Source organism: Electrophorus electricus, chromosome 7, assembly GCF_041902795.1.
Source record: "Electrophorus electricus isolate QZ-2024a chromosome 7, ASM4190279v1, whole genome shotgun sequence".
NCBI classification, from domain to species: Eukaryota; Metazoa; Chordata; class Actinopteri; order Gymnotiformes; family Gymnotidae; genus Electrophorus; species Electrophorus electricus.
Genome location: NC_137503.1, coordinates 35,237,551 through 35,381,729, shown reverse-complemented (window position 1 = coordinate 35,381,729; position 144,179 = coordinate 35,237,551). Strand labels below are relative to the sequence as shown.

At 41.5% G+C, this 144,179-nt stretch overlaps 4 protein-coding genes across 31 annotated transcripts in view; 2 read left to right on the top strand and 2 right to left on the bottom strand.

Moving 5' to 3' along the window:
* Positions 1 to 30,689, top strand: part of hivep2a (HIVEP zinc finger 2a) — a 75,555-nt gene extending 44,866 nt beyond the window's left edge. For 6 of the 8 annotated variants that reach the window (XM_081717762.1, XM_027019323.3, XM_081717760.1 and 3 more), the window contains 7 exons: positions 1,898 to 2,038; positions 9,285 to 14,445; positions 14,705 to 14,853; positions 15,462 to 15,637; positions 15,917 to 16,018; positions 16,355 to 17,283; positions 24,127 to 30,689. In XM_081717762.1, the coding sequence (XP_081573888.1) occupies positions 9,571 to 14,445; positions 14,705 to 14,853; positions 15,462 to 15,637; positions 15,917 to 16,018; positions 16,355 to 17,283; positions 24,127 to 24,852 (6,957 nt within the window). In that variant the 5' untranslated portion in view covers positions 1,898 to 2,038; positions 9,285 to 9,570 and the 3' untranslated portion in view covers positions 24,853 to 30,689. Of the gene's footprint in view, positions 1 to 1,897; positions 2,039 to 5,268; positions 5,492 to 5,553; positions 6,398 to 9,284; positions 14,446 to 14,704; positions 14,854 to 15,461; positions 15,638 to 15,916; positions 16,019 to 16,354; positions 17,284 to 24,126 lie in introns of those variants that run through there. The other 2 variants (XM_035524129.2, XM_081717763.1) reach the window with 2 other exon arrangements.
* Positions 30,690 to 50,277: 19,588 nt separating this feature from the next.
* adgrg6 (adhesion G protein-coupled receptor G6) lies at positions 50,278 to 94,775 on the bottom strand. Of its 20 annotated transcripts, none has more exons than XM_081717884.1 (30): positions 93,603 to 94,773; positions 90,566 to 90,654; positions 85,254 to 85,616; positions 83,449 to 84,054; positions 81,038 to 81,085; positions 78,247 to 78,309; positions 77,080 to 77,148; positions 75,957 to 76,016; positions 75,362 to 75,421; positions 75,018 to 75,062; positions 66,008 to 66,075; positions 65,690 to 65,742; positions 65,566 to 65,601; positions 65,200 to 65,333; positions 62,454 to 62,568; positions 62,185 to 62,273; positions 61,888 to 62,089; positions 61,329 to 61,494; positions 60,093 to 60,233; positions 59,890 to 59,907; positions 59,124 to 59,243; positions 58,635 to 58,686; positions 58,410 to 58,516; positions 57,937 to 58,064; positions 56,683 to 56,951; positions 56,451 to 56,553; positions 55,926 to 56,209; positions 55,617 to 55,718; positions 54,796 to 54,951; positions 50,278 to 51,433 (listed from the first exon to the last, which is right to left on the bottom strand). In XM_081717884.1, the coding sequence occupies exons 1-30, from the start codon at positions 93,695 to 93,697 to the stop codon at positions 51,240 to 51,242; spliced, it is 4,035 nt and encodes a 1,344-aa protein (XP_081574010.1). In that variant the 5' UTR covers positions 93,698 to 94,773; the 3' UTR covers positions 50,278 to 51,239. The 20 variants fall into 20 exon arrangements, with proteins under 20 accessions (XP_081574010.1, XP_081574011.1, XP_081574012.1 ...); XM_081717885.1 differs by having other exon boundaries at positions 75,018 to 75,059; XM_081717886.1 differs by having other exon boundaries at positions 77,080 to 77,145.
* A 1,836-nt stretch (positions 94,776 to 96,611) lies between these two features.
* vta1 (vesicle (multivesicular body) trafficking 1) lies at positions 96,612 to 120,752 on the bottom strand. Of its 2 annotated transcripts, XM_035524247.2 has the most exons (8): positions 120,550 to 120,751; positions 112,684 to 112,778; positions 108,185 to 108,312; positions 106,676 to 106,751; positions 105,255 to 105,366; positions 100,748 to 100,939; positions 99,740 to 99,814; positions 96,612 to 97,268 (listed from the first exon to the last, which is right to left on the bottom strand). In XM_035524247.2, the coding sequence occupies exons 1-8, from the start codon at positions 120,641 to 120,643 to the stop codon at positions 97,123 to 97,125; spliced, it is 918 nt and encodes a 305-aa protein (XP_035380140.1). In that variant the 5' UTR covers positions 120,644 to 120,751; the 3' UTR covers positions 96,612 to 97,122. The 2 variants fall into 2 exon arrangements, with proteins under 2 accessions (XP_035380140.1, XP_035380141.1); XM_035524248.2 differs by lacking the exon at positions 99,740 to 99,814 and having other exon boundaries at positions 120,550 to 120,752.
* A 5,695-nt stretch (positions 120,753 to 126,447) lies between these two features.
* Positions 126,448 to 134,733, top strand: nmbr (neuromedin B receptor). Its single transcript, XM_027019332.3, has 3 exons — positions 126,448 to 126,848; positions 130,592 to 130,937; positions 133,459 to 134,733. The coding sequence occupies exons 1-3, from the start codon at positions 126,448 to 126,450 to the stop codon at positions 133,855 to 133,857; spliced, it is 1,146 nt and encodes a 381-aa protein (XP_026875133.2). The 3' UTR covers positions 133,858 to 134,733.
* Positions 134,734 to 144,179: the final 9,446 nt, after the last annotated feature.

Here is a 144,179-nt window from a genome sequence, read left to right as displayed (position 1 = left end):
CAATTCAAGCCCCTCACCACGGGACTCCTGTGCTTGAAGAGCAGATGGGCTCCTCGCAGGAGATGGTCCGTCACGACTCAGTGCGCCTCAGCATAGGAAAGAATCAGTTTCATTTGATTTATTTCAACTGATTGAAATCAGAGACACATTACATTACTGAAAACAAACTCATGGATATCTTCCTGAGCTGCTTCTTGACATTTATTAAATCAACAAAAGATCTCACTTCACACCTACTTAAAGTTTGTGTTTCATCACTTTTTTTAATCATCTGTTATGAAGATTTTTTAAATCATAGTTAAACACAGCATGCACATATATACGTGTTCAGCTCTGATCCAGACCTGTGGACCAGCTCATACGTCTTACTGTCTTTCAGCCTGTGCTACGTGAGAACTAAGGCATGAGATTTTTTTGCTCTTGATAAATCTACTTCCTGTGTTTACACTGGGCAAACGCTGCCACAGGTTGTGATGCAACTCCATAGTAATATTTTGTTTTTTCTGGGTTAGCTGTGCTGCCCTCAGCCTGGGGCACAGTAGCATAATGGAGCTCATAATGTCTCAGGCGCATGGACCAGTGTCTGGTCGAGTCCCGTCCTCCCCAGAACTGAGGAGAGGAAAAGGACGTATACAGGCAATCTCTCAGAAAGGCAGTATTACAGCCCAACTAACCCCAACACCAATTAAACCAAAATCCCAACTAACCCCTATCCTATTTAACCCCCACTAAACCCAACCCCAATTAACCCCAACACCAATTAATGAAGGGGTTTGTGGTGATGCTCTTTATATGCACTGCTGTCTGTAGATCATTGCTTTTCCACCACTCAGTCAAGTCTTTCACTACCATTTGTGCTGCTCTTCCTGTACTGGAGCAAGCGATGTGGCTGGCTAAAGCGAAACAGTACCAGGCAGGCAGCAGACACTGTAGCCCTTTTGGAGTGCAATCAGGTCTACTGTGGTGCAGAACCACCATGAAGTTCTGGTCTGTTGTGGTGCAGAACCACAGTGAGATTCTGGTCTGTTGTAGTCAGATCTACAGTGAGTTTCTGGTCTGTTGTGGAGCAGATCCACAGTGAGGATCTGGTCTGTTGTAGTTCAGATCCACAGTGAGATTCTGGTCTGTTGTAGTTCAGATCCACAGTGAGTTTCTGGTCTGTTGTAGTCAGATCTACAGTGAGTTTCTGGTCTGTTGTGGTGCAGATCCACAGTGAGGTTCCTCTCCCATCCTCCTACATTGTTCCCACCCATGCTATGACTTAGGGATCTAAGCTCCTGCTTCAGTGGCTCTAGGGTCCATCGCTACATTTAAAAAAATGTCATTTAATATCTGTGATTTGTCGTCAGGGCCTGCGGATCGGGTGTAGTTTTTCACCCACTGTTCTGCAAATGAGAAGGGAAATCTTATTCTGTTAGATTAACAACCAACCTAATTAGACGCAGTGCTGGATTACAACCGTAGGATTTGTGCAATTTGTCAGGTACTGTCAGCTGCAGGAGAAATTTAGATCACAGAAGAAACGGGAAAGATGAGGAGGAGGAGGAGGAGTGTGAACTCCAACAGCTAGGAATGTGTCTCAGAATACTGTTGATGACTTCCACATATATACATGGCATTACCTTTATTTCTCCTAGATGGACACTTAACATGTTTTGGAAAAAGATTCCTTCCATGCCATGTTTGAGTTTGGAGAACTCATCTCTCACCATAGGCCTCTCACGTTTTCACCTGTTCAGCCATGGGTGACCCGAAAAGCAACAGAAGCTCTGGATTGATAGTTTCAGCAGATGCTCAGTTCTGGTTAATTTCACCCATATGAAGAGCCCTAGCCGACTCCGTGCCGCTTGCGCCCAGACCAAAAGAATAATACTCTTTTTCTCCTCTCTCTCCACAGTGGTCTGCGTAGTCTCAGCACCCTGGCAGAGGGACCCATCTGAACACATCACTAGGTCCCGTTCCTCCATCTCAACCCAGCTGTGCAGAGGAGGTTCAGAGCTGTGTCTGCCAACCAGAACACAAGCAGTGCACATGTTGGGTGAGTCCATGCGACGGCTCCACGCACGAGTGAACATGGCCCCCGTAGCCTGCATTGAGCCGGGGTGCAGACCAAAGCATGCACCCTTGTCTGTGTAGGGGGGGCATGTTTCACACAGATGCAGCTGTGAGATAAAAGGTGTCACTGGTGAGATCTGATTTAGTGCTGCTGATAAGACTCCAGATTAGTTTTACAATAATAATCCCTCCCTTCAGTGTGGATTATTACACACACGTAATCCATTTTGCCTCACATCTACATCCTCCTCTGTCTTTGTTATTCTTTTTCTTTTTTTTATTTCCTGCTTTTTCACATTTTAATTTATAATTTTTTAGATGGTACAGAAGGAAATCTTGACTCTAGAATCTGTGCATGCGTTTACAATTGCATAGTATTATCACTTTTCAAAATTCCTGGTGAGAAGAATTAACTTTCCAATACAAGATTACTTGGTAAGTCTTCATTCAAGCAGATAACATCTGTTGGTAGGTGTTAAAGTCTGAGTTTCATCTGCTTATGAGGTGGAGGACTCTTATTTTGTCAGGTGTTCTGTGTATCAGTGATGTGCAGGACTGTACTCTTATTTTGCTCACCAGTTTGTGCAGCAATGGTTTAAGAGATCAGACTCTTATTTTACCTGCCCCTCTGAGCAGCAATGGAGTGCACTGCTGGGCTTTTATTTTGCCTGATGCACAGTGCAGCCACGGTGGCTGTTTGCCAGATCCGGATCTGTTAACCTTGGACTGTGACTAGAACCGTTTATTTGGTCTGCTCCAGGACACGGGGCCACTCTGATGTTCCAGCTCTTCCACTCGGGTGCACGGCCCCTGGTGGAGTCCCTCTCTTTCTGCGTATTCCTCGTTGACATACGTGGGAGTTATGGGGGATTGTGAATCAGCATGTTTTGGCTTGGCTGCGGCCTTTGTCTTTGATGATGATGATGGCACCTAGAATGGAGTGCAGGATGAAGCCCTCAAGCTAACTGTTTTAAAACGCTTTTTGGAGGAATGACTGAGTTATCATTTGGAGGATTTTGCCCTTTAGTTTACAAGTGGTCAGAGGTTTAAGCTTTATAAGAGGTTTGACTGGGTACTAGATGAGAAGGGAGACACCCCCCCTCCCAAAACAAACCCCACGAGGATAGAATTCCAGCATGATGTTTTAAGTGGGGGGATCCAGAGAGAAAGACAATTAATCTGTCTCTCCAGCTGCTTCCTGACATTTTTGCAAAATGTTGTGGAAAATGTAATGACGACTAGCTTCGTAATGGTTCCAAGCTTACCCCGTGGAAAATATGACAGTTTTTCCATAGACAATTAAGACCAACATGGAGCCCCATTTTCCTGGTGTTTTATTCCCCTCCATTACTCATCTGTGCTTTGGTCGGCTGATGTTCTGTGATTCAGCCAGATCTGAATGAAAGCTTGGACATTAAACAGCTCACTCATCTACCACTCGCTATGGGACAGATCTGGACATGCAGGACATGCAGTGAGTTTGGACCTGACACCTACAGAAAAGTGTCAGGAACCCCAGTCACCCCACCTCATGCCCCCACCCCACACCCAAACCCACCCCACCGCATGCCCCCACCCCACACCCAAACCCACCCCACACCCAAACCCACCCCACCGCATGCCACCCATGAAACATTATTTTTGCCAGTGTATCCCAATATTTGGGAACTGGGTGGAGAGAGAGAGGAAAGAAAGAAAAGAGAGATAGATGAGAGAGAGAGGATGGAGAGGAGAAAGAGAGAGAGAGAGAGAGAAAGAGAGAGAGGTTAACAAATGTTTCAAAAGTAATCTATAAGTTACAAGTAGTCACTGATTCATGTACAGTCACTACAGGTCGAGCTGCTTGCTTGTTGATAGTATAAACACTGATGTATGACAGTCTCTCTGTTTCTCCAGGCTCCATGCAGCTGTGGTTACTGTATTGTCTAATCCCTAATGTTATGTCTGAATTTTAGCACATAGCCGTCTGTGGAAGGTACAGCTAGTTGTCATTATATAAAACTGTCTCCACTGATATAGTTATGGTGACAGGTTAATGGTTAATGTGATCTTTGCACTGCCTTGTCTGCACACTTATTACGCAAGTACATCTCTTGGTTTCTCCTTCTGTGGGAATATTGAGATTGACGTGTAACCTTCAAGTACCCCATCATTTGCCCATTGATGGGCTGCCTTTTCTGGCACATTCTCTCCCTCTTGCCAATAACTGGCATTGTAGCTGCTGGGTAATTGTACGTTTGGCCATCCGTGTCGAAGGGGGGCATGGGGCGGTCCCACACTGAGTCACCCCCAACACCCTTCTCCCCCAGAACGCAACTGAGTTACTCAGCTCCTTAACTCAGTTCTTCATCTACATAACTTAGTTCCTCAGCTCCAAAACTCAGTTCCTCAGCTCCTTAACTCAGGTCCTCAGCTCCATAACTCAGTTCCTCAGCTCCTTAACTCCCCCAGAACACAGCTGAGTTCCACAGCTCCATATCTCAGTTCCACAGCTCCTTCACTCAGTTCATCAGCTTCTTTACTCAGCTCCTCAGCTCCATATCTCAGCTCCTCAGCTCCATATCTCAGTTTCTTAGCCCCTTAACTCAGTTCCTCAGCCCCTTAACTCAGTTCCTCAGCTCCTTAACTCAGTTCCTCAGCTCCATAACACAGTTCCTCAGCTCCATAACTCAGTTGCTCAGCTCCTTAACTCAGTTCCTCAGCTCCTTAACTCAGTTCCTCAGCTCCTTAATTCAGTTCCTGCCTGCATGGTACTGATGCCTCTTATCCCACGCAGGAACTGTTACCCACGCTCCTCACCCTGTCTCTGGATGGCTGTGGTTCCTTCCCACGCATGCTTTCTCTTTCCAGCAGTCATACAACACACGCACATGCACACGCGCACACCCACACCCACACCCACACACACACACACACACACACACACACACACACACACACACACACACACACACACACACACACACACATTCAAGCTCTCTTGTCCATAGTGTTAAAAATACACCTCCTCTTATTAAATTGCTTCCTATCTGCTGCAGATACTTTTTTGAGTCTGCTTCTTTGTGTGAAAGGAAATAGCACGATGAGTACAGGCTTCGTTTCATTGACTCCTGCAGTGAGCTTGCCTTCCTCTGTGTGAGGACTGTCCTGTGATATCCTTACTCCACTGGAATGTGTAATATAAATATGAATCTGCTCATTTTGATACTGCAGAGGCCTGGAGCTACCTCTACTGACCATCTGGTCCTGATTGGAGCCGCCGCACCTCTCTGTGTTGGCCTCTCAGCTGCGGCAGGAGCCCAGCTCGGCCAGAGTGGCAGCCTGCGCTTCATCTGGGGCTCCTAACAAGGACGCAGCAGGGCCCTGCAGGGTGGTGATACGTCCCCCAGACCTGCTAATGCACGCCAAAAAAACCCACACTCTGGAAAGTTGCTAGGTGAGCAAAAAAAAGGAAAAAAAGACAAAACTTTTGGCAGGAGGAAAGCCAAACTGCAAAGAAAGTTGTGAATAAAACCAGAGAGGGAGGGGATATAAGGGTACGAGTGGGTCATTACTCAGGGGTTCGTCTCATGAAGTCTGCTGAGAAGCAGTCCCTTCCCTCTGTGTGGCTCAGGGCTGTTGGAGATGAAGAGGTAGTTATTGAACCTCCGTTGTCTTCACAGTACGTACTTGGCTAATTGGTGGGGAATGCAGCCGGCCAGATATACATGAAAACACAAAACTTCACCATGGGATTCTTACCTCGTTGTGTTTCCAGACTCACTATGCTCTGTGCCAGCTGATCAGACCAGTTGGAGTTGTAAACTTTGCTTCTGTCACTAATGAGCTGGAATTGTAGTAAGGTGAACATAGGAAAATGAAGGCAGTGCTCTCTCCATCTCCAAGCCATGTCCTGGAAACTCGCTGCAGGCAGCAGAATTCAACCCCGAGCTAAAACAAACAAAAACAACAACAACAAAATGCAGTATCCTGAGGCAGGATTTGGGGCCAACCACGATAAATCCAAAAGGGGAATTCTGTTACAATAAACTTTGGAATTACTGCATGGAAACAATTAGCAAGTTGTTGAATTATTCATGGTATGCCATGCAAAAGACAACAGAACCCAAATCTTCTGCTCCACTCACAGGGCTTTTATTATAGCTCCACGTCATTTACTGAATAGAGAAAAGATGCAACCCGATATCTGGAACTTGGCGCACCAGAGAGAACTTCAGCGACGTGCGTGACCTCGTGACACCATCTGTACCCTCTGGGCTTGCTCAACTGATCATGCAAAGCCCCGATTCCCAGACTCCTGCCTCAGCTCTCGGGAGCATCTCAGACCACACCAAGCTCTCAGGTGGGCCCATATCAGCATATTACAGCACCACAAGTCTCGGGAGTGCAAAACCAGCTCTTTAAAAGTGGAGAGAGCTGGAAAAAGAAGACTTGAGTAAATTGCCTTCATTTGTTTGCCTGTATGGCTGTATGAACTTTAGCCAGGTAGCCAAGCATCTGTTAGTAGGGGGGATGAAGAAAATTGAGAATACCTGAAGATGAATGCTCTGGAATAAGTGTTAGGCTGGTTTGTTTTTTATTTGTTTAGTTCATTATATGGTGGTTCTAATTTAAAACTGAGAGCAAAAAAAAAACCTACACTCCTTTGTTTGCGGCTAGAGGATATCCGCATTGTTCAGAATGTGATATTATACCTGTCATAAATCCATTTAGGGTTGGTGTGTCACCTTCATTGATATATAGACCCTGACTGACTACCCGTAATCCCCTCACTGTGCTCAGGAAGTCAATGTGTAAAACACTTGCTCTTAGCGTGAGGTGAGGAGGTGTGTGGTGATGTGGGCTCTGGTGCTCCACACTCTGCTCTTTCTCCCTATCACAGTGGTGGGGTAAAGGATGGAGGACTGTTTGCAGGGTAGTACCTCCTACTCAATGAGACAATGTATGGAAGCTCACTGATATCTCTCATCTTCACACATATGGGGATAACATGAGCTGTGTGGGGGGGGAGAGTTATATGTGTATAACAGGCTCTCAACATGGCATAAAGACCACATGTTCTATATGATTTTTTAAAGGCTTTTGGGTTTATGTAATTCCACTTAGTCATCATGTGCAGGGGTCCAGTGTGTGTGGCATGAATGAACCAGCTCTGTGTGGGCTGAGCACTCCTCTCCTCGACTGTGTGTAATATTTCACTCACACGGGCTCATACTGAGAGCGCATCCTCTCACAAAAAAGTGCAGCCCGATGTATTTTTGTCCTGCCTTGATGAAAACCATAAATGCTTTCTTATTTCTGTAGAAAAGATTATGTAACGTGTGAACTTAAAAACCTCATATCTACTGCAGCACACACTGCAGTGCGGGGGAGGGGTGGGGTACATTACATGAGAGCCTTCAAGACCTTTCTGTTTCTGGCATGTTGTGGTGAGCTGTGTTGTCGGGGGAGACGGGTCCTGTTCTGTTGGCATCATTCATTGCGGTGGTGATGGGAAAAGCCTTGATCAGGTCGATCAGGGTCGAGGCCACTCTGTCTTGCCTGGCCCCTGATGAGGGCCACATTAAAAACGCCGCCGCTGACTGGCCTGCAGTCCAGTGTGATGTATGAACTTCTAGCTTTGGCATGTCACCTTCCTCTAAGCCATACTGCTTCTGAACGTTCTGTACCACTCCTGGTGTCATCTCTGACCTTTGCTTCACTGATTAAAAACCAGACTGTCTATGTTTACGATGGGATGTTCACATTATTACATGACAGGCTATATCTTGTAGATTTCAATACATTCCTTCATATTCATACTATTTTGGCATTAGCAGAGTAGTGCCTGGCTTTGGGGTAAGAGGTATATTTGTACAGCAACTCCCAGTCGTTTAGACCTCCAAAACATAGAATCTCACAGAGAAATCTCATAAAAATCTCCATCCCATACGTCTTGTTTTTGTGAAGGGGATCGGCGCTGATATATGCATTGGAACGCCACATTATAATGATGACGTCTAGACACAGTCCACTACAATTTAACATGAAATCCTGAAACTCACAATCCATTTTATTTGCTGTACAAGACTGTCAAGATATTAAAAGGACATAAGCATATGGTACGTAATGACATTATGAAGAAGTATATTTGGATATATTGGACATATTTGTCTAGCCACATCCTTTTGTTATGGTATTATAATTTGACTGTATTATTTTAGTATAATTTGATCATATGTCAGTGTTGGTTTTCTTAATTTTGTGGAAAAAAGTCTGAAAAACAATATGAACTTATTACCACATATATATCTATAGTTTTTTTAAGAAATAAGTGTAAGAAGGTGCTGAAGACCACAGCAGCCTGCTGTACATATGATTCTTCTGAGTTTAACTCATGATTTGTCCTGGTTTGTGAGAGCATAATTTTCTGTGTCAGCTATGGAATAAAAAGAAAACAAAACGAACCAAAAGTTAGTGTTTCAGGTGCTATAAATACCAATAGCTTTTCTGCCCTGCTATTTTTAGAGTTCACACTGCCTTCCAGACATCAGCGTCACACAATTTCCTCACTCAGGCAACTTTGCTTATTGCAATCAGGTCTGAGATCAGGAAATGCATTACACAGAGATCACATTCACCGTCTTACCATCAGGTCTGAGATCAGGAAATACAGAGAACATGTTCTCCATCTTACCATCACAACCACTGAATCTTTTGGTTCCATATAGTAACTCAAGGCTTTGTAGTAGTAGACTGTTTCAACCACATACGTGCACCATCCTCTCACATCTATTACACTGTTGATGCATTTAACAGCAGAGCGATAAACAGAAAAGGAACAGAGGAAAGAAAATGCCAATAGTTTCTTCATAGCCTGCCCTTTAGACACCCACACGCACATGACGCTGAACGCCACTTGCGTTCCATAGGCTATTTTTACACATTTCTGTCTTTTTAGGAACTGAGTGGGCATGGTTGCTACTGATGACTCATGGACTGAGGGAGGGAGGGACGTTTACTGCTCCGGGTTCATTGTGAAGTCTTGACATGCTCACTGGACTATCAGATACTTCTGTTTGTTTTTCAAGATTTACCAAATGCATTAGGTTTATCAGTTCTTTTTTTCTCCAATGTAGTTCTTATTTTATTTTATTTTTTAAAATTTGAAATATTTTCCTTTTTTGAAATGTTGGTGATCCACTAAAATTGTTCATCTGAAATCTTTCTCATTGTCTCTTCTTTTATAGATAACAAGGGGATCAGGGTACATTAAAGAGGAGGAGGCGAAAAGTGCACTTGGAGCTGATGAATATGACCATGCCAAGAGGAAAGCACATGTGCTAATAGTTATAGTCATATTATTATATAGTTATAGAGATATTTTGGGAATTCAAATTCTCAAAAAAAAAATGGAAACAGAAGACTTTTTATTTAGATCTCATTGTTAGTGAATCATCTGGCATGATTACATACTTGAATGCAATTTAACAAACAGCACCTTGAAAAAAAAAAACATCTGAAATATAGAAAAAAATGGAGTCACGTGCAACAGCAGCTGGCCAAAGATGCAGCAAGGAACCACGTGAGAAAAACCTTTTACAAAGAAAGTGGGTCTCTGAGCCCTCTACTGGTACAAGAAGCACTTATGCTGAATCAGAAGGTAAAAGACATTTGCACCAGGAAGGCCTGCAGGGTGCCATCAGTGGAACAGGAATCGCAGGTTCTGGAAAGCTGCTTTTAAGTGGAGTATCTCAGTCATCTCAAGAAAGTCAGTTCTTTCCTCGGTCTTATTCCTATCAGCTACCACATTCATACCCACAGCAACCGATGCAAAAGCCTTTTCTGACCGGTACAAAACCACAGCCTGCTTTGGAAGCCCATGCCTGGCCTTTCCCAAGACAACTGCAGTCTCTGCCACCAGATGATATGTTTCCTGTGCACTCCCGCTCTCATGGAGTTTTTCCACGACAGAAATCTCCCAGTTTACCCAGTGGTTTTGGCCAGTATTCCCAGTCAGGCTCTGAACAGCAAGAAGAAGGACATAAGAAGGAACAGAAACCTAAAAAGCCAGGGAAGTACATTTGTCAGTACTGTGGAAGGGCATGTGCTAAGCCCAGTGTGCTTAAAAAGCACATCCGATCTCACACAGGGGAGCGTCCCTATCCCTGTGGCCCCTGTGGCTTCTCTTTCAAAACCAAGAGCAATTTATATAAGCATAGAAAATCTCACGCTCATGCAATCAAAGCAGGCCTCGTTCCGTTCTCCGAACTGGCAACTCGCACAGACCTCGATCAGGCATCTTCAGTTGGCGAGGCAGAGGTGCACTCCGATGGAGAGCAGAGCACAGACACGGATGAAGAAACGGCCGACGGGGGGATGTGCCCTGATAAAAGTGGCCCTGTACCCCAGATATCGTTCGAATCTGACAAAAGCACAATGGAAAAGGGCAGAGAACCCGCGTATGCAGATCCAGCGGAAGAATTGGCCATGGCATCTATGAAAGTGCCTATCTTAATAGTCCCAAAACAGGGACTTCCACCAACAGCCATAGAGTGCACTCAGTTCACAGAAATCAAAGGATCCCATATTGGGGGACAAATGGTACGAGGAGATGAGTCACATACTATCAAACAGAGGCTTGCTTTAAGACTCACTGAGAAAAAGGGACAGGACTCAGATCAGTCTCTAAATCTGTTGAGCCCACACAGCAAAGGCAGTACTGATTCTGGTTATTTTTCTCGCTCAGAGAGTGCTGAACAACAGATTAGTCCACCTAACACAAATGCAAAGTCATATGAGGAAATCATGTTTGGAAGAACTTGGTATTACAGACCAAACTCCAGATCTAGACAAGCCATTACAGTTGGGATGGCTGCTACTGCCAGTGAAGACCCTCACATTAAGTCTGGTGCCATGATAGAGTTGGATATGGAACAGATATCAGAGGATCATATATTTTTCAGAGGGGGTTCTGCAGATTCCCAAATGGTTGCAGGGTGTGATCCTAAGCAGTATCTTGGAGGCCCTTGCCAAAGCAATCCTGGTCTCCTGGAAGCTCCTTCTGAATCTGGGCCTCTCATAAGAAGTAACTCAATGCCTACACCTTCTCCAACCAACCTGAATGTTCCACCAGGTCTGAGAGGGAGTCACTCGTTTGATGAGATGATGTCTCCGGATGACGTGTTTTATCCTGCCAGTCTGAGAAGGCTGAGGAGACAGGCTGCATTTGAACATGGGGAATCTGAGAACTATGGGAAGATAACAGGTTCTGTCTCAACAATGAAACTGACTGAGAGAGGACAATTGATGCCCGAGTTTAAAGGTTCAGGATCAGAGCTTGCTTGTCCTGAAATCCGCACAGCATATGGACCCTACTGTACCAAGGTTGGAATGTCAGAGATGACCACAAGAAAGCGGCGTAAAGAAAAGAGCGTTGGTGATGAGGAGGACTGCTCTGGGCAGTATGATGATACTCGAGGTGGCTCTGTTGAGACATCTGGGGACTATGATTTAAAACAGGGAATTCAGGAGTCTTCAAGAGCCACTCCCACTGGCAAAGGACCTATGTTTAGTTGTTATAGCCCATCAGAAAGTTTTGATAAAGGTATTGGTATGTGTCCAGAAGATGTGGTGCTCATTCAAGATGCAGACAGAAAGGCTACTGGCAATGTAATATCTGTTATTCAGCATACTAACTCACTTAGTAGACCAAGCTCATTTGAGAAGTCGGAGTCTATTGAACATCAGTCTTATCAGCCAGAAAAACCTACTGGTCAACTCTCTGAGCAATCTGACACAGAGAACATTGATGACTTGCAGAATCCTGACTCTCTTCTTAGGTCTGAGAGTATGGAGCATCATCAGCAGAGTGATAGTGAAGTAGCATCTACTTCACCCTGCCAGCAATATCATATACCCCACAAACTAGTACGGCAACCTAACATTCAAGTGCCTGAAATCAGGGTAACAGAAGAACCTGATAAACCAGAAAAAGAACCAGAGGTGCAAGCTAAAGAGCCAGAGAAACATATGGAGGAGTTCCAGTGGCCACAGAGGAGTGAGACTCTGTCCCAGCTCCCAGCGGAAAAACTGCCCCCAAAGAAAAAACGTCTTCGTCTTGCAGACATGGAGCACTCGTCTGGAGAATCAAGTTTCGATTCTACATGCACAAGCCTTTCAAGGAGCCCAAGTCAAGAGAGTAATCTGTCCCATAGCTCAAGTTTCTCAATGTCATTTGATAGAGAGGAGAGCATGAAATCAGTGTCACCAACTAAACAAGATGACTTTGGTAAACAATCCGAGTTCTTAACTGTACCAGGGAGTAGTCATTCTCTGTCCATACCAGGGCATCACCACAAAGAGATGCGGCGTTCCTCATCAGAACAAGCACCTTGTGCTTTACCTGTTGAGGTACCAGAAATTCGTAGTAAGTCATTTGACTACGGGAGCCTTTCGACGTCTTCAAGACAAGGGGAAGTTTATGCCAGTGCTTCATCCATGAAAGAGCGTCGACGTGGATACCTGGTTAGACAGGCATCCTTAAGCGTCTACCCTGAAGTTGTGGTTCAAGAGCAAGGCTCCGAGTTGAACATCAAACAAGAGCATTCGGACCAACATGGTACCAGTTCAGGTTGGCAGGCCTCCTTGACTCTGACAGGTGCATCCCACTCAGTGTGTAGCAGTGACTTAATAAGACCCAAAAGAGGTGCACAGCCTGTCCTTGGATCGCATCGCTCGCTGCAGCATAGTATCAGTGAAGACAGCCAATCAGAAGACTTATTGCAGAAGTCACCTCGCTTGCCAGGGCAACTTTCCACAGACAGTGAGGCTTCGGTGCATGAGCATACAGGCCAGGATGCTGTGCTTCATTCCTCAGCGCAAAGCAGCCTGGCATCATCTGCATTTTTGCCATTTCAGTCAGCGTTCTGGCACCCGGAATCAACGCAACTACCCAAACAGCATCTGGCTTTCCAAACAAATCAGCTGCAGAAACTACATATCAGACCACCAAATGTACAGCCTATGCTACAAAAATCACACCATCCTCTCCAGGGACAAATTGATTCAAAGGCTGATGGGACAGGTCACAATTATCTGTATCTCTCAAGAGGTTCTGCACAGAATATTGGCACCTCAAAGGTGGTTACTACAAGCTCAGTTTTCTTACAACAAGTTCAGCCAGTTTTTGCCACTCAGACTGTAGGTTCACAGCCATCACTCCCTGGAATGCTCGTCCCTGTTAGGATCCAAACCAATGTGCCATCATTTGGTAGTGTTATGTACACAAGTGTGTCACAAATTCTTGCTACCCATGCTCAGAGCACTACATCTATAAGGCTAATATGCTCAGACAATACGTCTACTAGTTCACTTACAGGAATGTCCTCAAAACACCCAGTAGGGTTCAGTTTATCCAAGATATTAGGCCATCAAGAAGGATCTTTCCAATATCCTCTTTGGAAAATTCCAGATCCATTACCTGGAAAACTGAATACAGGCATTCCCTTGTCCTTGACATCAGGAACCATCTCAACGACCGATGCCTCCTCTAGTATTGGAGGAAGTAAGAGAATGCTGTCTCCAGCCAGTAGCCTTGAGCTCTTTATTGAAACTAAACAACAGAAACGGGTCAAGGAGGAAAAGATGTATGGCCAAATAGTGAAAGAGCTTAGTGCAGTTGAGCTGAGTAACTCGAGTGCACCAAGAGATACTGACACATCATCACAGCCTGATCTTTTAAGGAGAGATGACTCGGCAGATGACCAGGAGAGGATGTCCTCATCCCCACCTGCTAATTTTCCATCATCGAAGTTCTCTGTATGTCCCTCTGCATCTCATTTACCTGATGTGCCTCCTGCAGACAGCTTCACCCCTCCTCTACAAATCATTACCAACACGTCTAAAAGAACAGAGTCCCCAGAGGAGCTTGACATAGATGATTCTACTCCAGAGACCAGCTCAAGCCCTCAGTCCATGGTCTCCTCAGGTGATGCTCAAGAAGAAGTAAAACAGAGCATGAGCAGTAAGGTCCCTGTGAACATGCTGGTGCAGCTTCCAGCCAGTCAGGGTGCTGGTGTGGTGGGGAGCACGCTCCTGGTCACCGACTTGGCAGATGTTCAACAGTTCTTTCAGTTCCCTAGTCTTCGTACAACAACAAGTGTCAGCTGGTGCTTCCTGAACTACACAAAGCCAAACTATGCTCAGACAACTCCCTTAACTTCTGTTTATGGCTCTTGGTGTGTCAGCAGCTACAACCCCAACCCACTTAGCCTCAGCACCCGGGCGACTCTGGCATTGCTTCGCTCCAAACAGAGGAGGAACACAGAAATGTACACAATGGCTGCTATGTATCAACCAGGGACTGGAAAACTTGTGTCATCCCTCTTGTGGAAGCAGAAGTTTGAGCAGGTAATAAAACTAATTCACAAACCTTTAGTGAATAAAAATCAAAGGCAAAGCAAGATATACCTAAAGACTAAGATCCCATCTATTAATGAGTATGAATATTTATTAATTCCAAAATTAATATTTATTAGTTCTGCTCAACTAGAGTTAATCTAGTTCATCTATCTTAGAGTTCATTGTCTCATCCAGTTATGTTCTCTCACATTTACAATTCAGGGCATCACCACATATTTCCTTTTTCATTATTATTTTATTATTTTAGATAAAGCCTGAACTCATGCAGCTGGATGTTGGCAAGTTTGGCAAGAAAATGAAGGGGGTGAACAGAGATAGAGGAAAGGAGGACCATGGAGACAAAGGAACTTCCACAAAGCAGGCGGAGTCTGTTCGCATTAAAATATTTGAAGGAGGGTACGTGGAGACATATGGAAATATCTATGAATATTCAACTGCAAACTCTCGGCTTGAGTTTGAATGCCGTTTTTTAAGTCTAAGTAATTTATAATGCTGTAGTGATACACATACATAGAGAAGGTGTTCCTGTGAAATGTACCATACATAAAACATTTTATATATGGTGTCTTTTAAAAAGCTTGAAAGTATAAAACCTTAAAAAAGACAACATAGTCAAATGGTCTTTTGTCACTTTAGAAATATTTTGTCTGAGCATTTCAAAAGAAATGTCACTGAACTACTAATGTTAGGTAATTTAAATAACAACCTGTACATTTTTAGCAACTAATTGAATTTGTAACCTTTCCGCTAATGGCTTACATGTTATTACATACATTAAAGCTTAAAAAATAAATTTAAAACCTTAAATAGTCACAGCTGTGTAAATATTGTTCTTCAAAATAGTTGAGTTTGGCATGAGTCATATTCCCTTGTTGCAAAAAATGTAGTCAATGAAAGCAGCTTTATATTTATATATATGTGATATTAGTGCCAATAAACATTCACCTACATACATTAAAAACCTTCCAATAATGTTAATAAGTACAGCCATATTTTCGTTTCAGGTACAAGTCCAACGAGGACTATGTTTATGTGCGGGGCCGCGGTCGAGGTAAATACATCTGTGAGGAGTGTGGGATCCGCTGCAAAAAGCCAAGCATGCTGAAGAAACACATTCGCACACACACGGACGTCAGGCCATATGTCTGCAAGTTCTGCAACTTTGCTTTTAAAACAAAAGGTGGGTTAACATCTTTGTAACCACATACATGCTAATGTCTTCCTATAGGCTTAAACAAATAAACACCATGGTTTGAAGAAAGATGAGAATCACAGTGTGAGTGTTTATGTTGAATTAAAAATTAAAAAGACATTTTTGTGCAATGTAGAAAAAGCAAAGTGAACTTTTGGTACTACTAAGTGATGATAAATTGAATAGCCAGACGTCTCCGTGCCTGTTTCAGTCGTCTCCGTGCCTGGTTCAATACAAGCCTTTAAATCTCTTCAACTCTGGTTTCAGGAAACCTAACAAAACACATGAAGTCAAAAGCGCACATGAAGAAGTGCTTGGAGCTGGGGGTGTCTGTGACATCTGTGGATGATGCAGAGACAGAGGAAGCTGGTGGGAATTAGACTCTGAGCACATTGTTACATTGAGAGAAGCCGATAATGTAATAAATGCGAGGTCTTGTGTGTGGATCTGCTGCCACACTATTAGCCTCCAGCAGGTTTCTTAGAAAATGCCCAAATTAAACTCTACAATATATATATTTCTGTTTGGATCAACTAGAGTGGCAAAGAAACCCTGTGACATCTTTTGTTCGTTTAATTATAAAAGTTCAATATGAGAGCAGTGCATAATTACACACCAAGACCTGCATCATCAGTATTATTATTAAATATGATCATGTTATTTTTGTCCAAGTGCAAAAAAACAAAAGTTTTATATTTTTTCCAGACACCGCTGAAGAGGTCCAAATGGATCCTGGGAAGATCGGGGTATTAGAAACGATGGCAGAACACCAGTTCTCCGATGCTGATGATTCAGATGGAGCTGAGGAAGACTGTGATGAAGTCGATGAGGATGAAGATGATGATGAAGATTATGATGGTGATTCAACACCAAAGACTCGCTCTCGAAGCACGAGCCCTCAGCCCTATGTCATCCCCTCACATGCTGTCACTGCAGTTGCTGCATCCCAGGACTGTGTCCCTGAGGTCCTGGGCTCAGCCTCTCTGCCCAAACAGCCTCTCTTCAGCTATTACACCAGTCTGCCCAGTATTCAGATCACCCAGCAGCCAGGGCCTGCAGAGGCCCAAATGGTGGAATACCAGAAACTCCTGCAAGGTGCTCTGGGCGAAGACTACAAAAACAGACTGGAAGTGCCCAGCTCCATGGATGAAGACCTTGGCTTGTCTCCAGAACACAGCTCATCCTCCTTTGAATTCTCCCCATCTCGTCTGTCCTCACCAGGATGTGACTCCTCACCCTTTCGAGAGTCTTCACCCACCTATAAGAGGTACTTGTCTCCAAGACGGGACCTCTCCCCGCGGGGTCGTTTGTCACCAAGACGAGAGGTATCCCCTCTGAGGCCTCTTTCCCCAAGGAGAGATGTCTATCGACGGGATCTGTCTCCAAGGAGGGATCTGTCTCCCAGAGGCCACCTTACACCCATCTCCCATGTAGAACGGCCAACTTCTCCAGGAAGGGACCTTGCTGGCAGACGTGAACTGTCTCCAAGGAGCCGACACAAGGGCGCAATCAGACCGTTGTCCCCCAGAAGGGCACTTCACCACCACAGTGGTCCTTGGTCCCTCAGCCAGCATCCATCTGGAGATACAGGTTTAGCCACCCAGAAATGCAGGAGCCATTCAGCAGTGGAGATGGTAAGTCTGTTTTCTTTGTCTACTTTGTAATGATGTCATGATAATACATCCTGTATTGTACCATTCATTATAACTCATGACTTCCATACAGCAGTAAAATTTTGTATACTTCAGTTTAGTATTTTACTTAATAAGAGAAAGTAATAGTTTGGAAAGTAATGTTTTGTAAAACCTTGTAATGTTCATAAATTTATATGCATAAGTGCGTTTGGCATGAAGTGCTGTTACTGTCTTGCTGCCATTACAGTATTAAAAGGAATATTTTTTAAATACTATGGTTGCTGACGAAGCCTTGGGGAAGAATGCCAAGAGACTACACATTATTTCATTCATTCATAAATTCATTCATTTATACAGTGACAGATCAGACCACTAAGGACAGTGAAATCACACAAAAAACATGTTCACTGTAATGGGTTTTTGGTCTGTCACCAGTAATAAAATGTAGTGTGCTGTGGTAAATAGCATCTAATGTTTTTGTATCCAAAGCAACTTACAATTATGACTGAGTACAACTTGAGGGTTAAGGGTCTTGCTCAGGGGCCCAACAGTGGCAACTTGGTAGTGGTGGGGCTTGAACCAGCCACCTTTCAATTATAAGGCAATTACCTTAACCACTGAACTACCAGGTGTGTTCATGTTGATTATGACCTCATAATCCAATACTGATGAAAGTGTTACATTAATAACTATCTTTCTACTTTCAAATGAAAGATGGGTATTATTTCTTTATAAAAACCCTAATCTGTAGCATTTCTTTATTAATTCCTCATTTCCTGTCTTAAAATATAGCTTGTCATCAATCCAAACTCCCAAGATATTTATAGTTTGAGACACAGTCAATAACTGGCAATTAAAGGTGCATTAGTCAAGATTACAGAAAAACCTCCTCACTGGAGAAGTAGTTGAGAAGTAGTAGAGAATACACAACAGCACTGGAGTTATTATTTTTTTACTCATTGTATCCACCATCCATTTTTGCCTCTAAGATTTATGGTGATCAGCGGAGTTAATTTAGAGTTTTAATTTTTAACAACTTATTAGCAAAATGAACCATGTGGTAGCTATTATCTCCGGGTGGGAGTGCTTGTATGCAAAAGCCTAGATAAGCATCAGGAAAGAGCTACAACACTGCTCTCCCCTGCAAAGTATTGATTTATTCTGCTTGACAAATTAAGATTATTTATTTATCATTAATCTTTTTTTTCGAGAGCCTTACCCTCTAATAATGTTACCCACATACGTTACAAATTCTTCTTGATATCAAAGTGGCATTAGTGAGCATCAGACCCCCCGGGGGTGTGACGGTGTTGACTCTGATATGTGGTGATTCCCAATACAAAATTCAGCCTCTTGGCTGTATAAACCGATAAACACGTAGGATTCAGATCCTGAAAATGTGTCGCTGTGAGATTAGGTGAGTGTTTTACTGTCCAGTATTAGTTTGTATTGAGCTGACATGACTTTCAGTCTCCCCCTGTCTTAGCTAGAGAGCGTCATTAGCTGCAAGGGATGATGCAGCTGACAGGCATATCACATGTGTCTCTGCATGAGCTTCAGCTAAAGCATTACTTCACCTAAGTAAATAAAGAAAATAAAGCTCTTAAGCAATTAAGATGTGTCTACTTGATTTGTTATATAAAGTCTGTCAGTCTGTTCATCCCCTTTGCATGTATTGATTCTTTCCAATTTGGAAAAGCACTTCTAATGTTAGCTCATTTTATTATGTCTTGTCATGAATATTTTTGGCAGTGTAGCATATATTTTTTTGTCCACAGTAATGACCCTGGCGATGCAGGGTGCTTACTGAGCTCTGCCATGGTTCCTTAGCCAAACAGAAGTAGTAGGTTTGGAGTGATGGGGTGTTGAATGTCTCATAAAGTGACTGACGGGAGGTCAGTGTAAACACACAAGATTCCAAATTGCTTTTTCAAGCAGGTTTTCTCAAGCCCCCAAAACAATGCTAAAATAATATTTCTTGGTTTATTTGAATTAGTAAGGAAAGATGTCAGCACTGACTAATGCACCTTTGAAGTATTAACTGAAAAAGCAAAGATTCTATAACACTGGAGTTCTATAAGACCTGGAAAAAACATACATTTAGTTTCTGCTTTATTCACAACAACTTTGCAATAAGTTAAAGTCTTTCGGTAAATGTTTTCTGGCTTCATAGTGTGATTTCATAGTAGAAACACAAGAATACAGGACCATGTCTTCTGCATAAAAATTAGGTCCAGAGTTTTCAATTTGCTTTACGAGTTTATTGAAATATATAATGTAAAAAGCAGAGGGCTAAGCATAGATCCATGTGGAACCCCATTAACAATTTGTAGGAATTGGAACCATTGTAGGACGTTTACCATTGGCAACAACAGATTGACTCCTATTAATATGATAATTATGTAACAAATTAAGTTCCTGCTGATGAAAGCCAATAGAAATAAGCCTTTGTGTGACTACATCATGATCAATGGGATCAAAAGCCTTTGATGAATATATAACCAGAGTAACACAGTGGTGATTTTCTCCAACAACGTCATTAACTAAGAAGATATATCTTCTTAGTTAAGAAGATATATATATATATAAGGTATTGGCCAAGGTTGAAACTTTTGATCAGTAGGATTATCTAATATTCATAATACCACACAGATGACATATATGTCATATAGATGAGATGCAGAAATAAAATGCCAAAGCTAATTCAGGGAAATGCTAGCAATACACTATGATGGAGATCTTGCAGAAAATATCATTGAAGTGTTTAAAATTGATATTAATATGGATTAAATATTTTAATCTTTGTGATTAATTAGATTTGATGGCAATATGCCAACAGAAATTTATTTAAGAAGTATGTTATGAAGTAACTTTCTCAGTCAAAGTAGATTTATCAGGATTTCTTAAAATCATATAGATTTGTTAAATGTAAGTCTATGCACAGCTGTTTAAAATAGTCAACTTTCTGTGAAAGCCAGTTTAAGATGAAATCACCAATTAGCCAAATTTCAGATGACACAGTGGATGATAATAAATCAGTAAAGTTAGGGTTAGGTAGTGCACTAGTGTTAGGGTTAGGATTAGATGGTGCACTGGGGCTAGGGTTAGGTGGTGCACTCTGGTTAAGGTTAGGTAGTATGCTAGGGTTAGGGTTAAATAGTGCTCTAAAGTTAGGGTTAGGCGGTGCACTGTGGTTGGGGTTAGATGGTTCACTAGGGTTAGGTACTGCACTAGGGTTAGGGTTAGCTAGTGATCTAGGGTTAGGGTTAGGTGGTGCTCTAGGGTCAGGGTCAGGTAGTGCCTTAGGGTCAGGGTCAGGTAGTGCTGTAGGGTTAGGGTTAGATGGTGCGTTAAGGTTAGGTGGTGCACTAGGGTTAGGGTTAGGTGGTTCACTAGGGTTAGGTGATGTACTAGGGTTAGGGTTAGGTGGTGTGCTATGGTTAGGGTTAGGTGGTGCACTAGGGTCAGGGTTAGTTAGTGCTCTACGGTTAGGGCTAGGTGGTGCTCTAGGCTTAGGGTCAGGTAGTGCTCTAGGGTTAGGGTTAGGTGGTGCGCTAGGGTTAGGGGTAGGTAGTGCTCAAGGGTTAGGGGTAGGTAGTGCTCTAGGGTTAGGGTTAGGTGGTGTGCTATGGTTAGGGTTAGGTGGTGCACTAGGGATAGGATTAGTTAGTGCTCTACGGTTAGGGTTAGGTGGTGCTCTAGGCTTAGAGTCAGGTAGTTCTCTAGGGTTAGGGTTAGGTTGTGTGCCAGGGTTAGGGTTAGGTGGTGCTCTAGGGTTAGGGGTAGGTAGTGCTCTAGGGTTAGGGTTAGGTGGTGTGCTATGGTTAGGGTTAGGTGGTGCACTAGGGTTAGGGTTAGTTAGTGATGTACGGTTAAGGTTAGGTGGTGCTCTAGGCTTATGGTCAGGTAGTGCTCTAGGGTTAGGGTTAGGTTATGTGCCAGGGTTAGGGTTAGGTGGTGTGTTAGGGTTAGGTGGTGCACTAGGGTTAGGGTTAGGTAGTGCTGTTGGGTTAGGGTTAGGTGGTGCAATAGGCTTAGGGTTAGGTGGCGTGCTAGATTTAGGGTTAGGTAGTGTCCTAGGGTTAGGGTTAGGTTGTGCACTAGGTTTAGGGATAATTAGTGCTCTAGGGTTAGGGTTAGGTGGTGCGCTATGCTTATGGTTAGGTTGTGTGCTAGGGTTAGGGTTAAGTGATGCTATATTGTTAGGGTTAGGTTGTGTGCTAGGGTAAGGGTTAGGTGGTGCACTATGGTTCGACTTAGGTAGTGCACTAGAGTTAGGCTTAGGTAGTGCACTAGGGTTAGGGTTACGTGGTGCCCTAGGGTTAGGGGTAGGTTGTGCACTAGGTTTAAGGATAATTAGTGCTCTAGTGTTAGAGTTAGGTGGTGCGCTAGGGTTATGGTTAGGTTGTGCGCTAGGGTTAGGGTTACATGGTGCTATATTGTTAGGATTAGGTTGTGCACTAGGGTTAGGCTTAGGTGGTGCACTATGGTTAGGGTCAGGTAGTGCGCTAGGTTTAGGGTTAGGTGGTGCCTTAGGGTTTGGTTGTGCACTAGGGTTAGGGTTAGGTGGTGCACTAGGGTTAGCTAGTGATCTAGGGTTAGGGTTAGCTGGTGCACTAGGGTTAGGGTCAGGTAGTGCGCTAGATTTAGGGTTAGGTGGTGCCTTAGGGTTTGGTTGTGCGTTAGGGTTAGGTGGTGCACTAGGGTTAGCTAGTGATCTAGGGTTAGGGTTAGCTGGTGCTCTAGGCTTAGCATCAGGTAGTGCTCTAGGGTTAGGCTCAGGTAGTGCTGTAGGGTTAGGGTTAGTTGGTGCACTAGGGTTAGGGTTAAGTCATGCACTAGGGTTAGGGTGAGGTGGTGCACTAGCGTTAGGGTTAGATAGGGCTCTAAGGATAGGGTTAGGTGGTGCTCTAGGGTTAGGGTTAAGTCATGCACTAGGGTTAAGGTGAGGTGGTGCACTAGGGTTAGGGTTAGGTAGTGCTCTAAGGTTAGGGTTAGGTTGTGCGCTAGGGTTAGGGTTAGGGTTAGGTGGTGCATTAGGGTTAGGTAGTGCTCTAGGGTTAGGGTTAGGTGGTGCACTAGTGTTAGGGATAGGTAGTGCTCTAGGGTTAGGGTTAGGTAGTGCACTAGGTTTAGGGATAGGTAGTGCTCTAGGGTTAGGGTTAGGTGGTGCACTAGGGCTAGGTGGTATACTACGGTTAGGGTTAGGTGGTGCACTAGTGTTAGGGTTAGGTAGTCAGTTAGTGCACTGGGTTTAGGGTCAGTTAGTCCACTAGGGTTAGGATCAGTTAGTGCACTAGGTTTAGGGTCAGTTAGTGCACTAGGTTTAGGGTCAGTTAGTCCACTAGGGTTAGGGTCAGTTAGTTCACTAGGTTTAGGGTCAGTTAGTGCACTAGGGTTAGGGTCAGTTAGTGCACTAGGTTTAGGGTTAGGTAGTGCACTAGGTTTAGGGTTAGGTAGTCCTCTAGGTTTAGGGTCAGTTAGTGCACTAGGTTTAGGGTCAGTTAGTGCACTAGGGTTAGGGTCAGTTAGTGCACTAGGTTTAGGGTTAGGTAGTCCTCTAGGTTTAGGGTCAGTTAGTGCACTAGGGTTAGGGTTAGGTAGTCCTCTAGGGTTAGGGTCAGTTAGTGCACTAGGTTTAGGGTTAGGTAGTGCACTAGGTTTAGGGTTAGGTAGTCCTCTAGGTTTAGGGTCAGTTAGTGCACTAGGTTTAGGGTCAGTTAGTGCACTAGGGTTAGGGTCAGTTAGTGCACTAGGTTTAGGGTTAGGTAGTCCTCTAGGTTTAGGGTCAGTTAGTGCACTAGGGTTAGGGTCAGTTAGTGCACTAAGGTTAGGGTCAGTTAGTGCACTAGGTTTAGGGTTAGGTAGTCCTCTAGGTTTAGGGTCAGTTAATGCACTAGGGTTAGGGTCAGTTAGTGCACTAGGTTTAGGGTCAGTTAGTGCACTAGGTTTAGGGTTAGGTAGTCCTCTAGGTTTAGGGTCAGTTAGTGCACTAGGTTTAGGGTTAGGTAGTCCTCTAGGGTTAGGGTCAGTTAGTGCACTAGGTTTAGGGTCAGTTAGTGCACTAGGGTTAGGGTCAGTTAGTGCACTAAGGTTAGGGTCAGTTAGTGCACTAGGTTTAGGGTCATTTAGTGCACTAGGGTTAGGGTCACTTAGTGCACTAAGGTTAGGGTCAGTTAGTGCACTAGGTTTAGGGGTAGGTAGTCCTCTAGGTTTAGGGTCAGTTAATGCACTAGGGTTAGGGTCAGTTAGTGCACTAGGTTTAGGGTCAGTTAGTGCACTAGGTTTAGGGTTAGGTAGTCCTCTAGGTTTAGGGTCAGTTAGTGCACTAGGTTTAGGGTTAAGTAGTCCTCTAGGTTTAGGGTCAGTTAGTGCACTAGGTTTAGGGTTAGGTAGTCCTCTAGGTTTAGGGTCAGTTAGTGCACTAGGGTTAGGGCCAGTTAGTGCACTAGGGTTAGGGTCAGTTAGTGCACTAGATTTAGGCTCAGTTAGTGCACTATGTTTAGGGTCAGTTAGTGCACTAGGGTTAGGGTCAGTTAGTGCACTAGGTTTAGGGTTATGTAGTGCACTAGGTGATGCTAAGGATGTATCACCCCACAGGACCTCCCACTGCCATCATATTGACTATTCAGCACAAAACCTCAAAGATCACTGTTAGTTGAAGACTTGCTGAGTCTTATATTTTACTAAAACATCCATCTAGTTAAATAGTTAAAGAAAATTCATAATGTTCTAACGTATTAGAAATATAAGATTACATTTATTGGTATACTTCAAGAATTCCTGAAAAGTTATTTGGAGTTATTTGGTAGTAACATGTTCACCTCACTAATAAACTTTTAGGGTCAGAGGAAGGGTCATCACCAAGGAGACGGTCACCCTGCTGAGGCTTCCTGTACCCAGCAGGTCCTGTTCAGCCATCTGCCCCTGCACTCTCAGCAGCAGATCCGGACCCCATTCCCCATGATCCCCATCGGTGGCATCCAGATGGTACACTCTGTCACAGGCTTGGTCCATCCCACCCACCTTCCTCTCCAGAAGAGCCCGTCTGAGGAGTCCAGCACCAGTGAGGGGCACGGAACTGGTGGCAGCAACAGAGGGCCAGAGGCTCCTAGTCAACCTCAAGAGAAGACCACGTTCCCCAAAGCAGCATCCCTGGAACTCTCGCCACCTTCTCACCTGCCCGGAGAGGACGGCAAGGATGTGTGTGACAAAGAAAGCAAGCAAGAGGAGGGCATCCAGACATGCACGAAGGCCATTGCATCTCTGCGCATCGCTTCAGAGGAGCCACGAGAACAACTGGCCCGCGCCATCGAGCAGGTCCATCAGCACGCGCTGGCTTCTTCTCCCACAGCCCAGCCAGACAGTCTACCCTGCTGCATTCAGCACTTTAACAGCTCAAATATCAGGCTTCCTCTGCTCTCCAGCACAGACAGTGGTGTGAATGCCACACCAAAAACAGGACATCCTTCTCTTCACAGTCCAGAGGCTGCAGAGAGATCACCAGGCCAGCAGGGCCATGCAGAGAAGAAAGGCAAAGAGTCAAAGGACACCACTGACAACAGGTAAACAATGAGGGCAGCAAATTACACTGATAAACAACGTTTAGACACACACACACACACACACAGACAAGCAGTCTTTAAACGTTAGATTTTCAATGGTTTTAATGTACAGTGTAGCATGCCTTTTATAACCTGGTTTGCTATTTCAACTATAATTACAACTTTCTTATTTAAAATTTCAGAGAATATACATATATGTTTAACTTATACCTGTATATGAGCCTGACCAAAACTGCTTATGGACTCTGATTGGTACTTTTAAATGTACAGATGTGTGTGCCTTTTCTTTTTGCTTATATTCTTATAAGCATATGAAACAGGAAGACATGTAAATATATCAAGTTTTGTGTATCAGCTTTGTATTAAATGCAATTTACCGTCTTTTTGGACACCTGAGTCTGAATTATGTGAAGTATCAATATATGTAAGGTTGCACTAAAACATATTTTTATATGAGTGAAATTAAATTGCTTTTGTGTACAGCAGCAATTCTATAATACTATTTATTGTATCATGTTTCATAAATTGTAAATTTTTTTTCTTAATGTGGTGGATGCTTTTCTATGTCAGCATGGGTTTTGCTATTGCATAATTAGAGCAAAAATATCTATACTGGCTTTATATTAGAAATATGTTATCATATAGTTCTAAGTAAATTAATTTTACTTGGAAATATATACATAAAATTTAAGTAAACATAAGTTTATACTCTATCTATAGAGAATATATATATATATATATATATATATATATATATATATATATATATATATATATATATATATATATAAACATACATACATACATACATACATGCACTTATGTTTATATATATGTATATACTTATACATATGTATGTATAAGTACACACACACACACACACACACATACATGCACTTATGTTTATATATATGTATATACTTATACATATGTATGTATATATATATACACACACACACACACACACATACATGCACTTATGTTTATATATATACTTATACATATGTATGTATATATATACACACACACACACACACACACACTTATGTTTATATATATACTTATACATATGTATGTATATATATACACACACACACACACACACACACACACACTTATGTTTATATATATATTTATACATATGTATGTATATATATATATATATATACACACACACACACACACACACACACACAAACACACACACACCCCGATGCTCTAAGCTAGCTGTCTCTAAGTGCTTGTCCCTTTACTCTTTCCTGTTGGCTAACAGTAGCTGTGACTTCAGTGCTCGTTTCTGTAGACCTGCTTTACGTGAATCTACTTGTGCATTTCCCCCAAAGCATTCTGAAGTAGCCGTGAAATATTAAAGGTATTTTGATCTTCTGAGAATCATGTTGTTTGAAGTATTTGATTTATTGATTAGTATGGAGAACATTCCAGCAGGTGTAAATACTGAATACCCATAATTCTGTGCATATTCATACATTTATACATGGAAGGAGTTCACTATGACAATGCCATCACTGCGCAAACACTTTTTTATAAAAGCGTATAATTTGGTAAACTCCGATATTACGAACTATTAAAATGCACCTTATATTTCTTAAAATTTCAGACAAAATCCCATGCTATATCAGTTTTTAATGTGGGATCTGAAATATAGATGCTTTTCAAATCTGTATGTGTTGAACCAATTCAATTGAACTGGCGTAGAGGTGGATCCCTCTGGTGTGTATATCTGTCATTTGTACTGCATATATATGATCTCTGTACTTTACTCCTTGGACTTTTTTGTCAGTAGTCCCTGGTATTAACTCTAACTGTATTAACATGTTGTTAAAACCTAAGTATCAAAAGCACAAATTATTGTAAGGAAAGAAAAAATACATAAAAATCATTTTAAAAATTGATAACTTTGTGATGTCCAGTGAAAAATACAATATCATATTCAATTTTGACACTTAAGAATGAATCACAATACAAAACAAAACAAAGAAAGGAAAAAAACCCCATCCAGATTGTTGTTTTCAATAAATACAACTATGAGAACCTGGCATGTCCGTGATGCTTTCATTTTCTCCCAAATGACCACTCATCATTATTTCAAATAAATGACGTGTTGATAATAAATTGTCATAATACACATAACCATCATTTTGGTTAGTAAAGCGCTTATCTCTCATATCTCTCCATGTCACCTTCATTACGCAGTAGGAACACAAAACGCAAAAATGAAGACCTGATTCAAATGTTTGCAGTTTAAAGACGCTTGGAGGAGTCATTTCGTCTGAACCTTTTTTTAGCTGATCCAGTAGCACACCGTTTATTGAGCTCAACTTTAATATACATTTATATAAACAGGTGGAGGTGATTCGTTTGTGAATTTACACTTACTGATTTTGAATTGTTCTCTTGTGTTTTTCCGACTGCGTTAAAGTCTACAGTCCTCCAGTATGTTGTGAAACATACTTCATGAACTAGTTGTATTTGATGTTTGCTGTTATATAACTGAACCAGGGAGAGACCGCTCACAGCTCTACTCTTCCTCTATCGTACGTTCTTCTCGTCCTCTCTCCTCCTAACCTTCACCACTGTCTTTTTTCTGTTTTGTGCAGTCAGTCCAGATTAGATTTTTTTTATGTTGAAACACATAATTACTTGTGACACCATTGAAACAAGTGAGTGTTAATGTACCAAACACCAGTCAAATATACCTCTGATCTGGCACTAGGGTTAGTAAAGAAGCTTCCCTTCTGATTATTAGTCTAACGAGGTTACGATCAGTCACCTGCCAGCATGACACTGGATGTGTTTTCATGCTTCTTTTCTGTAGAACTGTCCTCAGGCTAAGCTATGGTGTTATCATACTGAATTAGTTAACACATCTTACAGTGCAGGCTTCAGAATGCTTTCATGAAAGTGTTATTCCTACCATTGGTAAGGCCATTGTGATTGTTCCACTTACCTACTAACAACACAAGCCCAAACATTCAACATCTTTCCATGTAATAAGTGTAAAAAGGAAGATCCAATTATTTAACCTTTTCTTTTCCATGCCACAAGTATGTAACAGATTGTGTAATACTGTTCAGCATGACAGGGTAACTGGAATAATGCTGTTAATTGTTTGGAAGATTACTACACATTTGATTCCTCCCTGTCTCCCACTCCACCCTTCGATTGTGAAATATGATTGTGCAAAAGCAAAACAAGTACATTTTATAGAGCATGTGGAGACTTGTATTCAAAATATGAAGCAAATAAAAGGTTTTGGCATGGAAATGACTGGGAACTGCAATGTCTCCACCACTGCACTTTACAGGGTGTGGTGTATGATGAGTGGTGTGTGATGTGTGGTGTATGATGTGTGGTGTATGATGTATTGTGTGTGATGTGTAATGTATGGTGTATGATATATGGTGTGTGATGTATGGTGAATGATGTATGGTGTGTGATGTGTAATGTATGGTGTATGATGTATGGTGTGTGATGTGTGGTGTTTGATGTGTGGTGTGTGATGTGTAATGTATGGTGTATGATATATGGTGTGTGATGTGTGGTGTATGATGTGTGGTGTGTGATGTGTAATGTATGGTGTATGATATATGGTGTGTGATGTGTGGTGTATGATGTGTAATGTATGGTGTATGATGTGTGGAGTGTGATGTGTGGTGTTTGATGTGTGGTGTGTGATGTGTAATGTATGGTGTATGATATATGGTGTGTGATGTGTGGTGTATGATTTTTGGTGTATGGTGTGTAATGTATGGTGTATGATGTGTGGTGTGTGATGTGTGGTGTTTGATGTGTGGTGTGTGATGTGTAATGTATGGTGTATGATGTGTGGTGTTTGATGTGTGGTGTATGATGTGTGGTGTGTGATGTGTGGTGTGTGATGTGTGGTGTATGATGTATGGTGAATGATATATGGTGTGTGATGTGTGGTGTATGATTTTTGGTGTATGGTGTGTAATGTATGGTGTATGATGTGTGGTGTATGATGTGTGGTGTTTGATGTGTGGTGTGTGATGTGTAATGTATGGTGTATGATATATGGTGTGTGATGTGTGGTGTATGATGTGTGGTGTTTGATGTGTGGTGTGTGATGTGTAATGTATGGTGTATGATATATGGTGTGTGATGTGTGGTGTATGATTTTTGGTGTATGGTGTGTAATGTATGGTGTATGATGTGTGGTGTATGATGTGTGGTGTTTGATGTGTGGTGTGTGATGTGTAATGTATGGTGTATGATATATGGTGTGTGATGTGTGGTGTATGATGTGTGGTGTTTGATGTGTGGTGTGTGATGTGTAATGTATGGTGTATGATATATGGTGTGTGATGTGTGGTGTATGGTGTGTGATGCATGATCTTTCATGTGTGGTATTATATGGTGTATGATGTATAGTGCGTGATTTGTGGTGCATAGTGTATGATATATGGTGTGTAATGTGTGGTGTATGGTTTGTGATGTGTGTTACATGGTGAATGATGTATGATGTGTAATTTGGGGTGCATGTTGTATGATGTGTGATGTGTTTGATGTGTGGTATATTGTGTATGATGTATGGTGTGTGATGTATGACGTATGGTGTGTGTGATGTATGGTGTATGATGTATGGAGAGTGATGTATAGTGTATAATCTTTGATGTGTGATGTTTGGTGTATGTTGTATGTTGTATGGTGTGTGATTCTTGATGTCTGTTGTATGTTGTATGATGTATAGCATGTGATGTGTGGTGTATGATGTGTGGTGTATGGTGTGTGGTGTATGATATATGGTGTGATGTGTGTTCTATGTTGTATGATGTATGGTGTCTGATGTGTGGTGTATGGTGTGTGATATGTGGTGTATGATGTGTGGTATGATGTATAATCTTTGATGTGTGGTGTTTGATGCGTGATGTATATTGTGTGGTGGATGGTGGATGGTGTGTGATGTATGGAGCATACAGGCTGAAGTTTTCTTCAGATACTGTCCAACAAATGAATGTTTTTGCATTTGAAATAATTGATCAATCAGTGTGTGTTGCCTGTGATATGAATGTGTGCAGGTCCAACACTCCACTGCAAGTACTGCAGCTTTCCTGCCAGCCGTGTTTGGAAAGACTTGTGTTCCCCTCTAATTCACTGCCCTTCTAAAACAACACTCCTTATGCTTATTTTTTATGTAAAGTATATGTTCCTACATGTTCCTACTTGTGTTTAGTGGCAGCAGATCGATCTTCTTGGTGACCAGATTCTGTTCCATGACTGAAAGAAGGTGGGACTGTGTGGGAAAACAAGGCTTCAACAGGAAGTTCTTTGTAGACTATCTTTATGTAAACAAACAAACAAACAAAAACTAATCATCAGGTGATAATGTCCCACATCTGACAACTTACTGCTGAATAAAAACATTAAAGCATTAGTAATATATGTGTTATAATTGCATATACTTTTATCATTTACATGATTTAGTTAATAGATGTATTATTATTTCACATATTTTGTAATTGTTTTGGCCTTCAATTCCTTTTCTTATAATTTTACAATTTCTTTATAATTGTTATTGTAACTGTTTCTTCATAATGTGTAATTGATTTCTGAGACTAGATCTTGTATTGTAATCAGTGATGAGGGAATTTATGTGTAGCTAAACTCGTGTGTTTCTTCCTGTGTTTAAGACTTTGGCCAGTTATGAGTACAAGACTGCAATGTTTAAGTTCATAAACAAATGCCGCCATCTATTGGTGTAATTTTCTGTACACAAAAACAAGCCATTTATTTATTTATTACCTTATTTGCAGTGGTACCATAATATATGATATAAAGATTAACCTTGACAAAATCAAATACCATTTATTTCCATTATTACCTCTAGAGAGTTAAGAGACAAACCCAAAATCTTAGTAATTAATTCTAATTTATTTCTCAAACCTGGATTAAAAGAAATGGGTTAAGAAGATTTAATCTACAAAAATCATTGTGTGTCTTATAAATCCTCTTGTACATAGCTGGAATATAAGGATTACAGATAGAATTAATTTTTCAGAAGATGAAGTGGTGTGTTTCATTGGCCAGTCCTGGACGGACCTACGAATCTTGCACATGCACCGAGGTCTACCCACACATGGTGATAATAGGTACCAGATGCCATGGGGGTAGGAACCAGATGCCATGGGGGTAGAAACCAGATGCCATGGGGGTAGGAACACTTTCAGAGTCTGGCTAATGATTTTGTTTACTGCCATCCTTTTCCAGTATTCTCTGAGGTGTCCAAGTGGTTACCTCATTAACAACTGAGACCATTAGACATAGTGCTAATATGAAAAATGATCAAACAAATTGTTGAATCACTTTATAGATTGTTTAGGAATTTTGTTCTAACTCCTTCATGAAAGTTACATTTGTTCTAATCTACATGAGAGCTTTAAAAACAAAAGAGTCCGTTCCAGCAGTTTGGTTCCTTCCTACTAAGCCATTCTGTGTAAGATAAAGTGTCCAGTTTCCTCATTTCTACCCCTTCACAGACTGACAGACGTACGGCAGGTCTGGTGTCATAACTCCACAGAGGCTCTGCACAGAGGAGACCAGGTGCAGTGTCCGGGTCAGGTGCCTTTAAATTGTGATTATGGCTGCCACCTTCAAGAGATTTATTTGAAAATGTTAAGGAGAAAGACCAGCATGAATTTTGTTTTGATGTGTGGAAAGGCCAAAGCTATACAGACACACTGAAGGTTATGCCCCATTGGCAGAACAGGGATGTCAGATGGAACCAGCATCAGGCCACCACTGGGTGAGAGGGAATCTTTGCATTAACGTGGCCCTATGGATCACTCTACCTGACTAGTGGCGTCCCTTATCCCAGCAGGGTAAACATAAACAATCATTTAGAAATACATCTTAGAGATACCATAGCCATGACTAACAAATATTAGAGATACAGCTTAGAGATAACATAGCCATGATTAGCAGATATTAGAGATATGGCTTAGAGATACCATAACCATGACTAACAGATATTAGAGATACAACTTATAATGCCCACTCCTCTCAGATTTTAAAGATGCTGGCATTGTTAACATTTACACATTTGCATAAATTAATTATTAAAATATTTCAGGACAGGTACCCTTAGACTCATTAGAGGCATCTGTAATATCCAGTGAAGAGACAGTTGGCAGTCAGGCTGAGGGAGTAGTTGGAGACCCAGCAAGACCCTGTAAACATATGGTGAAAAACCTGTTCCTCATCTCTTCAGAGAACGTCAGGCTGGATTTGGCCAAGGATTCCCAGCAAGCCTCAGCGCAAAGCATGTGCAGGCCATAGTGTGCTGACGCAGGCTGGACCAGGGAAGCGCTGTGGTGCTGGACCTCATACAGCCCAGCAGAATTAGAAAGAGTTTCCATCATCAGACCCACACTGATGATATTCTGAATGTCAAGACCAAGCAGTCTGATCCCATGATTCATCTCAGATGGCCATGCATTCCTTGCTGTGACATCATTTTAGAATCCTTTTATAATAATTATTAAATGATTTAATTAACTAAACATCGTACAGACCATACAGTGAATAAACACAGCACTCACACAAGTGTTACTAGGTACTATTTTACATTGTGTTTTTTTGTTTTTTTTAGAAAAACATCTTTTAGTCAAAGGATATACAAATCCTTCTGAAGAGAACCAAACATTTTAAAACATACAGTATTTTTATTATATAGAAAGAGACTTATAAAAATATATTTTGAGAGGTAGAAACACTTCATTGGTTTTAGTAGGTTGTGAGAGACCTTTATATCACAACATATTTATTTACTTAAAAATCTCTCTTTACTTCTATATACCTCTTTAGAGATGTTTAGTGTTTGCAGATAATAACTTAGATTTTGATCACTGCTGATCACTTTGGTGTATCTACAGGGCAGCAGCCACACAGCAACTATGCAACCCCGTGGCACTTGTACAGGGTTCCATGGGACTCACACAGTTGTGTTGTCTGATTTCACTGAGAGGTTTAATGTATATTTCCTTTTATTTTACTGCTGGAACGAGGAGCCTGAGGTCGTATGGAACCTTATGGTGACGCTGGAGGGATGTTAAAAGGCATTAACGTTAATGAACTAAGAGTTTTGTCAGCCATGTAGAAACCAATAAATTCACAGCATGAGTAATATTAGCTAGTTTTTTTAATTCTTCATTAGCTGTGTTCACTGGAAAAAAAAAAAAAAAGTTAAATGCACTAAAATCACATTGATCACATTTTTAAGATTAAAACCTCTCATTGGAATAAAGTTTGTTTTCAGATGTTGTTTCAGATATTTTATTCTCTAGTGCACTTTAAACAGTAAATCTACTGACTCTGTTGTTAAACTAGTCATTCTGGATGCCTGACCTATTAAAATATATATAGAACAAAACATTGCTAACTTTCAAAATGATCTAATAAGTGTGAAATTATTTTCAATCAAGCAGAATAATGCCAGGCTTATGGTGTTAATTGTTGAACACTTGCTTACTTTTTCATTGCTTCAAGTAGAGTTAGTTAAAAAGGAAGCAAACTGGAATCTTGCAGGGAAACAGAGAGACAAATGTCTCATGGAACATATTTTTTCAGAGAACTGAGGTCTATTCTACGTGGTGGCGGCTCTAACGTTACTATTAACATTTCTCACTGAACTATTATAAGAACTACAGTACTACAGTAAGTATTACACAAGGTTATTGGCACTGGCTTTTAATGTTATCTCTGAAGGACAGGTCACAGGTTGGGTTATCTCTGCAGTATTGGTCACAGGTCGGGTTATCTCTGGAGGACCGGTCACAGGTTGGGTTATGACTGGATGTTGTCACAAAGCAGCTTTACAAATGTTCAAGTCCAAGCCCCCAGTGAGCAAGCCAAGGGTGACAGTGGAAAAGGAAAAAAGCCTTAGAGCATGAGGAAGAAACCTTGAGAGGAACCAAGACTAGGGGGGCCCTTCCACCTCTGGCTGACAATGATCACAACAATAACTATTTTAAGAGTAAAAATGAATGAAAAAAATGAAAAAATAAGCAATTAATGTCTATTCCAACTTTCTAGAGGTCCTAGTCTTGTCCTGATGGTGTGCATGTGTCCAAGACCCATCCCGCAAGGGATGTAGGTGTGGTGGGCTACAGCAGGGGACATCATGGGGTGGTGGGAGGAGCCATGACATCAGGGGCAGGTTTACCTTGGCAGAAAGAGAGAATATATTATTAGGCATGACCAGGTACGAGGGTGTGTGAATTAGGGAACTATAATGTGCAGTAATGGACTCCGACAGATCTAGATATGGCAGCACAGCTAAAAGGAAAGAGCCAGAAGGAACCACAGGCATCAAACGAGAGACTGGGATCCATAATAACTCCAAGATCTTTAACTGTTAGAGAAAATGTGATTGTGAGACCACTGAGGTTCATTGATTAATTAGAGAGAGAGAGGACCTAGCTGTCTCTGGGCCTAATAGAAGCACCTCTGTTTTGTCAGGATTAAGTGAGAGAAAGTTCCTCAACATCCAGCGTCTTACGTCCTTTATGCATTCGTCAATATTACTAAGCTGATATATGTCCTCTGGTTTGGCTGAGACACATAGCTGAGTATCATCTGCATAGCAGTGGAAGTTAGTACAGTGTTTACATATAATGTCACCTAGAGGTAGCATATATAAACAAAAAAGCAAAGGCCCTAGAACAGATCTTATGGGACACTATAGTTAACATTGTTGTATGCTGAGAAGTCTCCATGTATGTTAACAAACTGGTAGTGACCAGCTAGATAACATTTAAACCAGGAAAGGGCTGTTCCCCCAATCCCAACAACTTTCTGGAGTCTATTTAGTAAAATGTTGTGATCTATAGTGTCAAATGCTGCACTCAGATCAAGCAATATAAGAGCCATAACCCTGGTCAGAACAACAGGTCATTAACTACTTTAATCAGTGGTGTCTCTGTACTATGATGAGGCCTAAACCCTGACTGAAAGACTTCATGTATCCGGTTCTGGTTCAGGTATGAGTTTAGCTGCTGAGCTACAGCTTTTTCTAGCATCTTGGAAATAAATGGGAGGTTTGAGATCAGCCTGTAGTTTGACAGCTGACATGGGTCGAGGTTAGATTCTTTGATAAGTGTGTGGGCAGTGAATCTAGTGAGCAAGTGGAAGATTTTGAGCATGAGATCAGAGATGTAAGTTCTGGCTCTTGGATAGGTGTAAAGGATTCTAGAGTCGTTTTTGGCTCGGTTGTTCTGATCTCTAAATAGCTGCCCAATGTCATGTTAATGCTCTAAATGTTATCTCTAATGTTCTTAATTTTCTCTTTAAAGAAATTCATGAACTCATTACTACTGTGTGATGTAATCTGAGCATTGGCATCACTTTTATTCCTAAATCTAGGATTATTTTGGCTATTTTCTATAAGGGTTGAGAGCTAAGCTGTTCGAGCTGTAATAAGTGCCTTTCTATACTTGAGAAGGCTCTCCTTTGTTTTAAATTGCGAATGTGATCATTATTCCAAGGTACTAATTTTTTGTCCATAATTTTTTTATTTTTAAGTGGAGCAACATCATTGAGTGTTCAGCAGAATACTGATTTTAAGCATTCAGTTATTTGATCAAGAGGTTTGAGGATATCCCAGTCACAAATGATAATTGATTTGCAATAAATCTAGATGCAGTAGCTGATGTGATTCTGCGTCTGGTGTAGTAGCGAGGTGAGGTTACTATATTGTGGCTCATATGTGGTTCAAATGAAATAATGGAATGGTCTGAGATGGCATCAGCCTGGGGTAATATGACACTGTTCTCTATATCTACACCATATGTCAGTCCTAAATCAAGCATATGTCCACCAGAGTGTGTGGGTTCTCTTGTACATTGGGTGAAACCAATTGATTCTAATATAGAACTAAAGGCCGATCTCAGAGGGTCTTGGACACTATCAAGTGAATGTTGAAATCAGAAACAATAATGGCTCTATTAGAGTGACTAGATTTGAGAGGAAATCTGCAAATTTTGGTTAATAAATTCTGAGTAGAGTCCTGATGGCCTGTAGATGCCAATTAGTGGAAGAGGCTGGGTGGGCTTCTTATCTCTGGCTACATCATTTATGCTAATAAAAATAATTTCAAAGGACATGAAATCATAACCAGTTTTTTGGTTCATGCCTAATGTGTCAGTATAAATAACTGCAGTGCCACCTCCACAGCCAGTTAGATGAGGGTGGTGCACATAGCTGTAGCCAGAAGGACACGCTTCGTTTAAAGCTATGGACTCATTTGGCTTGATCCAGGTTTCTGTTAGACAAAGTAAATTAAATCTATGATCTATTAGGATTTCATTTATCAGGAAAATGTAATAAAACCAGCTTTAGATAAAAGGTGCAGGCAGTGTTCTATGAATCAGTTACTTTAATACTAATTATGTTATTAAAGCAAGTTTTTCTTTGTTTTCTGTATTTCTGCTTAGCTCAGGGAACAGGCACAGTCAGTATGATGAACCTTAGGTGACGTCACAAAACGACCAGCAGACAGTTGGTTTAGCCTCTTTATCTGCCCGTATCACCCCCACACATGAACTGTATCACCCCCCACACACGAACCGCATCACCCCTACACACGAACCATATCACCCCACACATAAACCGTATCAACATAACACCATAGTAATAAAACCACATAACGCCACAGTATAACTGTGTAGCCTCCTGTGTATAACAAAAAAATCTATGTGGTTAACCTTAAAAGATTATGTGAGGTTGAAAGATTATGTAGGGTCATACTGACTGATAATAAAATATTACAATTATAATTATGAGGTATCACACCATCAATGCCAACTAGTGTACTAAAATACATTTAATGTTTTCTTATTTCAAACAAAAAGTATAAATATTACCCAAAAAATATTTTTTATTACTTACTATAAGTACTCTCAGTATTTTAAAATTGGGTTTAAAGATTTTAGCATTAACATGACAAAGGAACATTTCACAAAACAGACTATCACAACCACAAAATACAGAACAAATCTAAATGTTAGTTAAAATATGTAGTCACACCACTTCTAGTGTGTGCCAAAGCTCAATCATTAGAATTATTTTGTCTGTCTACAAATTTGGAAAAAGATTCAGAATGATTCAAAGCAATTCTAACTTTAACTGTTTATATTTATATTTTCTTTTTAAAATAAAGTTTAAGAGGAATATAAAAACAGCTTTTCTTCACTTTGGTATGAAGGGCAAAAGTGCATGAAGCTTTTCCACGCTGCCCTCACTTCCTGTTGCTCTCAGCTCAGGAGTGGGAACAAGTGACCATTTTCAACAGCAGGCACTCAGAAAATGCTCATTAAACCTCCCGCGGACGAAAACAGACACACATCTAACTGCTGTAGCCAAGGGCACAGGGACCAAATGCGCTGTTCTGGGTTGTACCTGCTCTTTAATTAGCTATCCTCAAAGCCTAATCTGGACTAATGAGAAGTCAAAACGTGAGCTAAATAGATCTTAGGGTGGGAAAAAAAATAGTCCATGTGGTGCAGCACAGAATACATCAGTATTTCTCTCACTGTGATTGTCAAACCCCATTGAGATGCACGTGGTACAACTTTCAGAGTCCATTACCTTTGCCTGAACAGAATCACAGCCTTTCTGTTCACTCGAGGACGTGTGACTGCCATGTCAACGCCAGATTACAATGATCAGAGAGCCCTTCTGCTGCATTCGTCAGGCACAACTTAGCCAAAAGATGGAGGAACCGCCCAAAAGAAATGGCCATTGTGGAAATAATCAAACTGGATGCATTCCTGTCTAATAGCAGCATACACTTGAGAGTCCCCAGCTATTAAGAGAGTCTGGTTTGCAGATGCTTTAATCAAAGTGTTTTAATTGGCTTTTAACTGTGTTAATTAAGATGGAGGTTTACCACAACGGGTTTCCCTTGGTTTGGGAAAAAGACTGGTGGTGGACGGGTTTCCTCTCTGACCTTTACAATGTTCTTCAAATGTCTGGTGAGCTCTGGTTCTGGAGCTCCAGCTCCTGCTTCAAATAGCTCACTAATCTCATGGTATTAATATGCATTTTAACCGCACATACATCCATCCACACACATGCACACTCTCGGCCGAATGCGGCGATGTGGTCCTTAGTTGGGGAACTGTGTGTGGCAGGGTTGAGGGTGGAGAGAGCAGCAGGACTAGGAGAGACTCCTGAAACACAACATCCTTCCCTCATCCTCCACACAGATGCCTGCATGTCTGCTGTACTATGCATCCCGTTTTGGTTTTGTGTCTGAGGAAGAAAACGTGATGGATCTTTCCTTTGTCTTCTTCATCACTGTCATGGTTTTGATAATGGAACAAGCAGGTAAACAACGGCATTTGATTTGCATAGTTTTGGATTCTGGTTAAACCCTGGGCAACATTGGACTGTTTCCACCACAACACTGTTTATCAGTTAGTACATGTTGTTACTGTTAAATTATTAGCTGTGTGTTGCAGGCACACTTGATTAAAATGGGATGTGAAGAATTACAACTCCAGTACCATATGCATGGAACACTAATTATTATTGCTTAGTGAACTGAGTCCAACAATGAGATTTACCAAGGGAACGTTATAGATATGATGTATCCAGCTATCCAAATGAAATGTGAAACTCACATTACTGTGTAATTTAAATGGTACAATATCTTCTTTCATCATTTCTTATTCATTGAATGCATGTGGTTTATTATTATTTAAACATGCTTTAATAACTGCTTTAAATTGATCCAATATGAAATATCTTCATATCTTAATATATGTATCAGATAAACATGATCCCTTTTTGAACTTCAGAAAAAGTTAGAAGCATTTCAATCTAAACTAACATATATATGAAATGCAGCTCAATAACACAACAACAGTGAATGACATTTTACAGTTAACTAAAACCTGACATATTAATTGTTGAATCAGAGTTAAATGTGCTGTAAAATGATACTTAATTCAGTCTGTCCTGAAAATATGTTTATCCCCAATGTGTAGGGTATATCCCTCTGTTAATCCCCATGTGTAGGGTATATCTCTCTGTTAATCCCCATGTGTAGGGCATATCTCTCTGTTAATCCCCATGTGTAGGGCGTATCCCTCTGCTAATCCCCATGTGTAGGGTATATCTCACTGTTAATCCCCATGTGTAGGGTATATCTCTCTGTTAATCCCCATGTGTAGGGTATATCTCTCTGTTAATCCACATGTGTAGGATATATCCCTCTGTTAATCCCCATGTGTAGGGCATATCCCTCTGTTAATCCCCATGTGTAGGGTATATCCCTCTTTTAATCCCCATGTGTAGGGCATATCCCTCTCTTGGAACCACAGAAATGACTTCCCACGTGAACTGTGTTCCTGTGTTCCTCACATTTCACGTGTAGTATTTTAGTATTTTCAGATGAACAAAAATAGGTATGAAAAAATGCCTGTGAAATGAAATAAATATTAAATATGGGAAAAAAATAAATATGAAAGAAATAAAATATTTCAGTGAGATAAAATTATTCAAAGAAATTCCTCGATAGAATTTCTTAAAATGCTTGGTGAAGTGAAGGATCTCCACTCAAACCAGAGGTTCAGCAGTGCTTAGGTCAGTAGTAGTTAGGTCAGTGGGGGTAGGTCAGTAGTAGTTAGGTCAGTAGTGGTTAGGTCAGTGAGGGTTAGGTCAGTAGTGGTTAGGTCAGTAGAATTATGTTTTAAGTGAATAAGAATTTAATTACACTAAATGTATTTAAAATTTGAATTACATCTAATATACAATGGCTTGCTTCATCTGACATTTCCAAAAAAAGGTGATACAATTTTTGTACTATTTTTTTAGGTTTTCATACTATTTTTAAAAATCTAATTCTACACCAATACACTTAATTGCAAACCTTAATGAGATTCCTTGGGTTTGTAGAACCAGTTCCACAGCATAACAGTTTCACCACCAAACTTCACTGAGGGGTTAGGTTCTTTCTGTATGACCTCAGCTCTGTCCACTCTGTGAAGCTCTTTGGACATATTATCTAGTATCTGGATTTTGGTAGGATATTAATGTCTGTAAGATGCCTTATCTCCTTGAAGTGCACAAGCAAATGGACAGGCCCAGTAGGCTAATGCTATCTAGCTAAAGTTTGCGTTTCCCATCAACATTAAAGCAATTGCATTTCAACACACATATTCTACTTACATATCACATATTAGCACAGTCTAATGCAAATACCATCACACACATTTGCTGAATAATAGCCAGAGCCAATCAACTCACATGTACAGGGTGGTGTAGGGTAGTGTAAGGTATATAGGGTAGTATAGGGTAGTATATGGTAGTATGGGGTAAAATAGGTTAGTTTGGGATAGTGTAGGTAGCATGGGGTAGAATTAGTATTTATTGTAGGGTATTGTTTATTACGCTGGTGTTGTCTAACAAACTCTAGTACTTATTGTTTATTACACTTATCATTGTTTAAGATAGACTTTATGTATTTTGTACTTTTAGGCATCAGCAGTGATCCCCGTATTTCTACAGTATTCTAGTTCATTGGTATGTTGGACTCTAACCTACTGTACTGTACTAGGATTTATTCTATGAGTAAATGACAAAGCACTTTTATTAGTCACTCTAAATAAGAGCATCTGCTAAATGCCGTAAATGTAAATTTTAATGTAAATATGGTAGTGTGAGGTAGTGTAGGGCAGTATAGAACAGTAAAGGGTAGTATAGGGTAGTATAGGGTAGTATGGGGTAGTATAGGGCAGTATGGGGTAGTATGGGGTAGTATAAGGTAGTATGGGGTAGTATAGGGTAGTATAGGGTAGTATAGGGTAGTATGGGGTAGTATAGGGCAGTATGGGGTAGTATGGGGTAGTATAAGGTAGTATGGGGTAGTATAGGGTAGTATAGGGTAGTATAGGGTAGTATGGGGTAGTATGGGGTAGTATAGGGTAGTATGGGGTAGTATGGGGTAGTATAGGGTAGTATAGGGCACTGGTTTGCTTTATTCTCTGTCCCCTTCTGCTATGTTGAGCATGAGTCAATTGCAGTGTGCAGTGTCTTTGTCATCCAGACACATAAGTATGCTAACCTACATCTTATTGTATTTTGCAGTGTGAACACAGTAATTGCACTACAGATGTGTGAGCTGAGACACTGCAAAAACCCCATAATGTATTCTGCAATTAAGAATATGGATGCTGTACTTTGCAGACAAAAGCAGAGCACTGTAAAAAACCTTTTTAAATACAGTTTCAAAGCAATCATGTACCACACTAAAGAGGCAGAGCTAGTGGTGGCTAAAATAAAATAATAAATGTTCTTATATCAGCTCTGACTGTGTCCTTGAATTACAAAAAAAGAATATAATTTTTAAATCATTTTAACCATTTAATAATCGTTTAAAAATAACCCCTTATATCAATTCATATATCTAAAAACATAATTGCCCTCTCATCCTTTCCCAGGCAGTCTCTTTTTCTTTCAAGCTCAGGTCCTCTACCAGAGGTTTGGGAGCTTGAGGGTCCTGTGTTAGTATCTTAGCTGTTCCCAGGACTGCACTCTTCTGGACTGGGAACTTGGATGTTGTTCCTAGGATCTACTGGAGCTCACTCACAGCCCATAGTGATCTGATTACCATGGGAACCACTGTTACCTTCACCCTCCACATCTTTTCCAGATCTTCTCTCAATCCTTGGTATTTGAGAGACAACTGTTTGTGTTGCTTGTTCCTGATGCTGCTATCACTCTGGATTGCCACATCCACCACTATGAACCTCTTCTGCTGTTTGTCCATCACTACTATGTCCAGTTGGTTATTCCTTACCATTCTGTCTGTCTATATCTGGAAGTCCCACAGAATCTTAGCTCGATCCTAGCTCCACCACCTCTGGATATGTATTTCACTTTGACCAGCCCCAGAAACACCAATGTTTCTGTACACTATGCCAGTCACGTAATTATGAAGTTCCATGTATGCTCTGCCTGCTAGCATGTTGCATCCCACTGTTATGTGCTGGATTGTCTCAGAGGCATCTTTGCATGGCCTACATCTAGAGTCCTGCTGGGTGTGGTAGATATCAGACTCTACTGATCTTGTATTCAGAGTTTGTTCCTGTGTTGCCATGATTAGAGCCTCTGTGGTGTCTTTCAGTCCAGCCTTTTCCAGCCATTGGTAGGATTTCTCCATATCAGCCACTTCCACTATCTGCTGGTGGTACATACGGTGCAGGGGTTGTTCCTTTCGTGGTGGTTTCTGTTCCATCCCCCTTGTGTTTCTGCTGCTTGAGGTACTCTGAGATGCTGGATTAGAAATGAAGACCTCTGGGAATTGGAAGGAGTTCAGTGGCTTCTGTCTCCTACTTAGGCCAGTTTATGATGCCAGCAGGATATCTGAAGACTGGTAGTGTGTAGATGTTGATATATCTGATGACTGGTAGTGTGTAGGTGTTAATATATCTGATGACTGGTACTGTGTAGGTGTTGATATATCCGTTGACTGGTAGGGCATAGGTGTTGATATATCTGATGACTGGTAGTGTGTAGGTGTTAATATATTTGAAGATTAGTAGTGTGTAGCTGTTGATAGGTGTTGATAGCACAGATCTTGTTCTTCCCATTCAGCTGACCTCTCAGGACTTGTCTCACTCTGGACTTGTCTAGGCGTTTTCCTAATGATTTTCCTTGTTTTCTACATGATTCCCATTTGCCTGTGGGATTCCAAGGTACTTGTATCTGCCCTTAACATCTGTCATATTACCCTCTGGTAGTGTGATTCCCTCTGTTTTAGCTACTGTCCCTTGTAACCATTTGACCACACTTATCCAACCCATGGTGTGGTTTCACAGTGGGTTAGTTGTCATATCAGTCAAGTTGTCAAGTGTGATTCAGGAATATGGAATATAGCTGCATACTTTATGAAGCAGTTCAATATTTGTGCCATTTTGTTTTGAGGTTGGTGATAGCTGGAATAGCTGTTGAAAATCACCAGTCCAACAGTGTAGCGGAGCCTTCATCTAGGTCTTGTGAATCTATAAATTCACAATAGATTTTAATAGCATCTGGAAAGCTGAGAACATATTACCTCATTATTTTCAGAGAGAGTTTAATGTAGGTGGGTGGGAATTAAAATAACACCCAGCATGTCTCTGACTCTTATTTTTGAAGGTTTATCTTGGCAGTCATTCCTCAAGATACAGGCTGCAAAATAATTATTTTCTTCACAAAACAAAGCATAGCTGATGAGAACCACTCAACACTACTACAGTGGGTTTCTTATCTGTCCCCTGAGATGTGCTTTTACAGCAGACCACAGAAGTCATGGGAACCGTGGACAAGTCTGTTTTTGTTCATGTTATAAAATCCAAACCGTCGGAAGCTGCACGTGTGGCTCTTTTGTAGCAGATGTCGACATGCACTGCAGGAATCACATGAGCTTCAAGTGCGGTTGGCCATGGTTTCCTATTTGTCATCTAAACACACTCCACATGCATGCTTGGCTTTTCATTTCACACAAACTACTGGAAAGAAAAACCTAAATGAATTTGTTTTGGAGGTTCTGAATTCATCATTTCTGTTGTTTGACAATTACATTTTAAACTCGAGTTTCAATCAGCTAAAGAACAACCAATGAACACTCCATTCTCGATTTCCCATTTATGGGTAATGTCCTGCACCTGGATAAATCTGGATAAAGCAATATACAGCATGTTCATGATTTAATGCATATCCCCAAGTGGAACAGTTTTGAAACTGCAAATGCAAGCAAAATGTCTTATTGTACAGCCTGTTTTAGACTGTGATCTTCTAAAAGTGACAAACGACTCACAAAGGAACAATTTCCAGTAGCGGAAAGGGTCTGAAATATGTGAGGTAGGGGACGTAATCAAAGAACTGACTCTGTGAAATATGTGAGGTAGGGGACGTAATCAAAGAACCGACTCTGTGACATAAGTGAGGTAGGGGACGTAAACTTTGACATGTTTTGATCAAAATCCCACAAGGATCAAGCACCACAGCGCCCTTGTCACCCTGCCTACACAGCCGTTCAGAGCAGTTGGTTTGGGTGCCTGTTCCTTTAAATGCTAATGAGCCACTGCTCATTGATGAGGTGAATTTCATCTTACAGACATTCACATAGCTGACAAACTACTGACATTAACATCCAAGATTCTGTTTTAAAATCTTACAGTTCCCTCATTTGCAGTTTAGCCTTACAGAGATTTCTGGCTATTCCTGCTGTAGGATAACCGGACGCAAGAAGGTTAGCACTCATGCACAGGTTCAGCGCCTCTGTCCAACACAGCCCAGAAGTTCCTGGTCTTATCTCTTAGATTCCACATAATGCTAGCAAGTACTGAAAAAGTGAATGTTTCATACATCCCCTTTTAAAATTTGTTTATAGTTTATATATTTTTTTACATTTTATTTCAGTTATCTGCCTTTATTGTGTCATATGTCAAAACCAACATTCAGCTATTTTTGATTTTCTTTCAAGTAGTTAAATAAATGTTTTATTAAAGCTGCGAATATCAGAATATCAGGTTCTTAAAATAATGAGCTGATATAAGATCATAGGGAAAGGTGGTGAATAGATTGTTGGTTGACCTAAAGGGAACTTGTTTAAGGAATTGTTGGATTTTGAAGTTCTGATCAGAATTTTTTGCATTTGTTAGCACAGACAAACCTGTAAACAGACATAAATCATTCAGTCATGTGAATGTTGTTCTCAGTTCAGCTGTGTTGAGTTGACTTTGACCTTCCCTCCAGCCCACAGACCTGTCCTGGCTCATCCTGCCCTGTCTCGTCCTGCCCTGTCTCAACCTGCCTTGTCTCATCCTGTCCTGTCTCGTCCTGTCCTGTCTCAACCTGCCTTGTCTCGTCCTGCCCTGTCTCGTCCTGTCCTGTCTCATCCTGCCTTGTCTCCTCTTGTCCTGTCTCGTCCTGCCCTATCTTATCCTGCCTTGTCTCGTCCTGTCCTGTCTCGTCCTGCCCTGTCTTATCCTGCCTTGTCTACAGGGAGAGGTCTGCCCATGGAGCAAAGTAGGGTCCCGCGCCGGAACAAGCGTTGCTCTTGTGAGAACCTGAAGGACAAGGAATGCATGTACTTCTGCCACATTGGAATTGTTTGGGTCAACACACCCAGGTACAAAGGTCACCACAGAAACAGTCCAGCAGCCACACGGACAGGTCCACTTAGTTTTCTGGATAGGATTGTCTGACTTGCTTGCAGGTATTCTAATTATCAGAAATAACCAAATAGAAACAAATAGAACAGCTAAAAGTGAAGATTTACGTTTTAAGTAAGAACCTTTGACATAGAATAGATGTGCTGGTGATTTAAACAAACACAGACACCACCGGGGGGGAGACACAGACAGGAGAGAGGAGAGAGAGGTGTGTGGTGTGTGGAGGGAACTGGGCCTGGCTCACATCTGCTTGTGTTTAAGTGTGCGGCCTCATTATTGTGGCTCATGCACAAAGACCTAAAGCCTGCCAGACTGTATTTGGACTCAATGAAAGGCAACTAAGCAACCACAAAGCCACACTATGGCTCAAGAGAAAGAGTTAAAGACCATGGGAAATCCTGATTGGCTATTTCCCACATCAGGACAGCTTGGGTACTTTGAGTTAATTGGTCAAATTCACAGAGCGAGCCATTTTAATGATAAAATAAAAGTTCTTTACAGTATATACTGACGTGCAGTATATACTCAGATTTTCACCTTCTTTTCCAGTCAGGTTATTCCGTACGGTGTGGGCTTACCCCATACTCGTCCACGGAGAGGTGCAGATCGCTGCCTTTGCACAAACAAGACAGACAATAAGTGCCTGGAATTCTGCATCCAGTGGTATTCTCCAAACATGAGGAGTGTGAGGACAAGACAGCAAACCCTGAGGAGTGTGAGGACAAGACACCAAACCCAGAGGAGTGTGAGGACAAGACAGCAAGCATGTGGAGTGTGAGGACAAGACGCCAAACCCAGAGTAGTGTGAGGACAAGACGCCAAACCCTGAAGAGTGTGAGGACAAGACACCAAACCCAGAGGAGTGTGAGGACAAGACGACAAACCCTGAGGAGTGTGAGGACAAGACGCCAAACCCTGAAGAGTGTGAGGACAAGACGCCAAACCCAGAGGAGTGTGAGGACAAGACGCCAAACCCTGAGGAGTGTGAGGACAAGACGTCAAGCCCTGAGGAGTGTGAGGACAAGACGCCAAACCCTGAGGAGTGTGAGGACAAGACGTCAAGCCCTGAGGAGTGTGAGGATGAGACGCCAAACCCAGAGGAGTGTGAGGACAAGACGCCAAACCCTGAGGAGTGTGAGGACAAGACGTCAAGCCCTGAGGAGTGTGAGGACAAGACGCCAAACCCAGAGAAGTGTGAGGACAAGACGCCAAACCCTAACAAGAGGGACAAAGAAATATCATGTTTGCAGTCCTCACAAAGTTCTCACATCACAATCATAACCACACAAATTCAGGTTCTCTATATGGCAAGATTGGCAATTTTTTAATTCAACTCTCTCTTGAAATGACATTAAGTGACACATTATATACTGTTTTATATTGTACAGTAAGCAGCTCCTTTTTTGTAATATATATGTATTCCTGGGCGAGCTTTCCTGAGGTGGTGTAGTCGCTGTTTCCACTATCCATTGTCCTCATGCATATGGATAAGTTTCTGATCCTTTGGAATTTTCCACATTTTGGTATATGTAAACTCATCTTAAAATGGATTAAAATCATTAATTTTTTTATCAGTATGCACACAATTCTTCACAATGACAAGCAAAATCATTTTTAGAATGTTTTGTAAATGTATTAAAATGTATTTAAAATAAACTGAAATATTTCATTTAAATACATATTCAGATCCTTCACTTAGTACTTTGGCAGCCTCAGTGAAATCTCTATCAGAGCGAGTTTATATATTTTGAAAATATATTATAGTTTTTGGTTAGTGTATAGTTATTGAATTTTGTTAACTTGCTTCTGCTCTCCTAAGTCCTAATATGATGCATTCCTGTAATAATTATTCCTCTGGTGGCTCTAGGGGGTGCTCTGATCACTGGGTGGAACTAAATCTCCAGCCTCCAGACTTCGGGACTCTGGTCTCACAGACATGGAACTTATGTTCTGTAAGGTTTACTGAAGTGGCACACTGAATCTGCAAGGCTGCAGGCCTGCAAGCATATAACGAGTGCTCATTTCCATGGTTACCATCAACACCAATATATAATACTGGAAGCAAGATGAACACAGCTAACTCCATTTCTCTTGTTTACACTACTGAGCATTTGATAACCACTTTTCAGAGACACAGAGTTATATTAACTATTACCCACACACACTCAGACGGAGTTATATTAATTGATATATTACCCACACACACTCAGAGACACAAAGTTATATTAACTGATACACTGCCTGCCAAAAAAAAAAGGTCACACTCTAATATTTCGTTGGACCACCTTTAGCTTTGATTATGGCACGCATTTGCTGTGGCATCGTTTCCACAAGCTTCTGCAATGTCACAACATTTATTTCTGTCCAGAGTTGCATTAATTTTTCCCTAAGATCTTGTATTGATGATGGGAGATTTGGACCACTGCACAAAGTCTTCTCCAGCACATCCGAAAGATTCTTAATGGGGTTCAGGTCTGAACTCTGTGGTGGCCAATCCATGTGTAAAGATGATGTCTCATGCTCCCTGAACCACTCTTTCACAATTTGAGCCTGATGAATCCTGGCATTGTCATCTTGGAATATGCCCATGCCATCAGGGAAGAAAAAATCCATTGATGGAATAATCTGGTCGTTCAGTATATTCAGGTAGTCAGCTGACCTCATTCTTTGGGCACATAATGTTGCTGAACCCACACCTGACCAACTGCAGCAACCCCAGATCATAGCACTGCCCCCACAGGCTTGTACGGTAGGCACTAAACATGATGGGTGCATCAGTTCAGCCACAGTAAATCTGGACTCATCAGACCACATGACCTTCTTCACTGCTCCAGAATCCAATCTTTATGCTCCCTAGCAAACAAACTGTTTTTGCCAGTTAGCCTCACTGACAAGTGGTTTTCTTAAGGCTACACAGCTGTTTAGTCCAAATCCCTGGAGTTCCCTTCGCATTGTGCATGTGGAAATGCTCTTACTTTCACTATTAAACAAATCTGAGTTCTACTGTTGTTTTTCTATGATTTGATTTCACCACACGTTTAAGTGGCCGCTGATCACGATCATTCAAGGTTTTTTCCGACCACATTCCTTCCTCGTAGATGATGTTTCTCCACTGTCCTTCCGCTTTTTAATAATGCGTTGGACAGTTCTTAACCCGATTTTAGTAGCATTCTCCTTAGATGTTTTCTCTGCTTGATGCATGCCAATAATTTGACCCTTCTGAAACAGATTAACATCTTTTGCATGACCACAGGATGTGTCTTTCGACATGGTTGTTTAACAAATGAGAAGCTAGTCACTGCATCAGTTAGGGTTAAATAAATCGTTGCAAGCGGAAACATAATCACCCATGCAGTAATTATCCAATGGGAGGCTCTTACCTATTTGCTTAGTTAAATCCAGGTGGTGACCTTTTTTTGGCCAGGCAATGTATATTACCCACAAACACTCAGACACAGAGTTATATTAACTGATACATTACCCACACACACTTAGACACAGGTATATTAACTGTGCAATGAATGTACACACGTAGAAGATCCAGTTGCAGAGGTTTTATTTTAGCAACCGTACTAATACGTGCAGTAGGACAGGTAAGCGTGGTTGGGTCGGTCCAAGGTCGATGCATGGGGTAGTGCTCAGGAGGTGTCTGATGGTCAGGCAGGAGACGAGGTCTAGAAGGCAATCAGCAGTTAATAACCGGGAAAGCACACAGGATGAGGAAACGCTCAGTTCGCCACATAGAAGCAATACTTCACGACTGGTAAGAGGGGAGGAGAAGCTTATAAAGGGGTAGGTAATGAGAGGAATAGGAATCAGGTGTGTGCTAGAAGTCTGGTGAGTCAGATCTGGGGTGTGTGTGAGTGGGCGTGGCTGTGCAGGGCTGATGGTTGTTTCTGGGGTTCATAACAAACTGATACATTACCCACACCCACTCAGACACAGTTACATTAACTGATATATTACTCACACACACTCAGAGATATAACAGTTATGTTAACTGATCCCATTGTTCAGGATGTTGCCTTCCATGTCAGAGGTTTGCAATTTATTTTAATCCAGATTACAGAATACATTACAGTGTCATATCCAATTTGACTAACTGGTAATGAAGATCAGAATTTATAGTATAATTTCAAGTTTATTTGTTTATTCCTCTTTCGTCACATCCATGTTTGCATAATTTCTACAAATAAATTCTACTCGAGTCTACATCCTGAGTGCACTATGTGGAAGTTCTCAGCGAACATGCACTACCACACTTATGGTCTAGACGGACAGCAGGGTAAGACATGTTATGCCCATGAGTCTATAAGAGCGGAGTCCAGACAGTTAGACTGGATGACTAACTATAGTGTGAATGACAACATCAGACTGACTACAGACCGCATGACAACAGCAGTGTAAGACTGCAGCAGCCAATAAGATAGCAGCGGAGGAATTGGTGTAGTTTAGTTAAACCATGTTTGATTTAGTGTTTGGTTTCCCCTTTTGTTTTTGTTGTTTGAGAAAACAGCTTGATTCCTTCAGTGATTAAGGGATGTCTGAAAGATAATAGAATGTCATCTGTTAGAATTTATTTATTAAAGGTTTAGGGGTTTTTTTTTGTGTTTTTTTTTTTAAATAAATGTACATACCTGTCTTTGTTTTATCACTGTGGAGTATTGTTGGAAATTGAGGGGAAAAAAAACTGAATCCATTTTCAGTCTGAAACCAAACCAATACCAAAATGTGGAAAACTAGAGAGCGTCTTAAATGTTCCCATTTGCACTGTGTATAGTCTAACTGGAAAGCTAATGATATAACAGCTTTTACCTCTTCAACAAATCACATCAGTTCTACAGTAAACATTTCTGGATCATTCTTTAAAATAAATAAACAATACAAAAGCAACTTTCTTGAACTTTCATTAATTCTTAACATGCTGATTTGTAAGTCCCTTTCTACAGTATCTCAGGTACAGTGTGTTATCTGGACTGCACATTAATCATGCCAGGCATGTAGTGCACAAGGAAAAAGATACACATGTAGACTTATTCCTGCTATTGCTGCACACAGCTAACATGCGTTCCATTCTGGCTTTGTCTGCACACAAAGACATCTGAGGCTTTTTTAGGGACACAGATCTGCTTGCAGACTGCAGAGTCACTAATCATGCATGCAGATACATATGCATGAAGACAAGCGAATATTGTGCGGTGTTTCAGCTCTACAGGACAGGCCACGGCTGGTTTGAACTCCTTTTATTACACAGTAAGACTGTCACATGTTCACAGAAAGCATCAGTCATGGCTCAATAATGAACATAACATATACAGGTCAGACTTTGGAAAATAAATGCCTTTGGTGAAGTAGGCAGTATTTCATATGTTTACATCTTCCAGGTCTTAGAGAATAAATACCCCCAAAAAAGGAATGTTTTTGGTTAGATTTGGTGCATCATTTTCATTTTTTATAATGCATATCCATGAGAATAAGCAGACCACACACTTTGACCCTAGTATTGAACCCTCAGGAGGAGTTTGTGTAGTTCTGAGTCTGTACAAAAAAGCAGTTCTGTTAGAGCACTGTTGTGTCCAAACGGCCATCTGGAAAGGGCTGATCAGTAGTGAAGCATGTGAGGATGAAAACCACAACTAAAATATAAAGTAAAGAAATCAACTATTTGTTTGACTAATCTACAAAGGACATGTTTAATATGCTTCTCATGCTGATGAAAGGTGACTTTCAAAATGTAACAGTTCCATCATGTCTGCGCGTTCAGGGTCCTCAGGCTTTGAAAAATGTATTTATTTTTATTTCCTATAAGGCAAAATTATAAACATAAATGTATGTAGCTATGTATATACAAAACAGGCCGACTATTGAACGCAAAACCAGTCGTGCAAAAAAGAAGGTACATAAAGAGAAATTAGAAAAAAGGCACATACAGTAATATAGACTATAAATATTTACAGAACACAAAGTTTAAACATCACAGTATCTAAAATCCACTTCTTTTCTTATGAATTGCAGTATTCCATTTCTGGCTAGTTAGCTCACTATGTTGCTAGTATTTATCTGGTCTAGAGAAAAGCCTGTCCAAAATAAAAGCCTGTCCAAAATAAAAGCCTATACAAAAATAAAATGTTTCAAGCCCTGTCACCTCACGCCCCCTCTCAGGCAAAACTTAGTGCAGTGACAAAAGCTGTCAGACATGATGATGTTGTTGTAGAAGGTGTCGGGGCGAACAAAGCAGTAGCCCCTCACCTTGTCCAGGACCTGCTGGACAGGCAGAAGCTGTGCTCGTCGGGCTGCTCTGGCCTGAGGACCCTTTACCTGGAAGCCAAGTCACGTGAGGTGAATGGAGAAAGGATGGAATGTGGAAAGAGCATTTTCCAAGAGCTGCATAGACAAAGATTCAGACACACCGTACCAGTCAAAGGTTTGGACACATCTGACTGAAGGTGTTTTTATCGTCTTAAAAACATTTAAGTATAATGGTTTATTCCTAAATTTGTTTCTAAGAAAAATACAAATAGAGAGTTGATATCGTGCATGTGTGTGTGTGTGTGTGTGTGTGTGTGTGTGTGTGTGTGTGTAAACCTTTGATGAAAATTGCTTAAACAAGGAGATACATTCAATATGCACACAATGTATATTAAACTATAAAAGAAACAATTGACACCAGTTTTAATCCATATTCCTGTGGACGTGGATTAAATTCCTGTGGATGTCCTACCTTGAGTTCTACAGTGCAAGTCACTATATAAAACATGTTCCAGTGAACATTTGTCAACAGTGCATACATAGGTCAGACATACATAGGATGGTTGGCTTTGTGTGGTTTTGAGAGGTTTGTTTTGGATGGTTGGCTTTGTGTGGTTTTGTGTGGTTTTGAGTGGTTCGTTTTGTGTGGGAAATGGTTTCTGATTTGTGCCCCTTTTATGAAGATTATTAATAAAATTCTTATGCTGTATTCCTTTTACTCACCCAAATAAAATGTAGACCTACAAAGTACATCATGAATAACAATGTATGGACAATATAATTAAGTAAATGTAATAAGCTATATATATTTTATTTAACATAAAACATCTCAAAAACAAATGTAATTTACATGGAAAAGGTTATCAATTCTATATTAACGTCATCCAGTGCCAGTGAACCGGTGCACTTGTCAGGTCAGGGTTTGCTTTATTCCAGCTCAGCCTGACAGCTAATTGCAACATAGGATTGATTCCAGAAAGCAGGTTTAACAAACCTTAAACTTAACGTTGAACTCTGAGTTGAACTAACTACACCCGAAATATCCAGAGACGTTGGTTCCAGAACAGTGACCAGTTTGAGTGATCTAAAACTGAGTGGACTGACCTTAACTGAAGCACAGTTGAGCTTCACAACACATGTTCCCATAGTAACTAACCTATGAGCTTCATAACACATGTTCCCATAGTAACTAACCTATGAGCTTCATAACACATGTTCCCATAGTAACTAACCTATGAGCTTCATAACACATGTTCCCATAATAACTAACCTATGAGCTTCATAACACATGTTCCCATAGTAACTAACCTATGCGCTTCATAACACATGTTCCCATAGTAACTAACCTATGAGCTTCATAACACATGTTCCCATAGTAACTAACCTATGAGCTTAATAACATATGTTCCCATAGTAACTAATCTCTGCTTATTCTGAGGCTGGAACACAAAACCTTCAGTTTCCACGAACTCTGAGTTAACAGATCTGGGCGGGTTGTTAAACAATATTTCTGGAATACCACCCCCCCCCCCCCCCCCCGCCCGAATCATTAAAAAAGATCCTCCCTAGTGATGTGTGTGTAAACTCAGGAGCTGCAGACAACAGTGTGGATAACTGACAGATATTCACTTGAAAACCTGAAACAACACTATGTATGGGTGGGTGTGTAGGTGGGTCAGTGGGTGGGTCAGTGGGAACTGTCCTGTTCTACTGTCCATTGTATATGTACTGACATAATTAAGGTTTTTGCATGTCAAACCAGAAAACTAGCCACCATGAGATTAACAATTAGTATCACAGTGCAAGTGACATTTACAGTGATTAAAGGACAGTGAATATCTTTTGCCAGAGTCTCTTCATATACACAGTGTGACTCCTTTAAAGATACAGTCTCTGATTTAAAGCTACAGTCTGAATTAAAGCTACAGTTTGATATAGCTGTAGTCTGATCTAAAGCTACAGTGTCTAATTTAAAGCTACAGTCTGATTTAAAGACACAGTCTGATTTAAAGATACAGTCTATAATTTATAAAGCCCTTCAAAGGTGTTTTTTTACATTGTAACTATTAGGTTTTAAATAGAATTTAATCAACTTTCTAGCAAAATACGTCACTGCATGTTTAGGTACAATTTTCAGTCCAATAATTACTACTACCAAAACAATTGATTCCTAACCCATATGCCTGTGACAGTGTTTATTTGTTTGGTGTAGACACGGCAGACTACAGCACTGTCCTTTGGTCATCACACTTAATGTCATCACACAACCTGAATTCAATCCAGCAAACAGTTGTGACAATTTCTGCAACATTAGTGAAGCGTTCATTTTGAAAAACCACAACTCTATTATTGATTTGCACTTCCATATGGGAAAGCTGGGAAAAGCTGGGAATTCTACAACTGCGGATTGAATCCGGTCAGTCCTACCGAGTGGAAGGCCAGCCACACAAAACAAGGAAGCGTGGGTTCAGGCTACCTTGAATTTCACCTCATGGAGAGTCTCCATCGCTCTAGTGGTGGATATTATCTATTCCACAAACATAAATAAGAACACACAGAACCACTAAGTCTGGAAAACAGATGAACAGAACGAGACACAAACCCAAGATGAACTAAACAAAACTAAACAAACAGAACTAAAAGGGTCCTGATCCTTACAATCCTGCCCTAAAATGGGTCCATAAATGTAATATTATATCACTCTTCAGGACTTTTATTACAGTTATGTAACCTTAATAATATAAGGTGCCCAAGAGCTGAAAATTATTCGTGGAATTCTTCTGGGGATGACATTATGCTTACGGCTTATAATTATCATAAATTATTAAAAGACAAAGAGCATTTATGGGTTATTAGACTGATGTTCTGAACTCCAACTAAATTACACTGTCAAATGTCCTCTGAAAAGCAGGTTTTTTTGTTGGAAATGTTTTGGTGTTTCGGAGACCTGCTTATAGCTGTAAGCAGGAGTGCATGTGGTTGTATATTAAGGAGTGTGTTATGCTATACATGTAAGTGTGTTAAGGAGTGTGTTAAGTTGCTATAGTGTGTTAAGTTGTGTTTTAAGGAGTGTGTTGTTTTAAGTGTGTTAAGGAGTGTGCTAAGTAGTTGTATGTTAAGGAGTGTGATGTTATAAATGTGTTAAAGAGTGGGTTAAATTGTTGCTGTGTGTTAAGGAGTGTGTTAAGTTGTTGTTGTGTGTGGTAAAGAGTGTGTTAAGTTGTTGCTGTGTGTTGAGGAGTGTTAAGTTGTTGTTGTGTGTGGTAAAGAGTGTGTTAAGTTGTTGCTGTGTGTTGAGGAGTGTGTTAAGTTGTCGTTGTGTGTGTTAAGGAGTGTGTTAAGTTGTTGCTGTGTTAAGGAGTGTGTTAAGTTGTTGTGTGTGTTGAGGAGTGTGTTAAGTTGTTGCTGTGTGTTGAGGAGTGTGTTAAGTTGTTGTTGTGTGTGTTAAGGAGTGTGTTAAGTTGTTGCTGTGTTAAGGAGTGTGTTAAGTTTCTTACCTGCACTGCTGTGGTGCTTGGCAAAGGGGTTCAGTGTTGCTTTGGCCTTGGATGTCCAGTTGGCCGTGGTGGAGCAGAAGGAGCTGGACGACAGGGACTTCCCCAGGTTGTCCGAGCTCACCTTCTTGGTGTTGTTGGTGGCAGTCTTACTCCAGTCTGCAACAAGCATTAGTAACTATGCAGAAACACTCCAAACACTAGAATATTCAAAATCCAGAAGGTGTTTTAAATGTTTTATGCGATGGACATTTAATAAATGCTATGCACTATGAAATAATAAAGGCAACTAGTCCTCATCTATGCTTAGAAAAATGTCCCATTTGTAATGAAGTCCTGATGAATGTATGTAAATGTATGTAAATCTATGTTAATGTCTGTACGTCAATGTGTCCCTGACTGCTTCACAAAAACACTGGATGAAGGTGAAAAGGTATAAAGAACAGAGCCATTGACTTTGAGCCATCTCTAATTTTCTGGGCTGTAGCAAGTCTCATTGATAGTAAAGACCAGCTCAAATATTATTGGATTTCCATTTTACAAACTGTTGTTCGATGCCCAAGGTCACTTATGCAGATAAAATTAACTAAATATCATCAACTCCAGTAATCTACATTTGAAATTCTATATATTATTCACTGAACCAACATGAGATAAATACATAATTATATAAATTGTTTATTGAGCCAATCTGAGCACCCTAAAATCTAAACAATATCACCTGTGATACCCAAGTCCTGCCAGAGACCAACAGACAGTCAGGCAACACAAAAAGACGAATAACTGCTGATGAAGTTAAAAAAATTAAAAACACTTCTGTTTACCTGAATTGTCTGTCCAGTGGAGTTTTCCACAGCATAAGTATCGTCTCCACTGCTTCTGTACGTTTTCTTTCAGAGCACAATGGAATATGAAAATGAATAATCCTGTTGAATAAAAGATATTAGAGAGAAAATTATGAAGATCTCTGCTATGATGTTATACAGACAGGATTAACGTCTGTGCACTAGACAGTGAGAAGGAAGCACCTGTGTTCCAGTGAAAAGCCATTCTGCATATCACTAAATGACTTCTATTGCTAGAATTGCTTAGCGTTTCTGTGCAAACAGCACAGTGTTTTCTGGCTGACGCACCTTGCAGAGAGTTAAAAATGGAGAAGAGGTAGATGAATGCCAGGTTGACAGGGCCCCAGGCAAAGAAGGCGAAGCCCCAGGTCAAGCCCAGCAAGAAGGTGAGGCTGACCACGCTGCGCAGGTTGCGCAGGACCTCATCCCGCAGCGTGCGGTTACTGCGCTTCCCACTCCTGCCACAAATCTGCATCATCACCACGATGAACATGGCCACGTTCATGAGGAAGATGACTGAGAAGTAGACCACGCATGTCACGTAGAAGACCACCTTATTCTTTATCCAGCAGCTACAGAGAAAATGGGAACGCAAGACATGACAGAACAGAAAGGACCGAAAGGACTGGTGTGAAGCGATGGTTCAGAACGGCACTGATCCAAGTTCCTGTCATCATTTATATGTTAATTTGATTGGTTTTTATGTTAAGCAGCCCCTGGTGTTTTTCTTGTATACCCCCGTTACTGTGTTTGGGATTTTAAGACGTAACTATTTTTTATTTTTTTTTACAAAGTTTAGCATGTATTTCTTACAACTCAGATGAGCTGTGTCCACTTTCTCCTTTAGCGTAGTACTCCTTCCCATAGAAGTCCTTATCTATAGCCACCACGATGCCCACCACCACAGCCGGAAGGCCTAGAGGATCAAAACACACAGAGCACAGGGATTCTCCCACTGCACCGGCTTTTCGTGAGAACTCTCCTGATGAGAAGGACACAGTGGTTGGGCTTGTTTTTCTCGTTAGCGTTTGTTTAAGGCGCTTACCCCATCCGACGATGCAGAACTTGAGGATGTACCTCCGGATGTAGGTGTTGAAGACTTTGACCAAGGCGATGTACATGTGGAGGGACTCCAGGCCCATCCACGTGAAGGACGTCAGGAGGAAGAAGTGCAGGAACACGGCTACTGCCACACACAGGCCTGTGGTGTCGGAGGATGCCAGCCAGCCGTCCAGAAGGAACACCATGTTCAGGAAAAGCAGCGAGCTGCTCAGGTTCATTAGGATCTTGGAGGGGTAATCTCGCCGCAGTTTCCTGAGGACAAGCAAACGCCTGGTCAGGGCTGGCATACATGGAGTTGAAGCATGTGAAATACTCTAAGGCTTCCATTTATTTAATCATTTATTTCAGAATTCCTTTATATAACCCTTTATTTCATATTCCCTTTATTTAGTCCTTTATTTCATAATTTCTTTATTTGTTCCTTTATTACATAATTTCATTATCTAAGCCTTTATTTCATAATTCCTTTATGTAATCCTTTATTTCATAATTCCTTTATGTAATCCTTTATTTCATAATTCCTTTATTTAATGCTTTATTTCATAATTCCTTTATTTAATGCTTTATTTCATAATTCCTTTATTTAATGCTTTATTTCATAATTCCTTTATCTTATCCCTTATTACATAATTCCATTATCTTAGCCTTTATTTCATAATTCCTTTATGTAATCCTTTATTTCATAATTCCTTTATTTAATGTTTTATTACTACCATACACACTGGCACTATGTTTATTGTGTATTCTTTTTCAATTTTGATTATGGAACATGATCCAAACTTTCTTTCTACAACCAAAGTCATCATCTTTGCAAAACAACCATCCCAGTTCTGTCCTCCTCTCAAACACATGCCTCAGCTCTAGCTGACCTCCCAGGTACTGATAGATGTGCATGTTTCTCTGGATAAGAGTGCCTGCCAAATTCTGTAAACATAATGCAAGGCTGCAGATGTAAGTGAATGTAAATAGAAGCAGAGTAGTAATATCAAACTAGACAATTCTCCATCAAAACAGTGGCAAACTGTACCGATGTGTTTTTGAAAAGCCACATACAAGATTATGAAGATTATGAAGCTTTCTGAACTGACAAGACAGAGGAAACCCCTAATATCTGTGTGTGACAGATGGGACCCAGGCAAAGAAAATATTTATAACTACAACTTGAGTCAGTGATCATCTGGGTCACAAAACACATGCACACTTCTGCATAATTCAAATAATGCTGTGTTATGCTTACTCAAATGCAATGTAGGTCAGAATAGTAACTGCTGTAAAGATGGCAGAGATACCACAGCCAATGTATGTGATGAAGGTCAGAATCTTGGTGTTCTTCTCATCAATCTGCGCTGCAGCTCCAGAAATGTCCTACAGAGAAGAAAACCAGACAGGTTCTGTAAACCACAGACAGGGTCAAGGGTCAGGACCAACTAAAAGGTTCAGATCTGCTGGGAGGTTGAAGAGAACATATGAAAATGTGAAAAGAGTCAAAGTCCTAGAGGAATTAAATAACTTAATAACAAGGTTTACTGATAATCACCACACATACACTTGAAGAAAATATGATGCGCCTAATTAGCATAACTGCTCATATGCATATGTATTATTAATGTTTCCATAAATTACATAACAGTTTCTCTCTTAGATGCAAAACGTCTGCTCTCTCAGGTATTCACATGTCCCAGACAGAAGCTGGAAGATGACATATCTCACCATGAGGACACCAAAGTGTGTTAGATGGTTACAGAGACAGACAGTTCTGTTGCTGTTGGACTCCGGATCAACCATACAACCCTCTCTGTTCCAGCCTCCAGTGCCATCTGTTGGACATACAACAGAATTACACCCCTCCTGATAAGTGATACGTGGCCACCTATATCAATACCACACACAGACAACAGTGATTCCATTTAGATCAACTCAAACTTAAAAACTCACACTTACTCTTGAGGGTGAAATCCCAAAATACACACAATGGTTTTGGATTCCACTGAAAGAAAATTAGAAAGGTTCATTTCATTACTGATCACTTTGGTGAACTTATTCAATCGGATTTATTTATGAGGAAGTTGGCCAGGTGATTTTTTTTTCTGGGATATAATAAATTATTAACAAGAACAGGATGGCTTGTTCCTATTTATAGACATAATGAGAACAAGAGTAATGGCTCAATAATGACAACAAGACCTGCTTTCTCCATCTGAACAGTGAGAACCCAAGGAACCCTCTGAATAGTGAGAACCCAAGGAACCTTCTGAATAGTGAGAACCCTAGGAACCTTCTGAATAGTGAGAACCCAAGGAACCCTCTGAATAGTGAGAACCCAAGGAACCCTCTGAATAGTGAGAACCCCAGAAACCTTCTGTCCTGGCTGACACAGACTTGCTGCTCTGTCTCGAGTCTTGGTCATGGCACAGTGAGCCGTACCTGATACTGCAGATGTGAAATCTCTATTCTCACAGGGTCTCTCAGGTTGCTGATGGTGAGGTTTCCCACACTGCTGGCCACCACATAGCTGCTCAAGGACAGACCGTCACTCTGCTGCTCCTACACGGACACATTCACTCATGAACGTTTTCATATGTGGTGTAAATTGGAGTGATAACACAGTGACTTCAAATAAAGAAATAAAAGATAAACATCACAACCAGGGATTCACAAAACAAACTTTATTTACATCAAAATGATGATGTGATCCAATTGATTTTCAAAGATTGTGTGTCTTAATATCTATGCATTTTTTAAAAATATGTTGTTGTTTACAGATAACATGTAAAACTTTTTAAATAACTTTGTGTAGCTGGTTTCGTGCACTGCGAAAGCTGAGAGGATGAGTAAGAAGGGGAATTATAACTCAACTTCTCCATTCAGTATGTTGAAGATTTAAGACAGCAACACTGTTAGTGTTAAGTTCCTGATTAGGACTGGGAGGTTCACACACAGCGCAACAGTGCCTCTATGTGTAAGATGTGGAGTACAAGCCAAAAATGTCAGAAGGTCACCACACTTTATTAGGTATTAATAAACAACTAATAGAGTAGTAAATATTTATCAGAGGACTATATATGAATTGATTATCAATAAACATCTTATTTCACTCATCACTTATTTTAATCTGTCCTTTAAAGCATGGACTCTGGGTGTTAGTGCGTTCAAACGTGGACTGATTTCACACGGAGTTCGATTACCTTACCATTAATGATCCGAAACACTGAAGAGAAAACATCAATGAGAATTTGCACTCATTTAACTATTTGTAGGGAACTCTGAACAAAGAGTTAATACTCGGTATAGGTACACTGATCCAAAATAACCAGGATTCCCTGGCCAAAAGAGCAAGTGGATATTTACATGAGCAAGAGATGTAGGATAAGAAAACTCTGAGTGAGTGCTCACCCGAAAGAGTCCTGTCCTGCTGAAGAACATGAAGTTAATCCTGGACACTGTCTCCATGTCACTGTTGCTCAGGTTAATCAGCAATGTGGCAGGCAGCTTGACGGAAGCCAGAGGATTCTGGATCTCAGACTCAAAATTAATCTGAGGTGACCAGGAGAACAGGGAAGCATTAGAGCCAGATTCAGCATCTTCTCCTGTTCCCCCAGCATTCCTACATGCCCAGACCATCTTATTGTCACGGAAGGCTCGCCTCCCGCGACTCACATGGTTTGGCCCACCACGTGCAGTGGGAGGATCTTTGTTTATTTGTAACCACGCCTGCACACCTGCACCGGGTTAGTGTTTTGTCTTTGTGTGTATAAACCCGTGTCGTGGAGTGCAGTGCTCTTGGTCTTTGATATGTTTGCCTTTGTGCATGTTTATCTCTGTATATGGTTGCCCTTGTTCATGCTAGTTATATGTATGTAGATGTTCACCGTTTATGTCGTGTGTGAGTGCCATTGTTGTTTTCGTTATATGTTAATAAATGTCTGTCCACGTCAAAGGAGTCTGTGCGTCCTGCCCCTCGCCCTGTGGCACTCGGGCCTTACACTTCTCCTGTTCCCCCAAGATTGATAATATAATAACATATTATTGTTTATCATAATATTTATTATAATAAATTATAATATTTATTATAATAAATAATATTATTATTTAAATTATTTTAGTCAGTAAAATAATACAACTACATTGACTTTATTCACTTCTATATAATTACTATATAGAGTATAGAGTATAGAGTATACTATAGAGTAACTATAGATAGATAAAATAGTTTAAAATTAAAACCGTGCATAATGAAAGTGCAGGTTTTTGGCAGAAATATCTTGATAACATGACAATGGCTTTCTCTGAGGTTCTTCCTTGTTCAAAGAGCAGAACTACTCTTTGAATGCAGAGCTTCTGCTAGATAAATAAAAACATTATATAAACACACACACACACACACACACACACAGTAGTCGGGCACTGCGGCTCTGGGCTGTTCTGCAGCGTTGTACTGCCTTAGGCACTAGCCAGCACACACAGTGCACCAGGCCTTAACACGTGAAAGCACCCCGAGAAATGAAGATATGATATAAACACATACACACACTACAAAAATGCTCTCCTGCCTACCAACATGACACAGACACAGGAGACAGAGATGGGACACAGAGACGGGACACAGAGACAGGACACAGAGACAGGCACCTGTGGGTCGGTGCTGTTGGCAGGAATGTAGGCGCTGAAGGTGGTTCCGTTAAAGTCACTGATGTTGAGAGTAGAGATTCCCACAGCCAGGTTCTTGGAGGTAATGGTCAAAGAGGGACCATCAAACTCGATCTTTTGAACTAGTTCATCCATGGTTTTTAAAGCACTGAAAGAACAGATGTTATTCCATAGCATACATTAATAAAACCCACTAAATGATGCAGGTAAAACTAAATTCTCAGTCTGTGTTATGCAGATGAGTTCGTTCTAGACATTATGCAGATGAGGTCATTCCAGACACTTCACCTAGCTTTCATTGTCAGGCATTTTGCTATTGTTTTAAATCTGTATAGTGGATTTCAGATCTTTTGTAAATCATGAACAAAGCAAACATTACTAGGGTCCGAATCAGGGCCAGGGCTGGGGTCAGGGTCAGGGTCAGGATCAGGATCAGGGTCAGGGTCAGGCTTAGGGTTAGGGTCAGTGTTAGGGTTAGGTACTGGGTTGGGGTCAGCGTTAAGGTTAACGTTAGTTTTTGACAGTTCCTCGTGACACGTACGTTTCTGAGGCAGCCAGCTGCGCTGAGTCTGAGCTGATCATCACATTGGAGATGATGGCGACCACACTGGAGGCCAAAGTGGCATTAATCCGAGCCACATTTACTAACTTTTTCACCATGGTAACGACCTTTGACACCTCCACAGTTGAGAGCTCATTGTTTGTAATGTCAACAAGTTGGACTGCCACTTCTGCAGCATTCTCTGTTTTCAAACAAGAATCAAGTAAAAACTGAAGGTGTCTTACATATGACTATTTTTATTATTTAATTTATTTCAAAATAAGAAAACAAACCTACCATCTGAAACATCAATGTCTTCAATGTCTTTGCAGTTGTTAAGATCCGGTACATCCCAAAATGATGTATAATTTTCTGAGCTGATCAAACTGACGGAAGAAAACAAATTCTGTTTTAACGTTTGCTGGGTGCAGTGAAGTATATCTATAACAACAGAGAGCGAACTGAAGACTCATAAAAGATTCATGCTGAAGATGATGACTTTGATTGGCTGAGCACATAAGTGCTGATCTTTTGAAATGACAGACATGGTCCAGCTGTCTACTCACCATGTCCTAGATGCATTCTGTTCTTTGTAAGGAAAGCAGGGGATGTACTGAGTAACCGAAGCTCTGCTCTCAGGCCATTTATAGTGGAATGGATTCTCCTCCGCCTGACAGTTTTCTGCAGAAAAAAACAATAAAGTGTTTCTATAAGGACTGATCAGAGAAATTAGACTGCTTTGATTTGTAGGTGCTGCCTTTGTTGCTTTGTTGTTGTCAGATTATTGTAGTGAGTTAGTTAAGAAGATGGGTGGTGTCTGTAACACACGATCACATCAATTTAAAAGCAAGTTAGTCTCTGGCTGTGGTTAGTTCCACCTGTTACTAGCAGTCATTTCATTGCACTAAGGTTTTGGCTATTGCTCAAACCCTGTCAGATCCTGAGAAAGCAATGTCAGCACAGTCCTCTCAAACCTGGGCCAGCACAGTCCTCTCACACCTGTGTCAGCAGTCTTCTGATACCTGTGCCAGCACAGTCCTCTCACACCTGTGTCAGCAGTCTTCTGATACCTGTGCCAGCACAGTCCTCTCACACCTGTGTTAAGACAGTCCTCTCAAACCTGTGCAAGCACAGTCCTCTCACACCTGTGTCAGCAGTCTTCTGATACCTGTGCCAGCAGTCATCTCACACCTGTGTTAAGACAGTCCTCTCAAACCTGTCAGCACAGTCCTCTCACACCTGTGTCAGCAGTCTTCTGATACCTGTGCCAGCATAGTCCTCTCACACCTGTGTTAAGACAGTCCTCTCAAACCTGTCAGCACAGTCCTCTCACACCTGTGTCAGCAGTCTTCTGATACCTGTGCCAGCACAGTCCTCTCACACCTGTGTTAAGACAGTCCTCTCAAACCTGTGCAAGCACAGTCCTCTCACACCTGTGTCAGCAGTCTTCTGATACCTGTGCCAGCAGTCATCTCACACCTGTGTTAAGACAGTCCTCTCAAACCTGTCAGCACAGTCCTCTCACACCTGTGTCAGCAGTCTTCTGATACCTGTGCCAGCATAGTCCTCTCACACCTGTGTTAAGACAGTCCTCTCAAACCTGTCAGCACAGTCCTCTCACACCTGTGTCAGCAGTCTTCTGATACCTGTGCCAGCATAGTCCTCTCACACCTGTGTTAAGACAGTCCTCTCAAACCTGTCAGCACAGTCCTCTCAAACCTGTGTCAGCAGTCTTCTGATACCTGTGCCAGCACAGTCCTCTCACACCTGTGTTAAGACAGTCCTCTCAAACCTGTGCAAGCACAGTCCTCTCACACCTGTGTCAGCAGTCTTCTGATACCTGTGCCAGCACAGTCCTCTCACACCTGTGTTAAGACAGTCCTCTCAAACCTGTCAGCACAGTCCTCTCACACCTGTGTCAGCAGTCTTCTGATACCTGTGCCAGCATAGTCCTCTCACACCTGTGTTAAGACAGTCCTCTCAAACCTGTCAGCACAGTCCTCTCAAACCTGTGTCAGCAGTCTTCTGATACCTGTGCCAGCACAGTCATCTCACACCTGTGTTAGGACAAGCCTCTATAGTTGATTTGGAATCTGCTTTTCAGTTTGTAAGTGGCACTTACTTTGTGTGGTACTGTAGGGAGTTATTTGAGGGTTTATAATGTGTTTTGGACATAAGTGTATCAATCCAAATCCATTTGGCCTCTGGCTGTAGTTGGTCTCACTTGTTGCTAGCAGTTACACCCTCACATTGTTCCTTAGGCTGTTCACCACGTATATTGTATGTTTGTGGTGTGTGTTGACTTCCACTTATGTCCTGTTAACTCTTATGTCCAGCTCTTGATTTCTATTTCTGTTTTGTCCTGTTATCTGATCTGTTATTTCAAACTGGGTCCTCTGTCACTCCTGTATAACCTTCCATATGACTGAGATGTTTCTACAGCTGCAAATCCATAAGAGGAGAAACACCTCACATATGAATAAAATGTGAGTGTCATGTTACCACCAGGGCTTCAGAAATAACTCACATCTCTTGAAATATTTACATCATTCATGTGCTGAATTGGTTCAAGCTTATGAAACAATTTTTTGGTTTAATTGAGTTTCCTGTATGACTCTCAATTCTAATGTAATTTCAATTTATTTGAATTTTGACAAGCTTGCAAATTCTGAGATTCTGCAAATTCTAGCCCTACCCTAGCCCTAGCCTAGATAAGCATAGCCCTACACTAGCCCTACACTAGCCCTAGCCTAGATAAGAATAGCCCGACACTAGCCCTACACTAGCCCTATCCTAGCAACAAGAGTTTATCTGAAGTTCAGTTTATATTTCTAAAGTGGTATTTTATCATAAATGGTTACGGGTAGGGTTTAGGGTATAAGGTAAGGGTTTATGGTTAGGGTTAAGGGTTAAGGGTTTATACTTTAGGGTTTAGGGTTAAAGTGTAGAGATTAGGATTAAAGTTTAGGGTTTAGGGTTAGAGTTTATGGTTAGGGTTTAGGGATTAGGATTAAAGTTCAGGGTGTAAGGTTAGGGTTTAGGGTTAAGGTTTAGGGTTAAGGGTTTAGAGTTAAAGTTTAGGGATTAGGATTAAAGTTTGGGGTTTAAGGTTAGGGTTAGGGTTAAGGTTTAGGGTTAAAGTTTAGGGATTAGGATTAAAGTTCAGGGTGTAAGGTTAGGGTTTAGGGTTAAGGGTTTAGAGTTAAAGTTTAGGGATTAGGATTAAAGTTTGGGGTTTAAGGTTAGGGTTAGGGTTAAGGTTTAGGGTTAAAGGTTAGGGTTAGGGTTAGGGTTAAGGTTTGACTTTCATACCAATGCCATCTACAGTGACCTCCCCCAGCAGCAGCTCTCCAGCAGAAGCACTCCTCAGTCTCTTCTCGATGTCACTGTCTGTCAGGATTTTCCCCGTAGTGTTTATATACATCAACAGTGCCTTACAGGTGTATCTGTAGAAACACCAAAATAACCACAGGAATGTTTCAAACTCCTTTAACACATAGTGATAAAATGTGTTTATTACCCAAAAAATAAGAGCAATTAGCAGTAGAGAGAGGGTAGCCGAGAGTAGCTGGAAAAGTATGTGGTAAAAGTATATAAATATACAGTGTAAATGTACAGTGTAAAAGTATAGTGTAAAGGTACAGTGTAAAGGTACAGTGTAAAAGTACAGCGCTTTACCTTGTGCTTGTTGTACTAGAGTGGTCTGTATGAACACTGGATACAAGACAAGGATCAGAAAAACATTAATGACAATCACAATGTTCAGAAATACAGAATCACAAGGTTAGCACCCATTTCTTACCTGACATTACGAACATAAACAGTGTAGTTCCAGTTCTGAAATGTTTGGTTGAACTGCAGGGGGGGGGGGGGGGGGGGGAAGCATAACCTGCTTTACAATGAATATATCAGATCAAATTACTGCTAGTTTGTCACCATAACATTTAACTAATGATTAACAAGAAAAGCTGAGGTAGCTACATGAGAAAAAAGAAATCAATTAGCATGCAAGTGAATCAGTTTACATATGCTTACCACTCACTACAGTGAGTAATAAGAGGGTAATAAGTGAGTGCCGGTGTGTGTGTGTTTTGAATGTAACCACTGTATATGGTCATACCCATTGTGTCATGGTGTCATCTGTGATGTGCTCCATTACTGAGAGAGAAATCCTATAGAAAGCAGCTTCTGCAATTTAAAGCGGAATACAGATGTACTTAGTGTGTGGTACAGTAAATACACAATTCATGTACAGTTAATGTACAGTTAAAGTACAGTTACTGTACAATTAAAGTACAGTTCATGTACAGTTAATGTACTGTTTAATATCATTCCTCTGTGTAGCATAGCGGTAGTACAATGATGATGCAATACTAATTAAAGGGACTCGTGTTTTAATGCAAACATTTTACTCTATTGTATAATAATGTTACTGAAAGTCAATTGTTTTTAAACCATTCAAGTACTCTGTTATATTTCTATGAGACATTTAAGCAGTCTACTGCTATGCTGCACAGCCATCACTAGATGGAGCTCATGTATCTTATGTTAGTGCAGCTCTAATCCATGCCAAGAGCTTCTTAGGAGACTACAGAAAAGAAGACGTTTCTAATGAAGCCGAATGTTGAGAGAAAGTTGTTTTGATTTGTCACAGTAATTTCATTCTTTTGCCTCCCTTCAAATCCTTCTTTAGAATGTATGAATTTTTGGAGCTATGAATGATCTGATGTTGTCTCCTAAGACAGAGGAATGATTTAGAAAAATAATTAGGCAAAAATCACAAGGAAACTCTGCACTCTACTTGTGTGAAAGTAGCAGGAAGTGTGAGGAGAACTAGAACTCAAAGATTTGTATGAAAATGTTAATATCACCAAATCACACAGAATCAAGTCAGTATCCTTCTATTTGGACAACATGAGGACACACTGATTATTATGATTATTTTCCCCTTTAAAGCCATCATTCAGTGATCTAGTGTACCATCTAATGTGCCACCTAGTGTACCAAGCAAACCAACTGATTAATAAGAATCTAGATTTCCATCTAAGGTCTACATTGCTTTTGGAAAACATACTGTTCCCAGCTGAACGTCCAGGCAGACATGGAATTGGAAAGGGATCTTTACACCGGTATGGGGTGAGCTCTGGGGAGTCTGTAGCAGCCACAAGGGCAGCACCAGTGAGTCCAGAGTCAGCAGCTGCCATGACTCCCTTTGGCAGGGTGGCCAGAGGGAACGTAGCATTCGTGGGGACAAAGGGCCAATGGTGATTGGCTGGGGGAGATGGATACGTTTCTCTATCTGTGGTGGTGGACCAAACAAAAAGCCCATTGTGACTTTGGCTGGAGGGCTTTGCTGATTCATTCTTGGACCAGAATGGCAGCTCTGATGTGAGGGACTGGGCATGTTTAGTTTGCAGAAGATCCTCACTGTGGTTGTTTGGAATTGAAGTGTCCACTGGATGGTTGGGTGGCACAAGGGTGTGGCCACCTGCTTCTAACCCTGAAGGCCATGACTGTTTGCTAGGGAAAGTGGAGAAGTTACGACATCCACCATCTGGTCGCTCATATTCTGTGTCTGGGGAATGGCGTACATCGACAGTCATGGTTGATATGATAGGGCGGGTGGGGCCTGTGATTGGTGAACTCTTTCCCACATGAAACTGGAGGCTCTCTGCTCTATCAGACACAGACAGTTCAGTGGTCACACTGGATGAGCTTAGCAGGTTGGACTGTGAGGTAGTGAGCAGGTCACTGGGCATTTGCGCTGTTGCCATCATGGCTGTGTTCACGGGGATGTCTGTTGTGCTGTGGGAGTATGCATGCTTGAGCCCAGCTGTGGGGTACCTGAGACCTGAAGGTGTGTTTCTGATATTATAAGACATAGACGAACTTCTCAGGGAGTCCAGACTGGCAGAGGGCATCAGGGGAAGCGTGACTGTGGAATCCCTGAAGGCAGACAAGGCTACCACATCCTCTCTCACAACGTTCCATGTATTGGCATCACCCTCCCAATAAGTGGAATCTAAGATGTCCACATATGGTGTGAAGCTGGAGTCAAAAATGCCACCAGAGTCTGTGCTAAACATGGGAAATCCATTGATCCTCTCTGCTCTCAATTGAGAGTTTGAATTAAGAGGTGAGAACAGAGAACTGGCCATGCGGTCTGTCAGGAAGGTCAGGGATGTCGCTGAGGTGTGTGGTGACCCAGAATAGCTGCTGAAGGTCATAGGAGACGTACAAGAGAGAACCTTGAGATCTGCCTCAGAACAATAAAAATCATTTTGCTTGTATAAAGCCCTGAATAGAGTCTCTGACAATCTGTTTACATGCGATGGCTCTAGTGGCCAAGGAGAATCTACTTTGGACAGACTGACTACTGAAGACCTAATAGTCACAGCCTCAGTGCCCAGGTATGGAGTGACGAGGCCAGCAGTAATCAAATCACTCCAGTCGTTATTGTGCGGCTGTTGCATGGAGATAAACAGATTGTTTGATGGGTATAAAACCAGGTGACTGTTGTGTTCAGCACCTGGTTTGAGGAAGCTTTCACCAGAACCAGGGCTCCAAACCACGGACGCATCAGCAGCTGATGACGGCGACAATGGACTGGATCTGTTGCTCTCCGTCATTAAGTCTCTTTGTACCTCTGCTTCAGACTTCGTTCTAGTGTAGGAACTCCACACCTCAGTAAGAGTGGGACCGCTGTACGATGAGTCCACAAGCACTTCTGCTTTAGCGGTGACAGACAGGCCAGGGGCTGCTGCCAAGGGAGAGTTGTTTTGTGAAGGGGAGTAACTCACTGTCTGTAATTCTGTGAATGAAGGGGTTTGATAAGGGACATTCTGCAGAGAGACAGCTATGGTAGAAGGAGGAGCTGGTTCTGTTGGATTATAGCCCTTTTCTACTGCAGCTGTCCTGCCATAGGGCTCCTGTGCAGTTCCCGTCTGCTTGTGGACATGAACTGTGGGCTTTATCAAATGAGATGTCACTCCAGTGGAATCTTCCTGGTCACGCTCCATTACTGTAGAGGTGTGATGGACACCTGCTCCCTGTTGGAGACCTTGGTTCATTAATCCTGAAGGCAAAAGGTATTCCAGCGACAGTGAAGGCACTGAGAGGTGGGGTGGGGCGGACATTCCAGGCGGACTCATCTGCACACTGGTTCCTCTTGAAAATAACAGTGCAGGGATAAGCACCCCACTACCCAGAGTCTCACCCTGCTCCTGTCCCTGGACCTGAGTGAAAGCACTCCATGGAGAAAGGGGATGTAACTGATTGTGCAGATTTTTCAGCCTGCTAACAGCCGCGCTGTTGTCCTCAGGAGCTGCGGTGCTGGAGCGGGCAGTGGGCATGCTTTCAAACAGAGACACGTTTAGAGGGACGCTCGTGGTCAGGCCTTCATCCAGAGAGTACGCAGAGTCCAAGTCAAATTGGCTGAACACATCCTCATCCAAGTCGAGATCATAGAGAAACACCTCTGGGTTCAATCCGGATGGGTAATCCACCATCTCAGAGCTGTTCCTGCTGATGTCACTCAGGATCCAGTGTGGCATCAGTGGTTTATTCTTTCGGTTACCGAGTGATGTGACCTGGAAAACCTCAAGCACAGCAGTCAGGTTATGCTGCCGTTGTAGCTGGGGGTAGGCAGGCCTCCTGCCGGTTAAGTTTGCCTTCTTGGTAATGGTCAGTGCTTCGGGCAGTTGAGACTCAGAAGACATGTTCGTCACACCCTTTGTCGGCATGAGAGGCGGTTTAGTGAGATGTAGAGTGGGACGTTTCGGGGCTTGAGTGACTGTGCTCTCTGTTTTCTTTCTTACAGGCCAAATGAGAGGAGTGGAGATGAAGCCAAGAGAGGTTTTGGAACTCCGGCCAACAGGAGCGATGGGAAGTCGAGAAGGAGGCGGGGCAGGAGACGGAGCAGAGGGCAGGGTTGCTGTGCGTGGGTGCAGATGCAGGAGTGACCACAAAAACACAGCTCTCTCTTTCTCTGTGTCAGTATGTGGATGATTAGGAATGAAGAAAGTGGTTTGTTACTGATCTGCCTGTTATGACAAATGTCTCATAGTAAAAACAAATACACAAACCAGGGAATCGGGGCATAATGGAAAGCGTGAACCTGACCAAACATTTGGTGAAATTTTCTTTTTTTGACTTTTGGGTGCTTTTTAGCTTTAACATTAAAGACACATAGTAAATGTAGCACGGGTGATGGGATAATTGACTACTTGAAAAATGCATGAAGTATTATTAATGACAGACAGATTAATGGAAAGAATAAATCAAAAGTCAAAGTAAATCAGAATCAATCAGAAATAAGTAAGTAATAATAAAATCAACCTCACAGAAGGAAGCAGTAATAGAGCTGAGCAGATGAGCGACAGCACACAGCCTGTATCAGGGGAAGGTTTTCCTCACCCTACTCCGCCCTCATCCTCCCCAGCTCCACCCCAAAGCCAGCTCAGGACCGCCTGGGCTTGGGGCAGGCTGCACTCCAACCAGTGCTCGACAGCTGAGGAACCCTGGTCTAAAAAAACCATGGACTGCAGTATTAGGAACTAAAAGGCACTCATAATGTAGAGCAGTTATAGCTGATGAAATGTCATATACTTGTATACACTCACCAGTCACTTTATTAGTAAACACCAGTTTATTATAAACACCTTGCAGGTCCAGACAGGTCATCTGTGGCAGTACACAATGTGTGTAAACTGTTTTCTGCAAATCAGCTAACCCTTTGCCACCTAGCAGTGTGATTGATCCCTGTACAAACCCGTCGTGCCTGCCTACCCACACACAGTGCTGCAGCTCTAGCTGTGGCTCTGCTGGGCTGAGGAATAATGTCAGGACAGCCTTGGTCAGAGAGAGACAAGAAACCAGTCACTCAGCATTGTTCATGGCTACTGCCTAGAACAGCCTGTGTTTATACAATTATTAAAAACACCTTTAAAATGAGTGCACCTAAAAATATAGCCAGTGAGTATAGAAGCAAGATAGCAGCAATATACGTGTTTATAATAACCAGCTGGCGATGGAATATAAACATAGTTACCATTCCCTCTCTGCCAGTATAATCAATCAATCAACATTAATCAATAAAAAAAACAGTCTGAAGGTATTTGGGCAGTAAGACATATTTTCCTATTTTGGCTCTGTACTACAAAGCTAAAGTGTACTGGGTGTAGAGTATATGTCATAATATACACGGTTACATTTTATGTTTTGTCTTTTTTAATGATTCATGGACATTTTAGGTATAAACTAAAACAGATGTCCTTGGGGAACTTAAAGCATCACACAGTCTGGGAATTTATTAACTACTTCCCATCTTAGGTAAAAGTGTAGATCTGGGGGTCCATGGGCATTGAGAGTTATGGTAAACTGGGATGTTATGATGCTGTCACTTCACCTCTCTTTTGTCACTCAAGTTTGTTGACTGAGAGCGGTGGAGTGCTGATGTTCCAGGGTGCCCTCATGCCTGTGGTTCCTTCTGGCTCTTTCCTTTTAGCTGTGCTACCATATCTAGAGTCCATCACTGCACATTATAGTTCCATAATTTACAGACCCTCGTACTTGGACATGCCTAATAATCTATTCTCCCTTTCTGCTGAGGTACACCTGCCTCTGATGTCATGATGTTACTGAGCCTCAACCCATCTCAGCTGCCATGGCTACTGCTACAGACCCCTGATGTCCCCTGCTGTAGGTCACCACACCTCCACCCAACCAACTACTTCTCCGTTGGCCTTTATGAATGTTCTTTTGTGGGATGGGTTTCAGACACGTGCACACCATTGGTACAAGACTAGGACTTCTAGAAAACCTGACTACACAACAATTGCTTATTTTTTCATTTGATTATTTATTTATTTATTTTTCTCTTAAAAATAAATAGGATGGCCCCCCTTTGAGTCCTGGTTCCTCTCAAGGTTTCTTCCTCATGCTCTAGGGAGTTTTTCTTTACCACTGTTGACTTGTTCACTGGGGGCTTGGATTTAGACATTTGTAAAGCTGCTGTTGTAAAAAGCACTATATAAATACATTTTTGTTTGACTGATTTTGATCTGGTGTTTGTGACAAAGCATCTGGTGTTTGTGTCAGTATATCTGGTGTGTGTGTCAGAACAACTGGGGTGTCAAAGTTATGTCAGAAAAAACTGAATCAATCAGCCACATAGCCAAAACCTTATGTGTGTCAAAAAAAACCAAAACAAACAAAACAAACAGTTTGGTACATTGATGAGAAGGAGGAATTCATGATCTTAGAAATAGTAAATGACTTGGAAAACTACAGTAGTGGATGACAAAAAGACTTTCAACCATGAAAAAACCTTTCAACTATTGAACTGGATAATAGTGGTCTAACAGACAGGCCAGTCTGGGCCAGCATACCAGCAGCTGGAGAGAAGAAAATGTGGTGTAAAAATACACCTAAAAACACACAAACACACCTAACAAACACCTAAAAATGAATCTAACATACACCTAACAAACTAAAGCTTACCTCCTCTTCTCAGCAACACGGAGCTGAAACTAACAAGCAATCCGCCAGGCCTTTTCCTCTGCTCCCACTCTTCCCAGTGTTCATTCCCCTACATCCAACTCTCTGGATTCTTTTTCTTCTCTCTCCTCAGATGAAATTCTTCAACTCCTGAATTCCAGCAATATGACTACATGTCCGCTGGATCCCATTCCTTCCACTCTGTTCCAGACGATCTCAAGAGATCTGCTTTCTTTCATCATCAACACCTCATCCATACTACATTCAAAATCATCAGGGTGGTACCAATCCTCAAGAAGGCCACACTCAAACGTTACTAATTACAGACCAGTATCACTTCTCTTGTTTCTTGAACAAGCAGTTTACAGTCAATTATCTCTCTTCCTCACACAGAACCAGCTCCTTGATCCCAATCAATCTGGCTACAAACCAGCACATTCAACAGAAACAGCCCTTATAGCAGTGACGGAGAAACTTCATGCTGCCAAAGCTGCAAGTCATCTGTCTTTATTCTTCTGGACCTTTTGGTGTGACTGGCTTTGCATGGAAATGGTTCCAGTCCTATCTGGAGGGACAGTCCTATCAGGTGACATGGACAGGATCCACATCCAATCCATGTAGACTCTCCAGTGGTGTTCCAGAGGGCTCAGTATTAGGCCCCCTTCTCTTATCTTTGTACACGCATTCTCTTGGTGATGTAATATCTTCTCATGGCTTCTCCTAACATTGCTATGCTGATGACACCCAATTATTTCTTTCTTTCCCACCCTCCGACATGCAGGTCTCCAGACGTATCTCAGCATGTTTGACAGACATTGCGTCATGGATGACAGCCCACCATTAAAACCCAGTAAAACAGAGCTTCTGTACATCCCAGGTATTCCCAGCCCTTACCATGGCATCACAGTTTCCTTCGAGAACTCCCTGATATCACCATCTGAAGCTGCCTGTAGTCTGGGCAGAACTTTGTACAACCAGTTGTCGTTCTCAACTCATGTTTCAAATCTAACCCAGTCTTGCAGATTTCTCCTTTGTAACATATGAAGGATTCAGCCCTTTCTCTCACAGGATGCTGCCCGGGTACTTGTACAATCTCTTATAATCTCAAAATGGCAGCAGCACGACTGGTCTTCAATCTTCTGAAGTTCACAGACATCACTCCACTGCTGCACTTTATTGGCTTCCAGTAGCTGCAAGCATCAGATTTAAAACCTTGATGCTTGACAGCAAAGCCAAAAATGGACCTGCCCCTTCATACTTGAGGTCAATGGTCAAAACCCGATCCATACCTCAAGTACTTCGAACCTCAAGTACGGCTCGGCTTGAAATACCACGGTTCAAGTCTCATGGAAGATAAGCATCGAGACTATTCTCTGTCCTGGCTCCAAGATGGTGGAGCAAACATCCGCTTGCTGTCTGGACAGCAGAGTCCCTTGCAGTCTTCAAACACAGACAGAAGACCCATCTATTTATGGAATATTGACCACTGACACTGTTCCTATGTTGACTAACTGAAACTAATACTTATTATGTACTTATTGTAGGGTATTGTTTATTACACTGATGTTGACTAACAAACTCATTCTTTTACTTATTGTTTATTGCACTGATTGTTGTCTGTTATAGAGTTTATATGTATTTTGCACTCCTAGGCATCAGCAGTCATCCCTGTATTCTACAGTATTCTAGTTCATTGGTATCTTGGACTCTGACCTGCTGTACTGTACTAGGATGCATCTATGAGGAAATGACAAAGCACTTTTGTAAGTCTATCTGGATAAGAGTGTCTGTTAAATGCCGTAAATGTAAATGTAACCATCTTTAACTATCACTGAAATAAAACAGACTTGTATGGTTTCATTTGAAATCCAGTGCAGACTTACAGAATCAAAACACAAAAAACTGTGTGGCTATCCATTATTTAGAGCCTCGCTACACTGTGTCTGTACTGGTGGGTATGGCTGGAAAAGAAATTTATATTCTGTGGAGTTGTATTTGATAGTGGGTGGGTTTTTAATATCAAAAACTATAGTTCATAGTTTTTATAGATTTTGTAAATTCAACTATTTATACTTAAGATAATGTTATACAGAAGAAACAACAGCTGGAAGGAAAGAAAAAAAAAAGAACATCTTTTGTTTTTTGTGTTCTTCAGTTGAAACGCTTCGGTTCAGCCCAGATTAGCAGTTAGCTCAGTTCAGCATGGCCTCTCCTGGTCTGAGTAACTGAGACAATGACATAAATGTTAACTAAAAGGATTTGAGGTGGATAACTGACCCACAGCCACACAGGTGAGACATGTGATGTGAGATATGAGACACAGGTGAGACATGTGATGTGAGATATGAAACACAGGTGAGACGTGTGATGTGAGATATGAGACACAGGTGTGCCATGTGATGTGAGATGTGGACTCACACTACAGGTAAGTTCCTGGGTCTACTTCAAGCAACTGCCTCGAGCAAGCAAGAAAGTTTCTTACCAGCAGCGCTGCTACATGGCGCATTAGAAGCCACAGGTGTGTTAAACGTGACAGGGCTTGTGTGTGAGCACAAACATGTTAGTGTTTGAGTCTTGTAAAGCCAGAAGCAGTGTGACTGAACTGGTGAGTGTGGTTTATCACAGCTGCTCACCAACAGGGAGAGTGCTACCCGCAAGGGTTGTGGTAGTCAGACCTTCTGGTTATAAATACAGCACAAGGGTAAAGTTACACAATGCCAGGCAAACAGGCAGTACATAAAACATTTTTGTTGTATTGCAAAGTGTGAGGACAGTCACAACTGGTAGACTAAGCAAAAGAAGCAAAGTTTGAGCTGAAACTTACACATGCTGAAGGTTTTCCTAAATCTGTTTCAAATGGGTTCAACAGTTTGACCAGTAAAAAGCTGATTATGTCTTAATAAAGAGAAGATGGTAAAACTGTGATGAAACACTTCAGTTGCTTTTAAGATACGGACTGTCTGAAGTGTATGCTTACCAACACGCACAAGGTTGTAGGCTGGTGTGTTACTTGTAGTAGTAGATGGTGTAGTTTGAACTAGTGATATCATAAAATCAAAGAGTTTTAAAGAGTGGTTAAAGCACACTTGAGTTAAGTAGTTAAGCAACCTGGTAGTTCTGGTTATACAGGAACCACAAGAAAAATATCACATTATCCAGCCACGTTATCCTGAACCAGAAACATCCATGCTGTGGGCTGACAATGCAGACATGAGGACTAGACCCACAGTAATGTGTTACTAACCAGGCTGAGGACTTTACTAAATCAGTTTGAGTCGGGCTCAAACCTCATAAACATCTGTTAAATATGTCTGATTATTGAGACAATCTCAAAGTTCTAATGAAACACTCCAGCAGGGGACTGGACCAGATCATATGTGATAATTTACCCTGTTGGAGTGAAACTTTACCAGTAGCTGTGATTATGCTGTGTTAGTTATGGAGGACGATGATATTTGAACCAGTGACTGCACTGCAGCAATGCGCTTAAATGGTTAAAGTGCACATTAGTTAATCACTACATCTCAGTAGAAAAAGTATAGGGCAGTGGAAATTCTAAACATTTCTCTTACCAGAGGTTGTGATTAAAGAAACACTAGGAGTGGTTGTGTATGAAATGGTAGTAGAAAGAGCTGAGGAAGAGAATAGAAAATGAATGAATGCTATGCACATGCATCCACATCAGACCCTGTGACATTTGCACTTAGAGTATCTTTAATAATCCATAACATAGCTTTCAAAAGATTCACATTAGAACTTGTGACATTTGCACAGTATATTTAATATTCCATATAATATCTTTAATAAGGACCATATAGGATATTCTGTCATATGCAGGAAGAGTATCTTTAATACACAAAACAATTATATGGAGTATTAAAGATACTCAACATTAACACATTAGTGAGAAACTATATCTTCGTGCAAAAAATCTAAAGGTAATATAATGATTGCTGAACTGAAATTGAATCTGAAAGGCTTTTCATATAGAGCATCTAAAATATTTCTGCACTTTTTGTAGTACTAATTGTAAACCATTTTGTAGTGATAAAATTTTTTTAACATTTTGTGTACAATCCTTCCAATATTCCAATTTTTATAAAAACCACAAATTATTACAAGAATGAATCAGCCTTGAAAAATAACTTTAACATGAATTTTCTAAGCATGCAATAGTAGTAGTTTTGACTATTGTATGTTTGACTATCATATGTCTTTGACTATTGTATGTGGCGTTTGTTGTTCCTATAAGGTTTGATATGCTTTATGCAAATGGAAAAGACAAGATCTTAGAGAAGAAACACAGCTTTAGATCCCATATGATCATCAGATTCTGAAGTTCACCAATATACTTAATCCAGCTCTTCTCTTGTAACAAAATGTAATCTATTTCTGAAAATGTTTGGTTAAGAAATGAAGAGGGAACCAAAATTGCCTGCTATTTTGGACTTCAGCCATCGGTGCTAAATTCATCCGATATTTAAACAGAATTTTAAAAAAAATAAAACCTTAATTTTGAGTGTGATCCCATTTGTTGAGGCAATTCTATTAAAACACAACCATCTGTTGTCCTTCATTACATTAGCATTTACTGAACTGACTGCCACCTACTGTGAGTTATGCAAACTGCTTTAGTTTTGTCCAGCTGAAAGGTTAACAGAGAGACAAGAAAAGGAAGCTGAGATGAATTCTTACCGTTGGTGGTTGCATTAGTAGGAGGGATGTTAGTGGTGGCGGTGGATGAGGTGAGAGTGGTTAATGCTGCTGGTGGTAGGGAGGAGAGAGAGTTACACGGGCATTAAACAGAGGTTAGCGTGCCGCCCAAAATGCAAGAACCATCTGGACTAACACGTCTGGCGCGTCAGTAACATTGCAAAGGGGCGACATCAATAACAAGGAAGGAGAATATGTGCAGCAGTCATTAAACAATAATTTTGTGGTTTCCCAAAACAACCGATTGCCTATTAAAAGAGTAGATCAATGTTGTTGTTTTGTTTTCTTCTTCAGTTCTTCTCTCTGTGTAATTCTGAACTGACAAAGCATGCACCACTGTTCCAGAACAGCATTCAGGGCCTTAGTCATGGTTTAAATGCAATAAGCTGCTTTTAAACAAATAACTCTAAAGTGTGCTGTTCAGAGCAGGAGGAGGACACGTGTTACCTTAGACACATGGAATACTCTGTTATGATGATCTTAACACCACCATGTTTGTGGGAAACAGGGTCCTTGTAAATAAACCGTTTACACACGAGGCATTTGATGCCACAGTGCTACTAACAGTAAATGAGGCACACACCCACTTTCTGTGTATTAATTAGCTGGCGGTTTAAGTGAGGAGTGTTCAGAGCAGTAAAACACTGAAAAACACAAAGGTCCAGAAGCAACAGAGGGAAAACAATCCTGATCTAAAACAGCACACTTCAGCCAAGGAACGGAGACATTTTAAAAACTGGAGAGTAACCTTTGACCTCTACTAATAACAAATAGGACCTCTCCCAATTTGTAGAGAAGCGTTACAGACACAGTTAAGAGGCTTAATTAATGTGAGAAAATAGCACACTTGGGACTCTGCAGGACAAAGCTAGCATGTTTCCATAAGAATTCAACTACATGGTTAAGATTTACTTTCCCAAAACAGCAAATGAGGATGAGGAACGTGGAGAAAGACATCATCCAGAAAAACCCAACCAAAGACTCTGGGGAAATAATAACTGGTTGTCAACACATCTGCTACAGTAGACATGCTGAGAATCCTGACCTGTGGGCGGGTGAAATTCTTTCCCCAGGCTAAAATCTCTTTTCTACTGGTCCCAGACACATGCTGGTTAATCTGGAGGGTTAGAGGAGAGCAGCGGTCAGTACCTGTGCAGCCAAGGCCAGGAGGACAACGGGTGCTCTGGGAGGTGGTAGCTGGTGTAGAAGTACCTTTGAACAGATTGAACACCACAGGTAATGCAATTAGTAAAATGGCTAAACACTTAGCATCTTACACACACACACACACACACACACACACACACACACACACACACACACACACACACACACACACACACACACACACACACACACACACAGGAAGAGTGGGGTAATAGGTCTGATGTTTATCTGCCCTCCTCTGGGTTTTGAACATGGAGCATGTTGGTACTGAAGCTGTCAGCGCCTCCGATGTGGAGAGGTTTGATCGCACACTGCTCACACTCTCTCACAGGCCTGTTGCTTTGAAGTCATGCCCAGGAACGATACCACACATACGGACTAATGCCAAGATTAAGCTGTTTCCTTCCTCACCATTTCAACAACAAGGCTTTCAACAGGCAGCATGTGTACTAGTTACATTTTCCAGGTGGTTTCTTAGCTGGAAGTGGGGTGAAGGTGAGAAGGTGGAGGTGGGGGCAGTTAGGTGGAGGTGGTATGTTGGTGGGGATTTGAATCAACCACAATTGGTGACAAATATTTTATGACTACAGATAATGCCTAATGCTCTCCTAATGCATAATTCATAAAATGCTATGAAAAGCAGGGGGGTCAGAGGTCAGCCCACTGAGAAAGCCACTGGAAACGACTGAGGCCATCATTGGACTTGAAAATACCCAGAGGAAAAAGGCTATTTCACGCCAGAGACAGTGTGGCAAGCGTGAAAAGTCGCAGCTACTCCGGGAGTCTTACGATTTCATACTGGACGTGACACATTGTGTTGGTGTCCACTCTTGTGAATGATAATAAAATATCTGTTAACAGCTCAGTAATGGGGTCTCTGTGTTTTTTTCCCTGAATGGTTTAAGCTAAAACAGATTTTGTTCTTTAGAGTTATTGTAACGGTGCACGCCCTCTCCTACATCTCACGTGGTACGGCTCGCCACGTGCTCGCAGAGCCATTGTTGACAGTTTTCGCTGTGAATGCCCCCATGTTGGCACTGCAATCCAGCACACCTGCCCCTTGTAATCGTTTATGTATGTATTTAAACTCCAGTGTTAGGGAGTGCGTAGTCGGTCGTTGTTGCTGTTCATGGTCACACTTCTGTACTGCGTATGTATCACGTTGTTCACCACTTTGTTACGTGTGAGTGCCGTTGTTTCTCGTTTGTGTCTCGTGTTTAATAAATGTCTGTCATCGTCGAGACATCTGTGCATCCTTGTCCTTGCCCTGGAGCACTTGGGCGATAACCATCATGTGGTGGTTTTCCTTTGAAACATTCAAACACTGAGGAATAATAAAAGATTAGATCTTAGTTGAGGTTTTTATTAATCCTGTTAAGTACAAATGTGGTCTAGGTTACCTTGTGTTTTGATTATTGGCCCAGATTGCATGATTTAGGAAGAATTTTTTGTATGGTTTCTGGATAGAAACTGCTGGTTTTCTGCACTTGGCAAGTGGTTAAAAAAAAAAAAATAAATCCAAAATCTATTTCTAGTATAATGTACTGTGAACATTACGCTGTGGTGATTAACAGGCAGGCAGGCTGCTTGCTACTTGCCGCGTCTGGTATAAAACGGATTTAAAATGGACTTTGCATAATGCCGTAAAAGTGAAGTAGTAGTGTGCGCTTTTTACGAGTCTCTAGAAGGACGAGTGGAGAGGAACTGCAGAGCAGCTGTCTACTGCCGTCTTCAAAGCCCTGTCTTAAAGGAATACTTCTTACCCCACCTTAAAGAACTAGGAACCTGAAAACACTAATGTTACTATATCACAGTGAGAATAGTATAGGTGGAGGTGAGGAGGTGGTTCTTTCAGCCTCTGGCAACAGGAATAAAATATCTTGGGGACATGAGCAGTGTAGACAGATTCTTCCGCTGAACTCTTACAAATGCTGTCTTGAGAGGTTAGTTGAGTTTAGGATCAAAAAACAAACAAATCTATGGAAAATGTCAGGTAAGTGCAGGGAGCTCCAATTCCCATCAGCCCTCTGAGAACAGGGAGAGGACTGACGAGGCTCTCCAATCAGAGAGGAGGGATGGGAAAGCATGTACTAGTATCATTATTACTGGGCTGTTTTATTTGTGTGCTGTTCACAAGCCTCTTGAAGGCAGCCCACAACCAAGCAGGGGAGGTTCTGAGTGGTTTCTTGGGGGATTATAGGTGGGTTCTGGGGCAGTCTGGCTGCAACTCCAGCCTCTACCTGCCTGCCCCACATTGTGTTCTTAAAAGCCCCAATGACTTGGACGAAGGTCTGATATTATGTGAAGGCCCCACCTGGTTTATCTCCACTGATCTGAGATGGTTAGAGCCTCAGTGACACACTGGAACTAAAACAACAGTGTCTCAGTGCTCAGCACCTCCCCAGGGGATCCTCTTTTCTATATTTTGATTTTAAAAAATTAGGGTCTTGGGATGGTATGGAGAAGGAATAAACATCGACCATTTAAGGAGCGTGAAAGGACATAGCTTGATATAAAATTTTAAAAGCAACATGGGACTTTATCTCCCATGATGCAATCTCATAGTAGAGTCCTCTTCCTCATCCATTTTGAGGGAATTGTCCTTGACTGTTCACAAGGTCCTCGTCACATGCATCATTCCATATCTACGTCAGACGTTTAGTACGTTTCACACACAAGGTAGTTCGTTCTGAGGAGCACGTTACATTGGTGATAAACACATGCACACATTTGCAGCCTGACTAGCCATTTAGCATGTTAGCATCACACTCACCACTAGAGGAAGCAGCTGTTGTTAAATGTATGCAATGTGGGTAACAGACTGTGAAAAGAAGACAAGATATTAGTAGTGTAATTCACAGCAAACAAACAAACAAATGCAACTGCACAGGAACAGAACAGCAGGGACATGGGTAGACCCAGTGATGACGGTTCTCCTCACGATAGGCAAGTAAAGTAAATAGCATCAACCTTCAGAGCATCAAGGCATTCAAACATTTAAATACTGATGTAAGGCATCAAGATTATTTCTAATGATTAGCATGTACTGCCATTTCAAACAAAATGAGGATCAGTTTAATTCCTCATGGTCGATGGGTGTGGTGGGTGTGGTGTGTGTGTGGTGTGCTGTGGTGGGTGTGGTGTGTGTGTGGTGTGCTGTGGTGGGTGTGGTGTGTGTGTCGTGTGCTGTGGTGGGTGTGGTGTGTGTGTCGTGTGCTGTGGTGGGTGTGGTGTGGTCTGCTATACTATACTAGGATATATTCTAGGAGTAAATGACAAGGCACTTTTGTAAGCCGCTCTGGATAAGAGCGTCTGCAAAATGCTGTAAATGTAAATGTAGCAGGTGGGTTTGTTGGGTTTAGTGGGTTTACTCAAAAATGAACCATAACCACATTTTGAAATGCTGAGCTAGAGCACATCTGAAATCACGTACCACCATGCTATACTATACTTTGTATTTGTCCTGTTCTGTATTTATTATTGTTTATTTAATGTTTATTTAATGACATTTTTGCACTATATTGGACTGTTTGCACTTGTGTAGCATGTTGTCTGTTGCACTGTTGTTTTGTGTTGCACCATGGTCCTGGAGGAACATTGTCTCGTTTTTTGTTGTGTACTTGTATATAGCTGAAATGACAATAAAAACCTCTTTGAACTTTGAACTATTATACTATATATACCTCTATACTACAATATTTTACTATACTATTATTCTCTCTCTCTCTCTCTCTCTCTCTCTCTCTCTCTCTCTCTCTCTCTCTCTCTCTCTCTCTCTCTCTCTCTCTCTCTCTCTCTCTCTCTCTCTCTCTCTCTCTCTCTCTATATATATATATATATATATATATATATATATATATATATATATATATATATATATATATATATATATATAGTAGTTATGAGGTGTGTGTGTGTATATACACACACACACACACACACCTCATAACTACAATACTGTAAAAATATTATGGAGATTAACCACACACTAGTGTTGCTCTTAAACTGCACATTACACATAGCACGTGATTTCAGACACTGCTCAAGTGTTCAAAGTGCACTCTGGATGCTATGGGTAGTGACTATGTTATGTTAAACTCTGTATAGTCAATGATATGTTAAACTCTGAATAGTGAATGAATGTGTTATGTTAAAACTTTGGTGCTCTATGGAGCTCTGAAAAGATGGTTTGAATAATCATTTCAAGGATTTGGAAATATAACATAGTAATCCTAAAGTGATGACTCCTGCCATTTCTCACAACTCTCATCTGGAAATAATCATTATCCGAGTCATTTCAAGTCCAAAACAAACATATTAATGGCAAATAATAAAGGAAACATATTAAAAATGTGTCTTGGATGCAGATCACTTCATCCTAAGCATCCAGTGAGGTATCTGTGGCAAGTCTTTGGTACTTCACAGGCTAAAGCCTGTTATATTTAGTTCTAGTTGTGCTGTTGACAGAAGCCAAGTTGTTGAGGTAAGTTGGTAACAATGGGCCTTATTCATAAAAAGTAAGAACACTTTGGGCAGAAATTCCTATATAACCTTTCACATTTATGAAATTTTCCACATTTTCTATTCCTTTTTTTTTTTTTAGTACAAATGAATTAACACCTGTACAAAACCATACATATTGTGTGATTAATTATGTCATCCAAATAAGGAAAATATTGTCAGATTACTGAACACTAGACACTAAAGAATCAGTAGTCTAACCAATGATTAGTGTTTCAGGAAGTTCTCGCATCATGTGGAAGTAGGTTGTTCCTCCCTACCGTGACCTCTCCACATAGTTCAATACTTATCACGATCCTTACGCCTACCCACATGTTTGGAAACCTGAAGTAATTCCATCAATTACTGAATTGTGAGAGTTTAAAAGGTTAAGTGAATGAGTCATGATTATGTAAACTTTAAAGATGACTACAAATCATGAGCTCAGAAGTGTGCAGTACTTTCGCTGTCATCATCTCGTTCAGTGGTCTTATCACCATTGGATATGAAGGGGTTTAGAATATAGTGTTTTCAGCTTGAAGAGCTAAATGTACATGCAACATTCACAAAGTTAGATAAAAAAAACAAAAACCTTAAAATCAGAGCAGCATGATGACAAGCAACAATTGTGCTGTGTGGAACTGAGTGATGTGGCCTTAACTCGGTGCAGCCCATGTGACTCACTGCAGCTGAGGCTGGTGTCTGTCTGTGCTGAGGAGCTGGGGATGTCCCAGAAGCCATTATCCCAGTCCACGACGTTCCCCACGGCGTCGCAGGTGAGTGCCGACAGGTTAGAGAACGACATGGCCACAGCCCACAGACGGAAGTTGTAGATGATGCCATCGAAGTTCCTGCCTGTTCCTCCCGCCGCACCCAACATGAGCGAGCCTCCACTGGCCACGGTAACGTTGAGGAGGGCCAGGCAGACCTTGGCTCGGTAGTTCCCTCTGAAGTTCACAGCCACACGGCCACTGACTGTGGACCAGGTGAGACAGAGGAGCTGCAACTGGGAGGTGATGTCCACAGGAGCAAGCAGCTCACTGACAGGACATGTGCTCCCGCCTACGGTCAGTTCCATGGTGTTCCCGGTGCTCCCCAAGCTCAGCGTGGGGCCTTTTCCAGTTTCTGTGTAGGAGAAGATGACCTCTGTGCCTTTCAGGGTCAAACGGGAGATCTCGAAACACATGGTGAACTCGCTCAGGATTGGGATGGGCACAGAACTAGAAACCTTCACAACGTCTTTAGAGTTCTGGGGCACTGTGACCTTCTGGTTCCTCAGAGCCACAGCAACTAGAGAAGTTAAACAGCAACACAGGATTATTCCAAACTGTTCAACTTTGGCATTTTAATAAAGAAAAATGGCCCTTTCAGCCATTTGAATTCTTTAATGTTTTAACTATGACCTCTGCTTAAAATAAACAGAGGTTTGAATAAACATTTCCACAATTTTTTGGCTCAGAATTAACACCTTAAAATACCCAATGACAAGTGTGATTAAAATATACTGTAAAACAATCCTACCAAGACAAAACTGTCAGTAGATTTACTGATGTTGGTAGATTTTCCAGAGGACGATGGCGATATTCCATGTTCAAGCTCAAAGCTCCTGTCTTTAATCTAACATGTGACATTTTGTTTCAGTGCTTGTTTCTGTTGGCTGTGTCTTTACATTACCAGTGGCAGAGCCCATCTGGAATAGACGGAAAAAGACCTACTGTGCCCCTACCAGTCCGGACTGGGCCTGGCTACGTACAGAGTTTGGATGGTGATACCAGAGTAAGATCATAACTGGAAAGAATGGTTTTGGAATGGTTTTTGGAATGGTACTGGAATGATGCTGCAATGGTGTTGGAATTGTGCTGGAATTGTACTGGAATGGTTTTGGAATGGTGTTTTTACACATGGCCATTCAATTTTAGCAGTTTCCCCCCATGTAAAAAAAAATGCACCTGAGATGATGCAAGTGAAAAGCAGGTATCACTGATACCTCAGTCACAAATCTCAGTATGTAACAAACCTTTATCTTCAGACCTGTACAAACTCAATTTATGATTCCATCTGCTTGTCAACGAGGCAACAGTGTATAAAACCTTTATAGTATAATAGATAATATATATAGTATAAAGTATAATGCCTTTCATTAAGAATATAAAAGAAAATTCAGAGTATAACATGAAAAGACCACTCTGATATAATGCATGATTAAGCAGACATATATTAAATTGTGATTCTTGTTGCTAGGTGATGCCCTGGCAGAAACGATGACATACAGCAGTGGAGTTATGCCAGGTATCACCCACCATATCCACCAAATGATGCGCATCAAAACAAAGCGCCTAACTGCTGAGACCGCTGTAGAACAGTGGAGGACACACCTGTGTTTTCACAGCATGTCTGGCAAAGAACTGTAAGATCATATCAAAACAGAAACAAACATCATAATAGATGTTTAAGCTTGAAGGGGGGAAACGCTGAGCCTTTGGACATACCTTGCCTGTAATTGATACTGAAGCCTTTCTTCTGGACACTAAAATCTGAAATAAAGGACACCACCATCACGTTTCCACTGGAGTTCAGTGAGAGTCCGTTGGCCGTCAGGCCACAAAACGGAACACCGCTGCCCTGGCCGGTGTTGACGACGACGCGGTCGTAGATGCAGCCCTGCGCTTCCTCCAGTTCAAAGTCCAGGAATGTGATCTGCACGATGAATCCAGTGGGAGCCTGCAGAGTCCAGGAGCAGGACTGGCTGGGCAGGTAGTCAGATGGGTAGCAGGGGGATGTAAAGATACCCTCAGAGGTGGTGAGCACCTCATGGCAGGACCTGTGACAGCTCAGCACTGCGCTCAGCACTGCTGGACCAAAACAGGGGGCATGTCACTGAGAGACGATGGACAATAGGGGACGACAGAAGGAGACAAAGGGAAAAAAGGACAGCCGTGCAGAGGACAGACGCGGCGCGCGAGTACGGACAGAACCAGGTAGGAGGACTGACGGGCCAGTTTGTTTAGGACAAGGAGTTAAGGAACAGAGTGTCAATTCAACACATGGCTGAATTGTAACTGAGTTATATCTGCTAGACACAGTCAGCTCAGTGGGAAATGCACAGGTCCAACTCTCCTTTATAACACTTAGACATCACTCTCAGTGCCTTACAGGACTCGTATTATGAGCAAAAGCCCACATTGCTTGGCAAAAAGAAAAAATGCAGAGCCCAAAACCATACAAACCCTGGCAAAGGCAAGCAGTGTCAGAGCCACAACCCAGCACCACTCTATTAGACTTCATACCTGCTATTAGACTTCATACCTGCTATTAGACTTCATACCTGCTATTAGACTTCATACCTGCTATTAGACTTCATACCTGCTATTAGACTTCATACCTGCTATTAGACTTCATACCTGCTATTAGACTTCATACCACTTATCTCAGTCATCAACAAAATTATCTACATCAACTAATGACATGTGAACATAAATGAGACAAATAAGGAATGTGTGTTGTTTTTAGGCATCTCTGCAAACTATTTCATGGTTATTTCAGTTATTAAAGATCTTCTTTAATGGCTGATATTTTAACCAATATTTCCACTGCAGAGGATTTGTGTCTCATATGAATACAGGGGCAGAGATTTATGCAAATGTAATGTTACCTTGGACAAAACAACAAAAGTAGTTAGACACACAATTCACCAGGGCTTTAACAGTCCACTGACAGACGTCAGGAGTTCACTGTGTGCAGTCTAACCTGATAAACTACGTGGAGGATGAACAGGACATTTGGGATTTGATTCCACGTTAAGAGCTCCCAGTGCTGATCGGTAGTGTCATTAACTAAGTCTCTGACTTATGGCCTCACCTCACACACCACACTCCTTAGACACCTGGTTCTCGTCTCCAACAACAGATGAAGCTCAGAGTGGATTTGGACTTTGAACTGTGCTTTAGACTGGGGCTCAGAATGTACAAACACTCAAACAGGAGAAAAAATGTGAAAAGTGAATCTGAATCTTGCTTCTCTGTCCAGGACTAAAAGTGAAGTGTAGGAGGCCCTGAAACCAGAGCTAAAAGAAAAAAAACTAGATAAAAATAAACAGAACACAGTGTTCTGTGATCAATTACACGGAGATGTACAGTGTTCTGTGATCGATTACACAGAGATGCAGTGTTCTGTGATTGATTATGCAGAGATGCAGAGTGTTCTGTGATCGGTTATGCAGAGATGCACAGTGTTCTGTGATCGATTATGCAGAGATGCACCGTGTTCTGTGATTGATTATGCAGAGATGCACCGTGTTCTGTGATTGATTATGCAGAGATGCAGTGTTCTGTGATTGATTATGCAGAGATGCAGTGTTCTGTGATTGATTATGCAGAGATGCACAGTGTTCTGTGACAAATCACAGAGATGCAGTGTACTATCATAAATCACAGAGATGCAGTGTTCTGTGATCAATTACACAGAGATGCACAGTGTTCAGCACTCTGAGGCATAATGCTGAGCAAACAGAGGTTTGTGATAAATCACACAGAGATCACACAGATATAACACTGAAAACATACAGAGATAATGCAGAGACCATGCAGAGACAATGCAGAGAGTACACAAGGCAATGCTGAGATCACAAAGATATCACACTAAGACCTCACAGAGACCATGCAGAGACAATGCAGAAATCACTCAGATATCACACATAGACCATGCAGAGACTACACCAATACCATTCAGAGGTCACATGCAGAGACCACAGAGATCAAGTAGATATCATGCAGAGACCACGTGGAAATCAAACAGAGACCGTGCAGAGACCACAGAAACCACAAAGATACCACACAGATACCACACAGAGATCATGCTGAGATCACGTGAAGACCATGCAGAGGTCACGTAGATATCAAACAGATACCACACAGAGATCATGCAATGAAAATCAAACAGAGACCACGCAGAGACACAGAGACCGCGCAGAGACCACACAGAGACAGAGAATATGATTCACATCTGGCAGTGCATCTCCAGGTAAGCCCCGTTACGTTCCACTAATCGTTAATGATAGAACCACTAATCCTGGACACTGTGATTTTCAGTTAGCTGCATCTAATAAATTAATAGATTAATGCTGAAGGATTATATAGGATTTAAACATCTGAATTCAAGATGATCAGCTGTGTGAACTAAGGGCCCAGTGAAGATGGCGGTAAAAATGTTTGCCCCCGTGTGCCTGCACGCCAGTACTCTCTAAAGACCTGAGAAGGACTGGAAGAAAGAAACTGCATTTAGATCCTGCTATTAGTTACCTGGACAGCCACCAAGCACATACTGCCAAAACGAACATATAACAGCCACATTATGAGACAGCTGTTAGCTGTGTGTCTCTCCTCAGCTCAATGACCTAATTTTGTATAAACAACAAACAAGAAATTAAACAGAAATCCTACATTCCCCCATATGCGTAACCTCACCCTCCTGTATATACGGGGTTCTTCAGACCTTCAATCAGACCCATGGTTGAGACAGCTCCTCTGAGAGTGGGTGAGCTCACTGGAACACCCCTTCTGATATACAGACGTGCACACGGCCTCAAGCCGGCAAAAACAAGCTGCCCTCACCCACCACCAAACCCATCCTCTCGCGAAGCAGGAGGGACATGTCCTGTATTCTGGCATTCCGGCACACATCCCTGGGCCTGGTCCCCAGAAACACTCTCCACCTCCCCATTCATTACTTGTTTGTGAACAGAGGTGACAATCTCATTACCAGCTACTTGCTTGGCCCAGTGGACACTGTCAACACTGGACTGGCAGAACAACAGCAGCTTGTGTTTTGAAGTTTGTTTCAGTGCTGCTACTATGACGTGTGCATGGAGACGGTGAGGAACCATAAGGCAGGGAGGAGGATTGGGGTGAGGGTGGAGCAATGAAGCTTGTGGGAGAATGTCTGATTACTGTGGGCAGTTGATCAGAGCCTTTTCACAGGCAGCAGTGGAATGTAGCTAAAGAATGGAAATCCAGATATGTAGTGCGGATAATGAGACCTAACGCTCTTGGGACAGAGATAAGATATCACGTCAGTGGTGTTTTTCTCTCTCTCCCCCTCCCCCTCTCTCTCCCTCCTTCCAGCTCCACCTGGCATTCCTGCACCTCACCTTCTCTCCACAGGGTCTCATATATCTTTCATGGTTCACTCTACTGCTTCATTTCAGCTGTCTTCGAGTCTTTGAGTCTTGTGAGAGTGTTTGGGTGGCACCGGGCTGTTTGACTTGAGTGTGTGTGTACCTCACACACACTCAGCTGTGATAAACTACTGACAGCAGCCCTCCGCCACCCTCCATATACTGTGTTCTCGTCATTGCTTTGGAATAATGCCAAACTTGGGGCTGAGCTCCAGAAACACACCCATAAGTGTTAGGAGACAGCAGAGAGTGTGCAGGAGGCTCAGTGCCATTGGAGTGCTGTTATCACATCTGTTTTCAATAACAAACCTCTGTGCAACACCGTGTGGGATTCCCCCCAACACCCTGTACACAATGGGAATAATTAGATTTACTAACAAATAATTATGCCAGATTTCATGCTTGAGTAATATAGACTTCAACTTTAACAAGGACTATGTGCAACGAACAAATATATGAATTTGTTTCTTCAAACAAAAGATGACTGATATTTTCAACAGGACTAGTGTTCACTGGAATTCATTAAAGAATGTGAGAAGTCTCTTTGCTCTGTTTATCCAGCCTTTAGCTGGTCTTTAACATGTCACCCATCCATACGTTGAAGCTGCCGTGGTTTCTGCTTTGCCTGCCAAAGCAAACAAACACCTGAACAAACTGATTTTATGAATCTTCTGGAACATCTGATCGATCGAGCGCCAGTGCATGTTTGGAGCAAAGACACAGTGGATTTAACCAGTCTAACACATTATCAGACCCAAGAGTATTATAACAACCTTAATCATTCTAACACATTATCCGACCCATAAGGTTAGGATTAGGATTAAGGTTAGGGTTAGGGTTAGGGTTAGGGTTAGGGTTAGGCTGTTTCTCAGACCACAGCACCTCCTCATGCCAACAACCTTCATCAAAGTGAACCATTTAGGATGATGGACAGACCAGGTCAAAGGTCAGAGGTGACCCCTAAGGAATGTTTCACAATGTTTCCTTTCAGTTTCAAATGTTTATTTATTTACATTTTCATTGTTTGTCTGTGTCTAAACGTCTGTCTGCGCAAAACAACCGCAAAGGGACCAGTGCCAGAGAGGGACTGTACTTTTCTCCTTCCAGGTCATGGGTCAGGGAAGCCGTGGAATTCTGAGGGAATTACAGTAATGTCTTGTGAGCGATATGTAAAGATTTATCTATGATGCACCCTTCAACACCATATAACAGATCAACATGGATATCAGGTTTGGATCACCATGGATATCAGGTTTGGATCAACATGGATATCAGGTTTGGATCAACATGGATATCAGGTTCTAGGGAAGAACTGCAACTCCAGATCATGCTAGCAGAAATGCAGAAAAAAGATAAGTTATAACTTGCTAAGACAAAACAAAACAGCAAGTTAATACCACCCAACAAAAAGATAAAGACCAAACACATACATGCATACTCATGAACAAGAGTGTTAGCACAAAGGCCATGGAAAAATGAGGCATGAGAAAGGAACTGGAAGCTTGAAATGACAATAAACAAAAGAACCAGAATGTGTTTTACATCAAAACTGCACATCCCACTCCATCTTAATAACACCAATGGTTGCATAGATAACAATTTGGTTTTGTTTGTTTGTTTGTTTTTTACCTGATTTTCCAACACATATCAGCAGCAGAACGACTGCGAGAACATTACGGAACTTCCATCTCCACCACCTGCCGCTGATGTAGGAAACCCTGTCACAAATATGACAAAAAAAAGGAAATAAATGAACACAAGCCTAGTGAGGGAGCGGTTTTGTTCCCATTTTAAGATGACTGAAAGCAGAACATAGCAGCTACCTTCACAACAATCCACAGCTCCAGTACTCTTATGGTTGGGAGCAAAATAAATTGAAACTAAAAAAATCACCTCACTGGATTTAAACAAATCACTCAAGAGCCATTCAGACCTCCCAGTACAGAAAGAAGTTCCTTTACCTTCCTCAGCTGTGGCATACAGCAGAATACTGATTAAAACCAGTTATGACTAGTGAGAAACTAGCCAACTGAAAGTGACAGAGAATATATGAGAGAGAGAGAGAGAGAGAGAGAGAGAGAGAGAGAGAGAGAGAGAGAGAGAGAGAGAGAGAGAGGGAGAGAGAGAGAGAGAGAGAGTACAATATTTTCATTCACACTTGTGTCTACAATTTGGGAGTGAGCGATTTGAAGGTTTGCATTATGTATTACTGGCATGGAAATAAGTTTTTTCTTTCTCCCACTCAACAGAATACTGGGAGAGCAGCCTCATCACATAACAGATCATCAGACCCACTCCTCGTTGTCAGAATTCCCACAACACACGACTTTAACAAATGCATTTTCTGTTTGCACAATAAAAGAATTTTACACTAGTTTGCATAAACATATCTTATTTGATTTACTTATTATTAATTTATATACACCCATACTCTAAATCCATGTGGTATGTATATTTGTATAGGCCAAGTACAGAAGCAACACTTATTGTTCAGGCTAAATGCTTTAACTCTTTACCTGTAGGATGTACTGAAAATGCTCTGGTACCAGAGTCACTGACTCTCACCAGCTGAGCTTTGACAGAATGAACCTGGCACATCTTATACAAAAACACTTGTGAAGGAGTTATAGACTTGGAGTGTCTATAGTAATAGTCACCAGTAATAGACTTCATACAAGGAAGGATTTGACTCTGACTGTCTCTGAGTCTGACTAGGTATCTGTTTCTGTCTCTGTCTCTAACAATGTATCTATCTCTGTCTCTGTCTCTGATTCTGAACGTCAGGCTGTTGCTATATTCAGCAGGATACTTTGATGAATGCAGAATTTAAGCAAAAAACTAATTAAGAGTCAGTTATTTGAAACACTTCCATTAAATGTCTTATTCTTGAAAAAAATCAATTTACTGTCTTGAAAAAAAATCATTTTGCAAACTTAGCGTTGTATCCTAAATCTTCACCCGTAGTGTACGTTTACGAGAGCATCAGGCAGATCAAGTATCAGCACAACTGTGGAGTCAAAGTACGGCACATTAAAAACATGGACACTTTCCAGGAAATGTTCCATACCGAGCCTCAGACACACCGCTCCTCGGACAGAAAACCTAAACATATTTAACTGCTGTGCCTCTATAACTCACATTCAGCACTCACATGCTCACATTTAAAACTGCAGAAGCGAAATGTGGTAAAATGTTTCCCATGTTGCAAACACGTGTATTTCCATTCACACACAGTAAATGGTGCAAACCTTTGGTTTCCTGTAAATGGAGAAAACTGTTACCCTTATATTCTAAGTCTCTTTTCCAAACCATATGTTTTTAAGGACAATGAACACACAGTCCTTTCACCAAATGCCTTTGCCGTTAGTGAGGTGTTCGGTGGTGCATCTGACCTGCCGTATAACAGGTTTTGATGAGCATCAGTCAACGGTCTCTGTCCTCCCTTATTCTTAAAGGAAGTTCTCTGTTCTACGGTGACCTTGTTAGCTACGTTAGCTTTACTTAGAACGTTTTTGGTTATTGTGTGCCAATGTGTGTTAGCTGTTGATCTGTAGAGCAGATCACAGCAGGGAGATCAATGTAGTCTGCAAGTACTGATAACATCAATAACACTGATCACAATTAGCAACACATTTCTTTGTCAGAAATGTCACTTCACAGAGAGGGCAAATGTTGGAATGACAAGTCTTCTAAAACACTGGAACTTTATATCATATGGGATAAAAATGTTCATAAGATGAACATTTAGTGGCACAGGAGGGCTGCAGTGTGACCACTTACAGTGAATGCAAACAGCTCAACAAAGGGTATGATGTCACCTATGAAGAGTATGATGTCATCTGTGCTGTTAGCTTCAGAAATGTCCATTCAAACCCATTCAAAACGACTCCATTTGCAAGCTTACAGCTTTAGCAGAAATATGTTTTCTGAAGGTAACATTACATGTGTTCTCAGTGGTAACTCATGCTGGTGTGTGACTCTGTATGTGTTCTGCTGGTTTGTGTTGTCTCGCTGCAGAGGACGAGGTCCAACCCCTCACACGTTTTACAGATAAGCCCTGAGTAAGTCTGAAAGCCCCACCCAATTACAGTGGCCAACCAAGTTCTATATTTCAGTACATGTGCTTTATACCTTAAACAACCATGTTTTCTAAAAAAGAGCTTTTTACAAGTTGATAAACTATGTTGAAAATAAACTGGCACAATTTCTTAGAAAAAAAAACTTTAACTGATTGAATATAAATTGATAGGTTAAGTTATACTTTAATCAATTTAATCAAAACATCTCAAATGTTGCAGCGCAACAATGTATCTTTAGGGGACTACAGACGTGGTTGGGCAGGATGACTACAGCAGGCCTCACGTGTCAGCCAACACAACCACCTTCCAGGAAGGTGAGGCCCTACATGTAAAATTCACAGAATAATAAACCTCCGCTGGGGGAAGCCTAAAAGTCTTCCACTCCACACATCACTGTGGCTCAGCAACATCCTAATTAGGAACGAATGGAAATATTCCTTCCATCAGGGCCCCAGCGTAATAAAAATGTTGTGTTTAATGTAACAACACTGAAAGAGTGTGAGAAATCTTAAGACCACATTAAGTCTGACTCCTGCTTCAGTGGGGCGTGTGTGAGCACCAGGCAGGTAAGAGAAGAGCAGTCTGACCTCAGCGCCCTCAGTGTGCAGGACAGCAGCAGCACGGAGCAGGTTAGCATAAAGACGGGAGAAGAGGCCGCCACTGGGCTCCTCACAGAGGGCATCAAAGGCCTTTATCCACAAAATGGAAGAATGACAACAAAATGGAACAAAACTGATTCAAGATAAATCAAGCAAAAGCAGGAAAAATTACAAAAGCAGTTGAGGGTCTTCAAACAAGCAGCAGAATGCAGACATTTATCTGCTGCTTTTTAAAGATTCATGCGATGTGTGACATTATACAAAACACAAAAACATGAACATTGTTCAGAAAGTTCCCCTTGGAATATGCAGATCTGTATGAATGGGGTGAGACTTCAGTGCTCCGGGCGAACTGTATAAAGACCTTGATTCATCAGCCATAAGAGTGACTTGGAAACCCTGAGTCCTGACATTCACACATTCTGCAACGTCCACAACAGGGCTCAGTACGAAACTTCCAAACATACACACAAAGAAGAAAGTCTTATTACCTGTAAGTCTTGTTTAGAAAACAGAAGGTGCTGATGTTTGTCCTCAGCCCCTCCTGCTTAAACAACTCAATTCTACCATGAAAACCTGCGGGAATCTGATTTAATGAACCACGCAGCCATATTAGACATTTCAGACATGGCAATTATCTTTTTTCATACTGGCAAACATAAGATCTTTAAAAAACAAAAAAACAACAACAACCACACACACGTCTTAAATAAACAGCTTTATACTGCAAAGCACCTTGGACATCATTCTGTGTTCTTAGCATTACATAATAGCGTTATTATTACTACACGCCTGTAAAACACTGCTTCAACTTTCTTCCTACGTAATTTTTTTATATCTACTTTATATCCGATGCAATTAAGGAATGTATGTATTTATTTATTTAGAAAGGTCGTTTGGTATCAACTTTTCCCTAATAAATGAACTGCATTCACAGCATAGAGTGAGTTATCCCCGAGAGCTTTACTCACTGAACTACCAAGTTTCATAACATAACGCGAAACCGGCGCAAAAGACCTGCAGTCTCGGGGAAACCGGCGCAAAAGACGGACAGTCCACGCCAACAGCTCCAATAACAGAACGAATTTTTTTTAGCTGCAAACTGAACGGAGAAAACTATTCGGAAACGGGATGTTAAAAGTGCTTCCACAGCCCAGAGCTACTTACATGATTTCATTGAGGCTGGTCTCTGTGTACGATCATCGCCTTCCTCTGGTCCACACGCAGTCTGAAAACTTTAGAAAACTTTAGAAACTTTCCATCAACTTGTACGCCTCACGTAAGAGGATGTTATAAAAACGAACACATTATCAGGTGCTGAAATCAGGACAAGAGCTTTAAGAGCTCTCTTTGTTTGGGGCTCTTCTTTACATCGACGCTACACACACACACACAACTTGAATAACCTGTCCTCGGTTTGGGGTAGATGCAGCGGCGAGCAGGAGCGCTGTGTATGGAGCAGAGGGATGGCGCTCTCGATAGCGCCCCCAGCGCCAACGAGCGCAGTTACACCCGCAAACCTGCTGAGAGGCGCAGCGCCTCACTGGAATGGGCCCGCGGTGCCTACTAGGCTTTCGTTTGACCCCGTCACAGGCTTTTACCTGGTGAATAATTCAACATGCTAATTGCAGTCTTTACATTTGTTGCAGCAGCTTTATTAAACTTTGTGAAGGGACAGGATGATGTGAAACTTTCCACGTGCAGGATGTTGCAAAGATCAGATAACAGCGCCTTATCCAGACCGCATACACGTCACACAACTGCTGTGATAGGACTACAAATCCACCATTCTCCCATAGATATTAAAATATGTATTGTCAGAGAATATATAATGCTATTATTATTATAATGATTGTTGTTGTTATTGTTACATGACCAATCAAAAAGCAGTGAATTTGATGTTGACAAAAGAAGTGCCATCAGAATACACAATGAAGATGTGCCTTCATTCTCCTTCTTTAAAGGACCTCCGATCAGTACCATCTGGGGAGGGCGGTAGAGGGAAAACGAGACATGCTGCAGTGCGCAGTCACATGACCGCACTCAAGTGCACAGGCTGCTGGGAAGCAAGCCAGAATGCACACGGAAAATCCCACATGATTTTCATTTGCCTCCTGCTCCAGAGTGATTGACAGCAAGGAAGGAAAAGAATCAGGCAAATGCAGACGCCTGCATAGATGGGTGAGACGGCGCCCAGATAAGGGCCGGGCTGTTCTGTAGGACTGCAGCCTACGACGAGGCAATGGAGAAAACAATCTGCATCAGCACTGGCAGTTCAGTGAACCAGTTCTGAGCAGAGGACGGTCAGAACTCTCTGGGGTAACTGATTGCTTCGTGGCCACATGCAGTAAACAAGGCAGACGGGTTCACCGAGGCCAGAGCTCACGGTCATTGCTGGAGACACAATGGTGTTTCATTAGATGAAAACCCTCCGTGCTCCGTCATGCTCGTAACGTCACCAGCCTTTCATGCCGTTAGCTAGTGACTGCTTGACACACTTCTGTCCTTTCGCCAAATCAGAGGCAAACTTCACTCTTACACATTTCAGCTTCTCCAGCTTCTGTTTCTGCAGATAATAACATGTGTCTACTGAAACAGAGAAGCCTCAGGTGCCATTAACAGTGGAACAAAGGAATCAGTGCAGGTCACTAGTTTAGACAAATAAACCCAAACCAACCTGATACATTAGATAAATAAACCCAAACAAACAAACAAACCCAATACATTAGTTAAATATGCGTGAAGCAATGGGAGGAGAAAGCAACGTGACAGACATTCAAACATGCTCAGCCATCAGTAAAACCTCACGGTCCGTTCTGTGTTTTCACTCACACTGTCCATCTGCTTCACAAGGTCTTTCCACAAAAGCTGTCAGGGACGTTAAAGTGCCCTCTTTGTTAAGTCAGTTAAACAGACACCCCAATGTTCCTGTATCTGCAGTCGCATTAATGTAATTTCTCACACAAACAACCATCAACACAAATGTCAGTCAAAAGGTAACAGATCTAAAAGATTTATTGTCAATTGCAATTATACTAACAGCAAAAAAAAAAAAATCACTTTGAATTAATATGCAAACTTATTTCAAAACCCGTCCACCAGAAAATGGGTAGAGTAGTGCACGAAAGAGTCTTTTAAAAAAAGGAAAAGAAACAAAAAAAACAAAACAAAACAAAGCTCCACCCAAGATGTGGATAATTTTGCTCCAAGTAAAAAAGGCCCAAACATGTGATCACACCAACACATCCGTCCGGCCTGATTACGTCAGACTTTGTGGGGTCATAATCAATAATAGTTACCACAATAAGTTATTAATTGTGAATATTTGTTATTGGGCATTTAATTGATAGGTGTTTTTTTTTTCTCTACAAATGAACAGCTGCTACAGTCCATAGCTGAAGAGCAGATGGAGAATGGAGTGGCACTGGAGGGAGGTGGAGCGCTCTTGAGCAGAGCGGAGCACGCTTTAGAAGGGTCAGGTCAGAGATACAGTGGTCACACAGTGCCTTCATTCTTTTCCAGTGGTTAGGAGCTTCAGGGCCTTCTGTAGATTCTGCACAGCAGTGGCGACATCCTCATACTGCAGTGCACTTCCGGCGTATTTACAGTATTTCTGAGCCCGAGTGAAGTCCTCTGGTGTGAGCCGCACATCACCTGCCACAGACACACATGAAGCCAAAGGCATGAGGCGGGGTGAGGTGTTATTACTATTACTGTTGCAACATAATATCAAATGAAACCCTGTCTATCTCAGCCTGTGTCACTACTGCTGTGTCAGTAAGGCTGTGCCAATAAGGCTGTGTTAGGCAGGTGTATCAGTAAGGCTGTGTCCATAAGGCTGTGTTAGGTAGGTGTATCAATAAGGCTGTGTCAGTAAGGATGTGTTAGGCAGGTGTATCAGTAAGGCTGTGTCCATAAGGCTGTGTTAGGTAGGTGTATCAGTAAGGCTGTGTCAGTAAGGCTGTGTTAGGCAGGTGTATCAGTAAGGCTGTGTCAGTAAGGCTGTGTTAGGTAGGTGTGCTAGTAAGGCTGTGTTAGGTAGGTGCGTTAGTAAGACTGTCAGTATGGCTGTGCTAGTAAGGTGTATGTGGTTTACTGTGTACTGTGGTGTATGTGGTTTACTGTGTACTGTGGTTTACTGTGTACCGTGGTTTACTGTGGTTTGCTGTGTACTGTGGTTTACTGTGTACTGTGGTGCATGTGGTTTACTGTGTACTGTGGTTTACCCTGTACTGTGGTTTACTGTGTAATGTGGCATATGTTTTACTGTGTACTGTGGTGTATGTGGTTTACTGTGTACTGTGGCGTATGTGGTTTACTGTGGTTTGCTGTGTACTGTGGCGTATGTGGTTTACTGTGGTTTACTGTGTACTGTGGCGTATGTGGTTTACTGTGTACTGTGGTTTACCCTGTACTGTGGTTTACTGTGTAATGTAGCATATGTTTTACTGTGTACTGTGGCGTATGTGGTTTACTGTGGTTTACTGTGTACTGTGGTGCATGTGGTTTACTGTGTACTGTGGTTTACCCTGTACTGTGGTTTACTGTGTAATGTGGCATATGTTTTACTGTGTACTGTGGCATATGTGGTTTACTGTGGTTTACTGTGTACTGTGGCGTATGTGGTTTACTGTGGTTTACTGTGTACTGTGGCGTATGTGGTTTACTGTGTACTGTGGTTTACCCTGTACTGTGGTTTACTGTGTAATGTAGCATATGTTTTACTGTGTACTGTGGCGTATGTGGTTTACTGTGGTTTACTGTGTACTGTGGTGCATGTGGTTTACTGTGTACTGTGGTTTACCCTGTACTGTGGTTTACTGTGTAATGTGGCATATGTTTTACTGTGTACTGTGGCGTATGTGGTTTACTGTGTACTGTGGCGTATGTGGTTTACTGTGTATACCATATTTGTATTGTATTGTATTACATGTATAACAGTCCTGTTTAACAGCCAAAACCTTAGTCAAAAAAATCAGTGCAGAATCAGACATCTGTATGTCCTCACAGCTGCCATATTACAAACCTGAGTCCACAGACTCTGTCCACAGAACACTGGGGATGAATGTGAGTGTCTCCACACAGGACAGCCCTGTACCACCAGAACCCTCTAAATTACAGGCTGCACTGCAACTGGGCTCCTTTCCCAACACTCACCAGGAGCTGAGCGAGATTCCTGTGGCCTGAGGGAAGCTCTGCAGTCTCACAGCGCAGGGCTTGGGCCCCGTGCAGAGCTCTGCACACCACAACACAAGCCAGTCGGGGTGTCAGGGCTCTCTGCCTGAGCCTGACTGACGGTTTTACCCAAAGCCAAAAGCCAAGGGCAGGATTAATGATGTGGACAGGGACCAACCCACCACTACCACCACTGTTAGTCAAGAGCTTTCCAAACATTCTTCTAGGTCTTTCTGGGAAACTAAAGTCAGACTTAATGTTTTCTTTTACTTCTTTCTGTCTTAAAATATGACTATAATATATTTCTAATTCAAGGAATACTAGCTTCTAGTTCTGACCCCTATATAAGTGCCATATGTATGTAATAACCCACTATTACATGCAAACTGCAACACTGAAGACTAGTTTTAAATAATAGGCTAGTTTTCCTATGCTGGAGTGCTTTTAAGCTCAAACTTGCCATTGAAACAAAAACGAAAAAGCTTTAATCCTTCACCTTTACAGCAATCAACCCAGCCCCAGAGCTACATGACTGGATGTGAAGCTTGGAGTCTGACGCTAGCTGTGACCTTTGAACCCTGCGCTGCTGTGACTCCACAGCTGCTAGCACTCTCATGTTCTTTTCATCAAGCACAGGCTGTGATTATTTGGGTTTTGTTTGTGGTTGCTGCCCCCCGCTCACCACGGAAACTCAACGCCACGGCTCTACTGAGTCTAACAGCTTTATATGCACTGCCAATTTGTGCCCATGTTTGTCCTCTGTACCACTTGTAACCACAGGCATAGACAGGCCAGACCAACAGCATGGGAAAAGTGTCACACTCTGGCCTTTGGCAGACATCTGCGGCAGGTCTGGGAACAGTGTGTGGTGAGGTGGAGATGAGGACAGGATGTCTGCAGGTCTGGGAGCAGTGTGGTGAGGTGGTTGGCGTTTGTGGGCTTTCCCCTACCTGCCTGCTTGGTGTTGGTGAGAGAGACGTCAGGTGGCATGGTGCATGGGATGGTGATCGGCTTCACTGCCTCACCTGCAGAGAGGCCAGGGCTCGTGAGAACGTGTGTGAGGAAAGGCAAGACACTGCACACAGATATAAGCACCCAGCCATCTGTAACCGACGTGACTGCAGGCAGAATGAAAACAGCCTTCCTGGTCTGCTGTAAAACCATTTCCTTTTGGTTTCATCGAGCAATGTAAAGGCAGCATGAGTCAGCAACGTGTCTACAAACACGGAGCCCAACGCTGGTGCCTCAAAGATCTGAGCCCTCGTCAGGGGTTAGTAGGGGTTAGCTGGGGATTGGTGGGGATTAGTCAGGGTTTGGTGGAACAAGAAAAACAGGAAGTTCGGGGTGTATGACAGAATGAGCTCACAGGCCCAGCAGCCAGGGCCCTGTATCCCAGGGAAAATGAAACACCCAGGACAGACCCAGGACAGACCCAGGACAGACCCATAAGAGACCCGTGACAGACCCATAAGAGACCGATGCTACTTGGGTGGCTTCAACTGTAGAGGTAGGAAGAGAAACCTGGCTCATAGGATTTTGTTCAGGTACATTTGTGATCTTGTTGTTAAATTATTCATACAAAAAAGACAACAAAACAACTACAATAACCTGAACTAGATACATCTTTTTGAAATCTCAATCTCCACGATGAGTTTCTGAGAGACTTGTTAAAACTCTGTATGAGCAGAATGTCAAATTAAACAGACAACAGGAAGCCTGATTCCATGAGGACACACATCACCTCAGTCAGCACCTTCCCTTACAACATTAATACAGAAGTGTGAAACGACACCCAATTAAAACACGCTCAAACTGGCCACCTGAGGCATGTGCTCCACACACAGATGTCTGCGAAATAAATGTACCTACATGGTTACACGCAGCTTCTGCGTGTTCTGGGGCACAGTGAGTTTTGTAGCAAACGCTCCAGGTAGAGGGTGCAGATAAATGCTCCTCACCTGTGGGTCGGGGAGGCTCTGCGGGGGTGTTGGCTGGAGCGTGGGATCCAGGGGGAATCTGGAGGTTGTTGGAGGGTGGAGGCATGACGGCAGGGCTGTGGTCTGCGGGAGCCGTGCGGAACGACACCTGCGGCTGGAATCCGGCAAGAGGAGCACCACCTTCGGCTCCACCTTCAGCACCAAACTCGTCATCTGTACAAGGAGGAAGGAACCATCAGTACTGGCTCTCCACACGGCCACTTTACCTGTCAGTTTCCAATAGCGCAGGGTTCTGTTCCCATAAAAGCCCTGAGGCCTGGATCTGTGCTGGAGAGTGTTTTCCCCACATTCAATGGACAACACTTTTATCTCTGGAACAAAAAAAAGGTAAAATAAAAATGGACTTACACACAGAACAAGGTCCACCAGACCTCGATTCACTGCGGAACCCCTCTGCTGCTTCAAAAACACCTTCTGTCATTTTTTTACTCTTTACCAGAGCCTGACTTGGCTGTGCTTTCATCCTGCATTTCCATACACTAATTCTTCAATAAGCAAGGAAACATAATAATAGTCTCATAAATAAGAGGAATGAACTGTGGGATGAAGGGATTGTCTTATTCCCGCCTGTGTATTAGGGAGGGAGGAGTCGCATCACCGAAGGACTCTGGTCTTTCTCTGCGCTCTTAAATGGTGACAGAGTCACCCCAGTTTAAAAGTTAAAGCATAGGTCAAAATTCCCAAGGACACACAAACAGTGCATGTGCTGAGCTAATTCACACCTCGCACGCCAGGGACACTTCTTACATGTCGAACTATTTGCCTTGCTGCTTCCAATTTATGTTGTGAACATAAACTCCATGACAGGAGTCTCAACCTGAAGCCTGATTTCACTGTAGAAGAATGTTTCAGGGTGAATACAGAAATGCTACAGAGGAGAAGGAATGAGGGCGCAGTTAGCAAAGGGGCAGTTAGCGTCATCTAAACTACGGGCAGTTACCAAGGGGGCAGTTAGTATTATCTAGACTAGGGGCAGTTAGCATTATCTGGACTACAGGCAGTTAGCAAGGGGGAAGTTAGCCTCATCTAGACTGTGTAATGCTAACTTGCCCCTAGCACTATGTCATTTAAGACATTAAAGATTAATTCAAATAATGCAAACACGCACACATTGTCCAGTACAACTAACATATAACTAAACACACTTCGAGCCAAACCCCACCCCATGGACATACATGCAAACAAGAAATGCAGATATATTTAGGAAACAGAGGCACAAAATGTAGCTGACTAAAGTTACTGAACCATTTTAACCCATCTTGTACTTTTCTACTACAGAAACATATGCATGGAAACAGCAAGCAACACAGCTCATCCCCCAGGGCTGAAAACCTCAACACCTCTCCACCCCCAACAACCTCTATCCCCAACGCTCCCAATGCCCCACCCCCCAACACCACCCAACCCAAACACACACAAAACCCACCACCCACCACCCACCAACTTAAACCTCAATTGTTCAAGTTGTAAGTCACTTTGGATAAAAGTGTCAGCTAAATGGTCGAAATTAAAAGAATAAATATCGACAGCCCCAACCCCAAGCCCCCACAGCCCCCTAGCCAACTCCCCTTGCACTGCAGAAAACAAAGAGCAATCCCAGAAACACCACCTCGGCAGAGGCCCCCAACAAGGCCAGAATGACAGAAAACAGAGTCGCCTTAACCAACACCGCTCATAGTGGGGGACTGAGTGCCCCTGAGAAATGTCTGAGCATTAAACTTTCAGCAGTGGCATGTTGATTTGATTAGACTTTGTGGTAAAGGCACATGGGACACATCATGGATACTCCCCCACACTATATATTAAGCCCTAATGAGCCATGAAACAGCAGTAACTATCTTAAAAACTAATTTAGAATTTTATTGCTAAATCTGAAATTAACAGCAAAACAAACACTCCCCAAAAAAGAAACAAAACTAATCAAACAGATATTGAGGAAATTCCAATGATTTGTGGCTAGGACCACGGTATTTAAGACTTATTAAAATCCCAATATGCAATCTTAATGCTGACAACATATTCCTAAAACTCCTGGGTAGAATTCCTTTAGCCAAAACATTAATATTACACAACATATTTTTGCAGGCTGCAATTGTTTATGTTTGCCTACATCAGCTGCATTTAATGACGAGGTAAACATGGACTCTTACATTCCTGGACTAGCAGGGAATGAGAAAGAAATGAAAAGACATTTCTGCACTGTAGAGGGAACATAGTCTGGAGAAAGGTTGAATTTAAACATTCCCAGTATTTGTCATATTCTGTCAGGGATTTATTATCGTAACTCAGAGTAAAACAGTGTTAGATCACAGATACTTACTGCATCAGTTACACTGAGAACTTTGCAGTAAACACCACAGTTAATGGAGAAAAATCGTTCATTTACAGGTACAACTGGCCAGCTGAGAGAACAGCAGCATGTAAGGATATGATACAAACTACGAGACGGCCTGACTCCTTATGCAGTTGTAATCAGAGGTGTTATGGGTAGGTGTTTTGAGAAACGTCCCTCGGATTGTCTAGACGGTTTATGTTGATTCCTCAGATACAAGGATACAGGAAGAGACCCTTCCTGACAAATGATGGAATGACCATAGCGAAGACCTCCTGTCCAAACATGGAGTGCACAGGGAAAAATACCAAATCTAACACGAGTAAAAGAGCGTAAAACCCCCACTGTGCTCTCAGGTGAGCAGCATCTTCACAGGGCTGCCGTAGATCAGAGGGAAGTCGTTCCCAAGGCCCTGCGGATCTGGGAGCAGGGCCGCGGGATGCCTGCTGCCTTCTCACAGAAGGCTCCTTGGACTTTCACTTTAGAAGTAGTTAGAATGTCCTCAAATCATCACACCACCAGCACGCTGATCACTGACTAAATGATAGTGCCTGATTTTACCACACTCACTGATGCATGCTGACCCACAATTCATTGTCTGCCATGTTTACAAAAAATATCATCAAAAATAATTAGCGACAGAGATGGAGAGATTAAACAGATGGGAATTTCATAAAACGCAAGACAGAGGGCGAGAATGTTAAACAAAAAGACTGATCACATTTTAACAATACCTAGCATGAGCAGCAAAGACAAAGAATTTAAAAAAATATGGTAAGATTAGGTCCTGCAGATTTAACCAGAGTCAAATCTGTTATAATCCCAACTGCCAAATACTGTAATCAACCCAGAGCATGGAGGATGTTTCTTCACAGAATACCGTATCTGAAGACACCACATGTGAGAACACAAGCGTCCTGTGATAAGACCCTGAGACTCAAACCCAAGAGAATGACACCACCACCGTGGTGCACCCCATTGGAGTGGGAGAGCCAGCAGATCAGCAACAGCCTCAGTGAGAAAGAATTCAGATACAGCCATAACAGCGCTCTTGAGTAATAGCTAACCAACATTGCAAGGGCCAGTGTTACAAGAGCACGCCCTGTGCTCAGCTCACTGCCTACGACAGGCTGCATGCATGAACCTAGGGGCGACCTCATCTCCGAGACGACCCTGGTCAGGTCACGAGCAGACAGACGAGGGGAGCACGCTGGACCGTGGCCAGCCCCCCGCCACGTCACCATCACTCAGCACACGTTACCACACCACCAAACTCCTACAGCACTCACAGGAGTATGAAACTGCTTTCACAGATTAGTTAGTGAGTTATCGGAAGACAATGCAGGTGTTCATGATATGAAGCTGCTTTGAGAAGTGTGAGCAGTGCACCAGATTGTGGTAATCTGAGATTACGTAGATGTTTAATCTGCACAGCACACACTCACTGCAGACACTACACACAGCATTTACGTTGTCAGGGAAAGGATGTGAAATTCAGGCACATATGAGCCCTGCTCTTTGAAGGTAGGGTACATGTATCTCACTTTAGCAGGGGTTATAACAGGGGTTATAATGTCTGTATGTCCCCTGGTTATCCAAGTGTGTTGCTCTCCTTGTATCTGCATGAGTAACAGGAGCATGATTTCTTTATCGCAGCCTTTTCTTATTATATGCATGAAGTTTTTTTTTTATTAGTATTTTAAACACAATGAAAATGCTAAGAAATAAACCAAGTGAAAAAACACAACACTCCACATGCTCCAGATAAAACAGGCTCTTTTGTATATATATATGTGTGTGTGTGTGTGTGTGTGTGTGTGTGTGTGTGTGTGTGTGTGTGTGTGTGTGTGTGTGTTATTTAAGACTTTGATAACCTTCCGAAGGCACAGGTCATTCATTACCAGATCATTTTCACACTGTTCCGGAAGGAAGTAGCTCAGTTCCAAAAATAATCAGTCCTTGAACACATTCTCCTGGGCGACTAGAGTCTCGTACAGGCCTCTGAGAATCTGATACGCTGCCCTACATGACAACCTTTAGTACCTCGGGCTGGAGAAGGAAGTGTGACTCTGTGCTCCAGGAGGAAAGGCTGCAGCCCGGGTGTGTTTTGTTAAAAGGAGTTATATCAGAAAATACCATATGCTTCTCCTTCCATTCCGATCGGCCCAGGCTGAGGAGTCTCCCCACTCTTCAGGCAGTTGTGGATGTAGGTCGCCTTCCACCTTGCATACTTCCTGTGCTGAATGTTCTGGAGAGGGGAGGGGAGGGGAGCACCACAGTGAGAAGGATTCAGATAAGCCAAGCTAATTACTGCACAATAGGACCTGCAGGGGAAGATTAAACTGTTTGCAGGGCTTTTCACATGAATAGTGGCGTCAGATGGCGAGAGCTTCCTGCAGCTCTAGACTGTCAGCGTTTATGTGAGGGGAACTAACTGAAAATCACTCACAAGAATTAATTCTGAAAGAAAAGGTTTGGATCTTAAAAACCAGTAGAGTCACCCCAGCTCACTCTGGACACACACACACCTACAGTAGTCACCCCAGCTCACTCTGAACACACACACACACACACACGTACAATAGTTACACCAGCTCACTGTGAATGGACACATGTACAGTCAGAAGTTTGTTCCTTACTGCAAGACAATAAAAAATCAGTATGCACAAAGATTTTGATTAAAAAGCAACAATAAAAAAACAAAACCATAGTGACAGATTTCTTATTGGTCTGATATCACAATTACTTAATCCAATATTATTAAAAGGGGAGGGGGCTCTGGTACCTCTCAGGGTGCTACCTGCACACACATCAGATCTGCTCAGTCTGAAACACTCCCTTTCTGTGGGTAATCCAACACGGCCTGGCTCCCTGCGGCTCACTCAGAAACAGCTATGTAGCAGCGAGCTCCGTCTGAGGGCCCATTGTCTCAGCTGGCGTTACTCAGACAAGGCGCACTGTTAAAACAGCGCAGCCAATCTGCTCTCTACAGTGGGAAAATGTCTGGCCCTTAGGGAGAGAACAGTGCTCAATGAAACATTGTTCTTCCCTATGCACAGGTCACTTCCCTCCGTATTTAAAAAAAAAAAAGAAAAAAGAAAGAAAGAGAAGAAAAAATGTGGCCGTGGAGAGCAAAGATGATGGCACGCTGGAAAGAGAGGATGAGGGGCCAGCTCTGCTGGTGGGCCTGTGTTAGCCACACTTTCCAGACACGGGTTTCCCGAGAGTGGATGCTGGCCAAAGCTCCACTGTGAGCAGTGTGAGCGCTGAATCATGACCTTGTGGGCTTAGTGACATGCGAGCCTTACACGGTGCTGATTTCAGAAACATTGTGATTTGTTGGTGCCCCTGTAGCTCACCTGGCTGAGCTGGATTGGAGTGCCAGGGAGCACAGCGACTGATAAACGTGCAGGCTGCTCCGGAGAAGAGCGCCTGCCAAATTATGTCCATGTAATATAAATGTATTTTCTGTAGGCTTCCATTCCTGGTTTCTATTAGCTGTTGACAGACTGGGTCACTGCAGACAAGCTGCACACTTAGGTATTGTGGGAGCTTACCTCCTCTGACAGCTCACCAAACACAGTCAGCACGTCCAACAGAAGGCTTGCTGTGTAAAAAGACTTGATCATGTTCCTGGAATGAGCGATGAAAAAAATCAGATCGACAGTTGAAACAAACATCAGCAACTGCAACCCGTTATGAGGGTACAGTACATGTTGGAATAAATCCTTATAGTAAACTCACATGCTATAACGAACTGAACAGCTTACTGAGCTGTATCACACAGCTCTGAGCCATATTTAGCACTGTATTACTTTATAAATAACACTCAAGACCAAAACACTAGACACACTGCAAACTATGATAAAAACATCAGTTAAAGCATCTCCAATCAGTACGACCTCTCGCCATGAGAATCCACTGCTCAAGCGTATTTCTCATTCAGGGTTAGGGTCCACAATCATTCACCGCTGCACCCCCAGAAATAACACATTTATTGCTGGCTTATACAGGTTCAGGTTCTCATAAAGTGCGGGTGTTTCTGAAGACATGGGTGGAATAATAATCTAGTCTGTTTCTCATAATCCTGACTATCATGGTAGTGAATTTTATTTTTGATGCACTACATTTCCATATTTGGTTTTTATTATAATGATTATTGATTTATTGATGTTCTTCATGTATTCCAACAAAGGCAGCACTTTGATTCTGACAGTAATGAAGTCAGCCACTATCCCTGAGCTTGTTTTCTTGTTTTAAATATCAATTATTAGACGTGTTTGTTTAGTGTTTTTCATTTTCTTCGGGTGGTGCTGAAGTGGTGACTCAGAGGCAAACCGCCATGCTTTCGGACGGGAAAAAAGGGCAGCAGCTGTCTGTGACTTTTCTGCCCCATGATTGTGAGATACTTCACCTTTGTTTACAAGTTCTCTCACTCTGCCATGTCCATGTTTTAAATAAACCTAGAATGTTTAAATGTTGCCCTTTTAACGATGGGTGTGAGGCTCAGTTGTACAACTAAGCCAGTTTCTGGAGCCAAACGTGTGTGCCCATAAATATTCTAAAGTCTTTTTCCATCTCAGGCCACAATTAAGTTTAATATTAAGGTTTTTGTGGTTTACACTGTGCAAATAATAACAACACCCCCACCCCCACAGAAAATACAAAGAATAAATCACAGAAACATATGGGGCATTTGGGTCTGGACCCCTCAGTGGGACCGTAGAGGTCTGGTGGGGGTCAGGACCCCTCAGTGGGACCCTGCCAGGCTGTTGGTTCCTTGGCACCCCTCAGCCGCTGCAGCCCTGCATGTGAGGTCACTGCCCACAGCAGCAGCTGTTAGGGTATACCTGTCTACTCCACGCCAGATACCCCCTCCCCTGCCCCATCAAAGCCCTGCATACAGCCAGCCTTTGTTGCTAATTTTAGCCCTGCTGTTCATTCCCAAAATGCACCTTGACAACGGTGGGAATATTTGGTCTCATGGTACAGGAGATTAAATTGGGGGGGGGGGGGGGGGGTATAAACGTAAAAAAATTCAAGAGTATGAGGGGCAGGGCTCTTACTTGTGGAAGCGGCCTGAACGATCTTCGTTGTCTGCATAGAGGAACATTTTTAAGGCATAATTTTCAATGTGGGCATTGCCGACGATCTCCTGGGAGATGGATTCATTATCGGCGAGTTCCTTCTTCATCTGCAACAAAACACAAAATGCTTTCCTGAAGTTCCAGACATGAACAAGTAGGAAAAACCCAACCCAGCTAGAGGGGAGTGTTCAGCAGGGACGATCGTGCCATCCAGGAAGGCTTAACGTTTCTCAGAGGTCCTAAGCTCAGAGCTCAGCTCAAACTTCACATGTGCCATAAAGAGAAGCCTGTCTGCCTCCACGGTGGGTCAAACTCCAGCGAAAGCTGTTCTCAGAAACCTGCACCTCCATGACTCATCGATTCCTGGGACACATCAGTCACTTAGCAAGGTGTAATTAAGAGCAGAGAGGGGGCTGCTCCAGGGAGATGCCCTCGCACTGTTAGTGGACTCACACGTAGCCGTGACAGCACAATTCCGCACTGATCCTGAGGAAAGAGTCCCCACGGCCCCTCGTCACACTGGGTGCAGCGTAGCATGGGTAATAAAGCAGCCTGTTACCTGACACTGCTGTCACCATTAACTCCAATTGCCTTCAGCAACATGTCTAATGAGATACTTGTTGTGTTTTCTTTTTGTGGGTATGTTGTCTCCTTAGGATTTTTTGCTATATTATGATGCTACTGGCTAAACTACTACTGAGGCACATTAGCTCCTCTGAGAAACTGAATTAAGCACATTTGTAGTGCTGTCTCTGCCCTGATATATACATCTATGTACCTGTGTGTATGTCAACCTTAAACTGAAATAGAACATCAGTGCTCAGGTCTGTGACGTAGTTTGTAATGTCAGCGTTCAGGTCTGTGACATAGTTTGTAATGTCAGCGTCCAGGTCTGTGACGTAGTTGGTAATGTCAGCGTCCAGGTCTGTGACGTAGTTGGTAATGTCAGCATTCAGGTCTGTGACGTAGTTGGTAATATCAGCGTTCAGTTCTGTGACGTAGTTTGTAAGGTCAGCGTTCAGGTCTGTGATGTACTTTGTAATGTTAGTGTTCAGGTCTGCGGTATAGTTTGTAAGGTCAGGGGTGAGGTCTGCGATATAGTTTGTAAGGTCAGGGGTCAGGTCTGTGGTATAGTTTGTAATGTCAGCATTCAGGTCTGTGGTATGGTTTGTAATGTCAGTGTTCAGGTCTGCGATGTAGTTTGTAAGGTCAGGGGTCAGGTCTTTGGTATAGTTTGTAAGGTCAGGGGTGAGGTCTGCGATGTAGTTTGTAAGGTCAGGGGTCAGGTCTGTGGTATAGTTTGTAATGTCAGCATTCAGGTCTGTGGTATGGTTTGTAATGTCAGTGTTCAGGTCTGCGATGTAGTTTTTTTAAGGTCAGTGTTCAGGTCTGCGATGTAGTTTGTAAGGTCAGTGTTCAGGTCTGCGATGTAGTTTGTAAGGTCAGTGTTCAGGTCTGCGATGTAGTTTGTAAGGTCAGTGTTCAGGTCTGCGATGTAGTTTGTAAGGTCAGTGTTCAGGTCTGCGATGTAGTTTGTAAGGTCAGGGGTCAGGTCTGTGGTATAGTTGGTAATGTCAGCGTCCAGGTCTGTGACGTAGTTGGTACTGTCAGCATTCAGGTCTGTGACGTAGTTGGTAATATCAGCGTTCAGGTCTGTGACGTAGTTGGTAATGTCAGCGTTCAGTTCTGTGACGTAGTTGGTAATGTCAGCGTTCAGTTCTGTGACGTAGTTTGTAAGGTCAGCGTTCAGGTCTGTGACGTACTTTGTAATGTTAGTGTTCAGGTCTGCGGTATAGTTTGTAAGGTCAGGGGTGAGGTCTGCGATATAGTTTGTAAGGTCAGGGGTCAGGTCTGTGGTATAGTTTGTAATGTCAGCATTCAGGTCTGTGGTATGGTTTGTAATGTCAGTGTTCAGGTCTGCGATGTAGTTTGTAAGGTCAGGGGTCAGGTCTGTGGTATAGTTTGTAATGTCAGCATTCAGGTCTGTGGTATGGTTTGTAATGTCAGTGTTCAGGTCTGCGATGTAGTTTTCTAAGGTCAGTGTTCAGGTCTGCGATGTAGTTTGTAAGGTCAGTGTTCAGGTCTGCGATGTAGTTTGTAAGGTCAGTGTTCAGGTCTGCGATGTAGTTTGTAAGGTCAGGGGTCAGGTCTGTGGTATAGTTTGTAATGTCAGGGGTCAGGTCTGTGGTATAGTTTGTAATGTCAGTGGTCAGGTCTGCGATGTAGTTTTCTAAGGTCAGTGTTCAGGTCTGCGATGTAGTTTGTAAGGTCAGTGTTCAGGTCTGCGATGTAGTTTGTAATGTCAGGGGTCAGGTCTGTGGTATAGTTTGTAATGTCAGTGGTCAGGTCTGTGGTATAGTTTGTAATGTCAGTGGTCAGGTCTGTGGTATAGTTTGTAATGTCAGTGGTCAGGTCTGTATAGTGGTATAGTAATGGAAGGCCTAGACTTTCCCTGTGAGATGTTCCAGTCTGTTAGAAGGCCTCGAGTTTCCCTGTAAAAACACTGGTCCCATTTCATCAGGTGCAGCACACACACCTAAAGAGCTTTACTGTTTGTGTCCAGATCCTGTCTCTGCCATGGCAGCCTCGGGATTTATTAGAAGCCCCTCAAGACAGACGGACAAGGGAGTCGTTTTAAACTCGCGGAACAAAACACTGAACACGTGTCCCAGGAGAGCTGCTGATATTAGCATGGACAGTAAATATGATCTGTCCTATTATTTCTCAAGATCCTTTAAGTTTTTTATTATTATCTAATAACTTGAGGATATGATATCACAAGTTCTGACTACAGAACTTAAAAATAAAAGGTACAGCCAGCGACTTGGTAGAATCTAGCAATTTTGAAACCCAACATCCATATAAATGCACCCCTTCCCTTTAGTGTTCCCTCCAAACCTCCCAGCACTGAGAAGTGCTCAGAAATGACTTTGCCCATATTGTGGGGATGGTCACAGCATGTCTGCCTCCTGTGATCAGTGCAGGATGGGAAGAGAAGCTTGCCAAATGTTACAGGTGTTCAGACTTCAATCGCTGATCCTACCTTTAATGCAAAGAATCTTTGAAATTCCAATTTGACATATTACAGACACATGTAAAGTACATAAGCATACTGCAAATGGTGTTTCACCACAGGACATTTGTGAATAACGCCCTGTAAACTGTATTAGGGATGCAAAATTAAACATTACTCTTATTTTTAATTTCAGTTTGATAAGCAGGCGTATCCCTGATCAGGCTTTAGACACTTTTCATTAACGTTCAATTACGTGTGTGGTAAGCACACTTCTGAAATATGTTCAGGATAAAAACAAAGGAAGAACCCTTATTTTCCTGGGACCAATAAAGCTCTATCTACCTAGCCTATCTGCTGGGATCAGACAACTTCAGAATCGGAGTCGGGCACCCATACAAGGAAAGTGTCTTTGGTTACATGGCAAAGCTGCCGTAGGATGAGTGTCCTCAGTCGACCTTCCCATGGGAGAGCAGGAAGAGAGGATGCCTTCAAGTGAAAAGTGCTAAATGTGACTTCATTTAAAGGTACTATATGTGACTTCATTTAAAGGTGCTATAAAGGACTTCATTTAAAAGTGCTAAATGTGACTACATTTAAATGTGCTATATGTCACTACATTTAAAGGTACTAAATATGATTACATTTAAAGGTGCTAAATCGGAATACATTTAAAAGCTCCTGTCAGGCAATGCTAGTAAGTGAGCAGCCTTTTTAAAGGTGATCAAATCTTTTTTTAGTTTTTCCAAATCCCTCTTACAAAAAAAAAAAAAAACACAAACAAATGAGATTATTGGTAAATTCTAGGACTTCAGCTAAAGAAAACAACGTTTGAAACATTTTTCAGTCTTGAGCTACACCAAGAGATCATAAGAGATGTGGCAGCATCTCCTGTGTTTTACTATGTGAGAATGACATTTCATGCCAAGCTTCTGCTAAGAGATCTATGTCACTAATTAAAATCCTTGCTAAACCAAAATGAACCCCAGCTCTAAGACCTTCCACCTACATGTACTCACACAGCTAGCTGGAGCCTTTGTCTGTTATTGTATTCTGTTGCTGTGACATTTAACAAACTGCACCAAAACAACAGTGGAACCAGAGCTCCCACATGCCTACCAGCCTGGCCTAACAGGGGAACTTGCTTGCAATTGTCCCTCAGAATAACAACAAATATTATTTTGTGGTAGTTTCCATGCGTGGAGAGCCATAAGCCAGGAGAATATGGTGTCCTTAATGTGAGGGTCACCTGCTAGTGACCACCATGTCCTATAGTACAGTACTAAATAACAAACAGGTACAGCACAGTGAATAACAGATATCAGACTTGGTTCCAGACAGTATGAGGGTGTATTTTAACTCTTCTAGATCAAAAGAATGTTTTGAGACAGGTTATATGAATTTATTATTCATTATGTAAGCTTATCCTAGTAATATCAGAGGCGAGCTCAAAAGCTAATTTTACCGTCTCCAACTGATCCATTAGTTTCATAAGAAACTTTCGACTTTCTGGGGTTTTACTGTCCAGTTTCATTCCTGTCTGCATGGCATACAGGCGACCTGAAACACAAAAATCAGAATATCAGCACTTAGACTTCTGAAAACTTTTAAACCAAATAAAACAAATTCAGTATTATGCAGCAGACTACTACTACTACTACTACTAATAATAATAATAATAATAATAATAATAATAATAATAATAACAACAACAACAATAATAATAAATCTAAAACTAATCTGATTAAATCTAAGGCAGAACCAGTAGCATATAAATGTTCAAGACAACAACTAACTAGAACGACTACAGACCACTGACAACCACTACTAATCACTACAGACCACTGTCCTGTTCTTTATTGCACATTCAGTATTTTGGGAGAGTAGAGGACAGTTGAAAACATGCCCAGAGATCTGAGGAAAGTGGCACCCACCCTCCAGCCTTTACTGGGGCACATCTGGACACAAGCTCTGAATAATGAAACAGGGTTAACATGTCGAACAGCCCTGAACACCCCACCGCCTAAACACTTGGCCCCCCGAACACGCGGCCCCCTGAACACATAGTCCCTGAACACGCGGCCCCCCGAACACGCAGCTGTTTATATCACGAACACGACCCAGAGAGGTCACTACATTTCAGAAGTACAGTCAGCACCCTTCACATGAACAGCCTTGTGAGGACTCATCAGTGACTGACAGGTCAAGACTTCACTCAGCAGACTTCAATACACCAGTGTAAGTTTCACAGACCTCTGCTGTATAGCTATAAATGCTGAACATGAGAAGTGGTTGTTCATTAGAAATCCAGGTGGCTGGCAAGCAAGGTTTTAATTACAAGCTGTCAGGAAGGAAAGAAGATCTATGCCCTTAATTCGGCAGAGAGTTTTGAACGTTTACAAAGAGCCTTCGGTCTGCACCCTCAGGGACATCATCCACTAATGAAGACAAGATCTATATCCTGTCCTTTCACCAATTAAAAGACTCACACAATTCAATTTTCTCCCTAAGGAAATTAAAACATTGAGGCTTTTTCCAAGCTTACCTGACCATGACTTCAGGTTTGTGTGACCAGGTAACATATCCTTCTTATATACCCCACCATATTAATTAATGAGGGACGTACATTGCATTTCGTGGAATGGGCTAATGATCAAATGTTAATACTACATTACACATGCATGTTTAAAAATAAAGTAGAAAATATTTGTTAAGAATTAATGCTGTCTGTGTTTTTACGTCTTCTCCTACTTTCGGCCTGCTGGAGCTGGAAATTTGACAAGGTTTTCTGTGTCCAGAGCCCCACTGTGGTGCAGACAACCAGTACAGTGGCATGTTTCTAGGTCTCTGCTCTAAATGCTACACATTGAGAAAAAGACACAGTTTAAAGTCACTAATCCAACTCAGAGTTCTACAGTCATTACACAGCAAAACATACTGAACTGGTAATTACAACTTCCTAAGGGAAGCATGAAAAAGCAAAGCCAGGTGTCTAGGGGCGCTGTGTCTGGAGCGGCTCCAGCCGGCCTGCTGAGTCTCATAAAGATGTTTGTCTGAGGCAGCTCCAGGAAGAGAGAAAGCCCACCAAAAAAACACTGGATGAGTTTGAAACGAATTAGAGAATTCTAATTATACCGGAGGAATACTTCAGTTATGCTTGTTTTATATTCCTGATGCGCAATCAAAATGTTTTTTTTTCCCTTTTCCAAATTAAAATTTAAAAAATTGAAATCTACATTTAGATGTCAGTAGCTGAGCCAAAATGCCCAATGATCCTGCTCCTGTGTTAACTAACGGAATCTCTAGTACTTATTGTAGTGTATTACTGCACTGATGTTGACTGCTCCTATGTTGACTAACTCTAGCACTTATTGTTAAATCCACTGATTGCTGCCTGAGTTTATATATAGGCACCAGCATTGATCCCTGTATTTCTACAGTATTCTATTTCATTGGTATATTGGGCTCTAACCTACTGTACTGGCTAGGATGTATTCTATGAGGAAATGACAAAGCATTTTTGTAAGTTGCTCTGGATAAGAGTATCTGCTAAATGCAATAAATGTAAATGTAAAAATGCTAGACAAACATCTATAAAGTGTTTTTTCAGACGTCTGCATTAAAGGTTTAGACTGCAAAGCACAGCAGTGCTTTGATTGGCCCAAACCAGGATGCAGAATAATGCCTGAGGGAAAAGGTGCCTGCTACACATTTATCACCATCAGAGCAGGCGTATCCTCCACTAAATTCAAATCAGGACTGAAAATATAGTCCAGGATGCACTTGGGTTAATGTCACAGGTTTACAAGACCCAAGACACTCCAAGACTGATACTACTTAGATCATGTTAAATGACTGAAGCCTGTTACGAGTTTTGGAGCCATTGTTAAAGGTGTAATAATATATTCAGCCTGAAAAAAACATACTAGATACTAGACTGAGCCAGTATCATCTGGGGAAGAGAACTGCCTCTTTCAGCATTTAAAGACTAGAATATAATGCCTAAGAATATATACATCTGTTACATCCTTTACATTTTTAAAACACACAAGTTGTTTAAAAAGGGAACATATAATGAAAGTTTTTCATATGCATAAAAACTGTTGTAACTGCACTACTGTACTAACAAAGGGTGAATTAAAATATTTGTAACATCATGTCATATTGAAATATTCATGAACACATCATGCCATCTCTTCCTAAAAGTAGCTCTGAAACGTCTTCTGGATTGGACTCAAAATATTCAGCGAGCACAGGGACCATTTAAGGGGTTACTATGATTCTGGAGAATTCCCACATCGGTCAAGAATGTCATAGTCTTGGACATAAGTATTACCATGTTCCACCCTGAGACCATGGCACTGAACAACAGTTTAAAATATGAACCCAACACTAAACTGGTTGGTTAACACAGAGCCATTAGCAGCCATTTACAGATGGTTGGATACCTACTTTACATTTACAGATGGTGGGATACCTACTTTACATTAACATTTACAGATGGTTGGATTTGCCAGAGGCCCTTGTCCAGAGCCACTTACAGAGATGTAAACGTTTTGTAATCAATTACACATCCTTGTGTGAGCACAGATAGGCTTAGTGTCAACAATATAATCAGGCAGGCGATCTTGAGAGAAGACAAACAACTGTTTGTTTGTTTTTAAGAGCTCATTTAAGTGAAGAGGTGAGTGATTCAGTAAGAAAGAAAAGACAATGATGGAGACTGTCCGACACTTATGTTTTCTCTGAAACGTTCCTTCAACATGTTTGAACTTTGGGCTGTTGGTACAGGAGCAGGAGAAAAGAAGAGGTTCAATGATGCTCCATCAGCACTCAGCACAACAGGATGACAGGAGCCAGGAAAAGCTCCGCTTTGGCCAACTCTTCCCTGTCCTATTTACTTCCTTGAAGAATAACCCACTTCGGTCACCATGGCGACCAATTTGGAGAGGTCTGATGTCCATTACTGAACATCACAGTGTGCAGTAACAAAGCTCTCCTTTGTGACATCATGAAGCCTTTCTGCTTAACATCCAGTTTTCCTCAACTGAGACAGAGCAACACTGAAACCATTCAGAATGCACAGCCTAAAAAACATAATTCACTTCAGCCCTGGTTAGCCTTGGTCATCTGTTTATGAAACACATTTGAGTGTGAGAAGCTTCGACAAGGCTGTTAGATGAAGGGCAGCTCTATCTTCGCTTTGCCTGGTTCTGAGACGCGTAGTTTGGAACTGAAAGCAGACGTTTAAACAGCTTCTTGCTGTCCTGCTGGCATTCACTACACTGTAATTTTAACTTAACTAAATTACAACTGGAGTGTGTTTGGAACATGACAGTGGCTTACTACAAGGTACAGGATAACCATCAACACCGTAACCTGAGCCGGTACAAGAGGCTGAGTAGTCCCCCATGAGTCGTGGCAAAATAAACTTCAACGTAAGCTTGACGTTTGACGGACGTCTTGTGGGGACGAACGCAAGTGTTTTCACCGACATCTGCAGCAAGGACAGTTCTGAATTGTATATTCAGGAATGCCAGCCCTCGCAGCCTGCTCTCTCTATTACAACGGACTCATTATGCTTCCTCAGCTCGGCTCCAGGACTGGATGAAGTCCAGGAAGCCGAATGGGAACCATGTCAGAGAGAGTGGCCTTTCCATAGGTCTCCAGCACAGTATCAGTCTGGCCAAACAGCGTTAAAACACACCACTCCACATGTGAGAATCTGTCACTAAAAACAGGACATCTATTACTGTAGTGTTAATAGATCAATCACTCAGATGTAATTTTCCAGTACTCATAATTATAATGCTGTCTGAAAAATAACATATGACAGTGTCAATGAACACAAACACCTTAGTGACTCCCTGTTATTCTGCCTTGAAAGAAAGCACAAGAGACTGGCTTTCCTTTGTCCAATGATAGTGCTTCCCTAAATAACATTTCAGCCCTGTAAGACTTAAAAACAGTGAGACAGCCAGAGAGAGGGAGAACTCATGATACCCCACCTTATTCATATTTTACATTTCCTTAATATAACAGATTACTATAAAAAATAATGTTAAGAAGAGAACAACAACTTCAGGCCACAACATTTCTGGAAACAAGCAAAGGCAACCCCAGCACCTTTCTAATGAAGCCCAGAAATGTCAGTGCTGCCCTCCAGTGGTACACCCAGCACTTGCCATCTCTCAAAGAGGAAGCCATTTAAAATGATCACCCATGGTGAACAGTGCAGACCATTTAAAACGATGGTCCACAGTGAACAGTGCAGACCATTTAAAACGATGGTCCACAGTGAACAGTCCAGACCATTTAAAACGATGGTCCACAGTGAACAGTCCAGACCATTTAAAACGATGGTCCACAGTGAACAGTCCAGACCATTTAAAACGATGGTCCACAGTGAACAGTCCAGACCATTTAAAACGATGGTCCACAGTGAACAGTCCAGACCATTTAAAACGATGGTCCACAGTGAACAGTCCAGACCATTTAAAAGATGGTCCACAGTGAACAGTCCAGACCATTTAAAACGATGGTCCACAGTGAACAGTCCAGACCATTTAAAACGATGGTCCATAGTGAACAGCCCAGACCATTTAAAACGATGGTCCATAGTGAACAGCCCAGACCATTTAAAACAATGGTCCATAGTGAACAGTCCAGACCATTTTATTTTGTTTATTTTGCTTCCCAAACAAAATAGTTTCTTTTATGCAGAATTTAGAATTGTTCTACCATATATAGTTTATGAGTGACACAAAAATGTTATATATTACTTATTCATAAATAAGACTGTTATTACACTAAAAATATGGACAAAGTTACTTCTAAAAGTAACACTTTGTTACTTTTACGCAGTCGGCATTTAGCAGATACTCTTATGCAGAGCGACTTACAAAAGTGCTTTGTCATTTATACAGAATACATCCTAGTCAGTAGAGTACATCAAAGATTGTCACACAGCAGTATGTTATATAGTGTATTGTTTTGTTATATAGTATAGTAGAGTATGTTATATAGTATATTGTATCCTATAATATCTTGTAATTCTAACCAGAGGCCTTGCTGCATGTCCTCATGACTACAATATAAGAATTCTGACATTACCCAGCCTTAAATAATAAGAAATAATTTACACATTTCCACTCACAGATACAGCAACTAAATCAAACACGGTGGCATGCAGACATATTTGGCAAAAGTAAATATGAACAGAAAACATACTGGTAGCCCTGTACTAACATCTGGAGCAGGTCAGAGTGGAATGACATTTTCTGAAACTTTGAGTAAAATCAGATGTCCCATAGTCCATTTACATCTAAATTTAGCATAGTGGTCCTGTCAGCTTGGCCCTGTCATCCTGTCATAGTGGTCCTGTTTTCCTGTCATAGTGGTCCTGTCATTCTGTCATAGTAGTATTGTCATCCTGTCATAGTGGTCCTGTCATCCCATCAGTTGTCCTGTCATCCTGTTTTAGTGGTATTGTCATCCTGTCTTAGTGGTCTTGTCATCCCATCAGTTGTCCTGTCATCCTGTCTTAGTGGTATTGTCATCCTGTCATAGTGGTCCTGTCATCCCACCAGTTGTCCTGTCATCCCACCAGTTGTCCTGTCATCCTGTCTTAGTGGTATTGTCATCCTGTCCTTGTGGTCCTGTAATGGTCACCTGCACAAAGCAAAGCATCCCATAACACCACTCCAAATGCTGATTAAATAATTAGTGACAAAACAAACTGACAGAACAGTCTACTCCCGTGACTTTAACTTTTGCGAATATGATTATTCACAAGTTTACCATCAATAAACAAATGGGAAATTTTTTTTTAATCTTTTGCAGCCAACAATGGAAAATCACAGACTATAAATGTAAAGACAACTAAAAAAAGTTTAGTAAGTCAAGTGCATAAAAGATACGCTTTATTAATCCATTTTAATATAAACCTTTGTATTCTAATATATGTATTACTAAAATAATGCATAATAGAACTTTAATTTTCAGTGTTCTAAAGACCTGCACACTCTAGGAATTAAACACTGTGTATGGCCAACAGTATTAAGACATTTTGTGGAGATATTAACTTTTTTTCACGTTTTTAAATATGGTCAACAGTATTAAGAGATGAGGTTTGTGGAGATATAGAGATATTCACATTTTTCTACTTTCTCAGGAGAAAGACTCATTACAATAAGTCATATAACGGTGACGTCCACGCTCTCTGGTATGCCTTTATTAATGTAGTCAGGGTCAAGAAATTATCTGGAGTTAAATATTTGTCGCTACCTCTATATGCAGACAATATAATATTTCATTTTTACTTATTGTTGATGTATAATATACATCATCGATGTATAATAATACATCAAAATACATCATCGTCTGATGACTTCTCCCACACACCCTTTAAACAAAAGCCACCCTACCTGAAAAACTGGATGTTGTCATTACCGCAGACCTTCTGCGCTGGAACTTTGCTAGGTTAACTAGGTACTAAACTTAAATGAACATGAGTTCATTTACACTGTATATAAGAAACTCATGGGTGTATTACTGTATTGCCTTATAACAATAGCTAGGTTATAATTTGTAAATATTAAAGTTTACTTGGTTAGCTTAGTTATCTTTAGTTATATTTAGCTTAGTTGGCATGAGTCAGCCACTATCCCTCAGAGACTATACCACAGAAACTAGATACCGAGATAGCAAGCTAAGCTCCAATCTACTATAACTAGCTGGTTGTGTATGGTTAGGTTAGGATTAGTTAGGGTTAGGTAGGGTTAGGGTCAGGTTAGGGTCAGGTAGGGTTAGGTTAGGGTCAGGTAGGGTTAGGTTAGGATTAGTTAGGGTTCGGTAGGGTTAGTTTAGGATTAGTTAGGGTTAGGTATGGTTAGGTTAGGATTAGTTAGGTTAGGATTAGGTAGGGTTAGGTTAGGATTAGTTAGGGTTAGGTAGGGTTAGGTTAGGATTAGTTAGGGTTAGGTTAGGGTCAGGTAGGGTTAGGTTAGGTTAACCCGGCTGTTCTGGTTCTGATCCTAGGAAAGCCGGGTAACGTTATCAGACATCAGAGACCTCAGGATATAGGAGCGACTGCGATTATGTTAAATGTTACGCTAGTTCTTTAACGTCAACCCATATTGTTTAGAGGAAGATACACGAGAAGAGGACATGCTGAAATCAATAATTATATCCATAAACTAGTGAGTTAACGTTAGTGAGCTGGCAGGGCGGCTAGCGTCAGCCAAGCCATATCAGGCTACTGGCTAGCGGGCTAGCTGGCTTGCTAACGTTAGCTAGCTACTGTATGAACATGGAGAAATGCCAAACTCACAATAATAAGCAACGACGGGGTCTCTCTTCTCATGCTCCTGGGCAGTCCTTAAGTGGTGCTGAACAGCCTTTAACTGCGGTGGGACAGCCGTCATCTCAGACTCCTCTCATGTAAAGATATATTTACAAGATCTAAACCGAGCAAAAACACAACAAAGATGACAAGCGCACAAGAATGAGCTTCTTCCGCATTTGCGCAGTCCAGAATTTACTGACCCCTATCGGTGGGGAGGACAACGCGACACCATTCTGAGAGGACTATTATTAAAGAATTCAGGGTAAGACACACGTGGTCGAGGTACACTATTTAATAATAATGTGTGGTACATTATGTAATAATAACATGCGGTACATTATGTGATGATAAAGTGCGGTACATTATGTAATAATAATGTGTGGTACATTACATAATAGCAAAGTGTTGTACATTATGTAATAATAATGTGTGGTACACTAATGTCAGGTACACTATGATAATGTGTGGTACATTATATAATAATAATGTGTGGTACATTATGTAATAATAACGTGCGGTACATTATGTAATAATAACATGCGGTACATTATGTAATGATAAAGTGCGGTACATTATGTAATAATAATGTGTGGTACATTACATAATAGCAAAGTGTTGTACATTATGTAATAATAATGTGTGGTACATTATGCAATAATAATGTGTGGTACATTATGTAAAAATTATGTGTGGTACAATATGTAATAATAACGCGTGGTACACTATATAATAATAACGTTTGGTACATATTGTAATAATAACGTGTGGTACATTATGTAATAATAATGTGTGGTTCATTAGGTAATAGTAACGTGTGATACATTATATAATAATAACGTGTGGTACATATAATAATAACGTCCGGTACACTATTTAATAATAATGTGTGGTACATTATGTAATAATAACATGCGGTACATTATGTAATGATAGAGTGCGGTACGTTATGTAATAATAATGTGTGGTACATTATGTAATAATAACGTGCTGTACATTATGTAATAATAACGTGAGGTACACTATGATAATAATAATGTGACATACACTATGTGATAATAATATATGGTACACTAACGTGAGGTACACTAGGATAATGTGTGGTACATTATGTAATAATAACATGCGGTACATTATGTAATAATAACGTGTGGTACATTATGTAATAATGCACCAAGTAAAAGCTGTTTCCTGCATTCCCAGTTTAATCATATTGCAATTGTATGTCTATTATTACTATCATAGAGGACCGAGGCTCAGTGGAAATGTGTCTTCCATATTCAGTGCCCTTTGAGTGGCATCCAATACATCTGATTCCAAACTGAATATTGACAGAGCAGCGTTTTTTCCTTGCTCTTTGTGCAGCTGTATAGTCTCTGAATGTTGGGTGCAGAAGTATATATTTTCTGTCCTGTGTGTCTTCGTTATGTCTGCCAGCAGACCAACAGACCAGCAGACCAAAACCAAACTCACAGAAATCTCAATTCATTGAATGGTTTAAGAAGCCCAACTTTCAACAAACAATTTCAAAAACCTCAAACGCCACCCAAAATAAAATAAGAGGAAGCCATTTAAAATGATCACCCATGGTGAACAGTCCAGACCATTTAAAACGATGGTCCACAGTGAACAGTGCAGACCATTTAAAACGATGGTCCACAGTGAACAGTCCAGACCATTTAAAACGATGGTCCACAGTGAACAGTCCAGACCATTTAAAACGATGGTCCACAGTGAACAGTCCAGACCATTTAAAACGATGGTCCACAGTGAACAGTCCAGACCATTTAAAAGATGGTCCACAGTGAACAGTCCAGACCATTTAAAACGATGGTCCACAGTGAACAGTCCAGACCATTTAAAACGATGGTCCATAGTGAACAGCCCAGACCATTTAAAACGATGGTCCATAGTGAACAGCCCAGACCATTTAAAACAATGGTCCATAGTGAACAGTCCAGACCATTTTATTTTGTTTATTTTGCTTCCCAAACAAAATAGTTTCTTTTATGCAGAATTTAGAATTGTTCTACCATATATAGTTTATGAGTGACACAAAAATGTTATATATTACTTATTCATAAATAAGACTGTTATTACACTAAAAATATGGACAAAGTTACTTCTAAAAGTAACACTTTGTTACTTTTACGCAGTCGGCATTTAGCAGATACTCTTATGCAGAGCGACTTACAAAAGTGCTTTGTCATTTATACAGAATACATCCTAGTCAGTAGAGTACATCAAAGATTGTCACACAGCAGTATGTTATATAGTGTATTGTTTTGTTATATAGTATAGTAGAGTATGTTATATAGTATATTGTATCCTATAATATCTTGTAATTCTAACCAGAGGCCTTGCTGCATGTCCTCATGACTACAATATAAGAATTCTGACATTACCCAGCCTTAAATAATAAGAAATAATTTACACATTTCCACTCACAGATACAGCAACTAAATCAAACACGGTGGCATGCAGACATATTTGGCAAAAGTAAATATGAACAGAAAACATACTGGTAGCCCTGTACTAACATCTGGAGCAGGTCAGAGTGGAATGACATTTTCTGAAACTTTGAGTAAAATCAGATGTCCCATAGTCCATTTACATCTAAATTTAGCATAGTGGTCCTGTCAGCTTGGCCCTGTCATCCTGTCATAGTGGTCCTGTTTTCCTGTCATAGTGGTCCTGTCATCCTGTCATAGTGGTATTGTCATCCTGTCATAGTGGTCCTGTCATCCCATCAGTTGTCCTGTCATCCCATCAGTTGTCCTGTCATCCTGTCTTAGTGGTATTGTCATCCCATCAGTTGTCCTGTCATCCTGTCTTAGTGGTATTGTCATCCTGTCATAGTGGTCCTGTCATCCCATCAGTTGTCCTGTCATCCCATCAGTTGTCCTGTCATCCTGTTTTAGTGGTATTGTCATCCTGTCTTAGTGGTCTTGTCATCCCATCAGTTGTTCTGTCATCCTGTCTTAGTGGTATTGTCATCCTGTCATAGTGGTCTTGTCATCCCATCAGTTGTCCTGTCATCCCACCAGTTGTCCTGGTATCCCACCAGTTGTCCTGTCATCCCATCAGTTGTCCTGTCATCCTGTCTTAGTGGTATTGTCATCCTGTCCTTGTGGTCCTGTAATGGTCACCTGCACAAAGCAAAGCATCCCATAACACCACTCCAAATGCTGATTAAATAATTAGTGACAAAACAAACTGACAGAACAGTCTACTCCCGTGACTTTAACTTTTGCGAATATGATTATTCACAAGTTTACCATCAATAAACAAAATAAAATGGTGAGAGGAAGATGGTCTTCTCTGAGTATTCTGAGGCCACTCACTGGGTCTCTGAGTATTCTGAGGCCACTCACTGGGTCTCTGAGTATTCTGAGGCCACTCACTGGGTCTTTGAGTATTCTGAGACTATGCACTTTGTGACACTGAACATCTTTTCAAGGTCACTGGGATTGCACATATAAAGAAAATGAACACGGAAACCAAAGAGGTTAATTTTTAGTCAAAATAGTATGATCTCACAAATTCACAGTTAAAATATAATAATTCTCAGATATGATATAAACAAGCCTCAGAACAGAGGCCACAGCTTCAGTATAGAGATTGAACGCTATATGTTTCAGTTAGTGTGTTTCTTTTTAAATTGCAATTTTCTCCCAGTTTAATGGTCCCCAGTTCGAGTCTACTGTCTAAGTCTCACACTGTTGCACAATATCAATCTGAGAGGGTGCGGGCTGGCATGACACAGAAGCCAAACACCGCACTGACAGACAGAAAAAGGGCAGCAAGGCCATCTTTGCCACTCAGAGATGTAGACTATTTTTACTGAGGGAGCAGTGTATGAGGCACACCTACTGCAGAACTCTACCTGCTGCTGCTATGATCCACCACTGCATACTCCACTACTGCAGTCTGAAGGCAGCTGACTGACTGCCACAGTCTGGTATCCTGTGTACGTTGTGTTAACCTGTGTGGGGAGTGACCCTGGATTTACTGACCTCTGTCAGGAGTTTTAACCAAAGTACAGGTGATAGCTAGAAACCTTTTATATCCATTTACACTGGAAATGCACTTGTAAATTGCACTTATACACACATTTATGAATACAATGTTAATTAATATTCATACTCAAAATTAACATTACAAAAACTTACTTATGGCAAACTTATGTATTATTTTCATTAATTGTATACATACATGTAATGTCTGTATATATAATACATATGCCATTAGTGCCTTTCCCACTCATTCATAGGGTTGTCTTATGTCAGCCACCCCTGCTGTCTGTCAGTGGTACATTCTGTGGAGGGACTTATTCTCTCATGGCATCTCCTCTGTTTCCACGGTGACCATGTCTCCCCTCTAAGGCCCACCCTCATCACCTCATCCTTTGTGGCCATTGCTTGGATGGGTTAACGGATGTTTTGTGTCTTACCCTGGACTAAGGATCTTACACTTTGTAGCCCACACCCCCCTCCTTGTAGTCTTTGGACGTTGGGTCTTGGGTGGAGGGCCTCAGGCATTGTGAGGAGTTTTCTGCTCTTGATGTTTCAAGTTTCCAGTTCTTCTCTTGGCCTGGTTACTGTGCCTGCTGGGTGACTGATGACTGGCCAGTCACACGCGTTTATGGATTTGACGTTATTGTTCCCACTCTGTTGACTCTTAAGCACCTGTCTCGCCCTGTGGAGGTACTGGGATGGTGCTGTCTTTCTTATTTCTGCCTCATGGTTCCTGTGTGATTGGAGAATCCCCAGGTGTTTGTCCTCCAGGTCTGTCCACTGCCCTCTGTCCTGTACAGGAAGCTGATGGTGTTCTTCTCCTGAATCTGTACTGTACCCACTCTTACTGATAATCAGACTGGGAGCATTCAGGCCTGTGCAGAACAGCAGTGCGTACAGTAAAGTACCACTTTATGGAGATCTGGGCAACTGTCTTCGAGTCGTTCTGCTGCTGTGCTGGTCCTTGCTAAATCATATAAAATAATAAAATTATATCTATAATGAAATGCCAGTGTCAGTCTACCTACCTCCGTAATCGCGAGTTCTGTCTACTGCTTGCCAGTAGGTGTCACTAGCCTAACGCGGGGCTGACAGGTAGTCCCATGCGCGGGTAGTTGGACGAATTTAGTGCATACTGCACATTCTCCCGGTGATGCCGTGCAGCGACGAAAGTTAGCCTAGAGTACTTTGATTTAGAATAAAAATGCGAAACAGAATGACTTTCTTCTGCCGTGTACATCCATCTTATTAACCCAAGGGTTGTCTAAAACCCTTTATCCCTTTATTTATCTCTCCGGTTGAGGGGTTTGAAAGTATAAAACGAATTTGTCGTTGTTGTTTTTTTTCTTTTTCTTTTTCTTTGTTCTCTCCTGCATTAGATTCGGCTGCTCCTTTGATGACGTATTTATTGGATTGGTCTTTTCATTCACTTTCCTCGCGTGAAAGGGACCACAGGACCCGCTCTGATAGCGCGCGAATCAGCATTCCGATTCGGGTTTTAATACAAAACACAAACTACATATATGATTTGATAAAGATGCTTTATAATTTGATACATTGGTGTAAATGTGTAATACATAAATAAATAAGCTTAAATGTTTTCACAATTGTAACGAACTTGCTCTGTGTGCACTAACAGAAACAAAATGTAAAAATCCAAAACAGGAGGTATTGCTCTGTGTTTGAAGTCATCCCCGCCCCCAACACTAAGGGTACTGGAGGGATGACACCCCCCCTTCACGTGCATGTGCTTCACTCTCAGCCCGGGCAACCTGCCAGAGAACCGCGCGCGCGTTTCAGCACCAACTTTACAGAACAGCTCCCGCGCCTTTGAGCGCGCTTCTCCCAGAAGAACTTAAACCGCGCGAACATGGATAACGCCTTAGATGCGTCTTTATCCAACCACACGCGTGTCTCCGATAACTTCACCGACGACTGGATATCCGATGGAAGGGAAACATTTAACTTCGTTATTCGCTGCGTCATTCCATCAGTTTATATACTTATAATAACAGTTGGTTTACTGGGCAACATCACTCTCGTAAAGATTTTTATCACTAACAGCGCAATGCGAAGTGTGCCAAACATTTTCATCTCTAGTTTGGCTGTAGGAGACCTTTTGCTTTTGGTCACTTGTGTGCCTGTGGACGCAGTCCGGTATTTCTACGAGGAATGGATGTTTGGTACCGTAGCTTGTAAGCTCATACCGGTCATCCAGCTCACCTCGGTCGGGGTCTCCGTCTTCACGCTCACGGCGCTAAGCGCCGACAGGTAAGTTGGAGTCTTCCTTTGATTTGCTCTAACTTCACATCACTATCCAAACAGAAGAAACACTAATACGCACATATGTAGTGTCAAACATATAGCAAGAACTATATAAACCTCAAAACAATAAGTTAAATCTCTGTGCTATTATCGTGCTCCATTTAAAATGGTGCAGTGACGCAAAATAAACTAATTGCGGAATGTTGATTATTTTTGTCCCGCATACTGCAGTTCATTCATTTCCACGGACCTCAAAAGTTATCCATATTGTATTGGTACGGAGCCATGCGCTCAGAATCTGTTATTCCACAGAATTTACTGTTGCGTTCACGTACTCTTCCAGTCGCGAGCATCCTACTTTGTCTCGAAAGCCCCATACATACGAGACCAAATAATGAGACGCGCATGGATTTGCGTCAATTGAAAACCAAAGTCATTCAGTAGAACTAATAAATCTATAAGGAATGTTCGTGTTTTCGTGTCTGATTTGTAGCTTTGTGAAATCACATCTTAATGAGGGTGGGATTCATATTCTCATTATTAAGACTTTGCGTGTACCAGACCTACAATAAATAATACGATTAACATGGCTTGATAATGGGGCGAGTGTGTCCAGAACAGAACAGAAAGCCTGGTCTTTTGGGAAGATCTGTTCGTCTGTTCATGATATTGGAAGGCTTGCTTTGAGGACTAAACCGTAATATGTTTGCTTCATTCCCAATTCCCCTGCTCTGTTCTAACTTTAGGTTTCTTTAGAACATTTTGTGAGTAAAGAGTTTTAGGCCTGTGCTTAACTCAGCTCATGGCACATGTACTGAATGGTTGCATTTATCTCCAAGATGTCCTGAACCTGCAGACAATTAGCCTGTGGTTAGAAGTGGTATTTTCGGTATGTGCACATGTTTACACCCACACATACTCATGGCTCAGACGGACCACTGGTTAACCCTACCCCTAACCCCTAACCCTAACACTACCCTTAACCCTTACCCCTAACCCCTAATCCCTACCCATAACCCTAACCCCTACCCCTAACCCCTATCCCCTACTCCTAGACACTTTTCCCAGCTTGCTTTATGTGTTTCAGACTCCTGCCTGCTTGCCTGTCTGTCTGTCTGTGCTCCATTTGGTGAAAGTTGTGTTTTATTGTCTCATAGTTGTTTTCTTAAAATGTTTATGGAGCAACAACATAAAACCAGAAGTAGAAGCAGGGATATGTCAGATTTTAGGCTAAAATCACATATGACTAAAATCACACATGAGATAAAATCACACATGATTAAAATCACACACGACTAATATCACACATGACTAAAATAAATGTGGACATCATTTATAAATAGAATTTTTGATAACAGGTGTCTCACAGATACTGAAATTGATTTTACATCAGAGCTATCAGTTCTCCATATCAGAAATGAAAGAGCCTGGTCTGGTTCTCCAGATGTACTGCAGGACTCAGGGATTACTCAGTGTGGTGGTAGTGACGATTCCACCCCAGCCAACAACATGTCAGAGGCAGAACCAAGAGCTTCCTCTCTACCGGTCAAACGCATGAATTCATACAGACGGCAGGCGCTCATCCACGTAGGTGGGAGGCACCTGGGTGTGTTCCTGAGCTGAGTGGGATGGGAAATGAGTTATTTGTATGCCAACCCTGCTGATACCGTTAGAGCCTCAGACAGAATCCTATTACCACTTACTTTGGCCCTTACACCCACACATGAATCACAATCAAGTCCATTTGTATCCACACACTCAGTTCATATGTCCAGCCCGGCCGTCTTTATCACAGGGAGATGGGATGCCCTGACAGCTGCTGTCCCAGGTCTTGGTTTGCCTCAGACAGGCTGCTTCAGGCAGCGGTACCTGTGGTCCCAGTACAGAACTGCTGCCAAACCAGATTCACTTTACATGTGATGGCAGCAGAGTATTAAAAATATATACCTAATTAGATTATTTTATCAATAAAATCATTTCACATTTTTCCATCTGCCATAAAATTAATAAATTGAGCCCAGCAAAGGTTTATCTAAGGAATGAACGTGAATGAATGAATAAATGTGTATGAATGTATGAACGTGAATGAATGAATGTGAATGAATGTGAATAAATGAATTTGAATAAATGTGAATGTGAATGAATGTGGATAGATGAATGAATGTGAATGTAAATGAATGAATATAAATGAATATGAATGAATGAATGTTGTTTCCACTGGTTTGGCATTCTTTCACACTATAGATTTTGCAGCCTGAGTGAAAGATCTCAAAAAATGTCAGCACAAGAAAAATCTATATTTCTATTCCAGTTGAGCAAAAAAGAATGTGTTTATCATGTTGGGCATGTTGGGCAAGGGAGGAGGAAAGTTTACCCCCACCTGGGCTCTAACTGGGGTCGGATCTCACCTGGGCTCTAACTGGGGTCGGATCTCACCTGGGCTCTCACTGGGGTCTGATCTCACCTGGGCTCTCACTGGGGTCGGATCTCCCCTGGGCTCTCACTGGGGTCTGATCATATCTGTTTACCTGTGTGTTTTGTTTTTTTTACTCAGACATAAGGAGAAAAACAAAATAAGAAATAATGTATTTCTAGATCCAGAAATAATCTATAATCTATTTATGTACTCCAGGATAACCAGGAGCTGTTAGACAGTCTGACAGAAGTGGCACGTGTGTTGTACTGTGGAATCACCATGTTTAAACTTTCATGTGTACTGAACACCTCTGGATCGGCTGTTTTCAGCTTCACAGGCCTGATTTCCATTAAGTGTGAAGGAGCAAATATAAACCTGAACAAATTGTTTTCTACAGGAAATGGAATTTTACATATGATATTTTAGTTTTCATTAGACACAAAGTCATATAGTTCCCAAAGATCTGCAACGGTGAGATTCATGGACGGACTGACGGGCTGATCTAGGCATTTGAGCCGTAACACAACCAGTCTACCTTCAGTCTATGTGAATGAGCTAATAGTCAACAACACATTTCAGACAGCTGAACATTGTTGCAGGAATAAGATAATTAGATAATATGTTTACTCAATAGCCAATCACAGAACTCCTTGACAACAGCTGGTGGTTTAATTTGATTAATCTGAAATGGTGCTGGAGTCAAACTAAATGGATGAAAGACACAAAAGTAAAGTGAATGTCAATGAAAATTTCATTAAGATCTAATTTTCGTTAATGAATTTTAGTCCGTGACCTTTAAACCTATGAAATGATTACCATCTCAATAATGTAAACATTCATAATCATGCAGAATGTTACCCTGTGAAAAAATCCCAAAGCCTATTATGAAGAGATACTTTTAAAACCCCTAACGATTGTTCAGAGCCCATCAGAGCTCACTGAGAAGAGGGAAATCCATAATCCACAGCCATGGTTTAGAAATCTGTACTGTCGATTTATAATCTGTACCCACTGAGATTACATCTTTCAAATCCATGGGTACAGTTTATAAATCAAGACTATGGATTTCTAATCCATGAGTACTGATTTCTAATCCATAAATACTGATTTCTAATCCATGGGTACTGATTTCTAATCCATAGGTATGTATTTCCCTCTTGTCCAAATATTTCTCCTGAGTGATCCCTGAAGGGCGCCATAGGGTTGAGGTCAACATGGATTCAATTACCAGGGCAGGAAACTAAACCAGGCACCTCTCTTATTTACCCCTTACTGGGGCAGAAAGCCGTGGATGGTAACAGCCTAAACTCACCAGTGCGCTCCCTCTTCCCAGGCACAAAGCCATTGTGAATCCCATGGACATCCAGTCCTCCAGTGCTGTGTTATGGACCTGCTTGAAGGCAATCTCTATCTGGGTGGTGTCCATGCTCCTGGCAGTACCTGAAGCCATCTTCTCCCAGGTGGTCCACATGTCCGATGGGAACATAACCTTCACAGCCTGTGTGCCGTATCCCCTGTCCAACGAGCTGCATCCTAGAATCCACTCAGTCCTGATCTTTCTGGTCTATTTCCTCATTCCCCTGAGCATCATCTCTGTCTACTACTACCACATCGCCCGGACACTGATCAAGAGTGCTCATGACATGCCTGGTGAGGTCAGCGAGCACTCAAAACGCCAGGTAAGAGACCAGGTAAAATGTCAGGTAATAGACCAGGTAAAATGCCAGGTAAGCGACCAGGTAAAACACCGGGTAATAGACCAGGTAAAATGCCAGCTAATAGACCAGGTAAAATGCCAGCTAATAGACCAGGTAAAATGCCTGGTAATAGACCAGGTAAAATGCCAGCTAATAGACCAGGTAAAACACCGGGTAATAGACCAGGTAAAATGCCAGCTAATAGACCAGGTAAAATGCCAGCTAATAGACCAGGTAAAACACCGGGTAATAGACCAGGTAAAATGCCAGCTAATAGACCAGGTAAAACACCATGTAAAAGCCTGTAACTGAAGACATACGTGTCTTAGACTTTTTCTTAAATCAGAGGGTTTTTTTTTATTAAAATGTAAATGTTCTAGGAGCCATGATAAAACCATTAAGTATGCTAATGAGGAGCCATGATAAAACCAGATTTGAATACTCAGAATCACAGTGTTCTTTAAACACAGAACATGTATGGCCATCATGATCAGTCTTTTCAAGAATGCCTTGCTTGCTGACATGCCTTACAGCAAAACCCACAATATTAACTACACAGCAATAGCACTGGGCTGAATGAACAGAAGTGTGTGTGCAACACTGGGGATTTTGTGTTGATTTCCTCCTAGTGTGACAAATATCTTCCTGTAGTACAGCAATACCAAGGTCCTGGCTTTGACTGCCAAAGTCCACACACACTGTGATACTGATAAACTTTCTATTAAAAGTTTGAATTAAGCAAAATCAAACCACAGCCAGTACCACTGTGCTGCTTACAACATGACAATAATCCCTAAAGCCCATACCCATTAAGATTTTAATGCATAAATATTTATAAGAATGCATGAGTTGGTTTTGATGATTATAAAAATATAAATCAGAGGCCAAACAGTACAAATATATAACAAATACAAGACAGGTGTATTGTATCCCTCAAACCGAGTTTAATGCTTATAGCATTTAACCCTTTAAAGCAAAAAGAAAGCAAAGAGGTAAAACAGAGTAGGACGTGTTGAAAGCCACACAGGGGGGATGAGGGGCATGCAAGGGAGAGAAAGAGAGAGAGAGAGAGAGAGAGGGTGAGGGAGAGAGAGGGAAAGAGGGTGAGGGAGAGAGAGGGAAAGAGGGTGAGGGAGAGAGAGAGAGAGAGAGAGAGAGAGAGAGAGAGAGAGAGAGAGAGAGAGAGAGGGTAAGGGAGAAAGAGAGAGAGGGTGAGGGAGAGAGGGTGAGGGAGAGAGAGAGAGAGAGAGAGAGAGAGGGTAAGAGAGAGAGAGAGAGAGAGAGAGAAAGAGAGGGTGAGAGAGAAAGGGTGAGGGAGAGAGAGATAGAGAGAGGGAGAGAGAGGGAGAGAGGGTGAGGGAGAGAAAGGGTGAGGGAGAGAGAGATAGAGAGAGGGAGAGGGTGAGGGATAGAGGGAGAGAGAGAGAAAGGGTGAGGGAGAGAGAGATAGAGAGGGAGAGAGAGGGAGAGAGGGTGAGGGAGAGAGAGGGAGAGAGAGGGAGAGAGAGGGTAAGAGAGAGAGAGAAAAAGAGGGTGAGAGAGAAAGGGTGAGGGAGAGAGAGAGAAAGGGTGAGGGAGAGAGAGATAGAGAGAGGGAGAGAGGCTGAGGGAGAGAGAGAGAGAGAGCGTGCTGCTTTTACAACATAACAACAGGCAGTAGATCTCAGTTCCTCTGATGTTTCATCTGCTCCGTCTTCTTGGCTGAGACCCTGTATCGTGACAATAAAGAGATGGAAGAGCTTTTGAAAGGTTCCTTATAGCCATTTATTACATTTAAGGTCAAGAAATATTTACAGAAGATAACAGAAAAGCTGTAATATGTTGTATCAGAGAAGCAAATTCCATTAGACATAAACACAAGGGAATTTCTGCAAATAACAGAGTATCTGAACTTGCTCAGAGTGAGAACTCTAATAACTGGTGTCTAAATACAAGACATACAGGTGTTATTTAAAGACATTTTTGTCAGTGCTTTATGAATGCATCATTTCAGTATTATATTATATTTATGGCATTTAGCAGATGTTCTTATCCAGTGACTTACAAAAGTGCTTTGTCATTTCCTCATAGATACATCCTAGTACAGTACAGCAGGTCAGAGTCCAACATACCAACGAACTATAACACTGACACTTGTTTCTGGTTAGCTGTGCACTGACGCTTGTCCCAATAGCAATAATTTAATCAATTTCGGTTCACATCGAGATAAAGAACAAATCCCCAGTGTTGAATTGTAAACAGAGAAGAAAATAGAAACACATCCATGAACAGACAGGAACAATCAAGCTGCAGGTTTCTTCACTACATATTCTCATTTTCTTTCTATCCAATGGCCACAGTCAAACACCTATCTGCATCTGACCATGGTCTTTTCTCCCTCATTTAGTTCTAATCTCATTCCTTCAGTACAGATGATTTTATTCCAGGCTGTAGGGTCTGCCGTTGGTCCCGGGTGCCACAAGCAATCTGTCTGACACGTTTCTCTTTCTCTGCTCTTCTCGAGATGGAGACCCGGAAGCGTCTGGCCAAGATCGTGCTGGTGTTCGTGGGCCTATTTGCGCTGTGCTGGTTCCCCAACCACCTGCTCTACATGTACCGGTCCTTCCACTACCGGCAGGTGGACTCCTCGCTCTCACACCTGGTCGTCACCCTGCTGGCGCGTGTGCTGAGCTTCTCCAGCTCCTGTGTGAACCCCTTTGCCCTCTACCTGCTGAGCGAGAGCTTCCGCCGCCACTTCCACAGCCAGCTGACGTGCCAGGGACACCAGCGGCAGGAGCGCGGCTCCAGCTACCTGCAGAGCACCTCCGCCATTCGCATGACCTCCATAAAGAAGAGCAACCCCGGCCTCGCCAATGGCCCCGCCCAACCTGGCCCCATCAATAAGCTTGCAGTGCGTATCTAGTGTCAGACTGGAAGATCTCGTGAGAGTCCAGAGCATTAGCTTGACCTGCACTGACTTTAGCAGCAACAGAGAAGCATGGTTTCCAGATCTGGGAGTGGGATAACACTCTGGGGATTTTGGATACAGCTATTTGAGGGATGGAGGGATGATAGAAGGCAGGCAAATATCGGAGTAGCGTTACAAATATTACATACATCTTTCCTTTTCGGGAATAACTTCGTTTGCGTTGAGTTGCATCGCTGAACTACATGAAAACTGAATCATATCTCTTTATATTCATATTATAGTCATATCTCTTTATATTCTTACTGCACCAAAATGGTAAATGGATATTTCACTAATTGTTATTTTTAATCAGAATATTCAAACTTTAGTATGCGAAGGGGATTCTCAGTTTTCAGTCATGCCAAGTGCATTTAACGCATCATCTGAATTCCCCAGTGTAGACAAAGCAAGAACAGTGTCACTGTTTAATGAAATAAGAAGGATAAGAATGTTAGGGTACAAGACAATCAGAGTAACCGATATTCTCCAAATAATTATGTGTCAATGGCAGACTACATCACACAGTAAACTTAGTGAGGAAACATCCATTTTAGGGCATGCATAGTTTTCACAATATCAGCACATATTTAAATCCTGGAAGGCACTGTCACTGAGAATATTAACTCTGTCTGCATGAAATCAGCATATGTCTGATTATATAATGGACAGCATCTGTAAAACTCTCTGTGTAAATGAAAGCAGACAGATCTTTAAGCCCAAGTCAGCATTAGTCTTTCTTCACTGGTTAATTTTAAATTATTGTACTCACACACACACACAGAGAGACAGAAAGAGAGAGATTGAGAGAGAGAGAGAGAGAGAGAGAGAGAGAGAGAGACAGACAGAGAGAGAGAGAGAGAGACAGACAGAGAGACAGAGAGAGAGAGAGAGACAGAGAGAGAGAGAGACAGAGACAGAGAGAGAGACAGAGAGAGAGAGAGAGAGAGAGACAGAGACAGAGAGAGACAGACAGAGAGAGAGACAGAGAGAGAGAGAGAGACAGAGAGAGAGAGAGACAGAGACAGAGAGAGAGACAGAGAGAGAGACAGAGAGAGAGAGAGAGAGAGAGAGAGAGAGAGAGAGGAGGGACTGAGTGAAAGAGAGAGTAAAAGGAAATTTCAATTTCACAGACCTTTTAGTGAATGTCAAAACCAAACTATGTATGTATTTGATTTAATGAAACTCTCTAATTATCATATTCACCAACGATTCACTCAGCACATCACATCAGCTCAGTCACACACAGCTGGTCTGGCGGCGTCCCAGGAAGCTGAACATTCCCTTCCATTGCCTTCCTGTTGCCGTATTTCCGCGGAATTACCGCGGACTGATAAACAGGCAGTTTGGCTTTGGAGGCGTTAATGATATAATGCTTCTGCAAAGCCTTCTGGGGAAAAACTGAGCAGTAATAATTGTAACAAAACTAGACAGCTAAATCAGACAGCTGCATGACTGCATTTGGGTTCATGTTTCCAATAATATGTGACGTGTCCTAAAGGTTTATATGACCTTCACCTAATACTAACTTCACCTAATACTAACCTGACCTAATACTAACATCACCTAATACTAACCTGACCTAATACTAACATCACCTAATACTAACCTGACCTAATACTAACTTCACCTAATACTAACCTGACCTAATACTAACATCACCTAATACTAACCTGACCCAATACTAACATCACCTAATACTAACCTGACCTAATACTAACTTCACCTAATACTAACTTCACCTAATACTATCATCGCCTAATACTAACTTCACCTAATACTAACTTTACCTAATACTAACATCGCCTAATACTAACATCACCTAATACTAACTTCACCTAATACTAACCTGACCTAATACTAACATCACCTAATACTAACATCGCCTATTACTTACATGACCTAATACTAACATGACCTGACACTAGTCTTTAACTTGAACCATGCACAATTTGACACTATTTGATTTATGGTCTGCTGCTTTATAAGTATAAACTTAGCATTTAATCTTCTGTTATCTTTTGTATTGTAAATATCACCATCATCTCTTTGCTTTAAACTGTGGAGCTTCTGTATTTTCAGTGATCTTCTGAGCATTGATCGTGCCTGTTTTGTTTATGTTTAATTATGTATCAGTGATTCATGGTGTTTGATTAAATGTGATATTATCTCCAAAGCTGTGGCTAATATGGACATGTTGTTTCTTTTAAAAGAGACTAAAGGAAGTAGACTGTATGAATAGGAACTGATAGCCTGATAACCTGATAACCAGTTAACCAGTTAACCTGATAACCAGTTAATCAGATAACCTGATAACCAGTTAGCCTGATAACCGGTTAACCAGATAACCAGATAACCGGTTAACCAGATAACCCGATAACCAGATAACCTGATAACCTGATAACCTGATAACCAGTTAACCAGTTAACCAGTTAACCAGTTAACCAGATAACCTGATAACCACTTAGCCAGTTAACCAGATAGCTTGATAACCAGTTAACCAACTAACCAGATAACCTGATAACCTGATAACCAGTTAACCTGATAACCTGATAACCAGTTAACCAGTTAACCAGTTAACCGGTTAACCTGATAACCTGATAACCAGTTAACCTGATAACCAGTTAACCTGATAACCTGATAACCTGCCAGAAAATTCCACCTCAGCCATCCCAAACAAGCCCTTTGCTGTACTGATCATCTGGACCTCTTTTCCCTGCACCGAACCCTGAGGTGTCTGTTTCCAAATTGGAATTGGATCCGGTTTGTTCCATCATGCTTTCCAGTGTGTATTTAATGATGTGCGAGGACATTAGAAAGTGTGTGTGCAGGGAGAAGCTGGGGACTTCCTGTGCCTTCTCCGTACCCCTCCATGGTCTCGGGCACTGCCACACACATCCTAGCAGCTGTCCTGTGACACACGGGAAAACAAACTCAAATCAGTGCTTCACTTTAATTTAGTCAAGAGATTCTGGTCAACAGAGATAACAACAAACACTGTGTCTTTTCACAAAGAGACTCTTTAGAAGCAAAAACGGGTCTCCTGTCAGAAGGCATTGACTGTAATTAATGTGTGAGATGTGTATAACGTTCATCGATGGTTCGTCCTTGAATACAACCAGAATGCAAACAAACCACTTAGCTACACTTTAAAATTATTTCTGTTTTTCTTTTCTTTCTTTTTTGGTCTCCCACTTCACTCACTCTTTAGAAGACAACTTTTATTTTTTATAAAGATTAGATAGAAATGAAAATATTCACTATAATAACAATAACAATAACTGACAGAATAACAATGAGAGAACAATAATGACAGTTCTAATGACAATGATAGGTGTGTGTGTGTGGTCAGGGTGGTGAGTATGGGGGTAGTGAACTAGATGTATGTCCATAATTGTATGTTCACCCAGCAGGCAAAGCAAGGGGAATGTGTGGACATTGTGTTCATTTGTTTTCTGTAAAATGCCTTGAAGTATTGTTAAATCACAATACATGATTAACATCACATGAGAACCTGAATGTGATCATTACATGGGTGCATTCCAAAATATATTTAAATGCAAAATATAAATGTTCATAAATGTGTAAAAAAAAATGTAAAATGTATTTTATTGCAAAAGTTATTTTATTGCTATTATTTGTGTTTTTAGGACTTTCGGTCGAAATATTAACTGTTCAATAAAAATACAAATATAATTTAAAAATGAAGAAATGAATTTGTCTTAAGGCTTTTTGATAAATTGTACTGCTTCTTAAATAGAGAGCAACCATTGTTATATGAGACAGATTCAGTTTGCCTGTCACACCACATGGTATTTGTTCAGCTTTCTATGAATGTTAAAGACTATAGAATACAGTGGAGGATTCCTATAGCAAACCCCTGTTTGATCTCAAGACAAGCCAGACACACAGAACACAGATAATGCAGCACACACAGAGAGTGAACCCCTTATGACTGAATGTTTATCTGTCTCACAAACATCACATTCATTCTTGTTTGCTTGCAAATTCTGTGTACAAAATACAACTACAGGAAAAAGAAAATAAGACAATTTGTTAAACCAAATGAAACAAAGTATAGGATAAACATTTTTTTAATTATTTTGGGTTTTTTTGTGATCAATTACGTAAATATGTTGGTGTAAAATCTCCGAGAAATAAAGGACACTGTGAACTTTGAACTCTCCTTCACCTGTTAATCTGTAGGAACGCTCCAAACCCTAAGGTCTGTTCACACCTCCACTCTGAGGGTCTCCTGCTCAGATCCTGTTAGGTGACATTACTCTTAACACATTGTGGTCATGAGGAACAACCAGTTTTGTGAGCAGTAATTTAATACTGAAGACAGATTAATATCTTTCATCAGCAAAACACCAAATTTTCCTCTACAGCCTTGTTTGATCATTATGTTGGATTGTACAAAATGTAACATCAAAGGTACTCAAACTAATATTAAACTGCACATTACAGGAGGGTGATACTGAGTTACAATAATGCACAGAACCTCACAGCTGGAGTTCAGTGAGGCAGAGAACTGAATGAGGCAGGCAGGATGACCTGGTCAGAACAATGTCACAATGTCAGGAAGGAAATGACCCAAAATAAAATGAGACCTCCAAGTTGCTGAAGTCAACCAGTCATCCTGTATGAAGAGAGGAGAGGAAGAACATTATCACCTTCTACATGTCATGAACACCACCAGAGAGGAGAGGGAGAACATTCCTACCTACATGCCATAAATACCAACAGAGAGGAGAAAGAGAATGTTCCCTTCTACATGCCATGAACACCACCAGAGAGGAGAGGGAAAACATTCCGATCTTCCACATGCCATAAACACCAACAGAGAGGAGAGGGAGAACATTCCCACCTTCTACATGCCACAAACACCAACAGAGAGGCCACAACTGTCCTTCTGGGGGTTTTAGTCCAAAAGTTGCACCTAGACATGCACAACCTGCTGGGTTTCTGAGAGCAAGCAGTGTCATTAGAGGATAGAATAAATCTTTGTTTGTGAAAATCACTATCAGTATATTGTATGTTTATACAGAGAGAATCTATTGCCCATCTGTGGCTATGTATCATCTATGTGTCATGGGTGGAATTGTGGTCAGAAAGCTCCCTAAGATAACTGTGTCTGAATGATTGAACAATCTTACAGATTTTTATAAAATATATTCATAAAAATTCTATGAAATAAGTGTAACTAATAAAGTGACCAGTGAGATAAAGCAGGTGTTTAAAATATACCTCAGTTACTTGTGAGGTTTGTGGTAAAGAAACAACCTCACAGGTCTGAAACAACCTCACAGGTCTGAAACAACCTCATTCTGTAATATAGAGCCAAATTCTACATATAGAGTTACATTCTACATATAGTCACATTCTACAATAAAGGGCTACATTCTCCATATAGAGTCACATTCTGTAATATAGAGTGGCATTCTGCATAGAGAGTCACATTCTGTAATTAGGATCCACATTCTACATAGAGGCACATTCTACACTAAAGGGCCACATTCACCATATACTCACCATATATACTCTGTATATAGAGTCACATTCTACATATAGTCACATTCAACATATAGAGTCACATTCTACATATAGAGTCACATACTGTAATATAGAGTCACATTCTGTAATTAAGATCCACATTCTACATATAGAGTCACATTGTTTAATATAGTGACATTCAGCATATAAAGTAACATTCTACATATAGTCACTTACTTTAATATGGAGTCACAAGCTTTTATATAGAGTCCCATTCTACATCTAGAGCCAGAGTCTGCATATAGAGTCACATTCTGTAATATAGAACCACATTCTATATATATATATATATATATATATATATATATATATATATATATATATATATATATATATATATATATATATATATATATAGTCAAATCCTGTAATATAGTGTCACTTTCTGCACATAGAGTCACACACTAGATATAGTGTCACATTTTGTCATATAGAGTCTCATTCTACATATATAGTCACATTCTGCATATAGAGCCATATTCTGCATAGTCACATTCTACATATAGAGCCACATTCTACATATAGAGTCACATTCTGCATATAATCGCATTCTGTAATTTAGAGCCACATTCTACATTTACAGTTACGTTCTACATATAGAGCGACATTCTGCATATAGAGTCACATTGCATTCTGTAATTTAGAGCCACATTCTATATACAGAGTCACATTCTGTAATATAGAGTCACATTCTGCATATAGAGCCAAATTCTACATATAGAGTCACATTCTGCATATAGAGCCAAATTCTACATATAGAGTCACATTCTACATATAGAGCCACAGTCTGCATATAGAGCCAAATTCTACATATAGTCACATTCTGTAATATAGAGCCACATTCTATATATATAGTCAAATTCTGTAATATAGCCTCAATTTCTGCACATAGAGTTACACACTAGATATAGTGTCACATTCTGTCATATAGAGTCTCATTCTACATATATAGTCAAATTCTACATATAGATTTGCATTCTGCATATAAAGCCAAATTCTACATATAGAGTCACATACGGTAATATAGAGTCACATACGGTAATATAGAGTCACATATGGTAATATAGAGTCACATATGGTAATATAGAGTGACCTGCATATAGAGCCACATTCTGCATATAGAGTCACACTCTGCATATAAAGTTACATTCTACATATAGTGTCACATTCTACATATAATCGCATTCTATAGTTTAGAGCCACATTCTACAATAAAGAGTTACATTCTACAAAAAAAAGCGACATTCTACATATTACCACATTCTACAATATAGGGCCACATTCTGCATATAGAGTCACATTCTACATATAGAGTCACATTCTGTAGTTAAGAGCCACATTCTACATAGAGTCACATTCTACACTAAAGGGACACATTTTCCATATAGAGCCACATTCTGCATATAGAGTCACATGCTACATATAGTGTCACATTTTTTAATATAGAGTCACATTCTGCATGTAGAGTCACAATCTGTTATATATAGTCACATTCTGCATACAGAGTCAAAATCTGTAACATAGAGTCACATACTACATATAGTCACATTCTGTAATATATAGAGACTTTCTACATATAGAGCCACATTCTACCTATAGAGTCACATTCTACATATAGAGTCATATTCTGTAATATAAAGCCACATTCTACATATAGGGTCACAGTCTACATATAGATTCACATTCTGTAATATAGAGTCACATTCTACATATAGTCGCATTCTGTAATTTAGAGCCATATTGCATATATAGAGCCACATTCTGTAATATAGAGTCACATTCCACATATAGGGTTACATTCTACATATAGAGTCACATTCTGTAATATAGAGTCACATTCTGCATATAATCGAATTCTGTAATTTAGATTGTATTACACATTGTATATATAGAGCCACATTCTTTAATATAGAGTCACATTATATAGAGTCACATTCGGCATATAGATTCACATTCTACATAAAGAGTGTCATTCTACATATAGAGACACCGTAATATAGAGTTACAATCTGTTATATAGAGTCACATTCTACATATAGAGCCACATTCTACATATAGAGTCACCTGCTGCATATAGAGTCACATTCTGTAATATAGAGTCACATTCTGCATACAGAGTCACATTCTACATATAGACTTACATTCTGCCTATAGTGTCACATTCTGTCATATACAGACACACTCTATATATTAAGCCACATTCTGCACGTCTTTATCTGTTCGGCCCATCAGCATGTCATCGTGGTTACAAAGAATGATATCAGAATTTCTTTGTCCTGGAAAGTGACCTTTCGCTTCTTGGCATCTGAGTTGTGTGTGGGAACTGTGTGGTGAAACGCTTATATTTTCTTTGTTGTGGGAAAGGCCAAACAAAACAGAGAGAAAGGTTCTGTCAGTCTCTTTATTGTGCTGGTGTCAAGCAACAGGCTGGGCCGTGAATGTTTCTTACTCACTTATAAGTTGTGAATATGAGTGGAGTGGAGCCTTTGTGTAATTACGTTTTCGCTTGCTAAAAAGACAACCGTCTTAATTCCATTATTGTTGATTCAGACTCGTGAGAGAAACCAGCCCTTTGGTGTAATTGGTTAGCAAATAGCTCCTCTCTGGTGTGCCTCTAGCTAAATAATGCATCTGGGAAATGTCTTTTGGGGACCCTAATTAATTGCATTATTTAAATAACTCTCCTGGGTCTGGGGAGCACAGAGGCCAGAAGACAGAATGATTGATCAATTAATTTTTGATCAATAAACCTTCCTCAAATTTCCAAATTTATTCCTATTTTTTATCTATGGTAGTAGAGCATCTGATTGGTCAGATCCGTACTGTCTTTGGATGGTTTCTGCTGGTCGGATCTGTAATGCCTTTGGCTGGTTTCTGCTGGTCGGATGTCTTTGGTTGATTTGGTGATGTCCACGGCTAGAACGTTCTGTAGGCATTAATTAACACTCATCTGAACTGTGCTGATTTCTGTTCAGCCTGTTAGACATGGTGTTTCCCTTTTAATATCTGTCAATAACTCTGCTTCTGAACAACACCTCTCAAATGACCCCTGTGGTGACATAACAAATCCCACCCCAGGTCCCGCACACCCCCAAAACCCAAAACAAATAACATTCCAGGATGCCTGGTGCAGCAGGGTGAGACTTCCCTCACCTCCACCTGACTGCACCCAGTCACAACACAGTTGCTCGGTTTGCACTTTTTTATATTTCAGTCCTGAATAAAAGATGAAAGTTATTGTCAGTCTTGGAGAGTCTAGGACTCTTGTCATCAGGCCACGGATGACTTCCGCTGCATCCATGTGGATGCCATTATGTCCTTTGTGTGCTTTCTCTCTCCATGCCTTTGGTTGTGTTTCTCTCAGTGCCTGTCTATCACACTATCTGAATCTGGTGGACCATAATGCATGGAATAGAGAGGTAATGTGTTGACAGATATGGTGTCTATTATACAGGCATGAGATATCACAGACAAACCGTAATCTCTGAAGTGGATCCCTCAGTATAATCTAGAGTGGTCTCAAAATCAGAGGCTATTTTTGTAAGCATGACAACAAATGAATACAAATTTGATTAGATAATTTGAAGTGGATAATTTTATGATAATTTCATTTCATATCAATATAATAGAACTGAGAACTGATGTGGAATTACAGTATCCATCACAATGTTCTAAACATCATACCAAGATATGAATGTGCCTAAAATTTCTATTGTGAAGATATGAACGATTTTGTACAGTGTAACTCAGAAGATGCACTAAAAACAAAGCAACTTAATACTGCTTCACTAATGATGCAGTCCGGGCATAGTCTGAAGTCCATGTGCATTATTCAGATAGAATAATCAAATTATTCTCTCTTGATCTAATAAAACAATAATCAGTCATTACTTTTCATGTGGGAATGATTGTGTCTGTCTGCTGAATTTCTCACTTGTGGAGAAAGTGTTGCAGTAATCAAACATCACTTACAGGTTACTAAAGAATCCCCTCTCCTAAGGCCGTGAAATCACAGGCAACCTCACACATATGGAAAAAAAAGATAGACCCACACCTATCTGCACATGTACACAAAGCATCATACACAAATAACTGACAGCTTTACACTCAACACATTATGTTTACATTTCCTGGTAATCTTAGCTAATACTTTTATCCAAAGTGACTTACAATTATGACTGAGTACAGTTTGAGCAACAGAGGGTTAAGGGTCTTGTTCAGGGGCCCAACAGTGGCAGTTTGGCAGTGGTGGGACTTAAACCAGCAACCTTCTGATTACTAGTCAAGTACCTTAACCACTACCCTATGTGACATTATGTTATTGAGTGATGGGAGTTAAACCATAAACCTGCGTCCATTCTCATAGTTACACCCATCAGTATTTAGTACAGTCCTACAGTAGTACAGCCTTACAGTGGTATAGTCCTACAGTAGTACAGCCTTACAGTGGTACAGTCCTACAGTAATCCAGCCTTACAGTGGTTCAGCCATGCAATAATACCCATTGCTCACACAAACGTGTTGTCTAAACTGATTAGGTCTCCTTCATGCTCATTCTGGAGGTTAATAATAAGGACACAATTATAGACATAAGGAACATTTAACTACCCCTTCTGAGTTCTGCTACTACCTCATACATTCACTATCAGCACAGTGAGCAGGTTTTGAAGAAGGCTATTCTAATACAGTCCTCAAACCTAACACGGGTGATCTAACACAGTCCT

Excerpts from the sequence above, each read along its gene's own strand:
- nmbr (XM_027019332.3), top strand. The coding sequence starts at position 126,448 with ATGGATAACGCCTTAGATGCGTCTTTATCCAACCACACGCGTGTCTCC. Across the intron at positions 126,849-130,591 it reads ACGGCGCTAAGCGCCGACAG|GCACAAAGCCATTGTGAATC; the intron begins GTAAGTTGGAGT and ends CCCTCTTCCCAG. Across the intron at positions 130,938-133,458 it reads GCGAGCACTCAAAACGCCAG|ATGGAGACCCGGAAGCGTCT; the intron begins GTAAGAGACCAG and ends GCTCTTCTCGAG.
- vta1 (XM_035524247.2), bottom strand. The coding sequence starts at position 120,643 with ATGACGGCTGTCCCACCGCAGTTAAAGGCTGTTCAGCACCACTTAAGG. Across the intron at positions 112,779-120,549 it reads CCCCGTCGTTGCTTATTATT|GTCGCCTGTATGCCATGCAG; the intron begins GTGAGTTTGGCA and ends TTTGTGTTTCAG. Across the intron at positions 108,313-112,683 it reads TAATGGATCAGTTGGAGACG|ATGAAGAAGGAACTCGCCGA; the intron begins GTAAAATTAGCT and ends GTTTTGTTGCAG.
- adgrg6 (XM_081717882.1), bottom strand. The coding sequence starts at position 93,697 with ATGCCCTCTGTGAGGAGCCCAGTGGCGGCCTCTTCTCCCGTCTTTATG. Across the intron at positions 81,086-83,448 it reads AGACACCAGCCTCAGCTGCA|TCTGTTACCCACATTGCATA; the intron begins GTGAGTCACATG and ends TTCTTTTCACAG. Across the intron at positions 55,719-55,925 it reads CATTTTTAACTCTCTGCAAG|GATTATTCATTTTCATATTC; the intron begins GTGCGTCAGCCA and ends TTTATTCAACAG.